The sequence below is a fragment of the Amblyomma maculatum genome, chromosome 9, assembly GCF_055883805.1.
Source record: "Amblyomma maculatum isolate TAMU_Amacu chromosome 9, ASM5588380v1, whole genome shotgun sequence".
NCBI lineage: Eukaryota > Metazoa > Arthropoda > Arachnida > Ixodida > Ixodidae > Amblyomma > Amblyomma maculatum.
Genome location: NC_139352.1, coordinates 26,341,044 through 26,482,831, shown reverse-complemented (window position 1 = coordinate 26,482,831; position 141,788 = coordinate 26,341,044). Strand labels below are relative to the sequence as shown.

The 141,788-nt window shown below is 45.7% G+C and overlaps 5 protein-coding genes and 3 pseudogenes across 7 annotated transcripts; 3 read left to right on the top strand and 5 right to left on the bottom strand.

The window, feature by feature from the left end:
• Positions 1-18,325: 18,325 nt before the first annotated feature.
• LOC146178631 (ninjurin-2-like) lies at positions 18,326-28,397 on the bottom strand. The gene is made up of 3 exons (XM_084578428.1): positions 28,096-28,397; positions 21,004-21,219; positions 18,326-19,636 (listed from the first exon to the last, which is right to left on the bottom strand). Exons 1-3 carry the CDS (start codon positions 28,138-28,140, stop codon positions 19,403-19,405), a joined length of 495 nt encoding a protein of 164 aa, XP_084434554.1. The 5' UTR covers positions 28,141-28,397; the 3' UTR covers positions 18,326-19,402.
• On the top strand, positions 20,047-41,814 carry LOC146178630 (uncharacterized). The gene is made up of 3 exons (XM_084578429.1): positions 20,047-20,183; positions 36,898-36,976; positions 41,452-41,814. Exons 1-3 carry the CDS (start codon positions 20,154-20,156, stop codon positions 41,790-41,792), a joined length of 450 nt encoding a protein of 149 aa, XP_084434555.1. The 5' UTR covers positions 20,047-20,153; the 3' UTR covers positions 41,793-41,814.
• A 2,285-nt stretch (positions 41,815-44,099) lies between these two features.
• Positions 44,100-54,247, bottom strand: LOC146178629 (uncharacterized). Its single transcript, XM_084580009.1, has 3 exons — positions 54,105-54,247; positions 52,428-52,560; positions 44,100-44,190 (listed from the first exon to the last, which is right to left on the bottom strand). The coding sequence occupies exons 1-3, from the start codon at positions 54,202-54,204 to the stop codon at positions 44,100-44,102; spliced, it is 324 nt and encodes a 107-aa protein (XP_084436135.1). The 5' UTR covers positions 54,205-54,247.
• A 10,436-nt stretch (positions 54,248-64,683) lies between these two features.
• Positions 64,684-65,473, top strand: LOC146178628 (uncharacterized; annotated as a pseudogene).
• Positions 65,474-73,074: 7,601 nt separating this feature from the next.
• Positions 73,075-82,171, top strand: LOC146178627 (uncharacterized). Of its 2 annotated transcripts, none has more exons than XM_084578427.1 (2): positions 73,075-73,306; positions 79,084-82,171. In XM_084578427.1, the coding sequence occupies exons 1-2, from the start codon at positions 73,216-73,218 to the stop codon at positions 79,716-79,718; spliced, it is 726 nt and encodes a 241-aa protein (XP_084434553.1). In that variant the 5' UTR covers positions 73,075-73,215; the 3' UTR covers positions 79,719-82,171. The 2 variants fall into 2 exon arrangements, with proteins under 2 accessions (XP_084434553.1, XP_084434552.1); XM_084578426.1 differs by lacking the exon at positions 73,075-73,306 and adding an exon at positions 77,652-78,723.
• Positions 81,859-85,246, bottom strand: LOC146178626 (uncharacterized; annotated as a pseudogene). The gene is made up of 3 exons (XR_014700981.1): positions 84,341-85,246; positions 84,022-84,075; positions 81,859-82,639 (listed from the first exon to the last, which is right to left on the bottom strand). The product of XR_014700981.1 is annotated as an uncharacterized LOC146178626 (transcript).
• A 6,542-nt stretch (positions 85,247-91,788) lies between these two features.
• On the bottom strand, positions 91,789-121,517 carry Nmnat (nicotinamide mononucleotide adenylyltransferase). The gene is made up of 8 exons (XM_084578424.1): positions 121,219-121,517; positions 114,843-114,996; positions 113,461-113,609; positions 112,336-112,424; positions 106,820-106,921; positions 104,094-104,152; positions 99,937-100,038; positions 91,789-94,378 (listed from the first exon to the last, which is right to left on the bottom strand). The coding sequence occupies exons 1-8, from the start codon at positions 121,295-121,297 to the stop codon at positions 94,327-94,329; spliced, it is 786 nt and encodes a 261-aa protein (XP_084434550.1). The 5' UTR covers positions 121,298-121,517; the 3' UTR covers positions 91,789-94,326.
• Positions 121,518-135,746: 14,229 nt separating this feature from the next.
• Positions 135,747-138,317, bottom strand: LOC146178624 (uncharacterized; annotated as a pseudogene).
• Positions 138,318-141,788: the final 3,471 nt, after the last annotated feature.

Here is a 141,788-nt window from a genome sequence, read left to right as displayed (position 1 = left end):
ATTGTGACGGTAGGGAATACAATATTATACAATTCAATTATTTTTTCGAGGAATCGTTCGTATAAGTCATTGGGGTTTAGGACTGATAGAAGTTCGTGCCAATCAAAAGCGGCTACAAGAGATCGGAATTGTTCAATGTTGACATTTGTTATCTTTCGTGTAGTGTGTGTTCTGTCTGTGCAACGAGAATCTTTAGACCGCCCTCTTGGTATAAAGCAGAAAAGGGACAAATGATCACTGGCGTCGCTAGCAAGGACACCAGACATCGTGTTATCGGGTACGCAGCTTAATAAACAAAGGTCTATTAAGGATTCAGTATTATCAGTGACGTGGGTAGGGGTATTGATAACATTGCTGAAGCCATAAGAAGACAAAGTGTCTACGAAAGTGTTAGATACATGGGAGCGTCGAAGCAGATTGATATTAAAATCACCCATAATGATAATAGGAAGTCCTAATACAGAGAGTTTATCTAACATAAATTCAAGAATACGAAAGAATTCTTCGCTAGAGCTTGACGGTGGTCTGTAAATAACGCCATACATGAATGCCCTGGTTTTGACAAAAAGTGATTCAATGTTCTGGTTCAAAACAGTATAGTCAGATACGACTTCATAGGAAAGGCTTTGCTTAATGTATACTGCAACACCACCGCCTATTTTATCTTTTCTGCATAAAGCTTCACATTTATAACCTTCAAAATGTACTATATCATCATATTTCCTGAACCAGGTTTCTGAAAAGCCCAAAACATCAAACTCGTGCTCTAAATAAGACAAAAAACTGGTAACTTCTTCATCCTTGTTACGCAAACTCTGCGCATTCAGGTGATAAAAGGAAAAGTACTTCGCCTGCTTATTGTTTAATAAAGGAATGCTACGAAAAGATTCTATGTTATGATAAACACAACCAGATTCGAGACCTGCCATTCTTGTGAAGAACGGGCAGCAGCAGAAAATGCTTGCCCCTTATCATTACAGTTTTTCCAGATCATGCTCGTCGTAGATCCTAAGAACTTTATCGCCTTCTGCCTTTCGAGCAAAGATGCGTCCGTCTTTCTGCCACACAAAAGCATAGTTAAGTTCGGTTCCTTTCGAGCGGGCTAGCCAGAGTAACCGTTTGTTTTCCGGAGTTAAGTTGTCAAGAAGCTTCACGTCTGAGTCTTTTTCCCTGAGAAGAGTACGGCATTCCATCCATTTCTGCTTTAGGGATACCTGACGAAATCGAGCAATGATGACTGGTTGCTTACCAGACTTTGGTGGCAAGCGATGTAAAGCTTCAAGATCCGAGTCTTTTAGCGATGGGAGTTGTAGCGAAGCCGCTAAGCTATTCATTTGCTCAAGAAGGTTTTCATGCTGTTCTTGAACAACACCATGCACTTCCATGTTCAGTCTGCGGTTGTATTGCTCCAGTTGATTCATCTGAAGCCTTATTTGTCTGGTCACAGGGGATTTTCCAGTTTCAATGTTTTCTACACTTTTCTTAAGGGCAGTCATGTCATTCTTTTGTTTCTCAAGACTTTCTAGCACAGTGTCATACTGGTCGGAAACGAGTTTAATTGAACTTTCAATACCGTCAACTTTAGCAACGAGTTCACTGAGTGCGTCAACCTTGGCAACGAGGGGAAGAAGCAAAGAAAATTTGTCATTCAGGTCCCTTAGCAGGCGTTCAACATTTGCATTCTCAGCTGTTGAAGGAGTACCCCCACTTTTCTTTATTGCTGACTCACAAGTTGCGCATTTCCAGGTTGACCTAAAAGAGTCACCTTTGTTACGAAAGCTCGACGCAGACACACCGGAACATTTTCCAATGTGATAAGAATAGTTACAAGCGGAGCATACTAAAATCATTTCATCATCAGTCACATCTTCATGGCAGGACAAACACTGCGACATGTTCGCAAAATGCGGGTTGCCTGAAGAAACGGCAGGAAATATAAAGACAATAAAAAATAAAAAAGGACAAAACAACGACAGCAGCAGCGGCAGCAACAGCGGTTACCCAAACGACGTTTTTGAAAAAGATATACTAAAGCCACCAACCTGCAAGAATATTGCGTGGTAGTTAGAGCAGATCACCGGAGCAGGTTACCGCGTGCTGCCTGCCACCGCTGCTGTGTGCAAATGTCAGCGCAGCCGGTGGATCCCGCCTTTTAAGCAACGCCAGGGCACTTCGATGTTTTGGAAGTCGACAGTCGTGTAGCCAAGTAAGTAGTCCTTATCAGGGGAATGATGGGAAATCAAGTTGATCCAGATCGGCGGAGACGAGAGCAAGGTAGGCGTTTTCTGCAAGAATATTGCGTGGTAGTTAGAGCAGATCACCAGAGCAGGTTACCGCGTGCTGCCTGCCACCGCTGCTGTGTGTTCGCTATCCCTGAATTCCCGGCTCTGCTATACGCGTGTAATTCCGTAGTATAAGAGGTTTAACGTCCCCCCCGCAAAAGCACGGAGGATATGATAGATTCCGCAGTATAAAGCTTATTGGATTCCCACCAGTTAGAGTTCTTTACCTTGCACTGCATAGCACATCACGTAAACGATTTTGCACTTGAGCTCCTTAAAAATGTGCCTGTGATGATCATGACGATAAGGTCTTTATTTACTCCCAAAAAAGGGGAACCAGCCGAAAGACTGGTTGCACTGGTTGCTGTAGGATGTCCGTGTACGTAACAAGGCGTAAATGAGTGCTTTGGGGAGTGTCAGAGAAAGCGGCTGGCTGAGGGGTGCTCCGCCCGGTAGCCGAGTTCTCTGGCTAGAGCATGCGCCTGTGCGTTCCCGCTGTGCGCCTCATGGGCTGGGGCCCATATGAGAAGACGAGGTGTAGACGCTAAGGGGAGAGATCGGAGGATAGTGTGCGCCTGTCGGGATATACGACCTGCATCGAAGTTACGAATTGCTTGTTGAGAATCCTAACGACTACTTTGCTGGAGGGGTCGGTCAGAGATAACTCGATAGCAACCTCTTCCGCGGTGGTAACAGTTGCGGCGATGAGGACGCTACAGGCGTTGTGCCAGTTTCGGTGCGGTGCCGATGCAACCGCTACCATAGCGGGGCGAAGAGGGTGGTGGGGGCATCTGTGTATGTGACGTCGGGGCGACCGGCTAAACGTTTCTGGAGTTGCGAGCTCGGTTGGCTCTGTGCTCTGTATGATACTCTGGATGCCGACGTTTGGGAATCGGAGGTATATACGAAGACTGAGTCTCTGCTCAGGCGTGAGGTTATACGCAGAAGTCGCACTCAGAGGGGTGATTCCAACCTGGCTGAGTACTGCGCGGCCCGCATGTGTCAGCGAGAAGCGCTCATATTGGGAAGTTAGAGTCGCTTCAATCAACTCGTCGACTGTGTTGGAGATCCCGATGGTCATCAGTTTGGTGGTGGAAGTGGACATGGGTAGACCCATTGCTGTCTTGTATGCCTTGCGTAGTGATGCATCGAGTCGCTCCCGATCGGTTTTCGTGAGGCGAAGATAAGGGCTGTGAAGGCCCAGGTTTCTTACCGATAACATGGGCTCGGCAGCAAAATTTCAGAGCCATTCAGTCAACGGAGTGGTATTTTACTGACGATAATTTCTAGGAGAAAGGCGTAATCGCCCTTTACGCTGCAGCCGCCATAAATGATCTGCCCACATTCAGGAAACACCACCCCACCGACTGTGCGTTCGGTAGTATACGGTGCTGCAGTGACTGCATGACAGCTACAAAAAGAGTTCTTGTGGTCTGCAATCCCCTTGCCTTCCCCATCATCTGGGGGAGCTGTCCGAAGTTGCACCGGTCACTTTTTTTTTTTTTTTTTTTAACGCTTAGGCATAAATAATAGATCCTTCTTTCTTTGGCACCCGTTCCTGCGTTTCGCGTCGGTGTCGGGGTCACCGTTGTACCTCGCAACCAGCACCGCAGCAGCGCAGAGCGCGCTCCTACCACCGCCAATCTCCGCTGCGTGTATCCCCCCCCCCCCCACCCCCCCCCCCTCCTTTTTCTTCCTGCGTCGCGGTGACTGTGTTCTCAGATTGCCGAAGCGCCGGCTCTGCCTCACTGGGTCACCGTGCGTGCATTCCAAGCCGAAACGCAGAGCCACGTTGATTTGACTCGCTAGCAGCATCAGAGGCATCATTGCCACGCAACGTTTATATGGTCCCATACGCTGCCTCCCACGACCTCCTCATAACTTAACTGCTCTCTTCGCTCCTCCTCCAATGCCACCCCTGTGCAGCGGCAATAAGAGCGCCAGATCGGTGGCGGCGAGTCTCGGTATGTGCACCACCCGAGTCGGAAGGCATACCTCAATCTATCGAAAAGCTGAAACAGCTTATGAGCTGCGCTCAAGGTTAGCATTAGGAAGTAACGTATATGTCGGAAATTTTTTTTTTCTTTTTTCTTATCTTGCATTTCATTTCTTGTCACAGAAAGAAGCGTTTGGAGATATTAAAAAATTACATCATCTCTGTGACTGTCTCCGCCTTGAATTTGGGCGACAGAAATGGACAGCAGCACAAAGGCATCTTGAATGGTTTAGCGGCTGTGTTCGTTTCGTACCTGGGATCTAATTTCCAAAGAGGACAGCAAATCTGTTTATTTGCATATAAAGTTAATAAGTAGCAAGCGGCGCTGACGGGTGATATCGTCGAAAGGTGGAGACGAGAGCATAAGGCGGACCGTTCGAAGCCGTGGTTACCAGAGTAAGTCTCGCGAATAGCCACTGGCAAATTATTCATAAATGAAATCTTCGCCCCGCCTTTGCGGTTGCGAGAAAAGACCGCTATTTTTTTTAACATGCAGCGGTGTGTGATCTTGAAGTGTTTTTATCTTCGTATGGTGCCTTGATCCAGAGATTTCATGTTGCCACGGAGTGTACTTGTTGAAGCCGTGAAAAAAACACTGATGAGAAATATAAAGCAGCCGTTATCAATAAGGTGCCGCGATGTGATCGCAGAGATAACACTCGCGAATAGCCCCTGGCGAATCATTCATAAATGAAACCTTCGCCCAGCCTTTGTGAATGCAAGAAGAGACCGCTATTTTTTTACCATGCTGCGGTGTGTGATCTTGAAGTGTTTTTTTTTTTCTTCGTATGGTGCCTTGATCGAGAGGTTTCATGTTGCTCCGGAGTGTACTTGTGGAAGCAGTGAAAAGCGCACTGATGCTAAATATAAGGCAGTCGTTATCAATAAGGTGCCGCGATGTGATCGCAGAGATAACTCTCCCCGAATAAGGCGATTTGTCGACATGAAGAAACAGAGCAAATTCATATGTCATAAGCGGGCAATTTAACCAGTGAACTGCGAGCGTCAGCAGCAATTTTTGAACGCGGATAATAATGGCTACTCTACATCATGCACATCAACAAAGGAACAAAAGCCTGATAATCAATCTTTAGCAAAAAACAATTTGTTGGTGACTTTCCCTTTGGCGATACTTAAATGTTTATTCGTGGCAGCAATTCTGTTCTCTCAGGAATGAGCAGCCTCGGTTAGCAACAGGACGCAGAGTGAAAAAGTGTACTACCGATTAAGTACCACATGCTGAATCTCATGATTGGCTGTGCATACTTAGCACTGGTGGCGTCTGATACACCTTCAGAGATTGTAAGTTTGTGTCCATTCGAACAAACACATAGTGCCACCAATCAGGGGCAGTAGGTCAGCAAAAAGAACTTTGTGAAACGTTCATGTTAAACTTTTGTTTTCTTCTGGGCGCTCAGAATGTGGCCTGATTGGGGCATTAGTTGGTTGCGGCCTCTTTTCGCGGCAGTGATATTTTGAGTGAAACAAAGCAATGGGTTCAGCCACGTATAAGTGATCAAAATGTTTCTAATATGCTACATATATGTAGGTGCTTACTTGACATTCCAGGCATCCAGCTATAGGAAAAGATGATGACGCTGGCCATTTTCTTGCACTGCCTTCACATACTGATCGTCGATAAAAAGCAGCACCTCCAAACTACGGCATGATATACCTTTTAACGCGGATTCTTCATCCAGCGAACATATCTGAGCATTTGGGCAATCTTAAAGGGGCGATGACAGAGTCGTTCGATGTATTGCCGTTGTATATTCCTGAGGATAATATCCACCTCTGTGATTCTACTCGCAAAGACTTAGTGTTTAAAAAAAAACGTGTTAGAAAAAGGAATCAGGAAACTCTTCCCACCGTGAGCGACCGCCATATTGAAATCCTCGTGTAGCAAGAGAACAGACTCATCTGTAATGCAGGCTGCAATATCAAAACACACGTCTCTTTTTCTTTCGTGGAGGACTAACCCATTGGTCGCCCCTCATGCAGAAGTGCTTAATGAACGTGTTACTGCGCAAAAACGATATACAGTAAGGTACGTTTTCTTCGGCATATATTTAATGCACGGTCTCTGCCACTGGGCTGCGCGGTATGAGGTATTCAATTGACGTCATCCGCAAGGAATGCTAGAGACATGATGAAAAAACAGCGCTACAGACGTGGACATCATGTCACCATACCAACTCGGCCAGATGTCTCTTCTATTACAGAACGCTATAGGTCGGCGCGGAATTCGCCATGTGGGTGGTCGCGTGTGTGGGCGCCCAATTTATCAGAATGATTTCTGTTGCACTCAGGCTCTACTGACGCGACAGTCCGTCGTTGAGAATACTCATTTCTTTTAACACTCGCGAAACTCGCTCTCAGTCGTGTATCAATCACGTAAACAGCGTGGCGCTACATGCATAGGTAATGACGCTGTATTATAGAGCTGCCCCTTTTTCCAAAGCAGGAAACTGAATCTCGAGCACGTGAATTTGCACTCTAGACAAAGAAGCTAATAGCTGCCCGTTCGTATAACACCGCGTAAAAATATTAAATGCTTTCGTGAACGTTGGTGACAACTGCAGCATTTGAACCGCCAGGGCTTTGCGTTCTCGTGGGCACAGCCTATGCAGCCTGTCAGTCTAGGGGAGTCAGCTATTTCGTAAAACTCCCGCATCATGGATCGTGCTCACGTGCTCTGCTATAAGCACGGTAACTTTCCCAATTGCCAAGCACAACTTTGACTGCAGAATCCTCACGAGGTTTCTGTTGCCGTTTATAAGATGCCAGTGACATAAAAGGAATGCCATAAGCAAGCTGCATCGTGGCAGGCTTCGCAGAGGCGACATCAAGAGCAGCTTTCGCACTGCGTTCTTAAAGAACTGGTAGCGGACGAGAAACTGCTCTTCATTGTACATCTTCATTGGATTTCCCCGATGACGTAGGGCTGGTTGAAAAATCTTTGGCAGGGAATGCGCTTCTGAAGACACCATATCCATTGCGAGGCAAGCCAATTCAAACGACGCATTCACGCAAGCAACGTCTCTTCAGTAGGCAGCTGTGTTGAAGAAATAAACGAAGTCTCCTTCAAGACAGCCCACGAGCTGACTTGAAAATTGACCCGACTTCGAACGAGCCAAGTCGAGCGCAAGTTGCCCTTGAATTCAAGTACGATTTGTGACACGCGTTGCGGCCGACTTGAGACCGCCGGAAGTCAAGTCCGAGTCTGGTTACATATCTGAATTCGGGATTAGTCTGCCTTCTGTGCAGCTCCGCGAAAGCAGTCACAAGTCACAACCCGTTGAGACCCTTGTACCTGAGCTATAACATTGATTTCACCAAAACAACTATCAATAGGACAGGAAAACCAAAGTGAACTTGCACGTTAGACACCAAAGTTCTTTCATGCGCCAGTTGGAGGCCAGGTGTGAAAATACAGCTACCCTCTCAAAATGGGTAGGACCTATGCAGGTCTTAAGTGCAGCATTATCAGGGGATTTGAAGGCAACGAAGACGACGACATCCGAATCACAGCGTGAATGACTGGTAGTTTGGTAGTTCGACTGGTTCGTGATGAAACCGGCTACCTCAGTTGCCCGCAAAGCTGACCTGTTTGCCTCCATCTCGGGTTGAAACCAACTGGTGGAGAATATTATATTTGTTTGTCGATTTTGTGAAAGTGAAATCTGCTTTCATTTTGACTTCTGCACATCGGCTCGGGATCCATGGGTCCCTGTGGCCTCTATTCCCATCTCAAAAGTGCTGCCACAGTTTGAATCTACCGGTACTTCAACCCTGTCACGTGGTCTTGTGACATCACGCGAAACTGCCAACACTGACACGAGCGTCGCCGATGAACGATCCTTTGGAGGCTTCAGAGACAAATTGGGTTGGTTTAGCTCAAGGGGGGGGGGGGGGGGGGGGGGGGGGGGTAGTTATGTTACTGCACTAAACATAAGGCGAGCATGCCCTTCTTAACATCGCTGGTTTCTCTCTCCCATTCCATCATTGCTGCTTTCTTCCGCTAATCTTTTTTTTTTCTGCATCTCAATCGTTCTTTCTTTATCTTTTCTTTCCCTAATGGATGCTTCAACAATACGTCAACTCTACTTCGGTTAACAGCGTTTCAAGCTTCCTGCTCCGATGTTTGGATGAACGTCGCAGACACCCCTCTTATCACGTCCGACACCAAGAAACGGACAAAAGCGCACGACCGCAATGTCGATCTCTCCTCGGGCGCTGCTTTTCGCGACAAGCAGGCCACAGTGGGACGGACGTGACGTTTGGCAAGGTACAACGAACAAGGAGGGCAGGTCTCCTTCCGGAACAGCGCCTCGTCTCATCATCGCTACGTCCGGTTTCCCGCCAGAAGGCACTTTTCGTAATCTACCTTCCGTTTCCTGCCAACGGAAAAAAATGTTTCCACCAGCGACCTCGGAATCACCTCTCGGTGCTTCGTAGCTCTCTAAGGACGCCGCTCCGCCGACGCTGTAAGGTCGAACGCTTCGGCGAGCAGAACAAAGAACTTCGCCATATTTTCAGCGGTTTAAGTTTCAGCTTACAAGGGCCAAAACAGCACACGCTCGGTAAAAAAACTGGATATTGCATCTGGGGGAAACAACGTATCATAGGATATGACCGCTATCTAGGGACAGAAAAATAACTTTATTTAATGAGCTTCAGCCAAACTTTATTATTATTATTATTATTATTATTATTATTATTATTATTATTATTATTATTATTATTATTATTATTATTATTATTATTATTATTATTATTATTATTATTATTATTATTATTATTATTATTATTATTATTATTATTATTATTATTATGGGGGAAACAACGTATCATCATAGGATATATGACCGCTATCTAGGGACAGAAAAATAACTTTATTTAATGAGCTTCAGCCAAACTTCAAAGACGATGTCTTGAATGTGGCTTAGAAGGTTAGCCGGTCTTTCCGCAGCCAATGAGAGAAGACTACTCGACTGAGGAAAGGAAGCAGAAGAAGTGGGTACGCTGAAGGGTTCAATCGCTCGTGCATATAATGAAATCGGTACAGTTGGTGCAAGAAGTGGAGACTTTTTAGATGGAGACCTAACAGTGCTAGGACCGAACTGGTGTGGACTCTTTTTGGCGCCTTAGCATATATATTAAAAGGGTCATATATGTTGAGAGACCTCGTCCTACGTTTATGCACACCAAGATTAGGCAGAAATCAAAAACACTTTTACCCGTTAAAAGACAAACGAACGCAAAAACGCCATCACTTCTTTTAGTACAGCATTTCATCACGAAAGCCAATTTTTCGCGACGCATTGCAGTTGACTACGAAACTGCTATCCATGATGTGTATTGGCTGCCTTCTTTTTGTATAACCGGCCCAGAACATTATTCTTTCGAAAACAGCTCGCAGATACATAACCTGCAGTGATACGAGAAACAGCCGACCTGCGTAGTTAAGCTGCTAAACTGCATTAGTGGGCTCATTCAGACACACTTTTCCGGTGTAAACAAGGTGAAAAGGTTCCTGCAGCGATATCTGTTGCTTTCCAGCAAAGGCTTTCGAGCCATGCTTACCGAGTTCGGAGCATATGTTGGCGTCAGGAGAACAGGTGACAGATGTAGTAATAGAGAGATTATGCAAATTCCCCAAAAACTGGTGATGAATATTCCGAAAACGCCACAGTCCCTACGCCCACCTCCCACTCCATCTCTCAGCGAAGATCCGAGGGAGGCTAGAGAAGTAAGATTGTTGATCCATCAGTACACAATCAGTAAATTTAAGACACAGCTCCTTTGAAAGGGCAGCTGCTATATACGCTCTGTTTGAGGCCAATTTATAATAATTGATGTAATAAGGCACCGTGGTCTGTTAAAACAAAGCTTTGAAAAATTCTAGAGGGCACTTTATACCGGCAAAGTGCGATGAGGCAAAAGTCGTTGTAGCGAGTTGGATCGTAGCCTTCCACTACAGCACCTCTATCTCCCTCGCTTCTTTCACTCCTATCTTCTTCCCTTCCTTTACGGCGTGGTACATGTGACCGCGGGGAATAGTGACAGATACTACGCCTTTTCAATCCTGTAAATCTGAAACAGCACCTCCTCCGCTGAGAGCGCCTGTGCATCACGTGCGCGTAAAGTCGGGTGTCAGCTTTGAGGCTTCTGTCAGGGGAGATGTCGAATCATTTTCAAGAAATCATTGGGACGCTTAAAGAGTGAAGCTTGTGGGGAAGACTACTGGCGAGCAGTCCCCGGGGAGCACTTGCGAATGATTCTTCGAAATCGCTTGATAAGCAGTTTTACTCTGCATACGCCGCCAGCGATGCTCTGATGTTACGATACGTACTTACCTGTGTCTTGAGCCATGGCTGGCAGAGTGGGACTTCTGTGCTTGTTGATTCTGTCGCCGCGTCTTTGCCTTGGAATGCTTGATTTTAGCGTAAAATCGCGGGAGGACCATCGATATATTACAAGGGAAAAAAGTCAGTTGTGGTAATTAGCTCTGGTTAAGCCTAGTCGAATTTCGAAAGCAACAGTGGAAGCTTCTTTTGCCTGCTACAGGCCGTAGCTACGCCTCTTCAAAGCGTATACGTGCGGCCACCCGAGGTCTCGCTTTGACTGTCGGAGTATTGCTTTCGCAATAAAACTGGCCCGAAGTGGAGTAGAGTGCTGAGGGAGATTGCTAGGGGGCGGCTGAAAGAGACGCCCGCGTAAAATGTAGGCGAAATAGACAACTTTAACATGTCATACGCGCGTAGCGCAATATTGTTAACGTCACCATGTAGTTCTGGGAATGCACCCACTGCCACTGCGCTCGCGCTGATTGGTCCCAATCAAGGAGGTTATATTAATAATGGTGTGGAGCAGAGGTCCAGCATACCTGCCTCTGCGACGAGAATGCAGGGACTCGATATGAACTTCGGGCGGCTAGGGTCACGTGACAAGCACAACATGAGGCTTACGTCACGACTATGTAGGGGCGTCCTGGTCACACCTATCTGCCCTGTCTGTGCAATGTTTCCTTGAATTTTTTTTCCCTTTCTACCGAACGACCGAGCGGTGTGAATGCTCATTCTTCGTATTTCTTAACGTCTTTCGTTTTCGGCTCCTGCGGCGGTTTAAGCGTGCATCATCCTCGAGAGGAAGCGGTGGCCGGCGACACGGGAACCTCGCGCTCGCCCTTTCCTTTCATCTCCAGTACGAAAATTTTTACTAGACACCACTTGGTTTTAGAACCCCGGCTTGATGACCTGAACACTGCCACTGTAACTAAAAGGTAGAAAACCTTGCAAAAAGGACACCTCTTCGAGCTGCGTTCAATATCAAAGGAACGATCAGTTTGCAGAAAAAGACTTTTTTTTTTCTCTAGTAAATTGGACAAGTATTTAGACTTAACGTATCAAAGGGAATTCTAGTCAGCAAAAAAAAAAAGAAAAAAAAACTTGGCACATACGAGGAAATCGTTAGGGAACTTTGTAATGAGCTTTGTTTTCTTTCACATCGAGCGACCCTCTGCAGACAGTCAAGGTTAACTGGTCGACATTTGTGCAGTGAAAAACAGGGCAAGGCTTCAAGTTAGCAAGACAGAAGTGCGTTTATTCGCAAAAGGTAGTCATTAATGCGGCAAAATTAAAAGAAAAAAGACGGAACGTATAGGCAGCAGCAGGAGGGGCGGGGGGAATCTGAATTTCCGGTAGGTATACGATGCCTCTAGTTATAGTACTGTTTCCTGTATGGGTAAAATAAATCAGGCAGGCGAAGTGGCAGAGAGAGTTGCGCATACTCTCCTTTTTTTTTTTTTTTTTCTCCCGCCATCAAGAGAGCTTTCCGACATCAAGGGAGCTTTTCAGCCCACACACAGCACCCCAGAACACCCTTGCCCGTTGACCGCAAAGAAAAAAGGCGAAGAAAATACGTATGCGCCGTCGACTACACTTCCTCCGTGCACGCCGGGCGCCGCGCCGACTTCCCTTCCACCCCACCCCGGCGTCAGAGATACGGGCAGAAAGAAAAATAGAACGCGCACAGAAGTCAAGGAAGGCCAAATGGCCCTAAAGAGCAATTACGTAGGTTCTAGGTCATCATAATAACTTTATGAGGTCATCTTTGTCACATGACGCTACGCGCCGTACGTCCAAAAAGTGATCCCCTATACAACCGTGTGAAGCCTGCCTGTTCGGCCAGCAACCATCTTGCTCAGGGCTAAACCAACTTGCGCCGCATACATAGTAAAGATATGCAGGCTACGGCGATAAACGCGTTTCTTTAATGCGTAGCATTCCTTGCCTCATGCGTGGCACGTACATGATACGATATCATATAATAAATGTTATTATATTTGCATTACATAAACAATAAAACAACTGCGTACAGAATGTGTCCATAGCACCTGTGTACCTAATGTGGCGTATACAACCACAAGTCCAACATTGTGGCATGCAAAAATATGGCTCGTGCATTCAGGGCACGAGCCATATTTTTGCATGCTACATAGACATCATTATTCTATGCATCCATTCATCTCATATCGTCTACGCTATTGCAGCCTCGGGAAACACAGCACGCATTTATTGTGTCCTCAAAGCATTCAAAACACCGCACTTAAAATAATTATTGCCCGAACGATTCTTGGGCTAAGCAAATACTACATAACCATATAGTGTCCTCACAGTCACTAACAAAGTTGGTTTAGTTGGATGGTATGGTTTAGCGTCCCAAAGCGACTCAGGGTATGAGAGACATCGTAGTGGAGGACTTCGGAAATTTCGACCTCCTGGAGTTCTTTACTAACTGGCGAGCTTCTAGTACGGCTTGTCGCACCCTTTTCCCAAATAACGATAACAAAACATGATTTGTAAGGAATAAATGGTTATTACTTCGTATTGTACGGACAAACTAAGCAAACTTGATTTTTCTAGCATATTTGCCTGGAACGCGTTACCATTCATCATTATATTGCTAAAAAAAAAAGCTTGTCTTTGAAGTTTGTAAGTTTTCTTTTATCTACAAAAAAAAAAAAAACGATAACTGATACAGAAAACCAACGCTTATTACTCGTCGGCTTTGCATGACCTACAGTTTATCTGCATGAAACGATAAATTCTCTTCTGCCGTGAATCTTCTACAATCATTTGTTTCAGATTGATGTTTGACATGGTGTTCAATTTGTTTTCACAGTTGGTTTAATTGTGAAAAATGGTGTTATTTTCGTTACCTACTACATGTTATTTATGTAGTACAATCCACGTATGTTTTTTATAGCGCTACTGTCACTTCTGCTGTGTGCTTTGATTTCTCGTTATGGGAGGTACCAATGCAGTCACTGTTTCTGGGGCCTCTTTCAATATGCATGTGCCCTAAAGTATGCTAACCCTGATATAATAGTAATGAATTGAAAACAAAATTGATTTGTTGGATAGCTTCCATCGAGTAGATTACACTTAACTATGTCGTAATTGCCTATATTAGCTGATTGTAAACAAAAATATTATTTGCGCTATTTCAATGTGTCATATACCGTTGAATAGCTTATCTCGAATATAAAACGCAGTGTACTTAGCTTAGGTCTTAATTCTAATTTTGAGGCATAATTAATAATATAAATTGCATTTTATGCGACAGCATCGTCATATATTGTTGAATAGCTTATGTAAAATACGATTGCACTACGATAATCTCATATTTCAGATATTAACGGCTAATAATACTTAATTGCAATTAACAATTTATCTTTAGCCTAGAACATAAAGAGATGTATTGAAGACGTCTCTACGATATGAATCCAACATAGAATAATAAAGCAAGCTAAAGCCATGTAAAGCTGAGATATCGCTTGTCTAATTCGATGAAAAAAAACACGCAACAAGCAATACTACCTAATGTATGTGTACGCATCGACTGCAGGTAAGGAGGCTTAAATGCCGCCGGTAGTTTTTACATCATGGAGAAAATAAGGTTTTTAGTTTTGAGCTACTTTTTCGTGCTGTAATTTTACGGCCGGCTACGTCCGACAGGTGGCACAAAGAAATCTGCTCGCATGCTGTCACCAAAGTCGTGGCTGTTCATTTGCGTTAATAAAGGAATACAGAAAGGGGAAGTGGGTGAGGTGTGTAAGGTCACTGATAGACGTGTTCAATGTGCATAACGACGAGTGATTTTAAGCAGTCACCGGAAGTATAGTTTCTTGGAGCAAAGCGAACGATTTATTATTAGTCATTAAAAACGGCGATTCATTATGCCAGGTTTCGGCTCGTTGCGTATGACGTGGCCGCGGCCACAAATGACCTTGAACTGCCGCGAAGAAGACGAAGATGAAGAAAAAGAAGACCAAAAAGACGAAGGCGAAGAAGAAGACGACGAAGGAGAAGAACGAGAAGAAGAAGAGGAAGGAGAACGCTCGGTCACCCGCAGCTAATGTTTTCGCTCCACACTCGGTTGAGCAGCGTTGAACCCTTCTCATTTTTTTTTAATACGTGTTCACTCATAGAGTCATGCTCACCACATCATACAGCCCCACAGTTCGCAATACCACAATACACTAAGCAAGAGATGTCTTATTTTGAACTCGGCTCAGCTTGACGGTCATCGGGAGATACCGAAGCTCTCCCCGGATTCGCACCTAAAGTACAGTAGCCGCTCTAAAAATAATGGGCGACAATTGAGCTTCGCCTTCAGGTATGACCCGGCAGCTTTGATTGCCCCTAGTCCCCTGTTGCGGCTTCTCGTTACCACACATGAAATATCTGCTCCCTCTATAATCTGTCCTTTAACATGTGCTTCTAACACCTCACACTTGTTTTTAGCATACGGTCCTAAGCGAGCACATTATAGCAATATTTATATATATATATGTGTGTGTGTGTGTGGGGGGGGGGGGGGGGGAAGAAGCCAACAGTCGGCGATGCCAAGGAAAGCATTGGGGATTATGTTTTATGTCTTTTGTTTTTAATTTTTACTTGTATAATCACAGAAATGAGTAATGTAATCTGCTTAGGGGAAAGGTAATTAAACACAAAGTAGAAGAAAACACAACGTGCCGATTGTGGGGACCGAACCCACGACCTCCGAATATCGCGTCCGGTGCTCCGTGCCGATGGTAGGGACCGAACCCGCGATATTCGGAGGTCGTGGGTTCGGTCCCCACCATCGGCACGCTGTTTTTTCTTCTACTTTGTGTTTAATTACCTTCCCCTAAGCAGATTACATTACTCATTTCTGTGATTATCCAAGTAAAAATTAAAAAAGACATGAAGCATAATCCCCAATGCTTTCCTTGGCCTCGCCGACTGTCGGCTTCTTTCCTTCATGTATTATAACGAGCACCCTCATTCCCCCTTCATTTATCTGCTTATATATATATATAGTAGCCCAATTTTTGTTATATCTGTCGCATTATAGCCACTGTTAGTAGGCGACCACCCTAAATCTATATAAATCTTCACTTTATCCAATCCGCACGTACGTGCCTCCATGGCCAGGATGATTGGCATCCAAAAGCCCTAGCTACAAGAGCAATCTCTGTCCAATCCTCCCACCTCAAATGAGCCACCAGAATTGGCAGCTTTAAATTTGTGACATCATGAGATGTAGGTGCATCAAAGAACTCATCGGCCAATCGGCTCCAGGCCATGGCAACTGCCAGCTACCACTTGCCAGAGCCACGTCCGTGATATTTTGCTCACAATACCGACAACGCCAGCAACGACAGATTTTCGGCACAATAGGGAGCTTCACGCTATTTCAGCAGCCCAACTCAATGCATGTGCCCACCATCACCATATGACGGCTGGAACAATTGTGTATGCACAACGCAAACTGCATTGGGGCGCTTATTACGGGCGCGCTTTCTGCCCTGAGCAAGATGGCGTCGCCTCAGCGTCCCATCTGAGGAACCACTTCTAATGAAATAAAACAGCTCAAGGAACGGGACGAAACACGAAGCAAGGGAGACAAAGACACAGGCGCTGACTAACAACTGAAATTTTATTCCGAAGCAGGACACATATATAAGGTACAAAGAGAGGGTTGTGGCCAAATGCGATCCTGCACAATCACCGAAACAGTGTAGTCACGTCCAAGAGTAAAAAAACGATAAAAATGTGAAAAACCGAAAAGACTAAAAGCGATAAAAACCACGGTGTAGGAGGCCGGGACGGAAAGTAAAACCGGTAAAACAGATATATACATAGCCAAAAAAGGCAAGTAAAAGCATTAAAATATAACGGCAAAAAAAAAAAACACGGGACTAAAATCGTGGCACAAGGTGATTAACAAAAGTAGCGGAGAGGGGCATTCAAGAAAAAAGTTAAACATTTACCCTGCCTCTGAGAAAATCCAATTCTTTTTGCGACAAGCACAGGGAGGGTGCACTCACACATTGCTCATTTCGGTGATTGTGCAGGATCGCATTTGGCCACACCCCTCACTTTGTACCTTATATATGTGTCCTGCTTCGGAATAAAATTTCAGTTGTTAGTCAGCGCCTGTGTCTTTGTCTCCCTTCCTTCGTGTTTCGTCCCGTTCCTTGCGCTGTTTTATTTCATTATGCAGTACCAACTAGCCCGGCATCTTGCACTTCTGAACCACTTCTACTCCAGCAGTATTATAATCTCCTTGGTCCAAACGTTATCAACATGGCTGGCGGACACCTGGCGCCATCTGGCGCTAGAAATGCGAGCTTCCGTACGGCGGGACCATAAGCACGTGCTCAGTGGGCGGGCTCACGGTACTCCGGTAACGATAACGGTGCACACTAGATTAACAAAAGTTCCATTTGACTCCGGCTGGTTGTGTAGCGGAAAGCTGAGTGTCCTTGCAGGGTGCCGGCTCTGGTCTGACTACTCTATCCTTCGGCCACTAAACTCTTAGTGAGTTTTCGGAAATGTTTCGTTGGCAGGTTGAATCTTATGACCGTTATAATACAAGAAATATGGCTGTTGATAGTTGGAAGAGAATGTCGTCCATCCCGTTTATCGAAACTTTGTGCCTTCGAGTGAAATAATTAGAATCATTACTAGTAAGATATATGAACAGGACTAGAAACTGCTACATCTGGGTGAGGCTCGGGCTAAGAGAGAGTACAGAAAGCGTCAGCGCTAAACAGCCGTGACCTCCGAGGCACATATGCAATCACCTAGCCATAGCCTGGTTCTATGAGGATGTCCTTTTTTTTTCTCATTTTTGCGCGTAAAGCATGAATTTGACACGGTTTGTTGCTTCTTCGATTTTTTTCTGTTCTTATCATCCTATGCGCCGACTAGCAACTAACGGTGAAACGGAGAGTATAACATTGCTTCAACCCGTGCGTGATGAAAGGCGAAAAGAATAAAATTGGAGGCTTATCAAGGTTAAGCCCAGTGGATGCGAAGCATGTTAAGCAGCTGCCTCAGTGTGGATGGGGCTAAGTAACGGAGACGTGGTTTTTGAGGTTAATCGTCGTACTTTATTCTTTGCAGCCCGACAAACACACTCTTATGGTCCGTAAATGCATGACTCTTGGTTTGCACGTCACTTACGCATACACGCCCGGCGCCAAGACGCTGGCGCGGTTGCGGGTACCGAGATTGACGCGACGGCGGGCGCGCGCCGCTTCATCCCTGGCGTGACGTCACATATCACGTGATGCAGCGATGGTGGCGCCGCCGCCGCGTCGCGCGCGACGGCGCGAACCGAAGCGGGGAGGCCTCCGCCGGGCGACGTCCGACGGCGCGATATGAGGCCCCATCTGCAGCCGGTGTGACGTCATCACGTGACGTCACATTATGTGATCTCACTTCAAGGTCAATGGTGGCCACCGCCGGGAGGCGACCGACGGCGCGATATGAGGCCCCATCTGCAGCCGGTGTGACGTCATCACGTGACGTCATGTCACGTGACCCCACTTCAGGGTCAATGGTGGCCACCGCCGGGCGTCGCGCGAAGGCCCGAAACCTACGTTAATATGCTTCGCATAATATATATAGTGTATCCGGCCATGAATGCAAACGCAGTCTTATTCGGATGGTCGTTTTGTGTTTTCTACGAAACAAACGGCAAAACGTAAAGTTAAAATCTTTTATTACGAATGCCAACATCCAAACTTGTCTTCAGAGGCGAAGCATTTGGAAGGAAAAATATTTGTGCATGTCACAAAAAGTCTGACAGAAAATTGGCGCTGAGATGCGGCTGTGAATAAGCCTGCATTTTCTATGGGCTGCCCGTGCAGGTTTGGTCATCTATTCTCGTTTGATCTGATATTGACGAGGAACGCAGCTGTCAAGAAGCAGCGATCTAACAGATCCGAAGCCTTGGAGACTGCCTGGTTAGCGAAGAACATAATGTAGCACAACGTGGGCATTCTCCATGAAAAGAAACTTCTACACGAGAAACATGCTCACAGAAGACCGATAGGAGTCAAATGTGAGCTGTTCACGTGATTTTATCATCTATCCGATGTGCAAGTCATTCTAAACTGTGGTGCTTGCACCAAACTTACTGACCTGAAGGTAAATCTAGAGCAAAGTTCGCTTTCAACTTTTTTTTCGTGTCACGCGCCGCAATTGGCCCAATACGAAACGGTGAATACAAAATAGCGTCCAGTTCCGGTTTCTTTTTACAATCAGAACATGTTAAAAAACTTTCATCTTAAATAATATTTCGAACCAAAGAGGCCCATTTGTTACTGCTGATCCTCCCGTCTGTTTCCGAGTTTCTTTATGCCGAGTACAAATGTTTGAGAGAGGAAGGCTTGAAACAGCCGTCGCGTCGCTTTGTGCCAGGCAAAACATGGGCTGCGAATGAGGCAGCCGTAGTAGACTTGCCTGTGCAGCTTCCTTCAAAACTATAGACCTGAGTTGAGCTTCATCTTAGTCATTTTGCGTGCTTCAGTTTGCATCGGGAGGATCCGGAATATGCTAAAGTGAAAGGAACTCTCGTCCTATTGCAGCAGATGCTAGGACTTGCACGGGTGCTCTCAGGACCCAGCCTATTCAGCTTACGCAGGTTTTGCGACCTTTTCATTTGTGACAAAGATGGCGCCTAACTTCTTTCCAGCAGCATTAGGTAACTCTGAAGAGGAAGTCTTGTCGTAGTTCTGGCATCTTGCTGAAAAATAAACATGTAAACTACTCAGATAGCATCAAGGGAAAGGGGTAGTATATTCCTGAGGATGGTATGTCGCATGAAGGGCATCTGGGATTGAAGAGACGTCGTCGCTGCGGCTGATGTCAAACGACGTGCTGAAGATAGTGATTACGGTCACCGTTATAAGAAGGGCTGTAGCCACGTTGTTAAGGATATCTGCTGGACGCCGATGGCAAGGCTTGCGCAGGTCGAGGAAGCCGAGAATGATCAGCAGGACGCCAACGACAACCTGGGAGAGAAGTGGTAGAAATGTAAACTCCAAAACGATGGCGAGATCACTGAGAAGGATCTTTAGAATTTCACGCTTAGAAACTTTACGGACTTAAAATATTTTAAGCTGCTCAGTGAAAACCAAGATACTCCGCATGTTTACGATTTACATCTTAGAACCTTCTTAAATCTCGAGCACACCATCTCTCGCCATGCATATTCTGTGAATGTAAACATCTTTGGGGGTAGTTGTTTAGGTACCCTCGGAAAAAGACAAACATGACTTATGCAAAATGTTTTCCACAAAAATTTCAAAATAGCAAGTAAGAAAAGAAGCACGCGCGATCACTTTAACTGTCATTTCTTGCAACTTTTGGGTTAACCGTGCATATGCAAACACCTTTGTGCTGTCAGGAACTGGAACGGGAGACGAGACAAAGGAATACCTGGCACGACCGTTTAGAGTGTACATCGAATGACAACCGCGGCGATTGCTCTGTATACAGACTGAAGACTAGTACTGAGATAAACTTATCATGGTCGATGGCATCAACTACAAAAAAATGGTAAGACATTCTATTCTCTTATCGCTAGATGCAGAAATGGAAATCTAAAGGCGTCGGTTCGTACAAGTGAGGGTTCGGTTTTCTTATCGTGATCGAATCGATAAATGTAAGCGTAGCCACCATAGTTAACGGTTCAGAACAGGATGTGCAGTTATAGTACAGTTTATAAACAAACGCAAGACATGATTGTTTACGTCTGCTTTCTAACGTTGTGAGTTTAACATTCCCTCAGAATCTCAGAGCTCTTTTGTTAGCAGAAACTGTCAATGGCTCCAAATCACAAGTCCACTTTCGGGTTGGCAGATCCTTGTTATTAAGGCCTTTAATGAAAGCCTTTAATGGCTCACGCTGTCCTGGACAAAATGTGTCCCGCTTTTGCGGCGTTCTGATGGGCCGATGTGGGATGACGTCATAGAGGTTTCCACCAATCACAGAGCACCACCACAGTATGCGCGAATGTGTGCCTTATATGGTCATATGTCAATCAATGATCAGTTACTAATTACTGAATGAAATCATTAATTAGGAGTGACTAAATAAATCATTCAATACTTCCTTATTAAATTTTCAATTACTTTATTCATTATTATTCACCTACTTAATTACTGATTAGTTAATTAACTAATTTAGCTGAATGCGACATTCAGGCTTTCGCCTTTCCCTGCTTAAGTCGCTAAAGTCCCTCGTAATTTTTTAGGAAAGCCTTAAAGGAAGACGATGCTGTAAGTTGATCATTTTGCTCGGAAGGTAACCATTAGATGTGCTACGAAGGCTAAATGACCTTGTGAGACTGGACACGGTGTTTTTTCTTCCCGCTTACCTGCAGTGCGAGGCACATGCTGGTCAGCACGACCACAAGCGTGTAGAAAGGGTGGCGGCGTCCTTTCTCCAGTGTGTGCTTCAGCTGCGCTGAGTTCAGTATCAGCAGGGCCACGTCCAGAAAGACCTGAGCAACCGTCTTCTTGGTGGCGTAGATGTTGGCATCGACGTCAGCTTCTTCAACACTCTCAATCGCAGCACCATCCACCGGGTCGACCTGCGTGCGAGATTAGCACGGGATGACAGCTATGACAAGTGAGAGCCGAGAGACCACGACAGCCATCATCATCATCATCATCATCATCATCATCTTTGTCTACGTCCACTGCCAAACAAAGGATTTATCCAACAAACCACAGTCAGCCTTATTCGGCGCTTATCGTAACCATGCACTATGCGAGAGACTTTCCTCATGATAGCTGTTTCCCTCTCTCTACCGTGGTCTATTTTACTTTCGTTGAATTCCCTTCTATTATCCCAAGAACATCGGCTTCCTAATTTCTACGTTACGTGTCCATCAATACCTCTCTACAAGCATACTTCTCAAGCGTGATTCTGATGGATAATTCACGCTACTTTAATTTTCTCCTTTCGTTTATCCCTATTATTCTCCTTTCCTAAACACGCTTTCCTGCCTACAGTTTACTTTCAAGCCCTTTTTATCCGCAAAGTTTGATCACTACAGAAATGTGCTCAGAAGCTGTGAACGTTGCGACGTAAAATGCAATTCTCAAAAGTAAACATCTTACATCAGAGCACTATTCAACCTCTCGAATTTCTCATCTTTTCTGCGCTTCGCGTGCGTGTACGTTCATGCATACGCACCTTCACGAATAGACAGCCTCATACAAGGCTCATGCAAGTTCTGTAAGTCAATAACAAAATGTTCAGCATTCTAGACCTCCTACATCGGCATAGAAAAAAAAGGCGCAACTGTAATGTCACGCTGCTATTCCCAATTCTCACCGCACAGCGAAAGAATGTTTTCCTGCCATGGTAATATGGAGGACTACAAAACTGAACGGCGAATTCATTGATTGAAGGTCTAGCATACTTCTGCAAGAGCGATGGAGTCTGCTACTAGTATTTAAACTATTACTGCAACGACTACTAGTACTTTCATCACTGCTACTACTACTTCGACGTCTAGCACCATCAATATTGTTAAGAATGCCACTGCTGCTATAACCACTTGAAATAATAATACTGCAACACTTCAGCTGCTAAAGCTGGTACTGTTATTATCTTCTGCAGTACTGTTACTACTACTGTTAATACTAATGGTAATAATACTACTATTATCACCCCACCGGGGTGGCGCAGTGGTTACGGCGCTCGACTTCCGTCCCCAAGGATGCGGGATCAAATCCCGGCCTCGGCGGCCGTTTTCCGATGGAGGCGAAAGGCAAGGCGCCCGTGTGCTGTGCGATATCAGTGCTCGTTAAAGAACCCCAGGTGGTCGAAATTTCCGGAGTCCTTCACTGCGGCTTCTCTCATAGCCTGAGTCGCTTTCGGAAATTAAACCCTACAAACCAAAAATACTATTATCATCACTTTTATAGCCCACTACTGCATAAGTGAAAGCTCCATAAATAAAGACAAACATCGCCGATACTGCAATCACTACATATGTCTGAGTTCATTTTGCACGGAAAACGAATAAGGAGAAATACAAATGATCATGATGGTCATATTTCAGTGCACCAGATCTGTACAAGAGGTTTTTGTAAGCATCCAAGTCAGCATTAAATGTTCCGCGTGAAAACTATACTTCTTAAATATTTTGAACGATATCCTCACAGCCGCTTACACCGAGAGCTCTCTGAATGCTTTTCTAATACTAATTCTAATGGGCATATCCAATGTGAAGCAGGTAAACCGGGGCGCTGTAGTGGCAAGCTCTGCACTTTTTTTCGCGTTGGCAACTATTATGTTCAAGGGGAGAACAGTAACATCAATTTTAATCACTGATGTCTTGGATGCTTGTGGAGTTAGCTGAAGTTTTTGTGATATGGTCATAAGTGATGGAAAACTGGTCGTTCGTGGTATTTTAGAGGGCCACTTTTTTGCGCCCGTTCGGCGGTTGGGCTGCGTCGCCGTCGATGCCGCTGGCTCTGTAACCGAGAGAGAGCCACAAGCCACGAAAACAACAGTCGTGAGCCAAAGAGAATTTCCCAGAAGTAATGAAGCAAGATCCACATGCTCTGCGCAGGTTGCTCGTGGCTGTTCTATCTCTTCATCTGAGAAATTACTTTTAGCTTGTTAGAAAAATAGAGTCTATTGTAACTGCGCATACATAGATTCAAAGATCTCTCAAATTCTTTGCCTCAGTATATCAAAAGTATATCAAAAGAAAAGGGTTCCTTTTAAGTTGAGGACAGCGAAGAGATCTATGGAACGGAAAACTGTAGGTGTAACATTAAGAGATAGGAATAGCGCAAGTGGGTCAGAAAAATAACTCAAGTCACTGATATTCTAGTGGAAATCAAGAAGCAGACATGGGCATGGGCAGGGCATGTACTTCGAAGAGAGGATAACCAACGGTCTCTAAGAGTAACCAATTAGATCCAAGGGAAAGTAAACGTAGAATGGGGAGGCAGAAAAATTAGGTGGGTGGATGAGATTAATTCGCAGGGGTCAAATGGATGCAGCTAGCCCAATGCCAGGTTAATTGGAGAAATATGGAAGAGGCCTTCGCCCTGCAGTGGGTATAGTCAGGCTGATGATGATGATGATCAAAAGACCCTGAAATAGCTGCTTTAATGCTCGCTATATGGAATATCGTAATCATCCTTAAAAGCTTTGTTAGCCTCACTGTCACTGAATTTTCCCTTTATGCCCACGAAAAACTGATTCCAGCAACTGGAGCTTAGGCTACGAGAAAATGCTGTTCATGTTCTTTATGCCCTCTGCATTGCGAAAAATGAAGTTAACCGCTTCAAGAGAACGCGAGCATTTCCTGCACTTTGACATGGTTCATGGAATCGCCTCAGGCGGTAAAATACGAATTTATATTTCTTGCGATAGAAGCCACTAATTGGCTTAGTCGTGTTGAATTAGCTGATAACATGAACGGCTAGATAAACTTCTACACTTAGGCCAGCGTTACCGCAACGGCAAGTATGCAGTATACCATTATATCATCAGTGGTATTTATCCGTTTCTGCACTTCACAAAAATAAATTAGAAACCTAAGAATGGTCTCGTCATATATTGTGCAAACAAGAGAAACTTATGTACAGTGCACGTTTGTTCAATGTGCGTCTGTTTTGTCACTGTCCGCGTCTACCTCGCACAAAAATGACCTAACTCGCCAAGACCAAATGAATAATTGATGTCCTACAGAATCCAATTTACAATCTTAAGACTAAATAAAAATTTGCTTGGCGATATCCAAATGCTAGCTGTCATTTATTAGTTAACACGAATTCTTGCTAAGCCTCCCCTGGCTCCTGTGCCAACTTTGAAGTGCTTCAAGATGAGTAAGAGACGGTATGATTGAAGTTCACATTGATTCGTATCACGCTACCAGCAACGCGGGGCACGATTTCAATCGGAATGGAGACAGGAGGTACGTGGTCGAGCGCCCATGATTGTCTACGGCAGCTACAAATCACATCGAAGGCGTTTCTTCACAAAGTAATGAGGTTAAACTCCTAATTTTTCACTTGCATGCCAAGCATATTTAAGGCAGCCTGGTACATACAAAAATATGCCGTCGGTCCTAGCGGCTCATTCTTAATATCTGACAGAAGTAGAAAAATTATTTCTTCGACTGATGGGCAGGAGGCTTGTTTAGAAAATGCCCTCAGCTTGGAAGGCTGCACAGAGTGCCCCACGGGATCCTTACACATAAGACTGCTTACGAGTGCAGTCGGTGCTTCCTTTTTTTTTTTTTTACTTTCGATAGCCGCAACGGTAACATAGTCATTTGGACATCCACCTCGTATAAGGGATGCGGTATTTCGACTCCCATTGCCGTCATGTGCCCATCTATCATTTTGTTTCACCAGCTGCAAACCTTCCTCTTGGAATCTAGAAAGCGAAATTACCAGAAAAAGCGAATCTTCGATTCCATCTCGACCTCACCAAGGTCGTTAGTCAACGCACTCGTTGGCAAACGCTGCACGTTCAAGTATCTGTCCAATCAAACCGTCATCGTATTTGTCGACTTTATCTCTTGGCCATCAGATGTGATGTGTTTTATAAGAAGACCGTAAAAGCATCCCCGCGTTAAAATACCCGCGGAGACTGGCAAGGATGTGCATTATCCACACAGCTTCAACTTTTGCGGCAGCATACTTAGAAGATGGGCATATCCATACTAAGGAACCGTTTTGTGCAGCTTCACAGTAATACAGCCAACCTCGCGAGCCTCATAGTGCTGCGGAAGCTCGCACATGCTCCTAATTTACATAATTTAAGACCACTCAAAGCTATTCGTTACGTCAAACACCAGGCATCCGCTTCCTTCACTTTGCTTATGTGCGTGTGATAACATCGTGATAACAACTACCAACCATGGTGGTTGGAAAGTAATAAAAAATATCATGCTCGACAAATTGGGTTCCGAACAAACCTTGGCACAGAAAATGGACTGGCTATGCTCGCTGAAGAGGTCATACACGTGTCGCCTTATAGCCACCTAGTGCGCACTGTAGTGACTACCGACGTGGCGAAGGCATACGACAACGTGTTATATGCCAAGACTCTTAGCAACATGGAATGTATGGTCATTCCATTGCAGGTCATAAAATCAGTACATAGTATGCTTAAGGACAGGACGTTTTCTATCCGGATAAACGGAAAACAAATTGGCAATTACACCTCGAACAGAGGCGTGCCACAAGGGTCAGTGTTAGCACCTTTATTATTTAATATCGCACTGATCCCATTGGCGTGGAAATTAGCTAAAATACCAGAAGTGAAGAAGTGCGGTTCATGATATACGCAGATGATGTCACGATTTGGTCAGTTCATAGACGCATCAATTATAGAAAATGGCGGTAGAACAGCAGCTGGTAGACCAACACGCAGCGAACTAAAGGTACATAAAGAATATGTTTCAGAATACCCGGACCCGCTTGTGATGGAACTCTATGCCATCCGCGATGCTATGGAGGCCATAAATAAAATAGATTCCATAACAGAAGCCCACATCTATATAGACTCCTTAGCCGCCATAAAACAACTGGAGAAAGTGACGAAGACGCTATGTGTTACCCAGGAAATCCACGCACTCAATAAAAAAAATAAAAAAAAAGCATCCAGATACATTGGACACAAGACGATGCTGAGAATGCTGAGCAGATAAAAGTTGACCACCTCACTCACGAAGTTCCAAACACCAATGCGCCTCCCCCCCCACCAGGCTCCCTTTCGATGCCCGCTCCACTGTTCCCATCTTAGCATCCTCTTTAAGAAAAAGTACACGTGCCCTCATTCCCCCGTGTACATTCCCACTCCCTCGCAACTTAACGAGATTGGAGGAGGTTTCCCTCAGAAGGATAAGAGCTGGGGCGACCCTTATCCTGTCGGTAACATGCCGATTGGAATCTCAAGCAGACATCGGACCAACCACATGCCCGAAGTGTTCCACACCAGCTGCAGAAGTGGATGTTCGCCACCTGCTATGGACTTGTGCAGGGACAAGGGCATCAAGGACACAGATTCTGCGCGAAGTGAGACTAACCACAACAAGGGAAGAGGACTTTTCCAAATGGCTCACCGACAACGCTAAGAGCGGGAGCCTGCTCCGGTTCCTCACGGAAAACCACTTACATGAATTTCTATAATATGCCTTATGGCAAGCTTGCGTACAAAAAAAATAAAAGAAAACTACCGACCAAACAAACCACGTGAGCTGCAGGGCACAATTCTCGCTCTGTTCCCTTTCCCGCTAGTTTTGTGTTTTCTTGGTATCCACTCCGGTGCTGTATTACCCTTTGATGGGTGCCTAAGCAGAGGAGCGAGCAACGTTAAAGAAAACACTTTGTTTGTATCGAAAAACTAAACTTACTCCTGTGCCGCACATGGAACACAACTGAAACATCATGATTATTAAAAAAAAAAAAGAAAACGACGGTATGCAAATATGTTTCGCACCCGTTCCTGGGAGTTGATCGTTGATTCCGTACTCTTAACTTGCTTCCCATTTCATGGCGGCATCCTGGTTAAGGTAACTAGCTCCGTCGATGGCGCAATGAACGCTTTCCTATGAGGATTATCTTCGCTTCGCCGAACCAGGGGGCATCGCAGTCGCCTACCACGTAGGCACTCAAAAACGTGTCACCTTTTTGTCGTGAAAACAAAGTTAATTATGCTTGCATTAACATTCATTTCCAAACAATGTGTTTCCTTAGTTCTCCCGGCGACACCACCGATGCTAAAGAATACATACAATCGTCGCAGAGTGCTTTGTTCTTTGTGTTACTCCCTAACCTTGTCCCTCGGTAATATACCGTCACCACCACCGCAGCGTTCTTGTTGCTAATGTAGGCCCGGTTACCTCGACTCATCAGCTATGAGGATGAGCTCGCGCATCTTGATGGAAGGAATTCCGCAGAGCTGACTTGTAATATTCACTGCTACGCGCCTGACTTTCCGACTTTTTATCCATGCACTTGCTACACGCCCACAAAATCACGATTCCGGCGGAAAACAGCTCTTCCGTTATAGTGAAGGTAGGTGCTATGATGGTGGGTCTTAGAACTCAGTCGTAGGGAAAAGCCTGAGTAGGAAAGAACTAAGTTTGCCCTAAGTTGTCTCATCCTACCATTGACAGGGTAAAGGTAGAAGCCAGTCGTAATCTTTTGACCTGGGTATAGAGGCTATTGAAATAAATTATTTTCGGTTGCTGCTCTCGCGTGCTTACAACTTCACGCACATTTTGACGTATGCTAATTTTTGCTCTAATGAAATCGAACAACAGATTCTCATTGTCTTTCCACTTTGTAAAATTTTACGCTGCTTCGGCTCGAGAACACATTCGCTCAATGTCGATTTTCAAAATAACGATGACTATACTACAATGCGTATCGAGATTTTTCAGCCAATAACATTATTTTAGGAGCTGTTAGAAATCTGCACTCACGTTTTCGGATGCAGACGAGACCGAAACGATGGCTTGGTTGTCCATTTTGCGAGGACAAAAAGAGGTCCCACAGCAGTCGTCTGGCAATAACTGACGGAACCCGAACGACCGCCTTGATCCCGAGGGATTAGACACTTCCCGTAGAAGATAAAGCAGCTGCAACCTCTATGCATGAGCAGAACTCGGACAATCCTGCTTTGTATTTGTTCGACTCAGCGCACTCCTCAGCGGCTCCCAGTAAATGCGGCTATTTACCATTAAAACCACCCTGGAGCTCATTGATCCTTGGTACTAAATACTCGTGTCCGCACTCCTTAAGAATGGGACAAGAGAAAACAAATTATGAGAGAAAAAGCTTCAGTCCCTATCGCATAATGGCGACATACTTATCTGCGCCCGTACCCTCAGCAAATCGGCATAGAGGAACTTTGGCTGGGTGCAATAAACTGTGTAGGGCATTTTTGAGCAAGGCGGTACATTAGTGCAGATATAGGCTTATCACGGAATTCCGTTGATTGCGAATCGTTCCCAGATAACCGGGTTCTTATTTGCCTTATTTGACCGAAAAGCCGCTTCACTGCTTCGAGCAGGGTTTATTGTTTTGTAAATACGGCCTCAAACAGCGCTGGGTACACACACAAAAAAAAAAAAAAGGAAATCTAGAGATTTAGAACGTGCTTCCTAGTCATATCAGTTCAGTTCAGTCGTTCAGTCGTGTCCGACTCTTCGTGACCCTATGGACCATGTCACGCCACGCTTTCCGGTCTCTCGCTATCTTCCTAACATCACATAACTTCATCTGCAGTGCCTCGAGGATGTCATCTAACCATCGCGTTCGCTGCCTACCCCTTCTCCGAGGACTCTCAACCTTTCCCAACATCAAATCTTTCTCCAGTGACTCCTCTCTTCTCATCAGATGACCAAAGTAGCTGAGCTTTAACTTTAGAATTTGACCCTTCAATGAGCAGTCAGGGTTTATGGTCGACAATATCGACTGATTTGATCTTCTGGCCGTCCAAGGAGCTCTCAAGAGTCTTCGCCAGCACCACAATTCAAACGCGTCAATTCTTCAGCGGTCAGCCTTTTTTTTTTTATATATATATGCCAAGATAACTTTTGTGAATGTCAAGTTTCCCTTCAAACTAATTTTATGACTGATATTTTGATAGTAGCTGATTGTGCTTGAAGTAAAAATAAAAAGCACTGTGATAAAAGCACGCTGATAATGCCATCCCCGAGGGTTCTACTAAAGCTCTGTAACGAAATTGAAGCGTATGTGTCCGCTTAAAGGAACAGTTAGTTTACTAGCTTGTGCTCCGTAGCTTGAAATATATATTACAGCGGTATTAAACGTACAATAAACGGCTGCTTTGAATACATAGTGCGGTTGAGAAGATAGCAGCTTTTCGATTGTTAATCAGTTACAAATAATTTGTTTAGACTGTTGAAACAAATATGAAATAGTGAAGGAAACGAGCATTTATTGAAAGATACCTTTTCTTTTCACATCTCATGGAACTTAAGTACGGTAAAGAGTGAATGAGTAAGCCTTAATGCCAAAAAATTGTTTCGAAGGCAAACTCCCAGCCTTTAGCATAACGGTTGCTATTGTCATTACTATTTTCTTATAATCGCAATTCGCCTTAATGCAGGGCAGCAATATCAAAGTTTGAATTCCCATAATATTAAGTAGAGCGTAATAAGTGACCTTAAGTTATTCCAATAGAACGCACAAAGCCTAGAGTTGCGCCGCATGGATTCTGTGAACATTTCTCGCGTGACACCCAGCTCATCGCATTCACTAATGACTTGCATGCCAATTTGGGTTCTCAATTTCTGAAATAATTTTTCAAAAGCATTTGACAAAGTTATCCTGCACTCCTTCTTCATAAACTGAGCGTTCTAAACATAGACCCTGCCGTAATTGACTGGATCCGCGCTTTTCTGACGTAACGTGTCTAGTTCGTAACTACCAATGCTGCAAACTCACCTTGAGCCCCACTTGACTCCGGTTTTCCGCACGGCTTGGTACTTGATCCCTTATTATTCTTAAATTATATTGGCGACGTGCCCGCGCATGTTTCGTCCAAAAAAACGTTGTGTTTGCTGACGACTGCGTATTATATCGGAAAATAACGAATAGATATTACGGCCATTCAGGAGGACCTTAATTACATTATAAAGTGATGGCACACAGGGTGCATGGAATTAAACATTAAAAATGTAAGTGTATGCGGATATCTCGCACTAACATGACGTGTCCAACATACTTGCTTAATAAGAATTCATTTCAAAGCGTAATTTCTTACCGTTATCTGGGGATTCATATTATTAGTAATCTATCCTGGAAAACACATATTGACCGTATAACCTCTAAGGCTAGTCTAACACTGGGATATATTAGTCGAAATTTCACACTGGCTCTATCATCACTAAAACTATTATTACACACAACTTATTCGTCCCCAGGTTGAATATACGGCATCAGTTTGGGACCCCAGGCACGCCAACCTCATACAATCTTTAGAGGCAATTCACAATCGCCCCGCTCGATTCATCCTAAACAAGTACCAAAGGACTTCCAATGGTACCGATAAAAATGATTCCTACACCTCTTGCCGTTATTCACCCGCAGAAAAATATCTGTTCTTGTCTTTTTCATAAAATATATTACTACAATTTATACTTACGTCTTCATTTGGGTCCAACCGCCACCATTTGTATATTTCATCTTGCCTAATCCACCACCAAAACATGAATATTCCTTATAGTAACGCCGTAAGCTATTCGTATTCATTTCTTCCCCAAACTAGCAAAGATTGGAACAACTTACCTGCGTCACTTACAAGCATTACCAGAAGTGATAACTTTAAAACAGCCTTCCAAGATTTTATTTTGCAAACTAATGTAACAAATGCTTACTGTGTTTAGTAACATTGTTTGCTTACTTTACATTGTAGTTTGTACTATTTTGCTCGTGTTACCACGTGAAACTCGGGTTAACAATATTTTCTTCTAAGCATTATGAGTTTTTTGTTCGCCTTTTTTTTTTTTGTTGCTTTTGTATCTCTACGCTGTATATTTGTATTCTTGTTTTTGTGTAATTTGTCTTGTTCTTTGGCCCTCCACTCTATAACATACTATGTACCTTGAGGATATAATAAATAAAGAAAATAAAGAAGCTGTCACATTCTGTCATGGATAAAATGTCATGTGAAATTACATGCTTAGGACAGAGCACGCCGGTCTTGCGCTGTTGTCAGGTTCGAGTAGTCTGTTGGTGAAGCCTTACCCCTTATCAGAATTAATGCTTGTTAATTTACTCTCGAATATTCCATTGCTCTAAAATATCCCTCTCCTCTTGAATATTCGAAATGCATTGTAAGCCCAGCTTTCAACTACAGAATAGCAGAAATACTGAGTCTAGACTAATCTATTTTATCCAAAAATTTGGACATGCAAACATTCTTATTTGTAATTTTCTCACTGAAGGACATGGCCACGGAAAATGGCTCCACCTCAGTGCACCATATTTACCTTTATTATACGATGTAAGACGCACGTTTAGTTAAAATTATTAGTCAGCAGTCACGAAGAGGAACAATACCTTTCGCACCTTCGACGGACGCCTTCATCGCAGTTTGAGACCGTTGGTGACGAACACAGTAAAATAAGAAAAAGAGAAGTGGACGAGGAGGAGAAAACGTTTACTGGGGCACTGAAAAGATTTGAAAAAGGGAAGTGGGAGCGGTTGTTGCGCTGGATGGCAGCCGCTGCGCCGAGACGAAAGCCGCCCTGGCCGCAGACCTCAAGTCTGAGGCAAAAGCCCGTAGGGTCTACATGTCAGAGCTAGACATGATCGCCTCCCAGCCATCCTGAGTTGGCAGATTTGTAATTTATGCTCGCAGGCCCACAACATGGGGTCAGCATACTACCCAGATAATTTCCACCTGCCCGTGAATGTTGAGCGCATGTAGTTTAATATGGCGGGATTTACGAAAAACCATTTTGGAGGCACACCTAATCTAAGGTGGCACACCATGGATCTGTCTAGGGCCTTGGAGGCTCCCGGAAGTGCTTTTGTGCAGAGGCGTAAATTATTTGTGGTGGTTTGTGGTTTGTGGGGTTTAACGTCCCAAACCAATTCAGGGTATGAGAGACGCCATAGTGGAGTACTCCGGAAATTTCGACCCCCTGGGGTTCTTTAACACAAAACAGAACTGCGCGAAGGCAACGGGACAAAAAGGCACGAATACACACACACAAAGCGCAGACTTCCAACATGTGTGTGTATTCCGCGCAGTTCTGTTTTGTTTTAACCATGAACCGACTAGCCCAACATCACGTCTTACTTGGTTCTTTAACGTGCGCTGACACCGCATAGCACATGGCTGCCTTACCTTTCGCCTCCATTGAAAAGCGGCTGCCGAGACCGGGATTTGATCTCACATCATTGGGAACAGAGGTCAAGCGCCGTAACCACTGCGCCACCCCGGTGGGGCCTTAATTTATTTGTAATCTCAGCATAAGTAATTAGCGTGATAGGTATAGTTGCCCAGTACAACAGAAGATTGAGTGGAACCCCGGGAGGGGAACGCAAGAAAGAGGAAGAGGCCCCGTAATAGATGGCACTGGAAAAACTTGGTTCATGTAGGACTATTTACCACTCAATGGCATTGCACTGATGAATATTGGCATCTGCAATTTTCCCTTCGTCCGAAAGCGTCTGCATAATCGCACCGCGCGTTGCATTTTTTACGAACAACACGTTGAAATTGACTTGCAAAAATATTTTGCAAACCTCAGTTGTTCTCCACCTTCTACCGAGCTTCTCGGCGAAGTGCACATTTTGACAGCAGCGCATAGAGCCCGCGATGTTCTTCTACATGTTTTCGCTGCGTATGCTTTTACAGTTCCGAATCAAACGACAACCGCGACTCACTAAAATACTTACGTTTGCGGAAAGCTGGTTAAAGAGTTGCACAGGTGCAAAACGGCAGATAAAAATAAATATACTAATCGTGACAAATCGAAGTCTAGAGATTCACAGTTCAAAGGACTGAGTATAATGAGCATTCCCTCAGAAATTATTGAGTCGGGCCCATGAAGTTAATGGCTCCGACAACCTCCGGCGCTGCATGGTTATACACAAAAACAATACACACACAAGAGAACTAAACCAAGACGTTAACACAGATGATGCGCTCGCTACCAACTGCCTGTTTTTGTGGTACGAAGAAAGCTTCACAAAAAACGGGGGGTTACAATATGAAAAAAAAGTAAACAAAATATTCGGAAAAAATGCGAAGAAATTCAGAATGAAAAAATTAAATGAACATAAAACGAAAATAATGACAAATTAGTTCTAACTTCTTGTCACATAGTCCAAACGTCTTGTCACATTGTCCAAACGGAGAAGTATCACCTCCTTGCTTTTGAGCGCCACCGACGGAACACTCACGCATTCCCCTTCTTCCCCCGAAATCATCTTGAATGCTTCAATAATCTCTCTTTTAAAACTTGTACCCCACGTTTTTTGTGAAGCTTTCTTCCTCTTCGTACCACAAAAACAGGAGCGCATCATCCGTGTTAACGTCTTGGTTTAATTCTCTTGTGTGTGTATTGTTTTTGTGTATAACCATGCAGCGCCGGAGGTCATAGGAGTCGTATAGCCAACTGGCCCGCTCGCAAGTACTACGAAGTTAATGGCCCCGTTCCGGCTTCGTTTTATTTATTTTTTCGCGCAATGTTTTTTTTTTTTTTTTTTTTTTTTTTGTCAGTAAAAACAGCTTACCACTTCTCGACGGTGGTGCAAAGCACTGAATGATATAGGCTGCCTCACTGACAAAGCGGCATTCGGTAATGAACGCGGGAGGTGGGGACACACTAGCCGAAGGATGGTTATAAATGCAATTTAATTAATGCGTTGCCTTTGTGTCTAGGCTGAAAAGGTGAGCGTGAAAAAGAACTGATTGCGAAAACTAAGTCCCGTTCATTAATCTAACTCCGCTTCAACAGCATTGTTTAAATAAACAGCGTCTTTCTCTTTCACATTGCAGCACGCTAAGAAAAGGAATAGCTCGGTTAACAGTGAGGTTCGCGAAAGATTTCTGTGTACAATGAACATTTTACCCCATAAAACTAATCAAAACAACAAAAACAGCGACGGGAAATAAAGAGAATGCATCTTGTTGAATAAAAACCGAAAAAAAAAAGGGGGGAAGGAGGGGGGGGGGGGGGAGAAAATATCAGCGCGCTCATTCTATTACGACGCGAAAGCCGAGGAATATCGACATCAGCACGAACGCCGGCAAGTTCTTCACCCTAAGGTAATGTCTCCTCTAAAGTATTTTTCATTAGCATTTTCTCGCTTAGCCATTTATTACACGAAGCGGACATATGTCTTTCTGTTCCCATGTTCCATGGAAAAGCTGCCATAGTGCCCGGAGCATGCGCGTAAATGTGTAGTCCTATGTATTCCTTCATTCAGTAGAGACACACGTTAAAGAACCTCAAGTGGTCGAAATTTCCGGAGTCCTCCACTACGACGTGTCCATAGTCTGAGTCGCCTTGGGGCGTTAAACCCCACAAACCAACCATTCAGCAGAGACAACGTTTTCCCTCATTTACAATGGCTTGGCCTATTTTGTCCAACAATGATTCTCATTTTCCTCGACTTTTACTGCAATTTAACCCGGCAGTTGCTTATATTAGTTTATCTGGGTTTAAAACGCATTATCGTCGGCCATTATTGAAGACATTCTTACTCGTGCCGGTTATGTTGGTACTAGGTTGCACAAAAATGTTTCCTTTCTTGATATACCATTCTCATTCATCGCCGTCCATTCTGTATCGCAGTTATCGTCCGTGTCAACCCGTCCTCAAACCGACAGATAAGAAAAATTTAATATTATTGCTTGCACAAGACAGCTAGCTACCAACAGCAGCGCGTACTTACGTACAACGCCTCGCATATTTTCACTGTTTTATTCTCACAATTCTTCTTGTCGCTCACCTCTTTGATTTGTTCCACACTAAATATTTCCTTCCGCTGCCCCGCTCAGGTGCTTATGGTATTTTTATAGCAGATACCGGAGCTGGCAAACATTTTTTCTCTTCATTTTGTGATTTTTTTGCTTACTACTACTACAACTGCTGGTCTGCGCTTTGTAAAAAATATTACGGCGACGCTCAAACCCCGCTTTAAAAAAAAAATTGTACTTTTGGTTTTCGGTTTTTGAGAAAGGAAGACGCGGTATCTGTCTCACACCTCAGTGAACACAAACACGTATCTGAGGCATAAATGTCGACAGTTCAAATCCCTATCGCAAACTAGCCTTCAACTTGATGCTAAATGCCACCATACCATCCAGAATACCGAGCAAAGTGCATTTGCGCCTTAATTTCGATACAAAATCACTCGTGTCCTTTCTCAGACACCGTTTTTCTCAGTTTTGGTCGCCGCGACAGCTTTTCGGCCCAATACGCTGTATGCGCTAAACGTAAAAACGTTCCGAGAGCACTGCAGAATCTGCAGTGAAGAAATGCGAAAGTCTGAGTGTTGCCACTGCACACGGTATACGTCGCGCGCCCTCTTGTCGAACACAACGAGCGTTCCTTTGCATGCGCCAGAGTTCATCAGCGTTCTGTAATTGCTTTATAGGAAAGGAAAGGCACTATATTAGTCCCTCGCGTAATCTCGCTGGCAAATCGCTAACGCGAGATTCTCGCCGTGAGCCTAGGCTTTCGAATTAAATTCAAGAGCTGCACTTCAGGCTCGTTACGTAAAGTCATGCGAAAGCACACAGGGGCGTTGCATTCACATTGGTCGGTTTGTTACAAGGAGGATATATAAAAACCTCTGGAGTGGAGGTGACGTCCAAAAAGTGACACCAACGTGCCGCCATCTGGGGGCGGGGGGGGGGGGGGGGGGGGTATGGCGTCATGAATGGTTCCTGAGCATATTAGTAGCGTTTTGCGCTAATTAATTAGAGCTAATTGCGAAATTGTGAATAAATATTAAAATACATGCTATAGCTACAAGTCGTACATCGTTGGATGGCTTATGCCAAGTCCAACAGCACTGGACTAGCTGCACGTTTTAATTATGTACCGCTAATTGCGCTAATTACTGCTAATTGCATAATGGTGACTAAACATTAAAATACATGCTATAGCTACAAGTCGTATATCGTTGGATAGCTTATGCCAAGTCCAAAAGCACTAGACTAGCTGCACATTTTTATTATTTACAGCCAATTGCTCTAATTAATTACTGCTAATGCTGCTAGCCATCCCGCATTGTCATTCAGACAATATAGCCAATTAATCATCAGTTGATTCAATATTTGCTTGTGAGTGAACTCTGGGTGAATTTTTGCTGACTTGAGTTCCAGCTATGACTAATGTGGCTAGTCATTATGCAACGGCATTAAGCCATTACAGCCAATTAATTATGACTGGATTCGATATTGGCTTGTTATGTGGATTCCGGATTGAATTCTCGGCTATTACTTGGATTCGGGCTATGAATAGTGTGGCTAGTCGTTATGCAATGTCATTAAGGCATTAAACCAAGTAATCATGACTGGATTCGAAATGATGTCCTCTTTGGCTTATTGTGTGGATTTTGTTGGATTGGCTTGGATCTGTCTTTTGGTCACGCATTTCAAGGTCGTTCACTTCCTGATAAGCCCAGAAATGATTTGGCATTAAAAGTGACGCTACATGTGCATATCGTCGTGTGAGTGAATGCTTTTTTCGTTGGGCAGCGCGGTTGCTCACAAGGCTAATTCTGTGCAGCCTCCTCGACACCGCATAGTGGTCCATCGGATTCAAGATGAATACAGTGGCAAGAGGCGGCGGCTTCCTGAGTCCAGAGGTAAGATACGAAGCAGTACGAATAGTTCGGCAGCGAATGAGCGTTGACATTGAAGCTCGTATCGGGGCAGTAAAAACAGGCACGATTTGTTATCACCGTCTGCAACAGTTACACACGGCTGCACGATGTTTGTTCAGTTTACAGCCGCGTCACCGCCATTTGGCCGCCTGGCTTCCTCAGCCTCCATAGTAAAGGGATTATCCCTATCCCGCGATAGCATGCACAGCTCGCATTCCTCATTCCTAATCGGCCAACTCTTGCATCAAGTAGCAATAACGGAGCCAACGCAAAGATAGCACTTTCAACAAATAGTAGAGTACAGCTAGATGCTTCAAATATGACGGGTGGTTTATTTGGACTTATCTGGATTTGGGCGGCCTAATTATTACCCGTTTTTACATACTGCTGCGCCGAGGCGTAACCAGTCGCAGCAGTACAACAGGAACCTTCTTAGCGGTTGAGTATTACCGATTAGTGTTTGTGCTGATAGAAGCTAAAATGAGAGGAAGGTGTCTGCCGGCTGCAGCTTGACCCTCGAACGCTTCTAACAGCCAGCTGCTGGAAATAAAAATTGAAGAGCAATGCAGAATTTACAATGCAGTAATGCGAAAGCATGGATGCTGCTGTTGGTTGCTTCTGGATGTTTCTAGTAGCTTAATTTCCTTCTTGTTGGCTCATTTTAGCCTTTGGTACTTTCAAATTGCGCGCCAATCCCTTCCTATGCCCTCTATCTGTTCTACTTCCACCTGCGGCTTGGCCACCTCCTATAGTATCCAACGTTGCACCCGCGGTAGCTTCGGCTGCAGCCCCATAATTCTTCTTAGCTTTAGGAGCATGTGGCACAACTGCAGCTCCGCCCGGCCGTAGATCAACGTTGGTCTTAACTCTCGGTGTGTAAGGGCGTACCCGAACCGGCGCCCCAAACGTCGTCCTAACGGTCTCACAACAGTCTCAGGGATGACGTCAATCCGGCTGTAGCGCTCCCTAACGGAGGGAGCGGGAGTTAGGCCACGGCTGGTAGCTACCGCCTCGCCAGCCGACGGAGCGAGTTAGGTCATAACACCTGTGGCGCTCCTGGCGGAGAGAGCGTGAATTAGGCCGCCGTTCATGCGCACCGCCGTCTCTCACGGACGGCGCGAGTTGGTCACCCAGCTTTGAGGCGTGACGTCACACAGAGATCATGTGAAAGGTCATTTCATGTGCACCGCCGTAGCACCGCAAAGGCTTGAAAGTGAAAGTAGTATTGCTTTCGCAATAAAAGAGGTAGGATACATTTGGAGTCAGCGAAGATAGGTGATGGCAGGACGAAGAAAAGCTGATAGCGATCACAATGTTACAACATTTGAGGATCGCAATCACAACAGGATACGCTTAGCCGGTGAGAACTGTAACATGCAATGAGCACCCTTTCTTGACAGCCTCTAACACCGCAGGTGTGAGCCCCTCTGGCATCCCGCGCTTTCTCCTCCCCCTGCTTCCCTTTTCCATCCCTCCTCCCCACTATCTATATTCTCTCCACTCACCCCTCCCATGCACAGCCCCGTTGCGGTGGTCCCTAATCTGTTCTAGGAGACAGTTATAGGGCTGTGCCTCCCAATTTTTTCACACTCACCCCCCCCCCCTATTCAAGAACCTCAAATTCATTTGCTCGACACGGAGCAAAGAAGTACACAGAAGTTACCAGAGCGTCTGCTGTGGAATTTTTTACGAACCAAGAGATTAGCGAAGCGCAAGGAAAAAAAATTACGAGGGACTTAAGCGACTAAAGTAGTGAAATGCCAAATCCTGAGTGCCGCATGCTGCTACGCAAATGGCACTAATTAATAATAAATAATTAGTCATTAATTACTTCCTAATTAATCAAACATTGTGTTGGTAACCCAATTACCTAATTGGATAATAATAATTATTTAAATAATCAACTGGTATTAATTAGTAACTTATTGCTGGTTGCCATATGGCCATAGAAGGCACGCATTCGCGCATACTGTGGTGGTGCTCTGGGATTGGTCGAGACCTCTATGAGGTCATCCCGCCTCTGCCAATCAGAGCCGCCACAAAAGCGGAACACATTTTTTCCACGACAGCATGAGCCATTAAAGGATTTCGCCTTAAAAGAAGTAAGCATGTCACGACGGCGCCCCATCCCGCCCAGTCCTGTCCGCATAACTTAAGCGCGTGCAATGAGCGGGCGCTCGAAGCAGACTCATGCGACATCACATGGGCGGCATGCCGAGTCAGGCACTGCTACTGAGGCACGTCGCGAGCAGTGACCAGGAGTATATTTAAAAATATTTGTAAATTCAAATTTGACTCGAATACTCATAAGGACCACACCTATGGATATCTTGCATTAAAATATTACCGCACATAGAAGTTTAGAGGCCCCTTGATACTGTCGATGCGTAGCGAAGAAAAGTTGCTGTTTACATTGCAATGCCATGCAGTGAAGAGCACATCATCCGACCATTGTGTCGTCGTTTTTCCATCGCTGACGCATGGGAGGTATAGTTTTCTCACTTCAGTTAGCATAAATAGGCAGCGGAAGCATCCCCTCGTTCCACGAGGTGAACGGGAGAAAATGTAAGCCTGTGGGCACTCTTAACCACTTCTTCAACGAAGGAAAGGAAACAGTCTCCCCTACCACTTACATAACACAAATCACTAACGTACAACGACTCAGTGAATGAATAGGGCATGCAAGCGAACAGAATTACGCATCATCGTTCATATCTGGACTTGATTGCATCAGCTAAACTTTTTTTTATTTATTTCACCTTACAGTTCATCCATCATAATATATCCATTTATCTGCCGAGGTAATAAACATCGCAAAAAAGTACGGACAAGTGATGTGTAAGAAAATTGAAACAAATGCTGCTGTCATTGAAAGCAGGGGTGATCGGATATTTTCGCAAAGTTGTCTGACACCGGCGCAGCCCGCGCTCTGTCCCTACCTATATATTTTGCAGTGTGAGTATCCTCCATATTTTTTCGTTTTTCTGTATTTGGCGGGCTTTCTTTCTAGCTGGAAAAGAAGATGCAAGTGAAGCTTTCTTGATGATTTTCTTAAGATTTGCCTTAACGAACTGAGATCATTAACGGCTACCGTTTGTCAGCTGCCATTGCGGATCCCCGTTCGGAGGCCGCACACACAGTTTTTGTCACTGCAAAACTTCTACCTGCCATCCGGGGCAGGCGGTGCTTAAATGAATTTCCCTCTCCCCACCTGACAAGTATGACAGGTGGTAGGAAAGCGGGAAATACCTTCTCGATTCGTAAACGGGAAGTGGGAGGTGCCGTATTACGAATGGTCACGCAAAAACCGAAATGACATGGGGAAGTAGGCCGAACCATTGTAATCCTAATTGGAACTGAACTAGAACTGCAATAAAATCCAATATTTAATAAATTGGTGAGCGAAAGATACTTGAAACGAATTCGAAATAGGATGATAATTGATCCAAATGGCTTGCGGAAGAAAAATACCACTGCTTTTCCTCTACCTCAGTGTTATCGGTCACTCGAAATATATGTACCAATGCGCTGTTAAAGAGAGAGGCAGCCAAAAAGGCAAAACAGAGACTTGGTTGGGACTACAGAGCCTAAACAACCAGTCGCAGCAGCGAATATCAAGTTATTTCACAGCAGTGCAAATATCCTCGGAGAATACACAAAACAGAAACACGCGTCAGAGGTGACACGTGCAGTGGTGCGTTGCTAGGCCAATCAACGATAGAGTAAAAATTTGGAGGCTTATCAAGGTTAAGCCCAGTGGATGCGAAGCATGTTAAGCAGCTGCCTCAGTGTGGATGGGGCTCAGTAACGGAGACGTGGTTTTTGAGGTTAATCATCGTACTTTATTCTTTGCAGCCCGACAAACACACTCTTATGGTCCGTAAATGCATGACTCTTGGTTTGCACGTAACTTACCGCATACACGCCCGGCGCAAAGACGCTGGCGCGGTTGCGGGCACAGAGACTGACGCGACGGCGGGCGCGCGCCGCTTCAACCCTGGCGTGACGTCACATATCACGTGATGCATGCGATGGCGCCGCCGCCGCGTCGCGCGCGACGGCGCGAACCGAAGCGTGGAGGCCTCCGCCGGGCGACGTCCGACGGCGCGATATGAGGCCCCATCTGCAGCCTGTGTGACGTCATCACGTGACGTCACATCATGTGATCTCACTTCAAGGTCAATGGTGGCCACCGCCGGGAGGCGACCGACAGCGCGATATGAGGGCCCATCTGCAGCCGGTGTGACGTCATCACGTGACGTCATGTCCCGTGACCCCACTTCAGGGTCAATGGTGGCCACCGCCGGGCGTCGCGCGAAGGCCCGAAACCTACGTTAATATACTTCGCATAAAATACCTAAAACGTGAAACAACTTTTAGAAATTTCGTCAAGGACAAAACTATATTTTACCCCTGATAAGGTACCACACACAGCTATTTCATTTCCAAAATTGCAGATGTACGGCGCCCGAATCGTAGCGTCTCCCGCCGGCCCCCAATCGCCGGCCAGCCAAGGCCGCAAGATCGTCTTCTACTTCGAGGAGGCAGAGAGGCCAGCGCCGGGAGCCCTGGTTCCTCGTGCGGCCCTCTTCCTCATCTTGGTGCTTTGGTTCGGCACTATATTCGCCTCGGTGGCCACCTTCTGGCTCTACCTCTACCCCAAGGACAAGACGCGCTACGTGGCGCGCGCGGCCTCGACCGCAGCCAGGAGCCTCGCCACGGCTGCTGCCACCGCCGCAAGCGGTCGCCTGCGGTAACTTCATCCAAGAGGGAGGGGTACGCGTTCTCAGCAGTGTGAATAAATAAATGCGTCCAGTTATCGTTGCAGTTTTGCTTCCACAGGAGCCCACCTTTGTTTTAAGTACGGAAGATAGCCTCACTTCTGGAGCGTAAGCTCTGCCACTCGGGTTTCAACAGCCGATTTCGCCTAGTTGAGTCCGATCTACCTTGAGCTGGGCCCGAATGACCTTGGGCTGCGTTCAAATGATCTCGACTGAAGACAGATACTGTGCTTTCGTTTCCCGAAAGCCCAACACTTTTTAAAGATGTAGAAAACGCGGAGAAGAAATGTGATGCTACCTTGACCTAATTAGGTGTATGTGTTCACTGAAAAGTGAGACAGACACTGGCCTTCCTTTCGCCAAAAATGAACTGAAGCAAAAAGACGTATTTTACCCTGTTATTCCCTCCGTCCGTACAGAACTCCGGAAATTTCGACCACCTGGGGTTCTTTAACGTGCACTGACATCGCACAGCACACGGGCGCCTTGCTTTTCGATGGAGGCGAAAAGCAAGGCGCCCGTGTGCTGTGCGATGTCAGTGCACGTTAAAGAACCCCAGGTGGTCGAAATTTCCGGAGTCCTTCACTACGGCGTCTCTCATAGCCCGAGTCGCTTTGGGACGTTCAACCCCACAAAACAAAAAACCAACCAACCATATATATTCGGCCATTACAGAGGCTAGCGGAAACGCTCCTCCAAAACACACAAAAAGCTATCCCGAGAGGAAGCGGTACACTGGCGCAGACTACAAACCTGTACCCACTACAGCTACACAGTATACACAGGATATTCCCCATACAATGTTTAGACGAATGTCAGTGATGTCATGGTTTACTAAACCATGGAGTGCTGCAATCGGTGCACGCGAAGAAGTGAAACGTGGCTGACTTTGTGGCGGCCATATTGCCATAGGCAAGGAAGACTCGCGCACTTGCATAGCTTCTTTCAGCGCTCATATTCGTGTATCAGGAGCGGATTTATGAGAGACTAGTTGAGGGGGGAGGAGAAGGCAGAGGAGGTACTTGTTTTACTCAAGTATTGAATTTAGTAATTTTTGTTAATGTATGTAGTGTTTTTCGCGATTTTCTGATTGGATTTTTGGCTCTGCCATTGTCATGGATTTACACTGTTTAGTTTGACACCGAGCAACATGTGCCGACTTTAAAGCAGAAACAAAAAGCCTTCAGAAAATATATTAATATAGGAATCATAGCGCAAAGCAGGCTAGCACGAAAAAGGAACAAAGGGACAGGCGCTGCACTTGTTTCTTAGTCTATTTTGCTATCTGCTTTTAATCCAAGCTTGCAAGCCCAGTCTCCTACGCTTTCGCGACATGTCGTTTATTAAGGCGGAAGCCTTACTTGGCTGTTTCCGAAAACGTGTCCGCAAAAGGCGCAAGCAAAATATGGACGCAAAATGTAACGTGTGCTCTGACTTCACATTAAGGCGACACTGGTAGTCATGAATGTGTATGTGGAAAAGTGGTATATAAATGTCATGCCATGCCTAGTCATGTCATATGCGTCAATATAGTTTAGTCATGAGTCATAGTCACTTGTCATGAGTATGTCCGGAAATCTAATTGACATGACTATATGGAGTTCGTGACTTGTGCAGGTCAAAGTCGTGACCGTGATTAATGTCTAGTCATAACGCGCAAAAGTAATGAATCACGACACTAAACAGTGCGGAAGTCATGACACTGTAGGAGCTAATAAAGGACCGCAAACGCGCATGCTTTCGCATTTCTCAAATGCTAGATCTCTGCGGTGCTCTCAAAGTTTTTTGACTTCTTACCGTACAGAGATGAATCTGTGCTAAATTGAGCGAAGAACGAAAGCATGTTCTTCGGCGGCATTGAAGTGCTGTTCCCACGCTCACTAAGGGCGTCGAGATTCTTCCAGCTTTTCACAGATGGTGTTCACGTCGATCCGGGTCCCAGTTATTGTAGAGATAACGGTGAAGATGCGGCTGTCATGCGGCAAGGCTAATCCTCTTGCGTCACTGTAGTGATGAGGCAACTTGCTGGTGTCGTTTGCAGATAAATGTAGCGGCAGAGCGCAAAAGTGAATCCATGCCGTAAGCTGAGCGAAGAACAAGAACGAATTGCTAGGCCGCGTGGCAGTGCTTTTCAGAGGCCCACTCCATCCATCCATACCTAACGGCAGTTTGAAACCTTGCACAACGCTCCGGTTAAACGTGACGTCACGTTTGGAATGAACGTGATTAAAATGTGATTGCGAATATAAAGGTTTCTGCGTGTCTGAAAGGGTTAAACTAAAACTGCACACTATTATAGATTATGCCTAAAGGAAAAATCATTTTTAGGCAGCACTTGAGCCCATGAACTTTGATCTTAAAAAGCCTGGTTGCAGGCCAGTTGCTGGGACATCGTACGGGTCAAACCCGTGGAAACTGCAGGACATATGCAAAGAGAAAAAGGGTGGTACTCGCAATTAACATTTATTGTTGTTGCGACTCTAGGAAGAAGCAAAAGAAAATGCAAGGGTCTGCCAAATGGCTCTGTAGCTACACCACCCCTAAAGCCTCGCGCGGGCAGAGAATACAGAAGAGAGCGAAAAAAAAATGAAAGAAAGAGAGTAGGAAAGGGAGGAAGAAAATGAATGATGAAGGAAGAAGGAAGGGAAGAAAGAACGCGAAAGGCAGAAAAAAGGAAATGAAGAAAGGCGCGAGTTTCGAGCAACAACAACCGAAGCGGCGATGGCGGGCGCGAGGGCGTGTTCTATGTCGATGCTGCGGGTCCTGAACAGGGAATGGCGGCCGTTGCGGTAGTACACCAAGATAAAACAGTGGATGGACTAATATTACACAGCCATGACACACTGGCCGCGGAGGAAGTGGCAATTGCCCTAGCTGCGACACACACTACCTCAGAATACATTCTTACAGATTCACAGACAGCATATCGCAATTACCTCAGGGGCAGGATTGCACCGCTAGCAGCTAAAATCCTGCAAGATAGTTACACCCGTGGCTACCAACCCATGGATAAACACTTAGTATGGGTACCAGGTCACCAGGGCATCCCAGGGAACGAGAGCGCACACGCCTCAGCCCGAGCATTTCTCCCCCGGGCACCCAATACGGATCTCGTGGAACCTCCTATCCCATTGCTAACTTACACCGAAATACTTCAGCACTTAAGATTATCTCGCCGGGTCTACCCTCCACCGGCAAAGACACTAGACAAAGGGGAGGAGATACACCTCCGCAAGCTACAGACCAACACTTTTAACAATCCACGCAGACTACACGCAATAGATCCAGAGTCATTTGACTCACAATGCAAATTCTGCGGGGAGAAGGCGGACCTATACCATATGGTGTGGGCATGCCAGCGAAATCAGACTGTCACTATTAATAACCAGCCAACGCAGGAGGGGTGGGAGGCAGCTCTGACCAGCTCGGACGCAAGGGTTCAAAAAGAACTCATCGGAAGAGCGCGGACAGCAGCCTACGCCAATGGGGTTCCGGACTGAGGACTCCAACCGCCGCTACAACCTCCTAATCATTTTCATTAAAATATTTTTACCACCACCACTACAATGACGGCATGCACAAGAGGTGCTAATACGCGATAGAATAGTCTCGGTTGCAAAGAGCGTAAGACCCCGTAGGATCCCAGCCCCAGAGGACCCGGAGCAGCTATTCACAGCCACCCCCTAACAGTTATTGAAAACAGTTTGCGCGTACGATAGGAAATGTAACATAGATGACATGAAAGCCGCAAGAAATACATAATCAACCTCTAATTGGGAGGTTGATTCCGACATTCTAGTAGAAATTAAGAAGAAATGGACATGGGCAGGACATGTAGTGCGAAGAGAGGATAACCGATGGTCGCTGAGGGTAACAAACTGGATTCCAAGGGAAGGAAAGCGTAGCAGGGGGCCGCAGAAAGTTAGGTGGGCGGATGAGATTAAGAAGTTCGCAGGGGTCAAGTGGATGCAGCTAGCACAGAACCGGGTAAAGTGGAGAAATATGGGAGATGCCTTCGCCCTGCAGTGGGTATAATCAGGCTTATGATGATGATGATGAATTGGGAGGAAACTGAAGAAAGCAGTAGGACTACAAACGAACCGATAACAATCGGCGCTAGGATGGGTATAAAATCAGCGTAAAGATCAGGGTGTAATAATAATTAGCTTACAGGAAGGGAAAGGCGCAGTATCTGTCACACACATTTCCGTGGACGCCTGACCCACGCCATAAGGGAAGGGAGGAAGGTGGGAGTGAAAGTGGAAAGAAAGAGGAGCCGCAGTGGAGGGCTGCGGAGTAATGTCGACCACCTGGGGATCTTTAACGTGCGCTGACATCGCACAGGTGGTGGTGGTGGTGAAAAACTTTATTTAGTGGAGCCGCGAAATACTCGTTACAAGGGCTGGGCCGGCTCCTGATCACGGGTGGTGGCCAGCAGGCAGTGCCTGACGGCGACCGCTTCAGCCCAGGCGACCAGTCTCCTTTGTGGAGCCGGTTCTGAGCTGGAGACCGCGATCTGGAACTCCGGCACAGTAGTCGGGCGTGGGGAGCCTAAGTGTCCCTAATAATGCAGCACCTTACACTGATAGGGCGTGATAGGGGAATAATGCAGCTGGCAAAAGAAGCTTCCGTCGTTGGTATCGTAATTCAAGTAAGGTTTTCTTCTCTTTTTTTTTGGTTGGTTGGTTAGTTTGTGGGGTTTAACGTCCCAAAGCAACTCAGGCTATGAGAGACGCCGTAGTGGAGGACTCCGGAAATTTCCACCACCTGGGGTTCTTTAACGTGCACTGACATCGCACAGCACACGGGCGCCTTGCTTTTCGCCTCCAACGAAAAGCGGCCGCCGAGGCAGGGATTCGATCCCGGCCTCGGCGGCAGCTTAGAAGAAAGTTTGTTTATTCATGAAAACAGGTATTACATAAATAAAACAGAAGGAGGTCCCAGAGCTCAAGGCTGTATCGGGACCTCCTATGGATGGATGTATAAACTTATGAAAAATATTATTGGTACAGCAAAAGCAGTCAAGAAAGGCAAAAGCGGCGAACACAATATGGTAAAAACCAAAAAAGTAGGAATTCAATACAAGCTCGAAAATTTCATGCGAGGCCGGTATTGTTAAAATAAAGTATTTGAAAATTATATACAAAGTGATACATCTACCCAAATTAAATTCCCAAGTTAAACACAAATATTTTTTTCTGTGGACACCTGACCGCGCTGTAAGGGATGGGAGAGTCCGGAGTGGCTGTCTGAATGATTAACAGATTTTGCCGATGGACGGACAACGATGAGCTTAAAAAGATTTCGCCTTAAAAGATTTAGGCAATGATTTTCGCATGGCGTATCTAACAGTTTACTGCGCTGATCACTAAAACGTCGCAAATGGAAGCTTGGTTTCGTTCTAAGCAACCTTCTCTATCTAAGAACGTTGCTTAAAAGGAAACCAAGCTTCCAAGCGTGTATTCGCGGCATTTGCAACAATTTGCGAAATTTTGGTGGAGGATGGTGGGCCGCGATAGGTGGGTCATCGCCGCTTGCGGCAGGGGCTGGCCTGCCACCGAAGTTTAGAGCGCAGCTCTTTGGCGCCCGGTCCTGGGTTTGGCGTCGGCCGCGTCGGCCTCGCAACCAGCTCCGCTCCCCTTTCAGCCCCCCAGTTCAAGCCTCGCAGGAAGAGGGGGGCGTTGGGAGGGGGGGGGGGGTGTACACTGAGCGGCGAACAATGGCGGCAGGAGCGCGCTCAGCAACCGGAGAACACGAGGAAAGGAAAAGAGGGGGGTCCCTGCCTTCACGGTGAAGAGACAGTAGCGACTGACTGACGCCGCTAACGCCGCTAGCGAGTCAAGACAACGTGACTGCGTAGAACACCGTCGCCGACATGCAGAAAGAGGAGGAGGGATTCCCCCCTTCTTACGCGGCGGCGAGGATACTCTCTGGTTGCCGAAACAACGACTCGCTCTCAGCGGATCACGGTGCGTGGAACCCGTTCTCACTCGCTTCACTCGCTAGCGGCGTCGGCGGCATCAGTCAGTCGCTGCTATCTGTTCGTCGCGCAACGTTCTTATGGGCCCACGCGCTGCCTCCATCAACCTCCCTATAACTCAATTGCTCTTTGCATTTCTCCGACCACAAAGCTTCTTTCATGACAGCCAAGAACTGTTAGTGGAGTGTTTCTTGAAAGCATACGTGTAAAAAAAAAAAAAAAATACTGTCTGTAATTGTACAGACGTGTCTTGCTCGAAATCTTTATTTATCGAAAAAGGTGAAACAGCTGATTCAAAGTATATAAATCTTCGTTTTCATTTTTATGAAAATAGCGCTAAACACAGCGCTACTCGGTTTTGTGCTTTAATTTTCCATTAGCACCTTTTGGGCAATTTAACAGTACTTTTTATATCTAAAAACCTTACAAATCTCACTGCACGAAAATACCTCTACGTTTTCAAAACTTAATGGCACCCATAAAGGTGTCCTCTCAACAGCCGTTGCCTAGCAACCAGAGCGGAGAGTAGGACGAAGGCTCTAAAGAGTATTTTCTTGAAGAATGGCCCCTAAAAAGGTGAGCTGCGACTAATGTCGCTAAGGAAACAAAATAAAGCAGAATGACGACGGTATGCAAAGTATATATAGCTGTGGCAGGCATCCACGCAAGTCTCGTCTTGCCGACCGCATGTTCATAACCATCACTATGGAACTTATACGTGGCGCTAGTTTTAGCATCTTTGGCAACTTTGGTTAGCATATTTGATAAGCTATTAGGCAGTCGTTCTTCGCATGGTGCTTGAGGGGTGGTATCGACATCGCGTCCCATTTAGGACACTACTATTCAATTCAGATACAGCTCGCGACAAAAGTTTGGACCGACGACATATATACTTCCCATTATAAGCCTTCAAGTAAAGGTATCGTCACATGGCCACGTGGTCTTTTCACCTGTTTGTGAGGCAGTGGCTCTAAATATAGAGAATTACTATTTTTCTGATGCTTGTTCGAACGCTCAGTCTTCTGAACACGTCATGAGTAGGATGCGGGTCTTCACTTGGGGGCACAGCGTAGGGTGATCAATCTTCAGACTTTGTTCTCCGAAGCCGGATCCTTGTGGTCCCGTTCATAGTCGCAGGAGGGCGAAGGACAGCAGGCCGGAAACGGGGATTGTTTTCCGGGTTCCACTCTGCACTGTGGCCCTCGAATCTCTAGCGGTACGCACCTGTGAATAAAGTTTCCGTGGATCTGAGCATGCCAGCTTGTATGCGTTGTACACAAGATGGCCTCGGTTATAAACAAAGGGAGGCGATAGCCCATCACACGCGTAAGTCTGTATCAAGATATTTAACTATTTCTGTGCCAAACAAAGCACTTTGAAGAAGCTGATTTTAATCTGAAAAGGCCGCCATTTGCTCCGTCCTATACCCCTCTGTTAACTGCACCGTGCGGCAAATTGCGATCATCCCCAAATTACTCAATCTATTAACCAGTAGCCCGATTAAAAATTTGAATAGTTAGTTTTTAATTATATAAAAAAGCACCTCGCTGAAAATAGGTGGTTATGCATCACCATTGCTGATAACCTGTGTTATAAGTTTAAAAACGCGGTTGCCTCCATTGCTGTGGCTGAGATGCCAAAGTCGAGCGAAGCGGATGAATGCCACTCCACGGAGCGCGTACCCCGTGATCCTTAAACTTTAATGACCTTCTCTTTTCCGCATATGCGGTCAGTTTGAGAGAGAAGCTTAACGCGAGTAGCGAATTCGAAAAGGTGGGAATTTCACAGATGCGACCAATTGCCAGGTGTGACGCGGAGTGACGCAATTCGATGACCGTCGCTCTGCTCACACGTACGGAGTGCGATTTTTTCATTGCGTCAGATAGGGCCAAAATTAGTTTAACCGCTGCGCTGAGGGTAATCACGTTGCGATACTTCATTTTTACTTCAGTTCACTTGAAACCTTTTCTTTTTGCCTATATGTTTCTGCTTCACCGGTAAGTACTGGTAATAAAACTGTTACCTAATTGTCTCTCGAGTGTTACTGGTATAAACTATCCTTTACGATGCAAGGGACACTAAACTATCCACAACACTCTTGTTATTCGAGTCATTTCATTTTTATGGTTCGAACCTGCGCTCACTACCTGTCCCAAGTAGATGTCCTCCTTGCCCCTTCTGCTGTTCCCTTTCGAGATTGTGAATATTGCTTCAGTTTCGTGCAATATAATTATTAGACCCTCCGTCCTGCCAAGCTTGTTACTCTCACTGATTACGCTTTGCAATTCGCCATGTTTGCGGCTCACTTAGCAACGCATTTTTTTTTTATTAAGACTCAGCGGTTTTGCACACGTATAAAGTAATGCGAGAGATGTTAGGAAAGGGAGTGTAGAGTAACCGGACGAAGAAATTCGCAACATTTCCCGATGAAGAAATTATCCACTGTCCATTTGCAATAGTCGCGTGAGAGTTCCAACTGCTGGCCCTACTTCGGCAAAAAACGCTGTCTCATAGATGCGGTAATTGGAGCCGACCACAAGTGTCGCATATCACACAGGTCCAGCACAGCGCCGTTGTGAAGTCACTTGTCAGTTACTGGCAAACGTTGTGACGCTGTCGGTGACGCATACAAGGGGTCAGAACCGCTCCTGCCAGAATCCAGCGCACGGATATCTTCTTCTAGCTTGTGATACTACGAGGTGGAGGTTACAAAAATGGGTGAATTATAGCGTGCGCTCACTTGCGCAGAGTTCTTTCTTAGTAAACGTGGGAAAGGAACAGATTTTGGGGAAAAGAGGAAAGTGCCAGGTTCCCTAATGTGTCAAGGTGTGTCGTTATATTCGCGTGAATGACATACGGGTCGGTAGTATGGCGAATTTAATGTATACGCACAAGACAAAGCTATTTTGTCTAGCACTGGTGAATGCACAGTGCAATTTGAAATACAGACGGAACAGCCTTAAGCTGCTTATAACAGCAGCGAGTGAGTCAGTGAAAACATGAAAATATCGAGTGTGGGTGCGAGCAGAAAGGAAGCAGTTATACTGCGTGTAAGCTGAAGCTCCAAGGCAAGGGGGTATACGTATCCGCGCTATATGTTACACGAGAGCTGATATGAAGGTGGAGGGAATGTACACTGTATAAACTCTCTGCAGTGCTGTGTGTGACGCATTGGCGTATATTATGCACCCTGCAAATAGAAGTGCGGCTGATACCGGTGGCGAAGCAGTGGAGCGATTGCCTGTGGGATGTCAGTATGACCGCGGAGGAAAAGTTTTTGAAAAATAAAGCTGAAGAGACGGCTTTCGCGCAGTGCCTCACGAGAAGTTCAGAAACTGTATTTAGTTGAGCGCGCTCTTGATTTGCGGGTATGGATGTACTATTGGGGACATAAGTTATGGCGCCCACGGTTTCGGGTATTTGCTTCAAGGAAGTCCCGCTGTCGGAGGGCTGTGAAATCGGGCCAAATGGACTGTTAGTGGTGGTAGTACGAGTGGACAAGTTGACGGGCAGTAACAGACCGCGTGCAGCTAGAATCCTTAACAGCATCATTTCATGCGCAAATATCACAACCAGGTGAACTCTGTTAACTCTTGTACCCAAATAATCACGGTCCAGGCTTCTGAATACGTCCTGTAGACAAATGTATGTAGTATTTGAGACACAGCATATCGCTGTCTCCAGTCGTTCCGTTAGGAGATTTCATTACTTTCTATATGGAGGACTGCCGCTTCTGCGAGCGGCAATAGATTATCTGCACCCTGACTGCGCAATATCTGCATGCATGCTGTGATTTCGATTGAGTCGAATCCCCTCTCTTAATCTATGAAGTGTGAATTTAGGAATCGGTTAGTACCCGCATTTCTCAATTGCTTAATTGGCAATGTGCATATTGTGTAATGCCAATTAGCCTTTAGTAAAGCTTGAAGGGCAATCTGTTTGGTCGAATTCTAAAATCGTCGTGATTCTATTAGCGATCACTCTCTAGGAAATTAGTATATTTTCAATTCCTTGCGGTTTTCTTCCTTGAGGATTAGGGTAACCCTAGCATTCTTCCGAGATTCCAGTACGCTGTGGTTAATTAATTTATTTATTTACTTTTACATACTACAGCCTCGAGAGGCTATTGCAGGAGTGGGGTACAGTACAAAACAAACACAGAAATAAATATTTAACATTAGGAACAGGCGTATACGAATTTATCTAATGATAATGAGCGAATGTTGCCTGGTAAACAATTCCAAGCGTCAGTGGTATGAGGAAAAACTATACTTAAAAACGTTAGTGCGCGCAAAAAAGGGGGAAATGTTCAGGACATTCTGGCTCCTTGTAGATGAAGGTTTGGAAAATGTAAGATAATTATGTACTGAAAAAAAAAGCGAGGAGAATTGACTAAAACGTACATAAATCTAAGGCATTCAAGATGACGACGTGCAGCAAATGTACTCAGCATAGCTGTGGAAGAAAAGCAGACGGTGAAATATCAATGTCAAATCTCCTGCAAACAAAACGCACAGCCTTTTTCTGCACGCACAGCATTTTATATACGCGGTGATCAGCTTTACTTCCATGCGCAGATGTGCAGATGTGGTGTTGCCTGTTCCTAAGCACCGACTTTTTTTCCTCCTTAAACGACTGTGTGCGGTCAATTCATTTGCCACTTTATACTCACCCCTCAGCAATGATAATGTCTTCTTCAGCCAAACACGTGTATGACAAGCATGGATCGGTGCTGTTGAACGTGTCCTTGTCTCTGATCTTCAGAACCCTGCCTTCAGCTGCTTCTGCCTTGAGTAGGCAGTATCCTTCCGAAGAGAAACAATAAAAACAAGCATAGCGCTTTTCTGCCTACAAGCTTTCAGCAACCTGTGCTCGGCTATGACTAGAAATTACCGGGGCTAGATGTTGACAAAATAAGTCAACAAAAAACACTGCTTCAACTTGCCATGAATAAGTAAAAAAAAAATATTAATTGGCCTGAAACTCCTCTGGAGGGAGTCATTGAACTCCACCTGGGAGAGTCATTGAACTCCTCGTGGAAGAGTCTTTGAACTCCTCCTGGAAGAGTCCTTGAACTCCTCCTGGAAGAATCTTTGAACTCCTCCTGTGAGAGTCCTAGAACTCCTCCTGGGAGAGTCCTTGGACTCCTCCTGGAAGAGTCTTTGAACTCCTCCTGGGAGAGTAGTTGAACGCTTCTGCAATGTGTAGTTTTACTCCTTTCAGAGGAGTACTTTCACTCTATTGGCGGAGGAGTGCAGTACTCCTTAAGGTGGCGTCCGATTACTCTGTGGCTAGAGAGAGTTCTTTTACTCTGGAAAAAGGAGTGCTATATGGGACAAGCGAAAACTCCTTCAAAGAGAGTTCTAGTACTCCTTCTGTTCTTAGAGTGCAGCAGGTCATCCCGTCTCCTTCTTGTCTATAACCAAATTTAGGAATTGTTAATACATAGTAGCTAGCTTGTTGCTTCATCATACAGATGTGTAGAGCGCAGTAGCAACAACGGCGGGAAGTACGGAAGCAAACACAGGCGCTGACTAACGACATTGTGTACTGACTTGACCTGGCTTATATAGGAACCAGTTCCTAACACAAATAAAAGCAACAACACATGCAACTGTAGCAGGATTACAACGTTGCTCCTGCCTCATTCAGCTCCAGTAATTACCCTGTTCACGGGCGCTCAGAAACAGGTGCTCCTTTTCGCTCAGGTACGCGGACAATACACAGACACATTTATCAGAGAATTTTAAATAGCATGAGCTTCCATCATCACTCTTCTGGTAGTGTCACCGACTAGCGCCGAACAGCTGTTCTTTCAAAAGCAAGTGTGCAGTTGTTACTCAGTGTGCAAGAGCACAGTAGGAGGGGTAAATTCTGGTGAGCTAAATAAACAATGCCACCATTGTGAGAACTGCACATCGGCCCTTCAAAGAACAACTGGTTTGCTCAAGCGAGATGACACCGCCACAAGAGTGATGTTAGAACCTTCAACTATTCCGAAATCTTCTGATAAATATTCTAGCGTGCAGTCCACGGGCACGAGCGAGAAAGAGCTGCTGTTACTAAGCGTCCATAAACACTTTAAAGCTTGGGTGTGAAAGGAATGAAGAAACGAAATAATCGTGTCACGGTTGCGTGATTTGCTGTCTTTCCTTGTCTTCAAGGACTGGTGCCTATACAAGTCAGTGCAGGCCCATAAACAGCGTCTGTTAGTCAGCGCCTGCGTTTTCGTCCATCTTTTTTGTCCCTGTTGCTGCTGCTCTGTATTCCCCGCAAAATTAATGCGGAACTATTTTTCAAGTGGACTATTTACTATGGCGGACTGCGACGTTTTTGTTGCACCGCTTACCTGCTTCCACGGTGACGGGTACGGTGCCGGTTGTTTCAAGAGAACTTGTGCAGCCGGCTACTAGCGTGAGCGCAAGACCGAGGGTGGATGGCGGAAACATTTGAGTTGAATGCAGCAGCTGAAGTAAAGAGGCAACAGTCGATCAACATTTCGGACAAGCCAATATTATGAAGGTGCTGCAGAAAACAATTTGTTAACGTAATCTTAAGATGCGTACTGTCAAAAAGTAAAAAAGGCTCCCCAACCCATGACAATTCCTTTAGTGTATCCAGTTACAAAATATTCGCCGATTCTTGCCATCTTGGAGTGAACATATGGAACATGGAGACACGCATTTCCACAATTATGCTGTTCAGCAGTTTGAGATGTTTTCACAGGAAGAAAGCTTTCAGTACTGAGCAACGAGCGCGTATAAGGGCTGAGTGATCAGACGCTAAATGCCGTAGGTATATGTGCTATATGTGTGCGACCTTCAAGCTTCAAAGTATCCTTGTAGAACATAAGTACTGCGCAACTACCGAACAACTGCCTAATATAGCCTTGAACAGTAGCTTAGCAGCCTGGAGATCCATGGTAAGGGCGATATGTTGCAGCCGGAAATCAGTACTTAGTACATACTGATAAAGTTAAACTGTAAGACTCACCAGTACACGAAGAAAGAAAACCCATGCATTCGGCAGCGTCTAGCAGCATTTCTTCTTCTTTGCATCTATTAAATGTGCTGTCCATAACTCTCATCTTGCCATCAAACACTATCCTTGCAATAGAGGGAAAAGAGATTTGGGTCGACGGACAACGCGCTTCTGGCTTTTCCCCATTTTTTGCAGCTGAGAAGTTCGGGCAAAAAGCGAATGACGACAGCTTGAGCATGCGTAGCGTAGAGTACCGCTTGAGTTTAGCTTAATACGTCACTCATGCCACACAGAGTAAAGACGTCCTTTCACCCGGCACACTTCAGCATATGCTTAGCATAGACATTAATAGCATTAACATGTGGTGTAAAAATGACAAGCTATAAATAAATTCCCGGAAAACGACTTTTATGTTATTTCACTTTCATAAATGTTCTGCCAACACTGGCGATAAATAATCATGCACTGCCTATCTTGCCTTTCTCAGAAACGTCCAAGTTTCCGGGCTTAATTCTCGATAAGCACTTAAAGTTTCATCGCCATGGTGAATTGATCATGCATAAAGTTTCTTTCGGCATTCGCATCATAATCAAAACCCGTGCATATTTTCAACCTCACATAATATCATTATATTATGACTACATCCGTAGTTACCTTAACTAATCTTCATCCAACTGGAGAAATACATATTGTCACGTAGGGGTGACAATGCTGTTGGCAAGAAATGAGGAGGCTTGAACTTCACTGGAATGAACTCTTTAATGGGCTCACTTGGTTCCGCAAAAGAACTAAGCAATCGGCGGCGGCAGTAGCAACAATCGTGCTCGGTGACGATCGATCTACGAATGCGCGTCGCACCCGTCAACGCTCAATTTAAAGGCGGCAAATAAATATCTAGATAAAGCCGCAAACTATGACTGGCTTAACCTAGAACATTGTAGAAGCATATGCGAGTGGCCAGAATCTTCGAGATACATCTCGGCGCACCTTGCGCGACAAAGGAAAGAAAATTGCGTCTTGCGAGAACGAGCATGAACAAACAAAGAGTATAGGATTGACCGTGAGCTAAAATCGGAGTAATAAGACCGCTTGCAGGCGGCTGTAGAAAAAGAACCAATAAAGATTAAAATCGTTCGCGGCACTATTACATACATACTGAAAGACTTCAATGCTTTCAAAATCAAGTCATCAAGCTCATGTCATTTAGTTCAGTTCAATCACACTCTTTATAGCACTTTGTCACAGCTTGAACATACTTCCACTTCAACATTTATTCAGACTAAAATTGTCCATGATTATGCTTGAACTAATCAATCACCACGCTCATATTTATGGTATTACCAACCAGCTTGTAAATATTAATCCTACCACGTTTCACCCGCGCAATAATCTCCTTTTTCCAAAAGTCAGGACTAATTACGGAACATTTATTACATTGTTTGCAGGCATATCTTGGACTTGCCTTGCCACGTATCATCTTGGTGGAGGTGACTCAAGATCCCCGTGCGCTTAGAACAGAATATAAGAGCAAAATAGCACAGAAAAGCTGAATTTGCGCAGTGGCCGCCATCTATCTGGGCTCACAACGACGTCAGCAACGACCACTATGACATCCGAGGCAGCCCCTACCATCGCAGCAACATCGGCTCAGCCAGTGCTCCTCACGAAGATCCGCCATCCTCCCATCTTTAATGGCGAAGACAAGCCGGAAGTTGACGTCTGGCTAAATGAGTACGAGCGTTGCAGCAGAAACAACCACTGGGACGTGGCCATTATGCTGGCGAACTTAATCTTCTATTTGGCGGGAGCAGCTCGGACGTGGTTCCAAAATCCCGAGCAAGAGCTAGTGACCTAGAAAATTTGTGAACAAAAGCTACAGGACTTGTTCAGAAAGCCGATTGGGCGGGCTCGCGCAGCAAGAACAGAACTTTCCACTCGCACCCAATCCCCCACGGAGTCCTACCTTGCCTATATTCAAGACGTCTTTTCGTTGTGCCGCAAGGTGAACAGCTCCATGCCAGAAAGCGACAATATAGGGCATGTCCTTAAGGGTATAGCGGATGATGCGTTCAACATCATATTCTGTACGGATTGCGCTACCGTCGACTCGGTACTTCAAGTCTGTCGAAAATTCGAGCAGGCTAAACAACGCCGTATCGTACATCGCTTTGACCGCCTTCCAAACACGGCGGCTACATCATCCTGCGCTGACCTGCCGCATGCCGCCTTTGGAACAGCCTTCTAATCCAGCGAACATCACTCGGATTATCTGGAAAGAACTCGAGGCCTTGACTCCTGCACCACTCACGTCTCCGCCGCCCGACACTATGGCCATGATACAGGCCGTTGTTCGCCAAGAACTCGCCAACGTCGGCATCTCCTCCAGCCCAATGCCGCCACCGTCACCAACGCACCCTGTTCCTGTAGTGGCTGCTGCTACCGCGAGCCAGGCTTCCCCACGTCGCTAACTTAGCCGCAATCCTGCACAGTGGCGCACCTCAGACGACAAGCCAATTTGCTTCATTTGCTGTCGCGCTGGCCATACATCTCGTTATTGCCGTAGCCGTACCTTCTTCACCCCTCGCTCTTATTACAACGCCGACCGTCGATACTACAATGGACCTCGACGCTTCCCTGCCCAACCAGAGGAGCCCCGCCCCGCCTATGATAGACCTGGACATTATCTTCCTCAAACAGATCAGCCTCGCAACGAAACCGTCCCCACTGCCCGTCGCGCCAGCCGATCTCCATCCCCACTGGCTCGTCGATCCCGCTCACCGGTCCGTCCTCGCAGCTCCTCCCCATCATACGCCGGCACCTACTCGGGAAACTTGCGAGTGCAGCGCCCGGGAGTGACGCTGTATTACCGACCCGGACTGTCAACTCGGAACCGACCCCCACACCCAGACGTAACCTCATTGGCATTCTTGTGGACGGAATCTCCGTTCCAGCCCTTATTGACACTGGAGCCCATATTTCAGTCCTTAGTTCGTCGTTCCGCCAGCGCCTCAAAAAAGTTCTTACCGCTAACGCCTCTACAGTTCGTGTTGCCGATGGAAACACTGCTACTATCATCGGAATGTGCACTGCGCGCGTCAGCATCGCCGGCCATCACGTCCCTGTGCTCTTCGCCGTCCTTAATACTTGTCCTCAAGACGGGATTTTAGGCCTAGACTTTTTAACAGCCCATTCTACTCTCATTGAGTGTGCCTCCGGACCTCTGCGCCTAGCCCTGCCTCATTGTGTTCACGACCCTAGTGCTGACCAATCCCAGCCTCGCCTCCGACTCGCAGCCTCCCAGCATTCCCAGAAACGTCGCTATGATTCCTGTCATCGCAACACACAGTATTCTTGCGGCTCTCTCGTGCTGCTTTGGACCCCAGCTCACCGCGTTGGCCTCCCGGAAAAACTTTTGCCCCGTTATACAGAACCCTACCGCATTTTACGACAAGTGACTCCAGTGACCCAGCAACGCATACCTCTACACCACGCACCGAGACGGTCCATGTTGCACGCCTCAAGCCGCACTACACGGACCCTGGTTTGGACGCCAGTACGCACCGGGACGATGTTTTTCAGCCGGCGGGGTAGTGCTACATTAGGTGGTGCCTGCACTGGTATCTGCATAAGGACGAAAGAAGAAGCTCGTGAGCTTTGGTGAAGACGACGTGCGAGCAGTGTCGGATGGGGCCCAATTTTTGGCCGACCCCCTGTGTGGAGAGAGAGAGAGAGAGAAAGAGAGAGAAGGCGGAGAGGTTAACCAGGAAAGCTTCCGGTTTGCTACCCTGCACTGGGGAAGGGGAATGAGGAGTTTAAAGGAGAAATATAGAAGAGAATGATAGGAAAGGTAAGGCGGCGAGGAGCACAGTCACAGTTTCTCAATCAAGTTTGTGTCTCTCATAAAACACATAAGTGCTTTGAAGGCTTTGCCGTTAGACGCCTTCTGTGGCCATGGGCCGAGGATTTTCTCCTCTGTGAAAGGACGGCTGTCAAGATGGTCCAGAGCCGAACGCAGCGCATATCTTTCGCTTGAAAAAGCAGGGCACTCGCAAAGGAAATGCTGTGTGGTCTCTTCGCAGCCGCATCTTTCACAGTTAGGGCTATCCGCCATTCTCATCACATAAGCGTATTTTGTGGTGAATGCAACACCATCAAATGTGCCATCAAATTAGAGGAGAAGAACAACAACAACGCTGCTGTGTTTCTGTGTGCTGTGTGCGGAGTCATCTTGGACTAATCTCTTGGCCTTACCTTGCCACGTATCAATATTAAATGACACGTCATCAAGGCCTTACAATTGTTGAATATTTCAATTTTACGCGAATTCTTCATACAAGTGTCGTCTGCGGTCAATACTTTCTTTTTCGGTCTGGTTATTACTATCTTTGCTTCATGCTTTTATATTCGTAGCATTCAATAACGAACATTTTCTAGTGTTTTGACTATGCTAATTCACACTGAATTGGGATGCGAGATGTTGGCGTATACAAAAAAGTATTGTTTTATCTTCTGCCCATGTAACAGACAGTTTAGATATGAGTTTTATGTAGAAGGCTGCGAATCATCCTCAAGCGTCAGTGTCTCAGCTGCAGCCAGCGTGCAAGCATTGTAGATCAAGGATAGCAAGAGAGTGTATACTCCTTTGCATCAACCCAAGCGGAAGCCTACAGCTGCGAAGAAAGGCTACAGATTTTTCCAAAGAAATTTCGTAGTTATAGAAAAATTTATTGTATACCGGGAATTGAATCCAGGACCATCGATACACTACGACTAATACAGTACGGAAACGGCTGAGTAATTAACAAAATGTTTAATCCTAATTCAAATAATCCGATGGCGCCACAGCGCAAGGGGGAGAAGAAATAGTATTATGAAGTTGAGGGGTAAGGTTCCTTAACTGTGTGGTTTCCTTACCTACGATGAGGACCCCGGGTCAAGGAAGGGTTCAAGAGCGCTATCTAATTTTCGAGCGTTATAAAGGCGGATGCTTTTGATGGCTCATACTGTCGGCGTTCGTTTGGTAACAGTATAGCTGTCAATTAAAATGACGTCATGATGACGCCATCAGAAAAGTCAGAATCCTTTTTCCACCGGGAATCGAGCCTCCATCCCTTGCATCCGCAGCTGAGCGATTTAACGAAGTGGGCCACGCCTTTGTTTTTCTTTATTACCGTCTCTGGCATGGGACCGGTAGAAAACGTAATGGCAAAACACGTCAGCAACCCATTTACTGGCGTGACAGCTTTAAAATTTCTTTCTGTGGTACCAATTCAGCTCCAATCCATGTTCGCTGGTCACGAAATACTCGATGCGCTTCTCTGAACAGTATGACACTTTCAATGAAGTGCTCACGTACAGATCGCACTTCGATATCTGCATTTTTGTACTGTATCCTCGTTTTCGACAAAATGTGGAGGTCCAGGAGCATAACAGCATCAAAATGAGTGTCATCTATTAGCACAGGTGAGAACATAAGGCCATATGGATGTAACGGAACATCTTTAAGCTCCTTTGGAGGATATTCCAGAAAACAAATCGCCTCCCAACAAGTTTTTTTACAGATGAAACAGTTAGTCGATCACAAGACAAAAAGGCCTTTGGCATGCATTCATGTTTTGACTGATAATGTATTAGTGTGAAATTTGAAGACAAAGGCTTTTCCTGACGGTAAGACTGGCATTCGCTTAACGCCCCCCCCCCCCCCCCCCTCATGGGCCTCCGTAGTACGGCCAACGATACATCGGCACTGGAAGCATTATGGCCACTAAGTCTCTATATAATTCTTCCTCGTCACATTAATCGGGTAGGCCATGGAGAACCGCACGTGCAATATTCTATAAGAGAGCGCTACTTTTTGCAGGTGTCCCCTCGCTGCACCACTCATGGTTTCATGAGAAAGCACTCGCTAAACCCGGAGGTTTCAGTCATCTGGGTTCCAGCTCACGAGGGTCTACCAAGCAATGAGGCTGCCCATTGCCTCGCTCGAGATGTATACACCCGACCCGAGCGGCCGTAGAGAACCCGCTACCCGGAGACAAAGACCCCTCATCACCTACAAGGAGCTCTCTGAGACTCCCAGACTAAACAGAAGGATCTACCCACCACCAGATAGGTCCCTAATACCCTCATAATGCATGGCCTGGCGAAAAATTCAGGCCAATCGTTTCTTTCCTCATGTTACTCTGCATAATTAGTTGACAGGGGACCAGAGGCTTGCAATCTCTGCAACGTACCTCTGACTTAAAATCACCTAATCTGGCAATGCCCCGATTCTCTGGGAGCTAAAGAAACTGTTCCCCAAAGAAACTGAGCCCAAATGTGGATGCACAAAAGATCGTCCTACGCCTGGCGGAGGAGGCTTACTCCAAGACCTTCTCTGCGGCCACGGCACAGGAGAGCCGGCAAGGAAACCCTCTCCCTGGCTGAGCCCCTGCCCCGAGGTCCATGTCGGTGTGAATAAAGTCTTCTCACTCACTCACTCACTCACTCATGGTTTCAGACGAGCAAACAAATGCGGGCAGCAGACTGCCCAGCTGCAATTGAATACCTGTCCTTAAAAAGACATCTTTTTGATCCCGAAGGAACATAAACAGCGATGCAGCCTGGCGCAAAAAAAAATAAATCCACTAGACCAAGCCCTCCTTGTTTCACGTTTATAAACAAGTTTGTCCGATTTTACCTTTCTCGATTAATTTACCTTTCTCGGCAAACACTCGATTAATTTATTTGATAGTGCCTCGCGACGTGCACACCACGTTGATGACATGCAATTATTTATATATAAGAAAAATGTTACAGATGGTGCCACGCACTGCCGCCCCTGCCATGTGGTGGCCTTTTCCTTTGCCTTTATGGCCTGTTCATTCCAGTAGTGTTTTGGATACAGATAACACTCAAGTGGCACAAGATACATTGCAGGGAAGGTTGACCAGTGAAATTGGGAATAGTAATCTGGTGTTACGCCCCAGTCCGCATGCTAACACGCAGAACTTTTTTCCCAGTTTCTTTGTGTACCAGTGGATCTGCAGTAGCTTGAACACCATCTGTCATTGCAATTATGCTTTTTTTTAGCAAGGCGCAGCAATGTCATCTGCATAAGCTAAAACATTGGTATGTGCAGCCTGCAAACATGAAACCTGTTAAACGTTCGCTTTTGAGAATGGCTAAGCAAAGCGGTTCCAGGTAAGCAGCGAACAGCAGGGGCGACAGAGTGCACCCCGCCTCATGGACGACTTTACGTAAATTCTTTCAGTGCGGTGTCCATTTACAATGATTCTCGCTGAGCAATTAGAATATGCCATTCTAAAGCCCTCCGCTATTACGCAGCCCACATTGGAATGGTGTAGAATTGAAAAAAGAACGTCGTGCGATACGCGATCAGAGGCCTTCGCAAGACCTAGCTGCATCATAGCCACATCATAGCCACATTTGCCCCCAGAATGTCACAGCTTTTTAATATACTCCTCGTTATGTGTTTGTTAGTAGCGATAGCAGTGCACTCGATACCACAAGTTTGATGTAGCCCTACAAAAATATTAATGACACCTTGCATTCCTTTCGACTGAACCTTCATAACTATAGTCTACGTTGGTGAGACTTATCGGACGATGAGATCTCACCAAGAGACGTTTTTCTAGTTCCTCCGTTTTGGTACAAGTACTATGTGCGACATTGTAAACGACAATGGAACGCCTTTTTGCTCATGTGCTTCGACAACTAGTTTAAAAAGGATCTGGCCTAAAGTAGTGCTGCATGTTTTGTAAAAGCTTGGCACTAGACCATCGGGTCCAGGAGACTGACCAGGGCCGGCTTGCACGATAAAGTCCGAGCTAAGTCCAGACTTAAATGGTGTCTTTAGAAAGACCAAGCTTATTTAAGACGGCTCGTGTCCCGAACGTCGAACGCTTCGGGTTCATGTTCACCAGAGTGTCTTCCCAGAACGGCCTCAGCAACCACTTGGGGCATTTTTCCTCGTAACACAATCTTAAGCCGCAAAAAGCAATGGCACAGATTTTACACAACGCAAAATTGACGGAATATGTACATCTTACAGCAGGGACAGTGCCAGCGCATCCCTGCATTTCCTTAATTTCTCTACTTAGACACCTGGCGTCCTTGTGTCTTAACCAAGACAGCACTAGAGTCGTAATCATACAAGCGACTTATTCGAGTCAGGACTGAAGCCCAGTCTTGACTCCAGTCTTAAGCGGCCATGCTAGTGGCCTATTCTTTAGACTCCAGTTAAGTCTGGACTTAGCTAAGAAAGTCTTAAGACTGTTTTGTGCAAAGCGGGCCCAGGTTTCAGTTAATCTACTGCTGGCTTTGTTTCTCGCGCAGATATCGGTAGTTCCAGACGAATTTGACTCCTTCGTCGAGCTGTGGCGTTAACTGTAGTAACTCAGCATGAATGCCATCGTGTGGTATTTGCGCATGTCTCAGCAGTTCTTTGAAGTGATCGGTGATGACACGATTGATAACAGCCCTGACACTCGAAACATCGTTCCCGTTTCTTACCTGTCGTATTTCTTTATAGCAATCGTATCTTTGTTTCCTCCGCTAACGCCCGCTTCGTCGGCGATCACAGCCGAGATCGGGAAACGCACATCATAATCCTCCCTGTCTACCGTGAGGATGATAGTAGCGATTACATTGACACTGCAACTAGTGATAATGGCAACGGTGATATTAGCAATGATAATTACGGTGCATTTATTTGATAATGATAATGAGAGAAAACGTGCTGCACCGTCTGCACCACCAACGCTTAGTCTTTCGCATTTCTGCAGTGTAGAATTCACAGGGCTCTCAGAAGTTTTTAAGCGCCCCTTGGTTAAGGAGACAGTAAGGAGAAGAGGATTGGCTTGTACGGGTCTAGATCAAGAATTTGCGCCTAAAATTTGAAATATCTTGTTGCGAAATACAAAAAGAGAAAGCTATACGAAGTACGCTCCTACGTGCATTCGTTTTCTACAGTACGCGCACTGCTCGAATGTTGTTGCTTATGCGAGAACATATTTGACCAGGCAGCGTGCCGTTGTTTACAGTGCAGCGCCTGCAAAGGCAGTGCATAGAAAGTTTACTTTGCCCACTCAGCAACTGTGAACTATGGAGGCCATAAATAAAATAGATTCGATAACAGAAGCCCACATCTATACAGACTCCTTAGCCGCCATAAAACAACTGAAGAAAGTGACGAAGACGCTGTGTGTTACCCAGGAAATTCACGCACTCAATAAAAAAAAAACAAAGATAAGCATCCAATACACTGGACACAAGACAATGTTGAGAACGCTGAGCAGAGAAAAGTTGACCACCTCACACACGAAGTTCCAAACACTAATGCACCCCCCCCCCCCCCCCGCCCCCCCAGGCTCTTTTTCGATGCCCGCTACGCTGTTCCCATCTTAGCATCCTCTTTAAGGAAAAGTACACGTGCCCTCATTCCCCCGTGTACATTCCCCCTCCCTCGTAACTTAACGAGATTGGAGGAGGTTTCCCTTAGAAGGATAAGAGCTGGGGCGGCCCTTACCCCGTCGGTAAAATGCCGATGGGAATCGCAAGCAGACATCGGACCAACGACATGCCCGAAGTGTTCCACACCAGCTGCAGAAGTGGATGTTCGCCACCTGCTATGGACTTGTGCAGAGACAAGGGCATCAAGGACAGATTCTGCGCGAAGTGGGACTAGCCACAACAAGGGAAGAGGACTTTTTTAAATGTCTCACCGACAACGCTAAGAGCAGGAGCCTGCTCCGGTTCCTCACGGAAAACCATTTACATGAGTTTATATAATATGCCTTATGGCAAGCTTGCGTACAAAAAAAAAAAAAAAAAACTGTGAACTGGGTGTCGCTCTAACCGCCGGAGACGCCTTATACAGCGCAAGCGCAAAGAGGGTTGCTCAGTAGCGAAGCATGAGTTACAGATAAGGAGCGAGGTAAGGAAGCATGAAGGCAGCGGTGTACCCACCTCGGGAAAGGAGACTCCGAGAGAGACCTCATAAAGCGTTCCTCGAAAATGCATGTTTAAAAATTGACCGAAGGAAGGCGGGCAGCTCAAAAAGGGTCCTCACTGAGGTCACATCTCAAATTTCTGCGAGGCGCAAGCGGGCGTCGAAGCCATCGGCCCGATCCAGAACGGCTGCTGCGAACGCAGCGGCTGTCCTCAAGGCACCTGCGCCCCCCCAAGATGAAAAAGACGCGTCGTCTGAAGGCCAACGACCGTGAGAGAAATCGCATGCACAACCTTAACAGTGCCCTGGATCGACTGCGGTGTGTTCTGCCCACTTTCCCTGATGATACCAAGCTAGCAAAGATCGAGACTCTCCGCTTTGCGCACAACTACATCTGGGCTCTGTCCGAAACCCTCAAGATAGTGGAGTCCAAAGCAGAGAAGAAGGAGTCGCAGCATATTAATCAGGACACGCTGGGTACGTCGACACCACCCGCTGGACTTGAGGAATCAGCGACCGCGTCGCTCACAGCACCCCCGATGGCCACTGGCGGGCCCACAACCCCACGCGGTTATTACACGCCACCGCTCTCCGTCACATCTTCACCGACTTCCGTGAAGCAGCACACCCCTTCAGCAGCGTGCCTCGGTTCGCCTTCAACTCCTTGGAACTTGTCATCATGTCCGGGTTCTGTGGCCATTTCGACGCCAGCCAGTTCTGTGGACTTTTCAGACTCATCGTGCTCTGGTTCCGAATGTGGCTTCGCGACTTACGAGACCTTATGAGGAAGGTCTGCGGTGACAATTATTCAAAAGGCCGCCTGCGAGGACACTGTGTGTTGGGACGGTCCGAAAGTGAAGTGAACGTTGGTCTCCGCGGGGACGTAGAGCGGTCCATGTATGTGAATGTGCGGACTATCCCATCGACTTAATCACAATAAAGTAGTATACCCGCCATCCGCAAATACCACTGCACATCTAAATGCTTTTTTCGTCCAGACAGCAAAGGACTGGAATCGCCTTCCTGCCGACGCAGTTCATCACGCTCATCCAGCACACTTCAAAGCATTCATTGAAAGACTCGCCAATGAACTGTAACAGCCCACCCCCCATGTAATACCCCACCAGGGGCATTTGAGGTATAAATAAATAAATAAATAAAGAACGTTTCAAAATTTGATCCTACATCAACGCTGCTATCTCTGCCGCACTCTGCACATCAGTGCTGCCAAGCGTATCCCCAGAACTGTACCCAGATATACATGTACCGTTGTACAGTACACAGTACTGATGTACCCAGCATTTACCAGCACTACGCGTCCGCCTCTGTTATAACTATATAAGGTCACTCTTAGTGATGCATAATATGTATGAACCATAATACTCTCTCACGGAGCAGCTCTTCACGATCTTTTACGTTGGCCGTGCCAAAACCCGCCTGATCAGGAATCATTGAGCCTGTTAATGCTCCAGCGACTTTTCTCAGGCCCGAAATGTACTATTCCAAGGTGTCACCTATTTCTTGAGTACGCTTACAAAAACACGTAGAGTCGTGAAACTCGTTCCCCTGTGCTGCCTAGTATTCGTCCAACCTATGTTCGTGGTGTAATACGCCGCTTCTCTCAACCGCTAAAGGAAGAGTTGTTGACTTCTGATGCCTTGTCGCCGTCGGCGGCGACCAATAAGCAGACATCCGTCTCATACGATGAAGAGATGTCATCAGGGCGTCGATTTCGTTATAAATATTTCCCAATTCCTTCTTACAAAATACCCAACTTTTTTTCAAAATCCTTCGTTAATCGTAACGGATTGGCAACCTTCTGAAAATTGATAGCGCGATTTTTCTGTATGCCCTGCCCTGGTGGCGCAGTAGCTAAGCTGCCCGACTACTATGTCAGATTACCAGCGTTCGAACCCGCGCGCCGGCGGCTGCATTTCGATGGAGCCAAAGCGGAGAGGCATCCGTATGCTGTGCGATATCATTGCACGTTAGAGATGTTATTGAAATTACTTCGAAGTACTCCACTATGGCTCCTATTTCTCTCTTTCCAACCATTCTGGTTGGAAAAGGAGGTTGGAAAAAAGGAAAGAGAGAAAAGGTTGGAAAGGTTGGAAAAGAGAGAAAAGGAGGTGGCGCCTGGAGGAACTGGCAAACTTACAACCACGGCCGGTCTCGAGGGAGAGCGCGCGCTCTTTCTTACGGCCTTCTCAATCACCGCGGGAACAATGGGAACGTTTCTCCTTGAGTTACGCTCTCCGCCGCCGCAAGGGGCGCGCGGACTGCTCACTGATCGCTCTGCGTCTGCTTCAGCGGCGGCGGGTGGCTTTTGCCTGGTTTCGCGCTGTCGCTCGCCGGTTTCGTGGTGTGTACAGCCCCGAAATGAAAGGACACAGAAGGTAGATGCTGCAGTGGCATGTCGTGAACGGAGTCTTTATTATATTTACACTGTCGCTCAGCAAACGTTCGACAAGCATATGACATACACTACGGCATGGTAGCTATTGCCTGGTTTCGCGCTGTCGCTCGCGGGTTTCGTGGTGTGTACAGCCCCGAAATGAAAGGACACAGAAGGTAGATGCTGCAGCGGCATGTCGTGAACGGAGTCTTTATTATATTTACACTGACGCTCAGCAAACGTTCGACAAGCATATGACATACACTACGGCATGGTAGCTATTGCCTGGTTTCGCGCTGTCGCTCGCGGGTTTCGTGGTGTGTACAGCCCCGAAATGAAAGGACACAGAAGGTACATGCTGCAGCGGCATGTCGTGAACGGAGCCTTTATTATATTTACACTGATGCTCAGCAAACGTTCGACAAGCATATGACATACACTACGGCATGGTAGCTATTGCCTGGTTTCGCGCTGTCGCTCGCGGGTTTCGTGGTGTGTACAGCCCCGAAATGAAAGGACACAGAAGGTAGATGCTGCAGCGGCATGTCGTGAACGGAGTCTTTATTATATTTACACTGACGCTCAGCAAACGTTCGACACTCCGGCATGGCGAAACCAGGACATAGCTACCATGCCGTAGTGTATGTCATATGCTTGTCGAACGTTTGCTGAGCGTATACACTCCGGCATGGCAGCTATTGCCTGGTTTCGCGCTGTCGCTCGCGGGTTTCGTGGTGTGTACAGCCCCGAAATGAAAGGACACAGAAGGTAGATGCTGCAGCGGTATATCGTGAACGGAGTCTTTATTATATTTACACTGACGCTCAGCAAACGTTCGACAAGCATATGACATACACTACGGCATGGAAGCTATTGCCTGGTTTCGCGCTATTGCTCGCGGGTTTGGTGGTGTGTACAGCCCCGAAATGAAAGGACACAGAAGGTAGATGCTGCAGCGGCATGTCGTGAACGTAGTCTTTATTATATTTACACTGACGCTCAGCAAACGTTCGACAAGCATGACATACACTCCGGCATGGTAGCTATTGCCTGGTTTCGCGCTGTCGCTCGCGGGTTTCGTGGTGTGTACAGCCCCGAAATGAAAGGACACAGAAAGTAGATGCTGCAGCGGCATGTCATGAACGGAGTCTTTATTATATTTACACTGACGCTCAGCAAACGTTCGACAAGCATATGACATACACTACGGCATAGTAGCTATTGCCAGGTTTCGCGCTGTCGCTCGCGGGTTTCGTGGTGTGTACAGCCCCGAAATGAAAGGACACAGAAGGTAGATGCTGCAGCGGCATGTCGTGAACGGAGTCTTTATTATATTTACACTGACGCTCAGCAAACGTTCAACAAGCATATGACATACACTACGGCATGGTAGCTATTGCCTGGTTTCGCGCTGTCGCTCACGGGTTTCGTGGTGTGTACCCCCCCGAAATGAAAGGACACAGAAGGTAGATGTTGCAGCGGCATGTCGTGAACGGAGTCTATTATATTTACACTGACGCTCAGCAAACGTTCGACAAGCATATGACACACTACGGCATGGTAGCTATTGCCTGGTTTCGCGCTTTATTATATTTACACTGACGCTCAGCAAACGTTCGACAAGCATATGACACACTACGGCATGGTAGCTATTGCCTGGTTTCGCGCTGTTGCTCGCGGGTTTCGTGGTGTGTACAGCCCCGAAATGAAATGACACAGAAGGTAGATGCTGCAGCGGCATGTCGTGAACGGAGTCTTTATTATATTTACACTGACGCTCAGCAAACGTTCGACAAGCATATGACATACACTCCGGCATGGCAGCTATTGCCTGGTTTCGCGCTGTCGCTCGCGGGTTTCGTGGTGTTTACAGCCCCGAAATGAAAGGACACAGAAAGTAGATGCTGCAGCGGCATGTCGTGAACGGAGTCTTTATTATATTTACACTGACGCTCAGCAAACGTTCGACAAGCATATGACATACACTACGGCATAGTAGCTATTGCCTGGTTTCGCGCTGTCGCTCGCGGGTTTCGTGGTGTGTACAGCCCCGAAATGAAAGGACACAGAAGGTAGATGCTGCAGCGGCATGTCGTGAACGGAGTCTTTATTATATTTACACTGACGCTCAGCAAACGTTCGACAAGCATATGACATACACTACGGCATGGTAGCTATTGCCTGGTTTCGCGCTGTCGCTCACGGGTTTCGTGGTGTGTACAGTCCCGAAATGAAAGGACACAGAAGGTAGATGTTGCAGCGGCATGTCGTGAACGGAGTCTTTATTATATTTACACTGACGCTCAGCAAACGTTCGACAAGCATATGACACACTACGGCATGGTAGCTATTGCCTGGTTTCGCGCTGTCGCTCGCGGGTTTCGTGGTGTGTACAGCCCCGAAATGAAATGACGCAGAAGGTAGATGCTGCAGCGGCATGTCGTGAACGGAGTCTTTATTATATTTACACTGACGCTCAGCAAACGTTCGACAAGCATATGACATACACTCCGGCATGGTAGCTATTGCCTGGTTTCGCGCTGTCGCTCGCGGGTTTCGTGGTATGTACAGCCCCGAAATGAAAGGACACAGAAGGTAGATGTTGCAGCGGCATGTCGTGAACGAAATCTTTATTATATTTACACTGACGCTCAGCAAACGTTCGACAAGCATATGACATACACTGTGGCATGGTAGCTACTTGTGTCCATTTTAGTCCGAATTTCTCCCAAGCATTTACAAGAATAGAAATAAAAAATAATTGAATGAGCAGTGAACACATCGATGCTTCTTCAAAGCTAACATGACAACAATTCATCTGCAACAGCAAAACTGTCTTTCAGCGATAGATGCGAAATCATCCATGTAACACAGAACATGAAAATAATTTCATGAAAATGTAATGTAAATTGCAAAATGCTTGTATGATATAAAATATTAGTATAACAGTCAAAGTAAACATTGTAGGATAGAGGTTTAAATGTTATTACAATTCATATATTAGCGAATGAGTTGTATTATAAACATTATTTACATTTTGCAAATAAACGGTGTTTTACTGAAATTTTTACATGATATTAAGCTTATTATGAAAACAATCAAAAATGGTTTGCTATTCATGACACTACTTGTGCTGGAAGTGGTAAAAAAAGGCCAATAAATGATGTAGGTGATTGCTGTGACTTACAAATGAGTTCACCTGCTATACCGAAAGTATGCAAGACCTTGTAAAGCGGTAAAGAAGGACACTCACTGAAGACACATTTCAAGTCCTATATAGCGACCCATTGAGGCTCTCTTCGGGAAAGTAAGGCTAATGCGCGGAAGGGAACGACATGTTAGATGCGAGGGCCGTAACAGCTAGCGGCACTTTACTACATTGTCAAGTCGGACGTTTCATCTGAGAGCAAAATCAAAACACCTTGCGCCGATGCAAAAAAAAAAAAAAAAGAAATCATTTCTGCTGTGCCGCAATCAGTAACCGAGGAACTGAAGGAAGTGATGGCATCTCCTGCCGTCCCATTTCCCACTGTCACATATTCCGGTTTAGCTTACGTGTGACTTCGGGTGTGACGCTTGCGCTATTCTTCTTGAAACTAGCGAAAGCAGTCCCATGTACTAGTGCCCACAAAATAAAGCGGAGCGTGAGTTTGGGGAAAAATGCGGTCTCCTTCGTTCGGATTGCTGATAAGGCGAACACGCATCCAAGCCACACACATGCGCATCCGCTTGCAGGGCGCGCCACGAAATGAAACTTTGGTCCTATGTCTGCTCCGTTTTATTTTGGGGGCACTATATAGTACACAATTCTACGAGGACAATATTCTAGTGGACTGCATTATCCAAAATCAGAGCTTGTTGCCCTATTGAACAAGATTTTTTTTTTGAAAAAGCTGCCGTGCACTATACTACACACAAATGTTTTCCATGTACTTAAGATCCTGATTCAATCAGCACTTGAGAATTCAACACCATTGTTATTAGGTCCGCCTCTTTGATATCTGAATTTTTTTTTTTTTTCAGAATTCTTCTCGATTATTTATACCAAAAAAGTGACAGAGATGAGCGAGAGGCTAACTCCTTATGTGCACAAGCCGTGCAGGAACATTTTGAGACTGAATTCTCTAGACGCAGGTCGCATTTTGATGAATTGATGAATATGTAGTGCGATTAACTTTGAAGGACAATTTTTTATTGTTTGCAACTCTTTTCAATTCTGTTTAGCTGTTTATGCCCATTTCCTTGATTAATTGTAGTCGAGACTACATATACATCTTCTGTCTTTCAGCATTTGTTTTCAGCGAAGCTAGAATAGCCCACTCCACTAGACAAGTGAAATTTTATCTATACGAGTAAATTTTTGTTCTTTACTCTGAATCTGAGGCGCGCCATGAATTTTTTCCGGTGCCTCTTTTGATCTAAACGAAAACGGTAACGGTAGACAGAATCTCCACCCAACAGTTCACCACGCATTCACGGTAGGTCGCGCCACACCTGCTTACAACATTCAAAGGCACATTGCATAGCCTGGTAAGTTTATTTTTGTACAAAACGTAGGGGCAAAAAATGTTGAAGTGTACCCGAAGCTCCAATCGACCGTGCACGGCCGCACTGACGAAGGCGCGCGCGCGCGTGAGCGGATTGTTGACTTTATATTATTCCTCGTACACGATAAATGTTCGATGCTGATCACGGCCTTTGTATAAACTATAAGGGGCGAAATGTCAGGACCTGCCGGTTGCAACTGACGCGGAGGAGCTGAAAGCGAGCGCCGTGGCTAGGCCACGTGCCTAGGCGCATCCGCACCCGCGCTGCGCGCGGCTGGCTGCGGAGTCTGCGCAGCCCGCTCGCTCGGGAGCACGTGCCACGTTCAGCCGCACGTGCACGCGGAGCAGGGGAAGGAGAGGACGAGGGGGAAAGGTCGCGCGTCTGCGCGCGCAAAGCCGGCGCTCTTTGCCAGTGGGTTTTCTTATTTTTGCTTTTCTCTTATCTGTGCTTTCCAAAGCGAGAAATTATGATTAATTGATCGCCGCGGACATTGTTTTCAAAGAGCGCTTGTTGGCAGGCCTAGACTTAAAAAAAAAAAGAAAAGAAAAAAACGAACGCGAATTCGCTACTCGAAGGCGAGAGGCAAGTGACAGGTATTTTGAAGGACTTGAGGCGGCACCTCTTGATTTCTCTGTCCATGTTGTTCAGAGAATGAAGGGTCCCGCCTTCTCGTTGAAAATAAGCGATACGCTAGCTTGTACACAGCGACGAGTGCTCCGGCGCTGGTTGGGGAGCTTCCTTTCTTTGTGACTGCTCACTTGAAAGAGGCCTATTCAACTCTTTGGGGACAGACGTTTTAGTCGATGCTACCGGCGCCGTGGTGTATGTTTTCGGCGCGTTCCCTACAAAGGTACAAAGCATGCCGCCTGGGGAAATTCGCTGCTGCAGCGCTGCCATTGGAAATCAATGACCTAGCTATCTTTAACGATGAGGGGTTTCTTAACAACCTGGGTCACTGACGAGAAGCCGAGGGATGCCATTTTTGCGGCAGTTTCCTCTCTGCACGAGTCGAAAATCGAGAAAATGCCTGACGACTTTCCATGCAGATGGGGGCATCTCTCCACGGAAACTTTTAAGAGCGGCGCCGCGCCCCCTGGCTCAAGTTTTCTCCCCTATCGGGAATTCGGTGCGAGCAGAAGTATCCTCACGCGACTCGTCGGAGAGCAGGATAGTTTAATGCGGCAGCGTAGCTCTTTGCAATGGGCTCTTGCGTGAGAACCGTCGAAGTCATTGGAGCCGTCGCTTAATTGAGGGACGCCCAGTGCCTGCTGGACTTCTTCGCAGACGACGTCAGTGAGCGACGCGACCTGCGGCAACCTTTGACCTTTTCAAAATTCGCCTCTGCGCGGCGCCATGTTAGCACTTCGGCGACGCCTAACGGCGGAAAGAAGAATGAGCGCCATACTGGGCTGAGGCAACCAATTTGCGCTAGTAGTACCTTGCTTCGCTTGTACAACAGAAATTCGTGTGAATGCTCAACGCCCATGAAGTTTTGTTGTTTATTTTTGCTGCCGTGTTGTCTGCTTTCATTGCCTATCGCGGAGCATAACTAGTAGCTAGGTGGCATCTAGTTACACGATCACGATGAGCGACGAGAACGAAGCCCGCGGTGCCTGCACCTCGTCGAAGTCGTCGTCGACTGCATCGAGTTCGTCACGAAGTGTGCTGATCAATGGTGAGCGTGTTTACTGCGAACCGATTCCTTTGTAGGCAGCAGTGTTAGTGCGCAACAACGCTCCATCAAGTTGCGGAGCTGCGCATTTTCCGGGGCAACTTAACACTTTCCTGTCCGCGCCTATTCCCATCGATAGCCCGCGATCAATGGTTTCACGATCCGCATTTTCCCGCTTTAGAAGCGCTCGTTGACAAGTGGCGTCATCGAATGGGAAATACAGGAACCCCTCTTTCAGTTTTGCTTTTGATTTAATTTTTCTATCGTGCCGCGCCCGTCCAGATGGTCTCCGGATGGCGTCGACGTCGCGCGCTCCTGCTGCGCGCAAATGTGCATTTCCGCGGAAAATTACGCATCGGAGAGCTAATTTTTGGATGCGAACAGCAGCAGTGATGACTCGGAAGACGAATTCAGCTCTTCAGACTGACAGCTAAACTACGTCAAATCGACCTGGAACGTCGACAGCCATGCCTCAACAAGTTTCATGTTCGCTCCCCAAAACTTTCCGGTTTTGCTGCGCGTTGATCGGAAGAGATCACTGTTCTGAAGGTCACAACTGTTATCTGCAGGGTGACAACGTCTTAAGCCGCGTTCAGACTACGTGCGCATCCGTCGTAAGTATCGTATTTATCGCAGTGCGCATAGTGGCTGGAACTCCCGTTTACGTAGCTTGCGACCGCGCATGTTCACACTGGGCCGTTCGGTAAGATGCGTTCTTTACGACCGGCCAATCAGCGCTCTCAACATGGCGCTGGTTAGCAAGCGGCTGATAGCGGAGGTCTGGGCTCTTCAAGCTCAAAATGAGATGTGAAAGAAAAGACTGGACACACAAATAAAATACGAAAAAGAACAATGGGTATATTAACAATTAACAACTCGATTATAAATACACTTCGTTTCACACACGCACGTTCGCACACAGTTTTCAAACGTCCGCTCACCGTGTTGACGCACCGCTCACTCCTTCGCACATTTCACGCGCCCGCTCTCACTGTCGACGTACTGCGCACTCCTGCTCGGTGTCCCGTGATCGCACTCTCTCGCACCAAAACGCGTACGGTCCGCCTGCATCCCTGCTTGCGATTTTACCAGTGCCCCGGAGCGATCTTGGAGACGGGCCGGGGCGGTGACTCAAAGGCCGTACTACTGACTCCAAACAATGAGCCGGGGCGCGCGGCAGACTCGGAAACGTCCGCGGAACCTCGTCCCCCCTCAGAAAATGCTGTTTTCTTTTTCTCTTTTACGGTGAGCTTCTTTCAAACTTCGACGAGTCCGCACCAGCTCCGTTCTGCGGCCCGACCGCAACGTCTCCCCGCATCGGCCTTTCGCTGCAGGCCAACTGTTTCCTCACTTGTCAACGGAGCCGATGGGCTGCGAGAATGCACGGGGATGAAGCGGGCATCCCCCGCCTCCATAACCTCACTTTTCTAAACTAGAGGAAACATTTGCTTGTTGAGAGCTTGTTCGCGCATGAAAAAACGGATTGATAAACCACTTACTACTTTGACTCAGCGCACTGGCAATTTGCAGCCAGGCATCGTTTTGCACTTCTCCCTGTGCGATTTCAGCTACTCGTAGTAAAGACAGTAGAGAGCCGGCCTCTGCCGAACTTTTTTTATGAGAGGCTGATAATTCCACAGCGAAGATTCCGCACTGCACATGATCAAGCTGCGGACAGACACAATCACCGACACAGACACAATCACCGACAAAACACCAATAACACCGGCGAGCCGAGACACTGCAGCAGAGTAGGAGCGTTGGATGATGTCGCCTACTAGTGGTTTGAGCGCGAAATCTGAAAGGACCGGAAGCCCCGTGACCGGAAAGGGAAAACCGAAACGGCTGTGCGCATTGGTCGCGCGTAACAGACGTATCTGTAATAGTCGTAAAAGTCGCGGGTCCTCCGAGTACGTTGCGCATTTTACGCTCAATACGACAGCAGTCTGAACAGACACGTTACGTTTTTTGCGCTTACGCTTACGATCCTTACGAACGATACGTGCGTTGCGCACGTAGTCTGAACGCGGCGCGCAACGTACTCGGAGGACCCGCGACTTTTACGACTATTACAGATACGTCTGTTACGCGCGACCAATGCGCACAGCCGTTTCGGTTTTCCCTTTCCGGTCACGGGGCTTCCGGTCCTTTCAGATTTCGCGCTCAAACCACTAGTAGGCGACATCATCCAACGCTCCTACTCTGCTGCAGTGTCTCGGCTCGCCGGTGTTATTGGTGTTTTGTCGGTGATTGTGTCTGTGTCGGTGATTGTGTCTGTCCGCAGCTTGATCATGTGCAGTGCGGAATCTTCGCTGTGGAATTATCAGCCTCTCATAAAAAAAGTTCGGCAGAGGCCGGCTCTCTACTGTCTTTACTACGAGTAGCTGAAATCGCACAGGGAGAAGTGCAAAACGATGCCTGGCTGCAAATTGCCAGTGCGCTGAGTCAAAGTAGTAAGTGGTTTATCAATCCGTTTTTTCATGCGCGAACAAGCTCTCAACAAGCAAATGTTTCCTCTAGTTTAGAAAAGTGAGGTTATGGAGGCGGGGGATGCCCGCTTCATCCCCGTGCATTCTCGCAGCCCATCGGCTCCGTTGACAAGTGAGGAAACAGTTGGCCTGCAGCGAAAGGCCGATGCGGGGAGACGTTGCGGTCGGGCCGCAGAACGGAGCTGGTGCGGACTCGTCGAAGTTTGAAAGAAGCTCACCGTAAAAGAGAAAAAGAAAACAGCATTTTCTGAGGGGGGACGAGGTTCCGCGGACGTTTCCGAGTCTGCCGCGCGCCCCGGCTCATTGTTTGGAGTCAGTAGTACGGCCTTTGAGTCACCGCCCCGGCCCGTCTCCAAGATCGCTCCGGGGCACTGGTAAAATCGCAAGCAGGGATGCAGGCGGACCGTACGCGTTTTGGTGCGAGAGAGTGCGATCACGGGACACCGAGCAGGAGTGCGCAGTACGTCGACAGTGAGAGCGGGCGCGTGAAATGTGCGAAGGAGTGAGCGGTGCGTCAACACGGTGAGCGGACGTTTGAAAACTGTGTGCGAACGTGCGTGTGTGAAACGAAGTGTATTTATAATCGAGTTGTTAATTGTTAATATACCCATTGTTCTTTTTCGTATTTTATTTGTGTGTCCAGTCTTTTCTTTCACATCTCATTTTGAGCTTGAAGAGCCCAGACCTCCGCTATCAGCCGCTTGCTAACCAGCGCCATGTTGAGAGCGCTGATTGGCCGGTCGTAAAGAACGCATCTTACCGAACGGCCCAGTGTGAACATGCGCGGTCGCAAGCTACGTAAACGGGAGTTCCAGCCACTATGCGCACTGCGATAAATACGATACTTACGACGGATGCGCACGTAGTCTGAACGCGGCTTTATGGTTAATATTATTTGCCACCGACAGCGCAGGGAGTCGTGTTTTCCGCAGATGACAGCAAGAAAACTCAGCGAATACTGTACACAGAAAGCTAGAATTCGCTGCAATGTTGCATTGGTCCCTGTTGTAAAAAACGTATACTTTTAAAAAGATGTTTATTTGTGTTAAGAAACTTTGATGCTTTTGTGTGCGCGTTTTTTAGAATCTTTTGCTGATAGTGCTAGTGTCCTTTGTTTTTTTCGTCATTTATTCAATAAATATGTTGATTGTCACACCATTGTAAAGAGGAATTCCTCCTCTATATTTTGATACTAGACAATCCTGTACCAAGCAAGTTTTGTTAAAAAAAAAAATATTAAAGACACCACCCAAAAACCACCGCTTTTCCCGCGGACAGGAAAGTTAATCCGCGGTGCGCATTCAGTAACAGCAGGTAGTGATAGACTCGGTGCAGGTTGAGCATGTGGTAACAATGGTAATGCTTATTACGACATGAGAGCGTGTTTACATTTACTTCCATTCTTCGCGTTCCGTGGCCCGTGCGACTGAAGGAGCGAAAGTGCGTACGTGAAGGAATTGCATTGCGTGAGCGAGACCTCCTTGAAAAATGGCTTTAAATAAGTTTCTTCACTGCAAATTTTGCTAGTAGCTAGTGCACTGATACATAGCTCCATTTCATTCCATTTTTAGATTACTGCACTGGGCATTTAACCATTTTACTGACATTCAGGCAGCAATCTGGATTGGCTGCATGCATTTTTCATTCAAGAAGTGTGCCATAAGGCATACTGAGAAATCGGCAGTAGTAACTGTTGTCTCCCTTAGACGGATTTTTGCACTGCTTAGTCAAAATGAGTTTTTGGATTCAGGATCTGAAAATTATATTATGCAAGAGAAATGTGGCAATAACTAAATGCTGTTTTTGTTTCAAGAGATCATGATGGGGGGGGGGGGGGGGGGGGGGTACACCCACCCAGATGACATCCAAGACTGGTCGGAATGCGCGACTGGTCATAAATAAGGAGGCCAGATATTGTCTACTATTTGGTGCAGACAAAAGCATGTGACCTACGTGAAGTAAGGGAATATAAATCATTCAGTTCAGTTCAGTTCAGTCGTTCAGTCGTGTCCGACTCTTCGTGACCCTATGGACCATGTCACGCCACGCTTTCCGGTCTCTCACTATCTTCCTAACATCGCATAACTTCATCTGCAGTGCCTCGAGGATGCCATCTAACCATCGCGTTCGCTGCCTACCCCTTCTCCGGCGACCCTCAACCTTTCCCAACATCAAATCTTTCTCCAGCGACTCCTCTCTTCTCATCAGATGACCAAAGTAGCTGAGCTTTAACTTTAGAATTTGACCCTCCAATGAGCAGTCAGGGTTTATGGTCGATAATATCGACTGATTTGATCTTCTGGCAGTCCAAGGAACTCTCAAGAGTCTTCACCAACACCACAATTAACGCGTCAATTCTTCGGCTGTCAGCCTTTTTCACAGTCCAACTCTCGCATCCATACATCACAACTGGAAAGACCATAGCACGAGTTATACGGATCTTGGTTGGCAGACTAATGTCTCTGCAGCTTTACCTGCAGTCAGGGCGGGTGGGGAAAATACTTTCACACAAATTGAACGATGACATCGTATTACTTAAATCTGAAGTGACGCCCTCACAGGCTGTAAGTAACAGGCCGCATCAAGTATGGGTGTCTGCACAAAGTAGGGGTGAAGTGCTGCGTGCTGGTTACACCTGCATGGCTGGACAGGCCAGGGTATGCAGCCATGTGGGAGCTGTACTCTGGAAAGTGGACTGTGCTGTGTCTCGTGGTTCCACTGGAAGAGCCTGCACAAATGCTGCCGCAATGTGGAAAAGAGGGACGAAGCGCAACGTTGAGCCCAGTACACTTGACCACATAAACTTCAAGAGAACGACAGTCGAACTTGGAGTCCAGGCTAAGATTGGGCCCATTCAACCACCACTATCGGTGGAAGAAATAAAAAAAATGCATCAGGAATCAGGATGTCCTCAGCTGTTCACTAGTCTAGGTATTATACATTTTGTTATTGTGCGCACAACTGCTCAGCTGTTTCTAACTTCTGTCTTTACTTGGCTGCCTGCTGTGGAAACGGCATATGCTAAATGTTCCCACGCAGTTTTGCGAAAAGACAATTGCATGCTTGATTTTGAACTGCTCTCTCAAGTTTACTCTTATTTCTACAATTTATCTGATATTTAAAAAGTTTGTCAGCACAGGCTGCAAAGTCTAACTTGCTATCACAAGCACATCAGCCTTTTTTTTGCATATTTGGAGCAATAAAATGAAGCTTAAACTCTTGTATTTTATCTGGATGGAGGTTAAAGAGCCATTTTTGTTTCAATGTAGTGTATTTTCATTGCACTTCTAGGCACACAGCTTTATGCAACCTTCAATGCGGCACCACGGCAGCTGAGGAGACCTTCAGAAAAAGCTGCACCACATGACAGCCATGAAGCCATAAGTGATTTACCAGCCAGCTGCCTTCGATGCTGTGCCTTCTATGACAAGTTTGTCAACTTATCAGCAAAAGCTACAGCAGCTCTGGAGGAAGAAACTAGAGGCCAGAATACCCCACTTTGGGCAATGGCAAGGTGCCTTAGATTGACGGCGTCAAATATAAAAAAGGTGCCCAAGAAAAGCAGCACACCAAGTACCAAAGCAGTGAATGCTATCATCAGTCCCACGTTTTCTGGTAATGCAGCTACGAAACATGGCCAGAAGTATGAAGCAGTAGCTAGTACACAATTTGAAAGAAAAACAGGACACAGTGTGACACAGTGCGGGACAATATTATGTGCAGATATGTCCTGGCTCTCTGCGTCTCCCGATGGCCTCCTTGAGACAGCTCCTGCCGTACTAGAAATCAAGTGTCCGCATGTGATGGACTGTTTGGAACTTGTGCGGTCAGGATGGCATGACGTAAAAGAGAAGGATGGAAAGTACATCCTCTCTGAAAACGGGCCGAACGGTTACTATGCCCAAGTTCAATTCCAGAGGCCGTGATCTCTGTTATTTTTACATGTGGAGTGTACAAACTGAAACTGTTGTTGAAGTGCCTTTTGCACCCACATTTGTGAATTCAAGCTTGCCACGACTGCAAAAGTTCTACTTCTGTCACCTGCTACCTGAATTGGAAACGTGCCATGTGGCAGGACGGCTCATCATTTCTGCAGAATACTCAAGATTGTGTGAACTGCAAGTTTGATAAGTTACAAGGAAGTGCTCCAAGAGTAGAAATTCTTGGTCTGCATATTTATTGCATAATAATCTATTGCATATTAATTTATTGCAGGCTCAATGTGGGTATTGCACTGGTTGCAGCAGAATTGTTGCCCTCTGTGATCTGCTAAGTGCCGTGACAGTATCTCCATGACTAATGCACTGCTACTTATGTGTAATGATGTCTACTGTTTTCCTTTTTTTGGTGTGTACATTGCATCCGTATTTACCTTTTGTAAAATATTTGCAATTAAGTGCACATTGCATTGCTTGCACAAATGGCACAATGATATTACAAGGTGAACTAACTCGTTTAAATGAGTGTTGCACCACTACAAGTCCTTATATTTGAAACTGCATCCACCTAGTTCCCCATTTTTGTGCACTTATAAACTGGAAAGCTGTGTACAGAATGCCTCTAAAGTTCAAATACCTTGCATGTTCTGGTGTTGTCGGCTGCAATCAGTACCAGTCCATTCTAGAAAATGCTCATCAAAGTAAACCCACATGTATTTGTTCCGTGTCCCCACATTTGCTTGACTGTTCTTTGCTCCATAGCACAATGGTTAATGAATTATCATGGCCTCTTGTTCAAGATATTGGTGATGAGTTTTGAGCATGTGCAAGGGGAATTTTTATTTATTTTTTTTAAATCTGTCCACATCATCTGCTGTGAAAGGGTGTTTTTTGGAAGTTTAGGCTTAGAACATTGCTGCAATATGGCTTTAGATATATCGTGTGGCTACTTTAGGCAAACTTGCAGCTTTGCAGTAGGAAGCTGGCCAAGTCATAACCTTTTCCTTCAGACACAAAGGCAGGTTGGCAAGAGAGAGTAGTAAGGGGCAGGAGGGAACCTTCATTAATCAGTTAGCTGTACCTGGCTGGCATTGAGACAAAACATTGTCTCAAGCTAATGCATGTTTTATTTATGGTGCCACCCGTGGCAGTCATTGCCATTTTGCAAAGCATGGAGGCTTACTTTACTTAATGGTGCTGGTTACATAAAGTATTCTATATTTTCAAAAATTATGGAAGTATCGCAGAAGAAAGGAGCTAACAACCCACGACGCTAAGGAAAGCACAGGGGAACTTTTTTTTTTTTATTGTGAAGGAATAATCATGGAAGTAATTGGCTAGAAAGTAGAAGAAAAAAATAACATGTCGCCGCTAGGAACCAAACCTACGACCTCTGAATTCGGTTCCCACCAGCGACATGTGGTTATCTTTTATTCTACTTTCTAGCCAGTTACTTCCTCGATTATTACTTCACAATAAAAAAATTCCCCTATGCTTTCTTGGCTTCTAGCTCCTTTCTTCTGTATTTCATAACAAAGCCCCTCATCTTCCCTGCATTTGTTTGCTTATTAGCAGGTACCACAGCAAATTTCTTGCATCATTTAGAATCAGCTTTAATGTTTGTGAAAACAGCTTGCAGCATACGTGTGAGCGAGGTTCTTACAAGTGTGATTCTGTGCCTTCCCAGGTTGTCGCCACGTGAATATTTCACCATTGCATTCACCATGTGAATGCAAAAAAAGCAATGGGGAGACAGATACAGTGGACAAAAAGAATTCTTTATTTTTCAAAACCTACTCTGCCCTTAACTGAACAATGTCCTCAAAATCTCTCAGTTGTTGCACTTTGCAAAAATTTAATCAGACATGGGCTCCTTTCTGATAGCAATTAAAGGGCCTTTCAGGTTGCAAAGCCATGCACAAACAAAAATGATTTTACTAATCATCTTCTTGGACTTGATGGGCAGGGTCTACTTAAATATTCTGTAGGTCTTTATCCTATTTATGGCACGCTCCACATGGATGCGCACGGAAGCTATCCCTCTTGTTCTGGTTACTTCCTCTTCACTGAGTTGCGGCTTCCCTGTAAAATGACATAACCATGAGACAATCCAGATATTATGAAATTTTTATGTAACATCCTTACCTTTTATGAAGGCAGGCACGTTTAGCTTCACTCCTTGGATTATCATGCTTGTCGTCAGCGTGAAACCCCTATCGGCCATGACTTCATCTCCAGGGCTGAGATGGTCTTCGAGCTTGCTGTTTGTTGGCTGTAATATGTTTGTCTGATGCACGTCCTCCATAAGCTTGCGACAAAAACATTATATAGCCATTTGGCGCTATAGCAATGAGAAACTTTACAGTATTATGAGCCTTGTAGCTGCTGTATGTCTGAGCCCTCGCCATCAATTGTTTTGGCCACTGTAAGTTCACCTCTGAACAGTCCACAATACATGTCGTCATTTCGTAGCCACTGTCAATAAATGACTGTGGCATACTGTTTTGAATGGTTGACCTTGGCAGCCATACCACCTTTTTCATGATGCTGTAGAGCACTGATAGCATATGTTTAAATATGTTAAAAACACTTCCCACAGATATCTGAAATATCCTGGCCAAGTGCCCGTAGAGAAGGCCAAGGCGCAATCGTATGAGGGTGAGGAGTAGCTGGTCTCCATAGGACAGCACTGTGAATGCCTTTTCTGACTCTACTTTTACTGCTGCAGTTAAGTTGTGGAAGTGAATCTTGGCCAGCTCGGTATAAAAGACACAATCGTCTTCTCCTAATGTTGCAGCAAGCAGCTGCTGCTTAGATGACCCTGTCTGCAGTCCAGGTCTGTTGTAACAGTGGCCGTTATACATATCTTCCCACTGAGTTGCTCTTGTTTTCATTTCAGCAGGTTGTTCCTGCATAAAAAAAAAAGTAGCGAGAGTCACTAGCACACCAAATAAGTTACAAAACAATGTACCAATAGAGTGGCAAGAGTCTGGTGATTATCCAAACTGCACATATACATTTGCTAGAAATAATACTGAAATACTTTTCACCTCCATGTATGAACGCTAGCTGTGAACAAGTTGAAGCATAAAAGTCAATGTGCAACAAATGTACGACTACACAAGTTTTACTTGAATATGAAACATATTTTCTGCAAACATCGAATTTACAACTTCTCAGTCTCCCTCGATGCACCCTGCTCCTAGAGAATAAATGCCCTCAAGTTAGTAACAGATTTTTTTCCAACGATGGGAACCTTTTTGCCACATTCCTGACTGGTCGAAAGAAAATCTATGCCCATAACAGGAATTTCCTTTCATTGCAAAAGAAGAACTGGTAATAAGTTGCCAGGTGTGGACTTTGATGTAGATAGAGGATCTATGCAGAGCTGCATTTCCTGACTGCAGCTTGTGGCCTGCCACATTTTGTTGAAGCTGTGACACACCCTTAAACTTCTCAGTTTTTTATGGCTGCCCTATGCAACAAACGCATTTTCGGCTGAATCACAGGAGTAGATGGTTTATAAAATGGCCTCTGCATTTCAAGAAACTATTGCCTTACATGTTTCAGCTACACAGCAGCTAGTGGTGGCCGCTTGGACTTCCATTACATGAACGTTAGTTTCGTCTTGTGGTGGACCCAATCATTAGCAGCCATAAAAATCTGACAACAGAATCATTAATTTTCTCTAAGCATGCCAAACATTCTCTTCACGAAATTGATAAAATGTTTTCTGGTGAGCCAGAGGAGTAAACAATTGTGGGACACATTGGGGACTGACGCTTCACATCATGCGAACATGATGAAGGATATTGGATAATGTACTGACTGATTAGCCTGTGATATGATTTCGAGAATTACTTTTAGCCATACGAGTTTCAAAAATCACCGTCTCCATGTCACATCATAATTAGCACTCTAAAAGGTCATCACCATGAATAGAGGTGAATGATACTCAAACTCGACTCTAGCACCTGCAAACCATACGCGTGTTAACAACTATTTTTTGCCACTGATACACAAATAGGTATTAATGTCCCAAAGCAACTCGGGCTATGAGGGACGCCGTAGGGGAGGGCTTCAGAAATTTCTTGAAAGGCGACGGCCGCAGCCAGGATTTGATTCCATGTTCTAGGATTCAGCAGTCGAGTGCCGCAACCAGTGAGCCACCGGAGCGGGGCAGTACGTAATTATGTGCGTCAGAGCTTGCACATTATGAATGCAACCATTTCCCATTAGCACTAATGCTAAAATGATATCGTGCAGGGCACATACGCATGTTGCTACTTACCATGGCAGGCGTCACTTGATCTGGGATCCCCTCATCGGCTATCTCGGTTTCTGCCTGAATAATGGAACAACAATGTGTGTCAATATTGCTAGCAGTCTGATGCTTGACCTTGACTGCATGCTTGTCATAATAATGCTCCTATCCCTTTTATCTCCAAGTTACAGGCTGGTTTTATACAAGCTAAGGCATCAGTCGTGGGCCTTTCACGGAGATGCTCTATTCTTATTTATCAGAGATTATATTTTGGGTCCAACCATCTATCCTAGCCATGGCTAACATTAAAAGAATAGCACACAGCTGGAGGCAGGTAGGCACTTACTAAGGCAGGTGTAACTTCATCGTTCATCACGTCCTCAGCCATTTCAGCAGCTGCCTGCATTATAGAAAAACATTGTGAATTTAGTGTCAGCTGCCGTGTAATAAGCAGTTTCACTCGGTATGGCTTCTAATATGCATGGGGACCTTGTAGCATTTCCCCAAAGCATTGAAAGACTGGTATGATAAGAATTTGATCTGTCTATCATCAAATCTGAACAAAATTTCAAGTCGCAACCCTTGCAAGCATTGTTCGCCAGACATTATACAAAAGTCTGTGTTACCACAGGGTGCTGTGACATAAACTACAGCACAACTGTCCTTAGTACAGCACAGAGATAGCTGCAAGTGCTTAACATGTCATAGCATGTGCATTCTGAGAGCAGCCATCTATCTCTTAACTCTGATAACTGGCGTACGATGAAGGCTCTGTTTGAGTTTTTAAGTGAAACAGGCCTAAATTTCTGCCTGTGACAGTTATGTGAGCTGTGCTGTGTACAAGTACACACTTTACAGTGCATACCACACATGCATATGCTTTTGTGTTGAAACATGTCTGTGCATTTCAAGCTTTTTCTGGTGCACTGCATGGTACTTGTGCGTGTATTGGAGACGGCATGTGAGAAGAGAGCTCTTTTTAACTGTGCCAGTGTGCGGGCAATGACAAGTGGTGTGTGTGTGGAAGATGTGTAGCATGCTGTGTGAGATGAGTGCTACCAAGTGTGTGTGTGCTGCCCTCAATAACTTGGGCCACAAGTAGAAACTACATGCAGTTTTGACAAAACAGTTTTCCCATCCTTCACTGTACTGTGCCATCATCACCCTCCATTCACAATCTCTCTCATACTTCCTATTCTCCCTTCCCCAGAGTGGAGTAGCAGGCCAGGGTCTCTTCACCCCTGGCCGACATCTCCACCTTTCTTTACCGCTTAACTCTGATCAGCATTGAAACAAGAGACAGAATGCAGCTGATAGGAGGGCACTTGCCATAGTAAGTATTACTACGTCTGGAATTGCCTCCTCAGGCATGTTGGGTACTACCTGCATAAATAAAAATGCATGTAAACTGCTAATCATAGAATTATGCACATTAGCTTGTCAGAATTTATGTAGCACTTAGTGGGAATATGGGCACCTGGGCTATGCTAGGAAGGCACTTACTGCAGCAGCTGCCACTTCATCTGATTTCGGCTCCTCGGCCATGTCATCAGCTGTCTGAAAGCGAATCCGTGAACACTGCGTGGTTTAATTGAATCCGAAAAAAAAATTGCACCAAGACTCTTACAAGTGCTGTTTACCAGACAAATAACTAAAGCCCTTTTTACCTCCATATCACTGAGTGCTTCTACACAAATGTACAGGTCTACAAGTGTTTAAAATGTCATGGCATCTACATTATGAGTGCAATAAAGAAAAATGCATATAAGTGTCGATCATAGTTATTAAGCACATTCACCTGCAAAATTTGTGTAGCACTTAGAGATAACATGGTCACTTGGGAACTCGCTGAGCTGATGCTAAGAAGGCACTTACTGCAGCAGCTGCCCCTTCATCTGATTTCGGCTCCTCAGCCATGTCATCAGCTGCCTCCATGACACCACTGACACCAGCTGTAGGGATTGTTCCTACTTCACGCACCTTAGCATGGCCACTTAAGTTCTCCTTTCTCTACAAAACTGAAAATCTTTTGAAGAGCTTTAATTTGGTTTACTTTATACCTAACTGATTCAAAGTGTCCGACAAGGGAATGATTTGGTGATTTAGGACTCTATCAGTGGATGCCCTGACATGTACATAAATGGGCTTCGGAATGAGAAAGTGTTGGACATTAAATGGCATGCTAGGTTTGCACTTGCCAAACAAGCGCCATTCTCATCAAGTGGTCTTTCAGTGTCCTCATCACTGAACATAGACTGCACAGCAATAACAATTTGACCTTTTAGTGCTCTCCTCATGCATCTACAGCAAACATTTAACCTGTACCAACATTTGCTGCATGCATTGTTAGCCATGTTCGCAGTGAATGCAAAGACATCATTGAACATGCCAGTTTTACCCTAGATGTATTACTTTTTGAGATTTCAGCTGAAGGCAAGAACTTTTCTGAAAGCACCGTTAGGTAAGGTAACCATGCCAAAAAATAGCAATACACTCGGATAAGCAAATTATGCCCCTACATGCATATAAGACAGGAAGGGCAAATATTTTCAGAGCCTTTGCTTAATGCTGCATTGTTATTTTGCTAATTAGCAAGACAAATATAAAAAAAATTCCAAAACATTTCAGTTAGCGTTCAAAGTATCTTCTGTGACTTGACACTCAATTAAGTGGTCTAGGGATTGAATGCCACCTCACTTCTCTTCATTTGAAGCCGGTAATGATACGTGTAGACACCAATGAATGTCGCAAATTTGGCACAGAGCACGCCATTGCAGAGCTTCGGAAAAATATGAAGACCACTGTACGGACTGCTATGAGGATGTCTTTTGACATGCAGATTCAGTCAAGGAGGTATTCTAGACGTAATTTGCGCTTGCGCTTTGTCACAAATGCTAGCAAAAAAACAAAACAAAAAAACAAAAACTACTTCCCGAAGCAAATGAAAGGGTTCCGCGTGACTGATTTCGCCGGCTCGCGACGTTGCTGCTCCGCGCATTCACCGAGCCGGCGGACTATGTCTGGGCATTGCACCTTAAGAAAGATGAGAGAATAAACTTACCATATCTGGGCAGCCTTGCGCGCCGACGTCACTTGTCTGTCCAGCATCGCTGCACAATTCAGTCCTGGAGCCAGAGCTCCGCTTCTGTAAACAAGCGCAAGTTGTCACACTTTGGAAATGTATGCGAAGTGCGAAAACGTATACCTTCTTCGGTGGCGGAGTGTACGTGCGTCTGACTAAACGGCGCCTTCCAACAAGCACCTGAAAAAAGGTGGCGTTAAAACCCCGTAGCAAAAGTATGCGTGCCCAGCTAAGTCGTGAATGAAAGGCAACAAAAACTTACTTTCCTCTTGTAGCCCATATCCAACACAGGAACAGCGTTTTCGTCAGTCTTCTTTCCTCCGACGAAGTGTCACGAGCATACACGGGACGATTCTGTCACATTAAAATCCTTCCTGTTGATGGCAGCAATCCACTGCCGCCGTAGTTCAGGTGACGTGGGGAAACAATTTAACGTAAACATATCACATCGGCACTCGTCTCGTGGAATGCTGTGCTCTGGGTACACGATAACGCCTAGAATATTTCTTTTGCACTGGTTGTTAGTGCAACCGTAGACAGCGCAATTACGGCCAGATGATTTTCAATTACAGCGCGACATAGTTGAAGCGCGCCGCCTCGAAAACCCCAGATGTAGGCTTGTTACTGGTGCGCGAGTCGGCGATGTCACAGCCCAATGAGAGATGGCAACTGTGGTAGTATACTCTCCACGCCAGAAGTGCGAGTGCAGGCGCGCTGGTTCAAGGATACACCGTGAAAAGGTGTATATATAGACACCCGAAAGGTGCGTACTAAAACCAGTCACTTTTTGAAGCGGAGTTTCCCAGCTGGTAATATCTAAAAGCTCTGGGTATGAACGAGTGGGATACAGACCAGGTGTGGGCACTCACACAAATGGTGATCAAGAGTGCGTACGTGAAGATGGGATATCACTTCGCAGGTGGTGCAGTATGGAGGAAAAAAGTGGAAGGTAAAGTTACCAGTGTGTGCTTGTAAGCGGACTACAGGTAAGAAGTTTCATTAAACATGGCAGTCTGTAACAACTGGTTATGCCGTGGTTATGCCTATACCACTGGGCTAACCAATCACAATGGCAAACAAAATCAGCTTTATAATGTTTGGCTAAAAAAAAGCAAGACACCTCAAAATGTTCGACCTTGTAATTTCACCTGATTGTTAAATTCCTGTTTACATAAGAACAGTGCTGCCAATGGGCTATTTATTGTTATAAAGGCATTCTGCACACTTGTATCTGATCAGCATGGAGTGGGGAGCAGGCTGTGTTGGTGGGTGGAGCTTCTGGGCTACCCGAAAAAAATCGAGTGCTGGACACCTGTCAGCAAGTAGTCCGGGGCGCGTCCAGCGACTGCCTGGAACTGAAATGCGAGCGGTAGACACCCATCCTTCTCCCGTCAGTCAGCGAGACGGACCAATGGACATCGTTCACCGTACGTACGTCATTGCTGTGGCCCGTCGGGCCAGCGCAGAAAACGGGGAAGCTGGCTTCCCGGAGGAGAGCATGAGAGAGCTTTGAATTGTATTTTCGATGCTTTGCGGCGCGCGTGTCACTGTAGCATTTTGCACAGACTATCTCCGGTACCTGATCGAAACACTGGGCTCCTTTGCTTAAAAGGGCCTTCCCTGGACAGTGACCCTTTAAGGTGCAAAAGAACTACTTTCTTTCCCGACTACACACTGCAGGCACTTTCACTTGCAACAAGACGTCTGCTTCTACTTGGTTTGCCAAGCATTCTATGGACGACTGTCCGCTCATACTCTGCCTTTGCAATTCGGCTTAGTTAAACTGTTATTTGTCATCTCTCGAAGAATTCTGTCAGGAGCATCGCTGTACTTCACTTCGTCACGGAATGTAGCTGTGCTCCCACAGCTGTTCCAGCTAACAAGAGTGGGCTTCTTTCATTGCATTTGAATGGTAGCACTATTTTCTAGTTCCCTCATGACCATGACCTCTATAGAAGGCACAAATGACGAACTACAAAACAAGCATTTATTTGCATTTCGAACTTCCAGTATCCAGCCACAAAACTCTGGGTCCTGCAGCTTCTCTTTTCTGAATTTCTGCACACTTGACGGGCACGAGACTGCCGGACCACATGCCCGGCAGCAGCCGACTCGATGACTGCATTAAAAAATTTCGCATAAATCCATTCGGGGCATATTGGCAGTCTTCAGAGATCCACCACCTTGACATTGAGGTGACACCATGAACTTGCAGTGATATCCTCTAGCAGAAATTAATTTAAATTTATTGAATTCACTAGTTTAACGAAAATTGTTGGACCACGAAAAACCACCAAAAAATCAGCCAACTAGGCCTAAAAGTCGCGTGTTGCAATATTCTTGCCCGCTAAAAGGTGTAAAAACCTGCTAAATTTAGCGGGAAGACTGCTAACTTGGCAACACTGGTGCTCTTTGTTTGTGGCTCGTATACAGTCAAACCCGCATATATTGAACTCGCAAAAAATGGGAATTAGTTCGATATATCGTGTAATTCGATATATAAAATCATTTAAAGAATTTGACAATGTACAAATTGCATCTCATTAGAAAGCATTCTTTATTTGATAAATACATGTACCGCGGGAGTATTAGCGCGAGAAATGGTTACCAATCTTCTGCTTTTTAACTTTGAAAGCATGACTTAGTATGCACTTCTCAATGTTGTCAAGAACAGCTGAAACCACAGCCTTCTATGGACGCACAGTGGCGGCGAACAATGTTCAGCGCATGAAGTGCATTGAAACACGATGGTGGGTTGGAATTTGTTGGGTCCTTGCAGTTACTGTAGCCGAAGAGATCACTAGCCAGATCAGTATGAATGTGTTTGTCAGCGAGCTCTCCGGTAGTCACAACATGGCCATTGACAGAGGCGAAGCCTGGTGCTAGTGTCCCATCGCAAACGGCACCTGGGAACCCGAACAGCTGGATAAACAAATCAAGTTCCTCGAGTGGTTTACCGCTATCTAGGGGTGATGAGCTCACGCCAGACTCGCCTGAAACGTCAAGTCCACAGTGGCGGAAGCAATTCTAGATTTTCTTTTTCACGCCATTCCATGATGTGTTCAACCTGGTTATTGCAACTAGGAGGTCAGTTTTCAAGTCCCGGCCAGTGCGAAAGTTTAGCAATAGCCATTGCACAAGGCGCTCTCTGTAGCCTGCCTTATGCACGAATGAAATCTGATCTAAAGGCTGCAGCACCAAAGTTGTGTTCGGCGCAAGGAAACGAAGCTCGATGCTGTTGATGTTGCAATGGGAAACAGAGCAATTATCAAAGAGTAAGCAGACTTTTCTGCCTTGGCTTACCAGGTTGTTGTCCCAGGACTTGAGCCAATTGCCAAAAAATTCGCTTGTCATCCAAGCTTTTCCGTTGTACCTGTAGGTCACTGGAATAGAAAGTGCATTCTTTAGACATCATGGAGATTTGCTCTTTACGATCACAAGTGGTTGAAGCTTGGTTGACCAGTCGACGTTGATGGCAAGTAACACAAATATTTGGGCTTTATTGACTTTCTCGCTGTGGGTCTTGTCATCACAACAGGCCAGCGTTTTGTTTGGAAGCATTTGCCAGAACAAAGCTGTCTCATTAAAGATATCACTCACGGGGATGGCACTCTGTAATGTCACTCGTTTTCACCAATCCACTTGTGCATGCTGTCAGCGTCCACCGCCCAGCTCTTACCGGTGACAGCACGGCCGATAATGCTGTGATGCTCTTTGAAACGCTGCAGCCAACCTGAGCTGCCTTTGGAGTCGGGTCTGTTGAGCATGAAAGTGAAATCCTTCGCTTTCTGTTCAACTACTGGGCCAGAAACAAGGATGTCTTACGACCTAACATTTACGAACCACTCATACACTGTTGCCTCCACATGTTCATATGCAGCTGTCTATACTCGTTGAGCGCTAGTAGCAGCAGGCCTTTTCTCCGTCTAAGTATTTTTCAGTATCATACTCAGCGTGCTTCTACGGATGCTGTACGCTGCGGCGACATCAGACTTTTCTCCGCGTTCCAACTCTTCTGATAATCTCTAGCTTTGAGAATATTGGCAGGTTCTGCCGTTTCATGCCAGCCATCTCAAACGAAGAAGACAAGCACTGCGTTTCCACAACGCAATAAAGTGCACAATCTTCAAAGTAAGGCAGTTGGTGAGGCAATCACACGCAGGCGCACGTGGCTGTGAGTAAACACGAAAGGGAGCAGTCGAACCAAACACTTTTGCTAGGGGGTGACTCCTAAGGAAGCAAGACCAGTACCGCATGAGCGTGGTTGGGCTGAACACTTTGTAGGGAGCGGGAAGGAGAGGTGCTGGCGAAGGTTGCTCAGCCGCAGCGTGAAAAAACTTCTGGGGCAGTTTTGCGTGGTTGGAATTTCAATATATTGTGCGCAGCTGCTATTTTTGTTCGATTTATCCATACTTTTTTGCTATATATTCTCATTATAACACTACAGTATTCATAAGTTCATAAACTGCTCGATACATGGGGTAATTCGATGTAAACTGGTTCAACACAGCCGGATTCAACTGTATTCAGTCGGGTTCGACTGTATTAACAAGTGCTGGCAGGCTGACTGGCTGACAGTGCCATGTGAAGACTGAGTGGACGCTGGAGAAATAACGACCATTTGCTACATCATCAAACATTAGCTGCTATCATCCGGTTCAGCCTAGCTAGGGAGTATAGACAGCCTAAGTCTGTTTACAAATGCAGGCATGTAAGTTGTTCACAAGACATTTTATTTATCCATCTGAAATTGTATATTGCCATACAGTTTTGATGCCCTCACAAAACAAACAGCGTGATCACTCTAGCAGAAACACTTTACACACAGTTAACTTCTTCCAATAAAATCTGCACCTGTCCCTGCATTAAAAATATGAACAATACATCAGCTCGCATAAGAGCTCTTGTTCAGCCTTTGAAGCTCAGCTGTCAGGACCAGACTTGCCTGGTGAAAGCACAATGCGAAATCCTGTTTACAGTTCTCCACTAGACAGCAAATAAAGAAATTCCACACGAAAGTTTAGGCACACTCGAGCACAAACACTGCCGTGGCAATTGTGTAATTTCAGAGAGCATCAATTGAGAGACAGCATCACAGTCACATGTGCTGAATGGAGAAATGATCTCCTTTATTATATAAAGCTAAAGGTATATAAATAAAAACACTTTCCCTCAAAGCTCGCTCCAGACATTTATACCTCATGCATTACATTAAATATCAGACAGAGCACATCAACTGGCAAATGAGAGAAAGGTCAGGGATAAAAACTTCCAAATGTGACACAATGTACTTGAGAGAATCGAGAGACGGAAAAACAGCAAGGCTAGAAATCCACAAAAACACTGCTCCGTACATACTGAAAAGCGCATAAAGAATTCGAAAAAGGCTCTAAAAAAATGAACCACGCATGGTCGCACAGTTGGTGAGGCATGAGTCAGAGAAAGCGAAAAAGGCAAAACTACACCTTCAACAGAGAGTCTACGCATCTGAATATATCTAATCTGTGCCTTCATGGCACCTCTATATTTACTACTTAGCTGCTTAGTACAACACGACTGACCTGGCAATACTAAAAGCGTTGTATGGACATTAAAAACATCCCAACTTCTATGAGCTGAAGCAAACAAGTGCCTAACTTCTAATATGCTATCCTAATGGTTGAAGGACAACGAGCACATAGATTGCACACAAACAAGTTCGACTGTGCAGCAAGTTGCTCCCATCGAACAAGATTTAAGTTCGGCCATAGTGATTTGTTCGCACTGAGCAAGTGCCATCTCTTAAGTTCACCACTGCCTGGTTTCTTGTAGGCAAATGCTAGTAAGCAGAGACTAGAATGGCTGCAGAGTAATGCAGGCAATGACACTACTTGGCTGGGGAGGCCTTATCACAGCTTACTTCACGAAAGTGATAAGCAGACTACTATTTCTTTATTTTCCCAATCAAATTAAAATTCCTTCCCAAACCAGATATCACTGCTGCTGTTGCTCACTGTGCTGCCGATTGCATAACGAATGCCTTTCGTCATAGATTAAAAACAACATGAATCAACACTATACGAAAAAAACTTAAGCTCGTCCACAGTCCACTGGACCTCTCCATGAAAGTCCTAGAAAACTGGTACAGTGCCACTTCCTATGGACTGGTGCTAACACAGCCTTAGCCCCCTAACTATCTAGCAAATAGGAACAAAAAATTAATAGCAGTTCATATACTGCACTGTTACAGAAGGTGATAAGTTTCAATTTTTAAGAGCTGCCTAATGCTGGAGGTGAAGCTCACTAAGTGCGGCCAGTCAGACTTCATCACAAAGAAGACCATGCTGGTACTGCAGTCTTCATAAGTAAGACTAGTCCTCCAGTGTTCATATTTTTTTTCAGCTGCCTTTACCCCACTTGCTGGTATTTAAGAGGTCTGTACTAACCACAGTCAACACTGCTTCAGCAAACAATACCATACACCCACTCCCCATACAATGTAGGCACGCAACACAAATGCCGTCAAACTGCACACTCCAAATGTTAACAGCCCTGCCATGATCCCACGTAATTTAAGTCTGGATTCTATCTCCAACACCTGAAATACTCGCAGCACATCAGCCCTAGAGTAAAGATCTTCCCTTGCTCTCCTTGTATGCGACTATCAACATATTTTAGGTACCATTCAGACTTCTCAATCGGCAGTAGATTTGCGAACTGTGCACACACAGTGAACACAGCCTGGCCAGCTACACTATGCGCACTGTTGTGCGGTGGGAACAGGTGCTAACGTTGGCCAGTGCTCACAAGAAATGGCACACGATGGGGCCTGATGGCAGCTAAGGCCAACACTTTCACAAACTTGCTATGCAGAGCGTCGCACCTCCAGACACAGGAATTAAGAGGCAGCAGCTCGTGACTTCAGCACTGATCACTGCGACAGCCGACAGCACTTACACTGAGACTCTGTCGCCCGACAGATTCACGTGTTCGCATTTCTCTTTGTGTAGCCAGCAGGAAACGAACGGTGCCAAGGCAGAGTTCCCGAGCATTGCGCACGGAATGCATACGCCAGTCGTTCCGCTGCTCTGTAGGAGCTGGGTGCCAGAGTCTAGCGCGGAGTGCGGCATGCCCGGCTGGTAGTTTGGAGCAGTTGTTGCCGCTTGGAGGAGGACCGAGTCTTGGGTGGGCCTAGCTTGTTGGGTAATGACGACAGTGGCAGCGCTACCGGGCAGCCAAAGCTTGTGCTGCCCGAGCGCTGGAGGCCATTGTCACACGGCCGTCTCCTGACCTTCGTCCGTCTCCGTGTGGTTGGAGTTGACACTGCACACCAACGGCATTGTTTTAGATAAGAGAGATTACTGGCCTCATTACTGGCCTCATTACGAGCCTCATAAAATCCTTGGGCCGTATACTTTTGACAAAGACTGTACATCTGACTTTTCATCATTTTGTACACGCTAGTGCCTATGCCAAAGTGAAGAGAATAAAGAAAGGATTCCCAGTAAGACTCGTGAAGTACAGGGAAATCATCGGTTGTCTCATGTAAAATTTGGAGAATATGCACAAGAACTGCGAACACAGCCACCCAAATCGAACAGTATTTGCTTCTTACGTACCGAGACATCACTCAATTTAAACCCTCTGGTGAGAAACAAAAGCAGCTGTCACACAAAAGGTTAAAGCATGGAATAAGTAGCTTGCTGCAAGTGCCGTGAGAGAGCAGTAAAAGCATTTTTAATTCAAGTTGCCCATTAAGAAGGGTGTGCATGCGTAGCGCGTGCAAACCTTTGCGCTTTGCTCCATCGCGTTTTTCCCCTCTCGTTCCCACCGGTTCTCTCTGGTTTATTCATGCACATGGATTGCAAACGTCACGAGCTGGCGCGCGGGAAACGATAACCGCAGATGCGCGCGCCTTTCAAGAATGGGCGCGGCGCTGCCCTAGACCAGCCGTCGCCGAACTGTCCCCTCTCATTCCCTCTGCGCGTGGCTTGAAAACGTCATGCTGCAAACGGCCGAGGGTGATGCGATCGTCTTTGGGGAAGGCACACTTTCCAGTCCGTGGTGTGGAGTTCGATATTTCGAATGACTGGTGAAATTGAGTTCGATATATGACGCGGTTTTCCTATACTTTTACATGGGACTTTCAAGGGGATATTCAGAGAGTTCTATATAACCAAAATTTGATATATCCGGGTTCAACTGTATTAGGTTGGACACCAATTTTCGCCAGATTAGGACGAGGTCAAATTCGAGGGTCTAAAGAAACAAAATTTTGATGGTTTGGTTTGTGGGGTTTAACGTCCCAAAGCGACTCAGGCTATTAGAGACGCCGTAGTGGAGGGCTCCAGAAATTTCGACCACATGGGGTTCTTTAATGTGCACTGACATCGCACAGCAGACGGGCGCCTTGCTTTTCGCCTCCATGGAAAAGCGGCCGCCAAGGCCGGGATTCAATCCCGCATCCTTGGGAACAGTAGTCGAGCGCCGTAACCACTACGCCACCCTGGCGGGTACAAAGTTTTGATTGCGGATATACTATACTCTTGTGGGCACGTTCTGCGGACGAGTCCTCCACATGCTCCTGAGATATAAGCCTATTAATGAGTTAATAATCTCCCTCATTGCACGCGTTATCGTTAAAAAAGTGAGACATAGGTTCAGAAATTAAAGCGGCTATTGTACGCGCATGTATGCATCAGCAGTCGCTATTATAGCACGTTGAGCGGAACCATGAAGTGAAAACAATAGCACACATAACGGCGCAAAATGATCAGTGAATTATTTGACGTCAGCTTTGTGATGCGCTTGCAAGCAGTTTGAAGTCGCTTGGAAGAAATGCACAGTATGTCGCAGAGGTGGTCAGTCTTCTTCGGGGTGAAGTACTCGCAGCCGATGTTGTTGAACTACTTTTTTCTTCAAATGGTGTCCTTCTTTCCGCTCAGAATTGCGAAAAGAATGAAGCCTTTTTCAGGCCAGCTTGTGCACTGAAATTCGCAGCAACTCGGCATAGCGCTGCACTAAAAGAGTGCGAAGTGCAAGTGCGGAATGCTAGGGAGCTCATTCTTAGCAACGACAGCTGCCTAAATATGGCGCCGACTAAAAATGAAAACACAAAAAGAGTGAACTTTTTGCGCGTTTTTCTCGGCGACGGCCCGCGGAGCCAATCACCGTTGAGAAAAGCACCGATGGAAGAGGTGAGAGAGGAGGTTTTGTGAGGGTGCACGGGGCAATGGCAGAGTTCACAGAAAGGCGTTACTTTCATATTATCAAGGTACTTTACTGCGAGGTAGTCCTGAACGTTTGCTGCACCGCACAACACACCAGTAGTGCAACGAAGCCTGCCTCCTGCTATTAAAGTCAGGCAATGCGTGGCGTCGCGAAGTTCGTTATATCCGTTTTATGGGAAGTTAAAAATACATGTGTTTGACAAAAATATTTCGAAAGAGTTCGATATATTCAATAATTCGTTATATGCGTGTTCGATATATCGAGGCTTGACTGTAAGACCGTTTTGTACAAGGCACATAAAGCAGAGTATGTCGCTGTTTACACGCTTATTATTAGTGGACAATAACATGATGTACTGATGACTTCCTTTGCGGTTCCCGGGCATGCGTGGTCACACACATTCTATTCACTGCTTTTGAATTATTCTCTGGTTTTCTATTAGTCATTGCTTCTAACTGGTGTATATCAGCATCCAACTATTGTAACTGGCACTCAACTAGTAGTAAAGCTGTGCAGGGATAAAGATAAAGGTGCATGCAATGACCAGAAGGAAGCAATAGGTCAAAAAATGGCCAGCCAAGGTGCTCCCTACTTCTTGATGGGCAGGCTACACACAGATCTAGCAGCTTTGAAGCACAGCTCAAACAGCGGTGCAGTAGAAAATACAAGAGAAGCCAAAGCTTTGATCATTTTGTGCACTTTCAAAGGCTGCGCAATGAGCGCTCTCACAGCCTTCAACTAAGTGCCGAAAAGACCACCACAATGGAAATTTTCACAATTTACTTCAGTGACATCAGCGGGAGCATGCCTTTGGAAAGACTACCAGAACAAATTGTTTGGGCTTTATATTCAACATTACCTCCATGTGCAACTGCCATTAACAGGAAATTAACAGCTGTCAAGGTCATCAGTGGCAAAATAAAACACACAAGTGATACACAGCCTGTGCCCTTCCCAGACTGCAGTTGCTACACAGCAGTGTATTGAGTAAACTACTGTTTCTCAAAACAAAGCAGTAAGTGTTGCAGATGTGAAGGCAGTTGACGATTTCAAAATTACATTATCTCAGGTGCAACCCTTTGCACAGCCATGGAAGCAGTAATAACGAATATAACAGCGCAAAGTACGGGACGAAACACGGAAGGAAGAAACACGGACAGCACCTGTGTCTGTGTTTCATCCCGTTCATTCCGCTGTTATATTTGTTATGCAGTAACAACTAGCCCGGCATCTTGCATTTGTGAAGCGGTAATGCGGGTAAATATCTCAGCGACCTTGAATATTACAAGGCCTTTGATGAAATAGACGCGAGAAAAAAATACATTTTTTTTTTGTTAACAGCTGTTAATAATGCAAAAGCTTTTTTTTTCTTTCATACGGTACTACAATTTGTGCACTTTTCCAAGCAAACACAATAGAACGACGCAATGCCACTCACCCGTTTGCATACAAAAGACTAACGCCGACACCGCACGTAAATCGCCTAGCCTGACCGGGAACATCCCGTGTGGTGGCCCTTAATGACAGAACGACGCGATGCCACTCACCCGTTTGCATACAAAAGACTAACGCCGACACCGCACGTAAATCGCCTAGCCTGACCGGGAACATCCCGTGTGGTGGCCCTTAATGACAGTGTGCAAGTATTTTGCAAAGCCTGTTTTACCTTGAATTTTGGGGGAACTGTTCACTCCACCACACCTGCAGTCACCACCAAAGGCACCACATTAGGGCAGAACAAGAGCACTGCTCAATCAAGAAGCTGACCGAGTCAAAAACACTGCAATCCGCGAGCGAGTCTGTAGAGCGCAACGTGAAGTGTCGGTGTATGTAGTCTAGAAATATTTAGCACCTTGAAGTGTACCACTGGACAGGTGCAGAAGTATACCTGAACAGCAATTCTGAAATATATGCGAAAAAATACGGCTGATATGTTTTTAGGCCATCTTCCAGCATTGAAAGCACTCCAAAGGAGGGCGAAAGGCAGTGTCTTCATGCAGGGATGCCTTAAGATTTCAGGATTAATAGCATTATATTCAAGTTAAACATTCCAAATACAATCATTGCTAACTGAGGCCTCATTTTGCAGCAAACACCAGTCAAGGGTATGGTAACTGCATTAACCTCATGCACAGCCTACCGCAGTGGTATAAATAGGCATCACACATATGCAGTCCTAAATGAAGCCCACTAAAGTCCATCCAAACTGTTTAAAGGTACCGTAAAATTCCGAGCAAGCGCCCCCCCTTGCTCACATTACACTGAATATGGGAGAGGGGTGCTTTCCCGAAACGGTACTGAAAATCAAAATGACGACAAACTTTTTCCCGCCAAAAAAAAAAAAAAAAAAACAGTGCATATGTATTTTTTTTGTTTTATGGATTTAAAGTTCATTTTTCTTAATTGGGCCCAACGGGCTTTGAAATGTGCATCGAGGCATCGGCGAGCTGTTGCCGAGTGTCCTCGCTACGCCACCACCGATGTATTCTAGGTCTATGCAAACTCGGTACCCACCAACAGCGTTTCCTCTTGGCGCGCTATTTAAATATGTTACCGGTTGTCTCATTTTTTTAGCGCCAGCTCCTTTGGTTGCTCGCATCGAATGTCTCTCTCGCGGTGGTCATCCGGCACCAGCCGACAACCTTTGGACAAGTGCACATCCGGCGCCATGCTGGTGACATTTTTGTTTGTGATGTTTTTGAGAGCGGATTGGATTCTTTGACTGGAAGTGTTGCCTGAGTGAGGAGAAAGGTGCATGCTAAGGGTGGGGAAAAGAGAAGAGCACGCTTTAGAATGGTAGGAAGGGGAGGGGCTTTCCCGGAATGGCATGGGAATATGAAATTAGCAGTGAAGTTCGAGGGGGTGCTTGCACGGGTACGGGCGCTTGCTCAAATTTTATGGCAGTGTCCTTAGTGGTAATGGTGCATACGCCAAAATAATTTTCTGGAAAATCGGTGCGCTCTAGGTTTCAACAAGTTCTAGCCCCTGTTTGAGCACACGAAAAGCAGTGTAAATTAACTGAGACTGCCATTTGTTCAAGTGCCTTATATCCAACTACCTAGACATTGTTCTCTTTTGGTAACTACAAAAAACCAGATTCTCTCTGCTGTATTTATTTATTGTTAAGATCAGAGGAGCCTTTCCTAGAGCAGAAAAAGAGGCCCGGATTGAGAAAAGCGAGTGGATAGTTTTCTGCACCTCTCCACTCAATGCTTAATTATTCAGAGTGAAAGTACACTGAACGAAAGAAGAAAAAATACAACAGAGCACATCAAACCAAGAAAACTCATCGCCCCTGCCTGCCAATAAAATTTCACTACCAGCGGCTGCTTTTCCCTCCACGTTCATGGATGCCTACATGTGTGCAAATTAGCAGCGTAGTACCACTTCAACTACTATGATAAAAACTGGCACTAATTAATTGGCAAGATAAATTAGTACCAGTCTTTACTGTGGTAGTGGAAATGGAATCTCCTACCAGGCAAACAGAGCTCCACGAAGCTTAAAGTTAGTGAAGATAGCCACGGTGGAAACCCATCATTATTGACTCATCATTAATGACACTTGCCAAAACAGAAGCTTCACTTCAAAGGCATTGGCAGGAATGAGTCTTATTGGAAAAAATGACCAATCAATTGCCAGACACTCACTCCTCAATGCGTGACTGTGTGTAGAGTCCATGCTGCTGGATGTAGTCGATTACCGAGTCCTGAAGGAGGTACTTCACACTTTCGCCACGCTTCAGCGCCCTCCTGAAAGGGAATGCCAGAGTTAACCTTTTTTTAGCTTACGATTAAAAGCACAAACCAAGCTCAGCATCATAAGCTCAAGGACAGACCCAAAAGGAAGACATAGCAGACATACGTTACAAACGTCACAGCTATGCAGTGTGCATGGGTTTCATAGAATATGCCCCACCTGTGATGTTCTCAAGCCCTTAGCTGGTTCGATGCCACAGAACATCACGATTTCCTTTCTGCTAGTCTGCCACATTCAAGAAGATGCAGGAGACAAATTAGAGGTATTACTACAGCTATTACCAGCAGAATCGACTTTCATAATTAAGCCCTTCTCAACAAAGCGTCGATTTCTGATGGTTAATGATGTCGCACAAACTACTCATCACCATAAATAATGCAGTATGGTATACAATTATCTCTTCATCAGCCCTGTGAATAGCATCCCAACTACACCAGGACAAAGACCACCAACACGCTTTATTACTCTGTTCTTCACAAGATGTGAGAACGTTATCCCTGCAAAACTTAGTCATCTCAATTACACATTCATTAATTAGCATTTACACCAAAACGGCATCAATAGGGCTAGCGAAACAATAGTTTCAGTATTTATTTAACAATCTAGAAACATTTACAGATTACTTGTTATAATATGACATGACCATGATTATGACCCGAGGAAGATGTTTTAAGGCTTTGCAAAAGCTTTAGAACTATATTACAACTATCAAAACAGAAGGGGATGAGTTTGAGAGACCTCAAGAACAAATCGAAAAAGGAGGTACATTACAATTACAGCACAACCTCAACCTGTTCATATTTCACAATTATAGCAGACGAGGGCGTATCTGACAGAACTCAAGAAGAAACGAAGAAGGAGGTATATTATAACAGCACAATCTCAACCTGTTCAAGGCTACTACAGTTGACCACTCAAGAACGAAAAGCAAACCGCAGGCAACTGGTACATTGATATTATTTGAGAAGAAACGCTTGAAAAAGGTAACCCAACTGAGTGCTACAGTCAAGCCCGAATATAACGAACTCGGATAGAGCGAATTATGTTTTATATCGAACACTCGAATTTCCACTAGCATTATGCATATAAAATGTATTTTTTATAACGAACTACACATCGGATATAGCGAACTCAGCGGGCGCGATTGGTCGCCAAACGCCCGCCAACGGGCGGGCCTTTGTGCCGGCTCCGAGTTCTCTCCGGGCAGCCCACACTGCCGGGCCGCAATACTTCTAGCGCATGCCGTTGCCAGATGGGAGGGGGATTGGCGACGGCTCCGTTCCCCAAGGTCTCACACAGCGCATACGTCATCACGCGCCCGCTAGGGTGCTTCTGCGCCGATGCCACGCTTCCGTAAAACGCAGGAGGGGCTCTCTACAGCAGCTTCCACGAGGGACCCTCCTGTACACATGCGCGGCCGTCGCCTGGAGTAGCGTGAGTAGCCTTTAAAATCCGCGCCATCGGCCAGCCTCTCTTTGCAGCGCTCCTATTCGGCAGCTGCCTACCATGTGATCAAAGACGTTCGAGCAGCTCCGGACCTATTGCGCTTCGAGAAAGAAGCAACACCGGTCAGAACTGGTTTCAAGTTTGGGCGAAGGGAAGGCAGCCTCCGAACAACGAACGCGTCAGTGGCGAACTTTCCCGCATCCTCGGAGCTTTCTTTGTTCACGTTTGCAAGTCGTGCTGCTGCTATCCTCACGATTCCGGACGTGCCTACGTTGCTGCTGGCTTGCATTCCGGCGCTACATCCTGCAAGATGACGACGAAGCAGCGGCGTGCCCTACCGCTTTCCGACAAGCTGGAGATAATTCGCCGTGTTGGCCGCGGCGAAAAAAAGTCTGACGTTGCCGCGCATTTCAAGATTCTGCGGAGCACGTTAAGCACCATTTTGAAAAACCAGTCGGCCATCAGAGGCAATGCACAGGAACGACCAAATGGTGACGGCTTTCGCCACCGCAAGCCGGCTTACGACCAAGTAGAGAAAGCGCTGTACCAATGGTTCTTGGACGTTCGCGCGCGAAATCTGCCGGTCTCTGGCCCCATGCTACAACAGAAGGCAAAAGATTTTGCCTTCGTCCTGGACGTCGAGGGGTTTACAGCGGGCAGTGGTTGGCTCCAACGATTTAAAGACCGCTACTCCATCACCGGGAAGGTGGTTGCAGGTGAAAGCCAAGCAGTGGACGCTGAGAGTGCTGAAAAGTGGGTGCAAGACGTGCGGCGTGCTGTCACGGAGAGATACGAACTCCTCGATAACTGTTCTGCGCACCACTGCGGCGTCACGCTCAAGAACATCGAGCTTTGTTTCCTGCCACCGAACGCAACAGCGGTTTTGCAGCCCCTCGATCAGGGGATCATCTGCGCTTTCAAGCTGGGCTACAGGAAACGCGTCGTTGAGCGGCTGTTGGTGAAATTGCGGGTTAACGACGAGCTCAAGATTAATTTGCTGGCCGCAATAGAAATGATTAACCGTGCCTGGCAAGACGTGACGCAATCCACAATCCGCAACTGCTTCCACCATGCTGGACTATGTCGAGAGGATGCAGAAGCTGCTAGTGAAGCGCGCACTGTGCATGATGACAGCGATGTTGCCACGCTGTGGGAAGAACTCGCTGATGTTCCGGACGCTGTGCCTGAAGAAGTTGCCCTGGAGGATTTTCTCACTGTTGACGACAACGTAGCCGTGACAGCGAGCCCGTTGGACTCTGAAATTGTTGCCGACATGCTGGCATCTGGTGCGAACGAGGAGACCGAGGAGCCGCCGCCGGAGGACGATCGCCCTCGCCCGACGTTGCACGAAGCCCTCGCTGCTACCGATCTGCTGCGCCGATACTGCTCCGGAATACAGGGAAGCGGACTGGAGTTTGTGGAAATGATGTCGCGTGTGGAAAGTGCGATTCTCGCTGATGCAGTGTTCAGGCGAAGATCACTGCCTACTGCAAATAAGTGAGCATTTATCTGCAATAAATTTCTTTTGTAGATTCATGGTGAGCGGCACGGTTTTTCTTTAGTTAGTGCGTTTTCGCTGCGCTGTCTGGACATCGTGTATAACGAATTTGGTACTGAAGTTCGTTATAAACGGGTTTGGTTATAGCGAAATACTTTATATAGCGAACAAATTGCGTTGAATTACGCAGTTCGTTATAACCGGGTTTGACGGTACTAAGTATCCAGCGCATAAATACATGCTGGAGCCATTGCAGTAGCAGCTGCCTCTGCTTCATGTTTCCCAGGCATGTGCTTCTACACTTTTCTATTTTCTTGCCAATTCAGCTCTTTCGATCTCAATTCCCCTTGTTCACAGCGCTCACTTCCTTTGTCTGGCAGCTCGTGAGTATGGCGGTGAAGGTTACTCATGCTAACTTGAAAAGCAGCTGTGGGAAGCGGAAACGAATTCCTTATTTTATAGGGATGGCTACAAAAAATCAGAATACGTTAACGGCTTAGTTCCCGAGGTAATGTAAGATGCGTTCTACAACAGCTTACCAGAGAGAAAGTAAAAACAACCAGAACTTGCAGTCATGTAAATATGATGCACCAAAGACCCCTTTAGGGCAATGCTTACGCATGCATGAGCTTCCGGCATCCATGTGACTTGCTAAGCACGTGTAAACAGCGCATCTGTGGAAGCTGTTGCTCTAACACTCATAGCTTCTGTGCCAAGCGCCACAGAGATTTTTCCTCGAGTATAGCTCCACAGTTGGCGTCCAACATTTAAAAGACAAAAACAATGAGCTAAGCCCAAGGCTATCGAGTTAGTCGACACCTCTGGAGGGTGTCCTTGAAGGATCATAAAATTATCATTTGTGACCCTTATGCAACATGTCAAATCAGCTGCATGAAGAGATAAAACGGAGGCTACAGAGTTCACCGTACAAAATGCAGTTACTGTTGTTTCTTGTTTTATCACAACACCATTAAATTTTTTTTTCTTTCTCCACACTGCAGGTTCCATGCTTGGAAGGTTACTGTATTGAACAATGCAGTTGTGCAGCTGTTGAAATGGCCTGTGGGTCACCAGCGTATCACAGGGGAAAAATATGGAGCTCACCTGATAGCCGTGGAACTGATCTCATTTGCAATCCACTCTGTGACCACGTGAATGTGACTCTGCAAAAGGAGATTTGCAATTTCACCTGCTTACCTGGGTTTGCATGTAGAGATAGCTAAACACAACATAGGCAGTGGTGCTCTGTCATTTCATTTTATGCACTCCACCCTAGCCCCCAAGCAAGCTGTGTTCAACAGTAAACACTGATGTGACCAGCAGCCAGCTCTTTTGAAGCAAACTTCACACTATCAGCATGCTGCCCATCTTCGGGACCACTATTAACTTTCTATGGGCTTCTCTGTAGACACTTCTTCAGGCCAGAATCCCAAAACATAACAGACCACAGCAGAATATCTAGAACTCTATGTCGGTTGCTTTACAAAACGAGACTTGCCTATGATGTGATTGATATACTGAAACTGTTCAGACAAGATGCGTCATATCAGCAAGAACCATGCAAAACAGATATTTAAAAGCAGAGATTTGGGCTAGTTGGTGCATCATACAAGAGGAAAACAAAAAGACCAAATAAAAAACTTACTACAAATAGGACTATGCATTTACGCATTGCAAACTTGTTGCACCCCCCCCCTCCCTCCCTTTTCTTTTTCACTGTTTCTGCTCGATAGGTGGCCCAGTTCTATAAGGGTAGGTAAGAAATTATCTACACTTTTCATTCTGCAGTTTATATGTGTAAAGGTGGTTGTAGCTCATTTACATCATTTTTCTACATAGTCCCCTTCCTTTCCAATGCACTTGATTCAATGAGTCACAAGCTTGCCCATTCCTTCCGAGAAGAGGGTTTTCAGTTAGTCGCAAAACCACTTTTGGGCCACTTCCCACAAAGACTAGGTTTGCACAGTATAGATGGCCTTTCAAAGTATTCTTGACTGCCCCACAACAGTAAAAGTCTGAAGGATCAAAAAGAAACATTTCAATAGAATCATTGCCTGCTTAGTTTTGATCAACTTATATTAAACTGTGAGACAACTCCAACCAACAATTTGTTTTAAAAATCTCAACGCGTCAAAGACTTCTCCTTCTTCAGCAGTGACTAGGGATCATTTTGTTTGCTGCTTTAAATATACAAAGAAGAGGAAAAAGAATAAGTCCGGCATGTGAAAGGGGCACGGTTTTGCTTGCAAGAAAGTTGGTTTCTTGGAAGTCGATTTTGTGATAACGCTTGGCCATAGGTTGGTGCTGTCTTGTGACGATGCAGATATCGTTCCTGTGATGTCATTTTCTATCTTTTACATTACTAGTTTCTTCTCGACAATGTTACAGTTGACACCTCGGACACAAGGAAGGTAGACATAATTGCACAGTGGTGTTTATCGGCCCTTAGATTGTTTCTCTCAGCATGTCATGATCTTTCTGAAGGTTGAATGGTTTTCTAACAAAATTTGAGGGGCAGCTAGTCTTTGCAAGTTCCTAAACAGCATGTATTTCTTTTGTTCAGTCAGGTTCTGTGCTGCAATGTATTTTGACCTACCGTATTAATGTCTTAACTTACATGCAGATTCCTGGAAGCCAAGCTGGATTTGAAACACTCAGATGTTTCAAATTAAAAAGTTTTAGTTGGGGGTGTCTCACAGTTTGCTATAAAGTCTGAAGGATCGAGATCTCGACAGTAAGGGGGTGGGGTGTTCCAATAACACAGATGCACCAACGTGACGCATGCATGTAGAGATGGAAAGTCGTCTCTGCAATGCATCATCTGCACAGGCATGCATCTACAGTCAGGATCTTGCTCCCTCTGAATTTCATCTGCCTAGGCCATTCAAAGCATGAGTTAGTTATGCCAATGCTTCAGGAGGAGTGAGATTGGGGAGAGAGAGAGAGACGCACAACTAGGCAGCTGAGCAGCTTCAAAGCATTTGCTGCCACAGAAAAACATTACAAGAAAAAAATGTGTGAACACCAGCCACTAGAGATGAGGATGAGAAAAAACGATGGCATAAAAAAAAAAGCCACACCAATGCCGTATCATTTCTATACAGGATAATGCTAGTTGGGTCCATATTCAGAGTTGGCGTAATTCTCAACTACCATTCTCGCCATTTTCACCTTCATCTAATTGGTGGAAACACTGGAGCTGGAACTGGTGGCAACTGAAATGGCATTGGGTCCCAGTGTTTCCACCAATGAGAGCAAAAACAACACTTGTAGATATGACGTGAAATCAGAATGAGGACCCCCGTTTCATGCCCTCAATCTTCAGCTGACTTGAGGAATAAATGTTCTTATTTGCACGCAACCTTCGCTGCAATGCCTTGTCATATATACTGGTTTGGTTTGTGGGGTTTAATGTCCCAAAGCGACTCAGGCTACGAGAGACGCCGTAGTGGAGGGCTTCGGAAATTTTGTCCACCTGGGGTTCTTTAACATGCACTAACATCGCACAGCACACCCGCGCCTTGCTTTTTGCCGCCATGAAAAAGAGTCCGCTGAGGCTGGGATTTCATCCCACTTCCTTGGCTACAGTAGTCGAGTGCCCTAACCACTGCACCACAACAGCGGGGACTTGTTATATATACTGTTTTCATTTGATACCTATTTGGACACGCATGTCGACCAAAATTTTTGAGGATGTATTCATTAAAATAGATTTTCGAAGTACTTTTGTGTTCACCTTAAAGAGAGCAGGGTAAAATGCCATGCAAACTTAGTGACGCCCGAATGTTTGGGAATTCCCCACCGCGCATCATCTCCCAAGGTACACTCACCCGATTTCGGTACAGGATGTCCAGCTCGTAGATGGTGCGTGCCACATCATAGCCAGAACGAGTCACGACCACCAAGCCATACTGAGTCAGGATGTGCTCTATCTTTATGATAGAGTGGCAGCCGAAACACCGGGGGACATCGAAGGAGGGTAGAGAAGTAACGAATCAATCTCACTGCGGCTACTGGCACACAAAGATGCATACATTCTTGTCAACACCAGGACATGCAGTAAGGCACTTTGACACTCCTGACCACTCAAGGCTCTACAGTCTAGAGAAGTGTTCCTCCAAATCTGCAGTAGGCTACCATATACACAAGCTCAGCTGTACATGTGACCAACCGTGCATAAAATAAAAGTGCATAAAACAGACATGCAAGAAAAGAAAAAAAGCCAAAACGATCTCTATGTCCCTTTCAGCCATGCACGGATGCCACTTATTCACACACACACAAAAAAAGAACAGTAATTCTTCAGTAGAAAATAATATTAACAACAAAAAAAAAAAGTTGTGCTTAAAAATAAACACCGAAAAAGGTCAAATCCTCAGAAAATGAAAAACGAAAACTCCAACCCCTATATTAACGTAGTCGAACCCAACCAAGAATCTTCTGGTTTGCCTCACCTTGAGGGTGAACTTCCCAGAAGAAAAAAAGAATGCTTTATGGCAGACTCAAACACAGGAATTTCTCGTGGGAAGCAAGCATAGCTATAGCACCAATTGGTCACCACACATTATCAAACGCTACTCTTTAACATTGTGAATTACATATCTCCATACTGTTATATCTGCGGATGGACCGAAAAAACATCGCAATCGCATTACCCTCTTAAGGTGGGATGTGGGGATCGGATCGTAAAAAGTTGATTTTAGAAAACTTAACTTTTCGGCATCTAAAGCACTCATTCTTTTTTGTACTAAATTATGTCACCCAAAAACCAATTCTAAGTGCTCCAAATAAATATACAGTCAACGTAATGTACACAGAGTAAGTATGCTAGTTTATTTTAGAACTTTAAGGCTTTTCTCAACTTTGTTTGCAGCATATCACCTTGCTCATGGAAAGCATAGCACATTGTGCAATGGATGCATGGATTTGAATGCTGCTTGTTTTGTTGTACAGTTGAATCCCGCCACAACGAATACCGCCACAACGAAATTTCCGCGACAACGAATAATTTTTTATTCCCCGCGAGTATCCTATAAGAATTAATGGCCTAAATTTCTCTGCACAACGAACCATTTTTGCAGAGCGTTTCCGCTTCAACGAAATTTTCGCGTTCAAAATCGAAACCGAAACTAGTTTTATTGGCGAGAAGTCCAAGTCAAATCCAAAGCCACATTAAGCATGAAATCACGTGATTGCAGTTCCGCCATTTTGGCTTTGTGTCGTGGTCGCGTTGTTCACTCGCTGCCTTTCTCTTCGACAACGACGAGTTTTCATCCGCAGGACACGATGGCAACGCAAGTGAAAAAACGCAAAACTCTTTCCCTTGAGCAAAAAGCTCAAATAATCGCCCAAGCAGAAAGCGGAAGGAAGAAAGCGGCAATTGCTGAAGACTTCGGAATTCCTGCAAGTTCGCTGTCAACGATTCTAGGCAATAAGGACAGCGTGAGAATGGCACTTGCTTCAGGCACATCCTCGAAGCACAAAAAGGTGACGCGGCCCCTCCATGAAGAGTTGGACAAAGCAGTGCATGCGTGGTTTGTGGAAGCACGAGCCAGCAACGTCCCCCTGTCCGGAAGCATCGTCCAGCAGAAAGCCTTGAACTATGCATGCCTCTTTGGCATTGATGATTTTAAAGCCAGCATTGGCTGGCTAAACCGTTTCAAGGCCCGCCATAACATCGTTGGAAAAGTGTTGTGCGGCGAGTCAATGTCAGCAGACGTGGACGGAGCAGCTGCTTGGAAGGCGAGTAACATGGCCGGAATTTTAAGCAACTTCGCGCCTGCAGACATTTACAACGCCGACGAGACCGGGCTATTCTACGAGATGTTGCCGGCTAGGACACTCGACTTCAAGGGGCAGCGCTGTCACGGCGGCAAACACAGCAAAAAACGCATCACAGCGCTGCTTTGCACAAACATGGATGGCTCGGACAAGCGTCTGCCGTTAGTCATAGGCAAAAGTGCCAAGCCGCGCTGTTTTAAGGGAACTCGTAGCCTACCTGTGCAGTACAAGGCGAACAACAAGTCATGGATGACCCGCGCTATTTTCACCGAGTGGATGATGGCATTCGACCGCGACATGAAGCGGCAGGGCCGTAAAGTTTGCTTGCTTTCGGACAATTGTTCAGCGCATCACTCCGAAGAAGTCAAGCTCACTAACACGGAGCTGAGGTTTTTCCCTCCCAATTGCACGTCTGTCTTACAGCCTCTCGATCAGGGCGTGATTCTTAGCCTGAAGCGCGCTTACCGCGGGAGGTTAATTCAGCGGCTGCTTTTTAACACTGAAACCGGCCGAGACACGAAGGTGGACTTGTACGTGGCACTGCAGATTATGTCTGCTGCCTGGAGCACACTGGGGCGCTCAGTAATTGTGAACTGTTTCAGGCACGCCGGATTTGCCGAAGGTCGACCCGTACACTCTGCTGGCCTAACACCAGGCGTTACAGACGACGACGAAGAGGCGTCACCGGCTCCGGGGATCGCGGCCGCCTGGAAAACGCTGGGAGAAATAGGAACCGTGCCGCCTAATCTCGAGCTCGACGAATACATCGGCGCTGACGCTTGTGTTGTTGTTCACGAAGATGTGAGTGATGAGCAGATCATAAAAGCTGCCCGGAATGATAAGGACTCTTCCGATGAAGAAGACGACGACGTACAGGAAGCGCCGGCTGCGGCAACCGCCGTACAGGTGATGGACGCTTTTGATGTCATCAGGAATTTCGTTGCTGTCCGAGACGACGATGTTGCAATGGGTTTGCTGACCGAGTGCGAAAATCGCGTGACGGCGTTGCTCGCCGTGAAGCGTAAGCAAACCAAGCTTACAGATTTTTGGCATTAAACGCCTTTGCTGCTGCTTGGGCAATTCTTTCTGCGTTTCACGTCAAATTTTTGCGATAACGAAGTTCCGCGAGAACGAATTTTTTTTCGTGCACCGTGAATTTCGTTATAGCGGGATTCAACTGTAATTGCTGACATATGCTCTGTAGCAAGACAGTCTCAGATTTACCATCTAGGCTCACATTCTTTTTATTATCCAGTAATTAGGCCACGATGCATTCTAAACAATAGAAGAAGGTGCATTTTGCGTTCTTAAAAAAAGAAAAAAAAAAAACAAGCTGGGAAATCCAAAAAGAAATTAAGAGTGTCTTGATTTAGACCTCACTTCTTATTAAATATTAAAACCATTTACAGACCAATAGCCAATTTCGTAGTCTTGCTAGGCCTTCCCCGAGCAAGCAAAGTGGGAACATGTGAACTGTGATAAGACAAAAATTACTAAGATATCGCAGTGAAACTTAATATCCGACTGTTTGATGCTATTTAAATAAATAAATAATAATTGGTCCACAGCAAGGGAAAGGTGCAGTATCTGTCACACTAGTTTCTGTGGACACCTGAACCATGCCCTAAGAGAAGGGAGGAAGATGGGAGCGAAAGTGGATAGAGAGAAAGAGTAGTAGTAGTGGAGGGTTACGGAGTAATTTCGACCATCTGGGGATCTTTAACGTGCGCTGACATCGCACAGCACACCTCCGTTTCACCTCCATCGATATGCAGCCGCCAAGGTCGGGTTCGAACCCGGGTACTCCAGCACAGTAATCGCCCGTCTTATCACTGAAGTGTACTAATTTGCATCCCTCTAAGTTGAAGAATAAGAAAGTTTGCTTCCAATCCCCTCATCCACCCTTACGGTGCCAAAACTTTTATGGCACACTACCTATAAGGTTCCCAGTCACCGATTTCACTGATCTTTGCCTGAAACCTGAAACTGAAACCCTAGCCTCAAACTGAAAGCAGAACTAATAGAACATGCTTACGTACAAACTTCACATTTTGCTAACTTGGCTACACCGACTACAAATTTCTTTTTATTAAGGTCAGAATGTCAAGAACCTTTCCATAAATGTGTTTTTCCTTTAGATTAGGAATGTGCTATCATAGCTGGGTCTCAGATCTAAAGTTATCTGGCAGAGTCCAGAGTGCAATCATGTTATTTCTAAACCTGCTTATGTAAGTCCACATTACTGGAAGTCATAAACAGGCAGAACATTTTGCGATCACACTGGCTAATAACGAGACCATGGAAGCAGCCATCACCCCCTTGTACAACGTCACTAGGGGGCTGTCTGAGAAAGCATAGCCAGGCTAGAGGATAGCATGCACCACTGCCCACTCAGTGCTAGCTGGGCATTTTGTCTTCCTTTGTTTTATCTGCCCACTCTAACATGTGTCGGTCTGCCCGCCACCACTGCCTCAAGAAATGGGCACTCCACTTTAATGACACTCTCCGTATCACGAGCGGGCCAATAGGCTATTAGGGCGAATAGGGCCAATAGGCTGCCTGAAGGCATGCTGCACCAAAGGCACAAAACAGCCAGTTTGACATGGTTGTCTACAGCAGCCAAGCATGGCAAAGCAAGCTTTCCAACAACACAAAAATGGCTGCAATCAACTACTACATCCACTACAACTTCATCCACTCTTCTCAAATGATTCTGGTCACACGAGTGATTGGAACTTATATTTTATCTTGTACTTCTAGTTGGAACTTGACTCCAATATTCTGGACAGAGAAAGGTGAATACAAAAACATGCTACCACGTGATTTTGAGTAAAGCAACTTTCTCACAATTTTTTTCCCGTCTTAAGACCTGCTTCTCCTCTTCATCACCATCAGCAAAGACATCCCTACTGTTGCATTTATACCTGAGGCCAGTTCTAAGCTGGGGCCTTTTGTTCCTCCCATCCTTTTCATGACCTTCGCTCAGCACAAAATTTATTGCCCTCATCAGCTGCCACCTGTTCTTGCACATCACACTGTGCGAATGAATATTCTGGTTCTGTTGAACACGTACTGAATGACTGCCTGTATTTTTTTCACCGTGCTAGGCATAATAAAGCCCCCAACAATGATTCTAAACAACTGGCTGATCAGCCATTCTGCTGATGGACCAAATGCGAAACCTGCTGCATTGGTCACTCGTTAATAAAACTAAGCAGTTAAGTCAGAGTTCCTGGGTTTGAACCCGACCACGGCGGCTGCATTTCGATGGAGTCGAATCCGTGTAAAGTGGGATGTCAGCGCACGTTAAAGATCTCCAGGTGGTCGAAATTACTCCGTAGCCCTCCACTACGGCTCCCCTTTCTCTCTTTCCACTTTCACTCCCACCTTCATTCCTTCCCTTACGGCGCGGTTCAGGTGTCCACATAGCAAGTGTGACAGATACTGCACCTTTCCCTTCCTATGAACCAATTAAAAAAAAAAACCAGTTAAGCCAAAGCCCAAGCTGACTAGCCCCTAGAACACTCGGCATACGGTGTCATAAGTCAATGCTCAGACAACTCACGTCATCCTCACTCCACAGACCAGGCACTCGAAACGACTGCAACAAGTCTGCTCCACACAGCAGCATCAGCTGGACATTTGAGAAGGCCTCTGCATGCAGGCGATGGAGACATAATGACATGCATTAGAAAGTTGATTTGCAATCTTCACAAAAATTCAATTTTATACATGCAGTTGCAGGGTGGCACCACTGTAGATAAAATCAATGATTAACAGTAAACATTTTCACGTGTAATGAATCACTTCTTCTTCAGGCTAAAAGAGGTCCCAAGAAGTTAGCCTTCTTAGCGTGCGACTACTTTATCAGTGCATTACAGTAAGCAAGTTTCACCTCCACCATGTTGTTCTTTCTCTAAGGCAGCAGATGCAGCAAAAGAATGCTTAAGCCCCATCATGACACTAAACTGGAAGGTGTCAAATTGAAAAACAGCAATAAAGGCTGGTTAGCAGCAACTTAAAAAAGCAAGTGCTACTTGTACCACTGAAGTGGAAAGGCTCTGCGAATAATAAAAACACAGAAAGGCTGTTGGAAACCACCAGTGCATATTGCACACGAATATAATATGAGCAGCACTGGCCATACCTTCCATTTTGACTTCATTAAATATTATACTAATATTCATACCCACTGGGCTAAAATTTTCTCATTTTGCCTTTGCAAGCGGTATAGGCATTGTCACTTGCGTTCCAGAAATGTTTAACCTGAGGCACAGTGCTAAATCAACAACACTTTTCCAAGACAAACTTAGTTGTTTGCCATATTTATTTTTTGCTTTAAACTAACTAAATATGCATGCACAAACTTCCAATTAAACAGAATTGATGCTTTAGTGTCCATCAACATCAAGTGACTAGAAAAGGGCCTTTAAATTCGAACAATTCTGGGTCTGTTTCAAGCGTGAACTACAGTGAGTTCATTGTACAAGCAACGACAGTGACAAATAATAATTGGAGAAGTTACTTTTGGCTGCCAGAAAATACAGTTGAGATGTACTGTTCTGAACAGACCCATCAGTGCTCCAGTTTTTTTTCTGAACAGAATTATGACAGCAAGAGAGAAAAAAAAAGAAAAGGCAGGTTTGGGCTTCCGCAGAGAGTGAGCAATAAGGCAACTAATGAAACACACCGTTCAGGTTGTCGTTGCTCTGGCGTCGCCGCCGTCGCTTGGCCCCCGAGTGTGTGGGCAGCCCTTCGGCAGCGATCCTCTGCCGGTGGTGATCCAGTACACGCCGCGTCTGCGTCCAGTTCTCCTGCTCACACTCCCACGTGTCTAGCCTGCCACAAAATCAGGGGAGGGACATGTACAGGAGGAAGATCACATGAAGGAGATTGGCAACTATTAGGAGACATCAAAGACAAAAGATGCTAGAAAGGTTTAACTGCGCAAGAAACACATTTACATCAAAGCATCCAATACACAGACAAATACCGCACTCACAGCTGGTTTCATCATAGCAGGACATGCTGAATATAAAGGTTGCGTCTCACAAGCATGCACAGAAAAGGAAGTCCATGCCATGCCTCATTCACATTAAAATTACATCCCGATTTCGTTCCATTCATCACATAACTTTTGTGTAGACAAGAAACAATTGGACCGCAATGTCTAGTCGACAGCTATACAGGTCACTGCTTTGTTACAAGGAAACTCGGTGGCTGGGGTTGGGGTGAGGAGCAATGAAACATAGGTTGACAAAACTGCTTGAAGAAGGTTGGCGGAGTCTTCCTAGATAAAGAATTTTGAGAACTACAAGTGTAGTAAAACAGGTAAGGTTATGCACCAAACACGTACTCATATTAGCTCCAGAAACAGGAGACACTGAATTGAGTGCAAGATCATCCACTCTGTCTTGCGTCTATGATATTCAATTCGCACTATATTTCCGGATTACCAAAACTTTTAAACACTTGCTAGACACGAAAGAGTTCACTAGTTTTGTGCCCGCTACTGAAACAGCAGCTCATAACAGTGCCACTAAAGGGTTAGAGAATGAGTGGACAAGGTGAGCCATTGGATTCCATGGTTTGTGGCTAAACAGCATTTGAACAACATGCTGAAGCAACATGGTCTATGCTATGAAGGGCAGCCATAGTGGAGAAGTATAAATTTAGACCACCTTGAGCCCTATAACGTGAAATGCACAGCACGAAAACATTTTTGCATTTTGCCTCCATCGAAATGCAGCCACTGAAGCTGGAATTCAATCACATAAACTTGGGAGTTAGCAGTAGAATGCCAGGGCTACTGAGTCAGCCATGTAGCATTTAACGTCCGAAAAGAGCACATGTTATGAGGGGAACCCCTGAATTAATATCTATCACGTAGGGTTCTTAAATGTGTACCCACAAGGCACACTACAAAGGTGTCCTTTGCATTTAACTTCCACAGAAACGTGGACGCCGCAGCTGAATACAATGATCGCTGCTGGACTTCTGCACAAACCACGGTGTACCCCCCAAACGGCAGCAATGGCTGCTGGTGAAGCAATACCCTCGCTCACCACTCACCTCACCCAGGTAGAGGAGGCCAGAGCCAAGGACAACATTCGGCACCGGTCATTGGCAGGTGCCAGGCCCAGCTTGCCATAGCCATCAGACACTGGGGACATCAAGCCACACACCACTTCCACCGAGGGACTGGAGAGGCTGTCCCGGGCCAATTCTGCACAAACACAAGCTTATTAGTTCATTTGGTTTGGTTTGTGGAATTTAACATCCCAAAGCAACTCGGGCTGTAAGAGACACCGTAGTGGAGGGCTCCGGAAATTTCGACCACTTGAGGTTCTTTAACATGCGCTGACATCGCATAGCATATCCTGCATCCTTGGGGGCAGCAGACCACTGCCCTAACCACTGCACCACAACGGCAGGGCACTTATTAGTTCGCAACACTTGCTGCTGGACTAATTAATGAAGATCACTACAGTAACATAGGTCAAAATAAAAATTATACTAACACAAATGCCACAGACAGTGGACATGTGCTCGTTTTCAGAGCACAAAATTACAAACTCCTGCCCGTGTTTCCTCTTCGCTCGTGCAATTTCCATGCTAGCAATTTCGCACTGTACCTCATGCGCACAGTGCATTCAGTCATTAGTCAAGGCAAATATAAGTAGCTATGTAGCTATGTCTAATGAACGGCTGGCTTGTTTACTTGAAAAAACAAGGTGGGGGTTACATTTCTATAGCAGTACCTAGCTTATTAAACTAATGTTAACAACAGTATGCATCACATGGAGTGACATCTGACTGGCAATAAAGAAGCATTTCCATTCGTGATACCCAACCACGAGTGCCTCCTTCACCAATGACCGAAGCCTTGCTGAAGGTGGCACCATGCAAGGACAAGCAGCACTCCATAAGAAGAGCACAAAACTTCCCTTTGAGCTGACACACACATATGGAATCAGAATTCAGAAAGGTGAGCACAGTGGGCATGACAAGCACACTGCTCCACTTCCAGCATAAACGTGGGCACATCATAGCAAAGAAAGCAGCACTGGCAGTTTGGGCTTCTGCAATTACTCAGTAGAAGAATCAAAGCTTCCAACAGCCACATAACTTCCAACACTCTCCCCATCTACCTTGTGATAAGAATGTCAAGAAGCTGAAACCCTAGTCAATTCACTGGCGTTTCTTTCTAACTGCTCCTCGCTCCTGCCGTGTTTTACGCTAACCAGGCTCGCTTTTTGCGCATTATTTCCATGCAAATGTTGTGCTAGTAATGCACTGTGATGCTCTGCAAGGCATGTAAACATTCTTTAATCTGCTCATCAGGTCTTGAACAAATATATAACAGCGCAAAGAGACAAGGACAAGGCCAACAAGGACCAACACGCCCAATTTAACACTTTTAATCCGCTCATCAGGTTTCATAATTTGTGTTCTTCGGTGGCAGGGGCTCTTCCTTGCTGCCATCAGCTCCACCAGGATGAAGCAGTGGTTAGGGCACTAGACTACTGTGCCCAAGGAGAAGGGATCGAATCCCGGCCTCGGCGGCCGCTTTTCGGTGCAGGCGACAAGCAATGCGCCCGTGTGCTGTGCCATGCCACTGCACGTTAAAGAACCCGAGATGGTTGAAATTCCTGGAGTCCTCCACTATGGTGTCTCTCATAGCCTGAGTCGCTTTGGAACGTTAAACCCCACAAACAAAACCAAACCTTGCTGTCATCGCTCGACTAGCCATTTAGCTGAGCTGCCTCATCATTTTCCTTTGTGTATGGGTCAGAATTCATGAACAGTTCCTGGATATATTCGTCCGTCAAGGCGCAAACGCATCTGGCACGCTTACTCACTGTGGCTACAGTGCTCTAGACCATGGTTTTGCTGCTGAGATGAGAACGAAACGACGCGGTGATGATGATACAGATCTAGAAACATCCCCTCTACTTTTTGTTTGAAATTTACCAAACAAGTTCTGCGTGCTTATGTTGCCTCTCCACAGACAGCGCGACATGCCCGCAATATTTCTTTTTGTACGAGTAGTATCAAGAGTAGCAGGGAGCAAGTCAAAAGGGCAACACGAGAGTCCACAATGCGGCACGGCCTTCAGCTAGGCATTCCAAGCACAGCAAACTGAGCACACTGCACAGAACAAGGGCGAAATGGATGCAACCACAAGCAGACAAGCAAATGCACCACACAAGCTTTCAGGGCAATCAATCATCAAGTGCTTAGAATAATATCCGTGAATGAAAAATGAAGGATGCTCTTTTCAGGCCTTTTCCTGCCTCCACAAGCTTTCAGAGCAATTACAAGACTGACATGAGCCAGCCTGTATGCTCACTGTAGAGCCAGTGCAGCAGTGGAGACGTTCCTTTTCTATATTGCCACTTTTAACGCCCTGCCAGCTGTGTCACAGTTTTCTGCTCCGCTGGAACCGAGGCTACCTCTTCCCTTCGAGCGCTCAGCTTGACTAAATTTTGCCTTGCTATTGAAAAAAACACACTGCTCTCAGATCTCATCCTAAGATGCTCCCTAGACACTTGCCATTTTAATGTGATAGCTTTGAAGGCCCCATTATTCAGAAGGTACAGTGTCGGCATTGTCAACATTGTGAAAGAAAAATCACTATAGAAGTCAAGCATGCCTACGACAGGTTGCCCCGCCGCAGTAGTGGAGTGGTACGATAGCCGACTACTGTGCCGGAGTACCCGGATTCGAACCCGACTGACGATGGCTTCGGCGAAACGAAGTGGCATCCGTGTGCTGCGCGATGTCAATGCACGTTAAAGATCCCCAGGTAGTCGAAATTAATCCGTAGCCCTCTACTACGGCTCCTCTTTCTCTCTTTCCACTTTTATTACCACCTTCCTCCCTTCCCTTATGATGCAGTTTAGGGCCCGTATTCCGAGTTTGCGTCATTATCGATGAGTCGCTGTCTCACGTGGCCTCGAGTCATCTGATTGGTCAAAATGCCGGAACCGGATGTTGCCACTACGGAACTGGAAGAGGTGGCAACATCATGTTCCAGTGTTTCCACCAATCAGATGACTCGAGGTCATGTGAGATAGCAGCACGTTCGATAAGGATGCAAACTCTGAATACAGGCCCAAGTGTCCACAGAAACAAGTGTGACAGATACTGCACCTTTCCATTCCTGTGAACCAATTATTATTATTATGCCTATGGCAGGTGACATGAGCATGTAACCTGATGACAATGTATGCACGGCCATGGTCATCAGGCTGTGAAACGTCACGAGACCACTATGAGCTGCAAGCACAGTGGACTCTGTGTTCTCCTTTGAAATGGGAGGGTGAGATTAGAATCCAGCCTTCCAGGGCCCTTGGATCCCAAACTAGACTCACTGTCCCAACGGTACTAAGCGCATGCGTATCATCATCATCATCATCATCATCATCATCATCAGCCTGATTATACCCACTGCAGGGCGAAGGCCTCTCCCATATTTCTCCACTTAACCCGGTTCTGTGCTAGCTGCATCCACATGACCCCTGCGAACTTCTTAATCTCATCGGCCCACCTAACTTTCTGCCGCCCCCTGCTACGCTTTCCTTCCCTTGGAATCCAGTTTGTTACCCTCAGCGACCATCGGTTATCCTCTCTTCGCACTACATGTCCTGCCCATGCCCATTTCTTCTTCTTAATTTCCACTAGAATGTCGGTAACTTGAGTTATTTCTCTGACCCACTCTGCACGCTTTCTATCTCTTAATGTTACCCCTACCATTTTTCGTTCCATAGCCCTCTGGGTTGTCCTCAACTTAAGTAGAACTCTCTTGGTTAGCCTCCACATTTCAGCCCCATAGGTGAGTACAGGCAAGATGCAACTGTTGTATACTTTCCTCTTGAGCGATACCGGTAAGCTGCTAGTCATAATCTGCGAGTGCTTGCCAAATGCGCTCCATCCCAATCTTATTCTTCTTGTTATTTCCTTTTCATGGTCCGGATCTGCGGTTACTACCTGCCCTAAGTAGACATATTCGCCTACTACTTCCAGTAATTCGCTACCTAATGTAAACTGCTGTTCCTTCCCGAGGCTGTTGAACATTACCTTAGTCTTCTGCATATTGATTTTCAAGCCTACTTTTCTACTTTTTCTGTCTAGATCATCAATGGCTCAGTTAAAAGGCAGAGCATTGTACCTATGTCGGGTGGCCTTTCTTGTATAGTAGCTTACAACTCTATACTAATGAATAAGTGTGTGCAAATAGAGGCAAAAATTAAAATAGTAGTATCATTAAGTGAGTAGTAGAGTGCATGTATGCAAACAAGGATCCATAAGGGGGAGCCACCAAAGTGGTCCCATTACTGCTGTCGTGTTGTACCAAAGGCGGAGGGAGGTTAAGTGTCCCCCAGTCATCGCCATTTTCTCCTCTCTATTCCTCTCAGTAAAAACACTGTTAAGCTGGCCACACACTGCAATACACTCACTTCCTTCCAATCATGCTGTTAAGAACAATCACCTTTTTTTCCCTCTGTGCATATATGTTAAAAACAGTGATTGAGATGGGTACTATTAAAACCTAGATTGTTCAAAGGAATTTCTGAACAATAAATGTAAGACAAAACCCAGATGAAAGCCAAACTGTACAAACTAGACATTTTGACTTAAAGGGGCCGAGACATCAGAATTATGCATAGGGCATTAGCAAACATAGATCACCATGTAAAATTTACTTAAGCTCTATAAATAACTTATAAATAAATTTCTGCCCCTGCACTGTTTCAATATTTGCTTCAAGTTGCCAAACAATGGTTCTAATGTGAGGTCCACCAAAAATGTACTAATATATCAGCTCTCTGTCCAGTCACTGTCATTCTGGCTTCTAGAGCAGCTTAGCACAAGAGTTTATACAGATTAGTACTACAAAGCCACCAATGTGTTGCAGATTTTGTAAGTGTCACAGGATCTCATACAAGCTAGTGGCATCTAAAGCTTCATTCAGGAACTTGAACTGCAGAAGAAATGTATGCAATTATAAATTATTTACTGAGCGTACAGAAATTTCCTACAGTGATGCCCTTGTACTAATGTTTAACGCACAAATGTAGGGCAGAAATGTAGTAAGAAACATTTGATGCCTCTACCCTTTCACGATGTTAACTGCACCTACAAAGACCGAGAAGTCAAAAAACAAATCCTGAACTAAACTGCAAGCCAGCAATATTTACGGGCAAAAAAAAATTCCAGGAAAAAATCATACTAAAGAGAGAAGACACCAACACTTAACAGAGTGAGTGATGCAGCACTCAAACAGCTTCACACCACCTGTCAATCAGTCAATACGAAAAGGATCTGACAGATGTTCAGTACAGCTGATAAGATGTGAAATTCTGCAGTGAAAATAGACTATAGTATCACAACCAGTTCCTTTCCACATTCCCATTTATCTCTGGGCTGTGCTATCCCCACTGTTATCTGTTTACTTGCATCAATGCTAGGCATATGCCTTTCAGTTCTTATGGTCTCTTCTTTCTTCAAGCTTCTTTCTTGTTATGCCTTATGCTACAGGACGAATTTTCATACAAAATAGCTAGTTTAAATTATTATCCATAGCATCAATTTTTCGTTTATGTCTTGTTCGCAACAAACTACACTACAAATTGCACTTCGACAATATAGGAAGGAAACTTCATTTAGTCTTTTGCAGCTTTCATTTTTGGTGGCACAAGGTGCTACATACATTAAGCACATAAATATGTCCACTACAAATTTGCTACTCTAAAAATGCCCGTATTCCATTCGTTCCGTTTATTTGTACAACTTTCGAAACTCATGTAGGCACAACGCATTTATGTGCCAGCGAACGAACGACGCGCACATATACCGCCAATGGACAGCAATGCGCCCGCCCGTTTGGCATTTCGCGCACACACCGGAAAAAAAAAAAAAAAGAAAAGAAAAAGAGCAAATGCTAAGCGAGGCCGTCGTCCGGAGGACATTGCACAACGTTGGCCTGGCCGCATGAAACGATCGTTGCCGGTCGTGCCCTCCACAGTACCTTTCCCTCTCTGACCTCACAAGAGCTCATTCAACGATCGGCGAAAAAGAGTTGAACGAAACAAGCCAAATAATACAGCAGCGACGCAGTGAGACAACGACAGTTTCGCGCGTCGTTGACAGGCAGACACACTTCGGAGAAAGCAAAACAGCACGCTCGTCAAGCTTCACGTACCCTACCATAAGTACCACTACTTGACGCGAACAGCTGTGAATACGCAAGCGAAACCTACAGGCACAGGAACGGACAAATGAGAAACGAAATGATATCGCAGAACACTAAGCCGTGAAGCGACCGTGTGTACGGATTCCTAGCGCTCCAAACAAAATATGCAACGCAGTCGCTGGCATGTTACTGCTAGCTTCCGAAATAGCAAACTTGAGCCGACAAGAAAGGCGTTGTGTGCCTACATACCGAACATTCTCAAGTGCATGTTGGTGACGGGATTGAACGAACCGCAGGCGAGCAGCACCACTTTCTTGGCAGGCGGCATCGTCGCAATGCTTGAATGACGGCGGTGCGGATCACTGGTACGATGGGGGCTGACACGCCCGCTGGCCGTTTCAACAGCTCGGATGATGAGCTATGCTCTATGCAGCCCTTGCTAAGAACAGTTACCAATGCCGTTGAGAGCACAAGCTGCAGAGCAACTGCCAGAGAAGTCCCGTCGTCCCGTCTTCTGCTTCCCATCGGTCGACTCCTTAATGGATTCGGATTCGCGCTTCCACGCAAGTCAAAAGTAATCAGTTCTTGTTTCGTTATCGCACCCCATGAAAACTAAGTACAATCTGCGTGTTGTTAAGTAATGGATGTCAGTTTTTCAATTAGTAGTTATCATTACTGAGATTGTCATTATGTCGGCTTAGCCTTTCATTTGTTGGGACTCAAATTTCGCATAGCTGGAACATTTAGCGACAATTTGTTTTTTTCTAAGCTTGGATGGAATACTTGCATTATTATTTCTATATTTTTCATACTTCTAATTTTCTTCGCATGCCAAGGCTACAGTGTACTATAGGGTGTTGCACAATTAGACGCGCGCTGTAGAATGCTTCTCCCAGCTAAACCGCGGAATCCTTGCAGTTCAGATTTCGCACAGAAATCACATTTTGTCGCTAGTATTTTTTGATACTAAATTTGTTTGGGGTACTTGCCTGATTCGATCAGAAGAAGTGAGATGTTCCCATCGCCTGCGGCGGCGGCGACGCCAGACGAACCGCTGCCACAGCGATGGGACTGGTGGCGCCACCTCATGCTGCTTACACCAACTCTCTAGCAGAAAAAGAGCGGGCGAACGTTTCTGGCAGAAGGTTTGAGTTGTTGTAAGCAGCATGAGGTGGCGCCACCAGTCCCATCGCTGGGGCAGCGGTTCGTCTGGCGTCGCCGCCGCCGCAGGCGATGGGAACATCTGACTTCTTCTGATCGAATCAGGCAAGTACCCCAAACAAATTTAGTATGAAAAAATACTAGCGACAAAATGTGATTTCTGTGCGAAATCTGAACTACAGGGATTCCGCGGTTTAGCTGGGAGAAGCATTCTACAGCGCGCGTCTAATTGTGGAACACCTAGAAGGTTTTCCAGTGGCTCGAGCGGATGCGCATCCTATTGTGCGCCGCGTACCTGCTTTGGAAGAAAGTAGCGGCGGCGCTGTCGTCGTCCGCACTTGAAGGCTTGAAGCGAGTGTGCGCGCCTGCCTTCTGCTCTTGTAGTTGCGTGCGTGTTGTTGGCGTCGCGGAATGTTGCTTCGTGCGTGCGTGCCTCCCAAGCGGCGGTTAAATCACTATTACGCACCAGGCTGCACAACTGGCTACGCGAGAACAGCGCAGGAGCGTAAGGTGTCGCTTTTTAAGGTTCCAAAAGACTAACAGCAAAGGCTTGCTTGGCAGCGAAACCTCCATAGGCTTGACAAGCCGCTTGACGCCGATGGTGCTGTGTGTGAATTGCACTTTGAAGCTCATCTGATTTTGAGGGATTATGTCCATGTGATAAATGGAACGGAAGTTAGAATTCCGAGGGGGACTCCTACGCTTGCACCTGGCGCAGTTCCGGCCCCTCTGCCTAACTTGCCCGCCTACTCGAGCAAGCCCACTCCGACTCCTAGGCCTCATAGGAAAAGACGGCAGCTAGGCTTGCCATGTGATACCAGCAGTAAACCCCGGCACACTGATCACTGTAATCAAGAGGACGGCCAAGCTGCGGACTCTGATCTGGGCAGCGAAGAATGCAAAGGTACAGCCGAAGCAGACGGTGTTGTTAGTGTCGCCGACCTCCGCGGACTCAAACTTCCAACAAAATCGTGGGCGCTGCACGAGTTTTTAGATTTTACCGGGATGTGCTATGTGTACATGTGTACACATAGCACACCCAGCAAAGTGTACATGTGCAGTAAAAATCATTGTTATGCTCTGTGACAACTTTGTTGTTTATTGTTGTTCATAACTGCCAAGCACCTGTGCGTACCAAGCAATAGTAGTAAGTGCAGTGCAAATTCCTTGCAATACAGAAACGTAGACGAATATATTAAACGCTATAAAAAATAATGAAATCGCCCTAAGAAACTAACAACATGTATGTAGTGCAACGGACAGTATTGAGGCACGTCACCCCCACCCCCCTCACGCACGCGCGCGCACACACACACACACAAAAAATGTTACGACTCTGCTCGGCGTAATTAAATGTCGGCTAGTTCCGAGGCTGGGTACAGAGGGAGGAGCTCTTATGAGTCTCCAAGAGCAATTTTAAAATCATGACAAAGCACATTTCTTTCAAATTAGTAGTAGGAAACAATATTAACCGCCGTTGCATTTCACTTATAGTGAACTTCCTCCTTCATGCGCTCTTGTCTCGGGGCCGGCGGTAGCTTGACCATAGGCAGGGAATTTTTTTTTATTTCGTCATTAAAGGCGTTTGGAAGCTAGGATATAAGCACGTATTTTATGTGAAGTGCACCATCGGTGAGACGAAATTTACCGTACAAAACGTATAAGCGAAGCGAGGATTGTATATTGCAATCAGCTATGTAGCTGAGCCGCCCGCGAAATCGTAGTGCGCGTTTGCAAATACACTTTCTTTTTTCATTTTGCTCGTTCATGGATAAAACAGGGTCAGTAATAAGCATAACAAACTGCAACAAATACCACCGCGAAATGTAACGCGGCTGTCTCCGACCAGACAATTATACAACTATAAGGTCCACCAGCGACAGCATCGGAATATTTTCATATGCACAACGAAGCTCGAAGGGACAGAAAGCGGAAGCGAACGTTTTCGTTCCTTAGTAGTTTTGCATCACTTCGTGGTGGTAAACTTGACTCGCCTAAAACGTCAGAAGACGCGTTGTCCTACAAGCAACGCCTTGCTACAAGCGCGACGGCCGCCTGAAAGCTGACGCACTTTCAAATGCGGTCGATTGCAGCGCCGCCGCACCTTTCTTCCGCTGGAGGCCCTCTGCAGCGGAGGCGGTCGCGCGTCGCGCCACTAGAAAGTATTCTAGTTCACTATACCACGGTGTAAGAATAATATACTAAGGTGTTGACACTCTCCTCTCGCCGCGCGCAAAAGCGCGGCCCGCTCGCGGTCAGAAAATGTTCGGGCGCGTGGCCAAGGCAACCGGTCGCTAACTTGGAGGGCGCTGCAAAACGCAGGCCCACGCTAGCCCGGCGTGGCGCGGCGGCGCGGCACTTAGCACGTGGTTTTGCATATTTCAGTGTGCGGCTGCACTTCCGTGCTGTTTTAAACGTGTTCTTTTATTTTGCTTAAACACCGGCTGTTTGCCTACCGTCAGCAGAGTAGCCCACAACGGTGAGTGTTGCGCAAAGTGATGCGCAATGGGAAGAAAGTGCTTCGTGCCGAACTGTAATTCGGGCTACCGGACTTGTGCGGAGCGTGTGGCGTTGTTCAAAGCTCCGTCCGACGATGTTCGCTTGGAGAAGTGGCGCCGTGCAATTTCGATTTCAGGGCTCTGATAAGCACAAACAATGCCAAAGCGTCATCAGCCGACATTGTAGATGATGTGAAGCAGAAACTAGAGAACCTTATCTGTGTAGACGACTGGGAATGTGATGACATCATCAGGCAAACGATAGGGGCAGCAGAAAATGAAGTTGAAGACTGCATTGTCTTTTATTTAGCAGGATTCATAAGCAGAAAAATGAAAAAGATCACCAACTGTCCGACATGCAAATCAGCGTTCAGTTCAGAAACGAGCATTACTCCTGAGGCAGCACTGACAAATGCAAATAGAGGAGGCCTTACGCTTCCAAATATGCACCTTTATAATTTACTGAAGCAAACTGAACGTTTGTTTGCAGCATATGCAGACACCCAGACCGTGTACTGGGACACAATTGATGGTGTTCTTGACACCTACACCATTACTTTTCCATGTGATGAGCACAAGGAAGAAACAGTGGCTCAGTTGCTTCACTTTTATGTTAGCATGCGGATGAGGCAGCATTGCAGGCATGTTAACATGACCATGAAAAAGGAGGCTCAAGAAAAAAAGAAAATGGCTAAGCTTTGTTCCTCTTAGTCGCAATTTTTATTTATATGCTCCTATGTGCCACAGTTCTTGCGACTTTTCTTGGGTACATTAGATAAGAAACTGCTGCTATCGCCCAGTGACGCTGTGCATATTTTGAACATTTCGCCCAGTGACTGCATTTTTTGTTTGCACTGGGCATATGGTGTGTAATAAAGTTCTGTAAGTTTTCATTTCGTTTCTTTTAATTGTGGGAGTACATGACAGTTTAATCTTGTGAAGTGGTGCCTCCCTTGTATTTTTTCACTCCATTGTTCGTTTTGAAAACGTACTTAAGTAGTGCCGAAAATTGGGCGAGTTGGTGTAGGTTCATAATAATAAAAAAAAAGAGCACCCGCCTCTCATTCGGGATGTACCGGATTCGATCCCCGGTGCCGCAGGGTATCCACTGGTTTCCAATGGGTACAAGATTTCCCCCGGCCTGGTTGACGGCTGTTCTGGGGCGAAATACTTGGGAAAAGGGGCCACGAATAAAAAATGTTGGTTCAAGAATAAAAAAGGGCCACATAACGGGCGTATGCCGCGCAAGGCGGACTTATTGTTGTCCGATGGCGGAACGGATCTCTGTCACAACGGCGCAACTATTTGGGCCTATGACCCCTTCCCCAAGCATTTCACACCTAAGAACCTAGCACCAGCCCAGGGAAAAGCTTGTACCCAATAAAAACCAGTGGGTACCCGGCGGCAACGGGGATCGAACCTGGTACCTCCCGAATGCGAGGCGGATGCTCTACCGCAACGCCACCGCTTTTGTTTCTTCTTCGGCTTTTTTTTTTTTATCAAGAAAGCGTTCTTCGCTGAACGCTGAGCCCTGCACACTTCAGTCCTTCGAAATACATTTAGCCTCCAGTAGAAACGAGCTTATTGAAAAGTATGCCCGTTCTATGATAATTTGCATCGGAATAAAAATGCCGTTTAAGTTTTCGTGTTGGGTCCATGTTGTTGGGTCCATCCGACGCGCCCTTTCATCCCTGTGACACATTTCCCGCGTGAGAAAGTTTTTACCTAATGCGCAGCCTCTTCACAACTTAAGTCGTAAAAAGCCGCTCTATACTAGTGCGCTGCGCCTTGAATATTGTCCCACTCAACGAAACGATGTTTGAACGGTCTTAATACAGAGTGAAGAAGCAACGATAAGCGTGAAGCAAAAAATTTCCTGTGCAATAATTTTCTACCATTTTGAGCGGAAGGAAGGAAACACGAGGACCCCCATTTATATTTATTATGCATAAATGTGTGATTAAATTATTGGAAACAAGAATTGAGCGCGGAAGAGAAACTTGAATGGGATTCAAGTGCTGCTCGACCGTGTTCATATCATTAACTGCTTTACAAAGATAATTTCCAACAAAGTTTTAAGACTAGCACACTGCTGATTTTAATTTCAAGCAACGAATTTCCTTAGCGTTTTGAATTCAAACTACGCCAGCAAAGCGAAAATCAAGCTTGGGCACCAGAATCACAAGGTGCCAGCCCAACACCACCTAGAAGACTGAAGGCCCCCGCACGGCGGCGTGACGTCACGCAAGTCAGATCGTCCTGGAAGTGGACTTCACCACACTCGCTCTCTCCCTATAAGCTGCATGTTGGCGTGAAATAAATTAGATTCGCTCGCTCGTGTTACCAGTAGGAACTAATATACTGCGTCTACAGTTATTTACGAAGCTTGGCCGGGAATTCTCACCCCAGTTTGTAGCTTCGTGCCTTAAGGAGTCGGTTTGCATGCTTACACATATAAGAACCGTTTTCTGACTGATTGGAAGCGAATGATGTAAAATTTTGTCATCACTGTGGTGCATAAACTCTATTTGATCTAGTAATAAGCTATTCACGTTGCAAGCTACCGCCATGATTATATTACATATATTTAACACTTCGGGGCTTTTTTTTTACTTTCAAAAGCCCTATCAGGCAAGTTACAAAAATGGCAAGAAATTGGCATTACATGAAAGTAAAATGTCAATAGTTCAAAGTGGAATAAATGAACTCATAAAATGCACAAACTCATTTTTGCTCAGCAGCAATACAGGATCATTTATTATACAGAATAACTGCCTGGGGGGCGAGTTGGTGCATGATGGAATTGAACGGCGGCGCAACACGTGTCCGTTTCCGTGTTGCGCCGCCGTTCAATTCCATTTATTATACAATTCGTCGAAAATAAATAAAAATACAATGCTTGACAGTCTCTTCTTTGTACAAGAACACATTCTTCGTAAAAGTGCACATAAATGCGATGCATGTCAGTGTCAGGAAAAAAAGTTGGTAGAGTAAATTTTCTGCGAATACACTTTACTGCTTTGGCACACAGGACTGCTTCAAGTAAAGAAATTCAGGCGTGCACGAGTTTCCGTGACACGGAACAGACAGAGATTACAACATCAGAAGCCTTCTTGAGAATGAAGGTAGGATGAAGGACATTTTATTTGACATTGATGAAAGAAAAAGTTATTTTCTTTTTACAAACAATACTGTGGAAGCAAAACTGCACAAATGACACCTCAACTTTTAACAGTTGCAAGTTTTCGCTTTGCCTTTGTGGCAGACAACTTGTCGCTTGCTAACTTGTTATTTGCTGCTTTGCACAAGTTGTTCAAAAGGGTGTTTGCTGCTGCACTCAAAATGTAATGTATGACTTGTTGAGGAGTATGGCCATTCACACAAACATCCAGGTCATCATTATCATTGATGATGCCATGCACAAGGGCCACTAGCACTTCTTTCTGCTTAGGAAGTGCAAAGAACTGTTTTGCAAAGCGTGGACTCCTAAGCTTGTCCAGCACTATTTCTGTGGTAAGGACAGCATTCACAACAAGTTCGCGTGGGAACTTCAGGCCACCTCTTGTCATGCTGGAAATAAGGACATTTCTAGCAATGTCCATCTCTGTATCATCCATTATCAGATTTTCTTTACATGACTGGCACAACAGTTTCTTTACAGCTGCATGAGCACAGTAACCGGCAACATATGTCACAGCTGGTAGCCTTGCCACTTTCTTCTCAATATCGCTGTCCCAAACTGCGACATCAAACTGGCTCAGCAATGAGTTGGAGCTAATGACAGGAACATCGCACACCACATCAATGTCTGGTAACTCGAGCACTTTCTGTAGCCGCAACTTTGTCTCAGACTCGTAAATCTGCCTAATCGACACATGATAGTTGGCACCAGACAACTGACGGTACCGACCAAAGCGATCCTCAAGAGAATCTGTTTGAAATTTGCCTAGCAAAACATACTGCATACCAAGTTCTTCAAGGCAGTAGATAGCGACCTCATGGAGCGCATGAGTTGTGTGACATAAAGCTGAGTGAGTTTCTTTTGTTAAATGTCCTGCATCGTGCCTCAAACTTTCCCAGTAGTCGAGCCACTGCATCATTTTCCCCAAAAACTCTAACTGGGGACAAGATGTCGAGGTTATGGGTTTTTGCAAGTCATCTAAAAGCCGCTGGCCCTTTCGGGGAGTTTTAACGTTAACAACATTCCACCACGTTAGCACCATGCTGATATACTGAGCAGTACCGTCAGCATGCTGAATGTTGCTATTATGAAGTGCTGCCACAGTTGATAAATTGAATATTCTCAGTGCTAACTTTACATTTTGCCTCTCCATGTTTGAAGGATTCAGTGCCTTCAATGACAATGTCGGAGCAATCTTCAAAAGCTCATTTTGTTCGGATTCATGCAGCTCACATAAAGTGTTAAATGATGCTGCCAAGATTTTGGGTTTGGGGTCTGTACTTTTTGGATCTGGGAAGTACATGCACCTTCCTGCATTGCGTTGATTTAACCAGTTATTTCTGACACATTTCAACACGTGGACAGGGTCTATGACAAAAAACAAAGGTCGTGATTTGTCAGCTGGATGCTGATAAACTATCTTTAGTCTCGGAGGGTCTGAAAACAATGACATTGTCTTTCTGTTGATGGAATTATTGTCAGAGATGATGGCAATTACTTTAAATCCTGTATCTTCAAGCTTCATGACTAGCATTCGCAGAAAATCATGCAAACATTTTGCATCGATTGTAGCCACTGGCAATATATGCACAACATCTTTGTTATTTGAAAGCAGACTCTGAATCATAAAGACAAACGCTGTTTTTGCCGGGCTTGCAGTGTTGACTGCTGCACCGGCAACTGACCCAGCTTTAAAATCAAAGTATGACTGAATGTGGATTTCATCCATCATTAAAGTTACTGTCTTTTCATGCTCTTTCAATGTGGTAGCAACTTTCTTAGCATATGACAGGAAACAGGAGCCTTGCTGTTCTATGGCCGGGCTTACTTGCTGAGCAGAGCAGAGACGTCTTATTGTCTCTGGATGAGGCAACTTTACCTTCAGTGAACCTCTGAGGAATTTGTATGCATGCGGTGAAATGGTGTAAAGGAGGCTTGCAAATACGAGAAGGTCCGACGAGTAGCGTGCAGCGTTGTTGAGGATTAGGTCTACTTGGGATTTTATAAACTTCACGACTTCGAGGTGCCATTCGTGTAACTGGGGCTGATGATTGCATATTAACTCTTCTAACAGCTCCTCCACAGTTTCAAGCAGATGGCGAGCCCGCAGGTCATTGTAGGGAGAATGAGCACTACGCAGAGACTCAACATGTTGAAGGATGTCACTCAGTTGTCTTAAGTCCTGCAACACTGCAGGCACACTGACACCATGAAGGTCCACGATGCGTGTTTCCCCGTAATACACTTCTACACACATGTTGTCACAAACTACCACTGATGAACGTACAGAGGCGCCCTGATCAACAGTCAAATCCAGGAATAGAACTTTGGACTCCATTGTGATCACAGACCAAAACGGCGAGGTGTTAAAGCTTGGCAGAGCATGAAGAAATTCAGAAAAGCTTGTTACTTCGTTATGCTTGTCTTCTTGATGTTTTTCTTCTAGAGATTTTTCCATGGCAATGCGGAGTGATTCGTCCTCAACACGTTTTCTTTTATCCTCCGGAGCCTCCCGAGTGCACGCATGTTGCCGTGAAAGGTACTGGGGACAATTCGGGAACACACTTGGTACCGCATCCGGCTTCAGCCTGGAGACTTTCAGCGGCACTTCAATAACGTTTCCCGTCTTCACATCTGTGTACTTAGATGTTTTGACGTAATCGCTTGCCACAAAATGTTTCTCGCAAAGCTGAAATGAAAAAAAAAAAAAAGACATTCTGTACAAATATGTTTTATACTACCAGAAAGATAAACGGCTCGGTTCGGCTTTCGATACTACAAAAAGAATGAGCACGTTTCAGGCTCCGACAACGCAAGCAACCCGATTCGGCTGTTGCTGAATACATTTAGCCGGAAAAACGCACATTGCTTTAATAAAAAAGCCGCGAATCGACTCATAAGCCATAGCTTACCACTGTGTTTTTCGTAGGAGTAAAATCCTTCCGGGGAACCGCTCTTGTCCATGCCGCTCGCCGCACAGGGTCACAAGGAAACACGTGCACGCGCACACGCGACTCTCCAGCATAGTTGGACTTGCAATTGGGAGCGCAACAGCAGCCCGGCATTCTAGCAATTTGTTTACGAGCACAACCACAGCACAAAATCGAAAATATGCAGCTTGCAGACGTAAAAACGACGCACAATCATGCCTGTTGTACGGACAGGCGGCATCCGATACAAACGACTGCAAGCAGCTCTGATCACTGTGGCCAGCACAAGTGAAACAAAATCCGCTAGAGGCGCATGAAAATGTGGCTGCCTAACTATGCCAAACGATGCTGTGTGCCATTCTTTAAGAATATAGCTGTCGAATGAAAACCGAATAGCTCAATACTGCGGCCTTTGGTATTATTTGGGCTCTAATTATACTAAAAACTAAAAAAATGACTTGTTTTGGTTGTAGTAAAAGTCACCGCTGAAGCCATTGCGAGCCATTCATAGCTGTTCTTGTCCGGCTTGTCCATGTTGCCCCCTCACCCCCTACCCTCGCCACGCGGACGTTCGGAGAGGTTGTCGCCGTCCGTCCGAGCGGCGATCTGAGTGTGGTGACGTAGGCGCTTGGGCGAGGAGGCGGCGCGGGGGCCTTAAGTCTTCTAGGTGGCGCGGATGCCCGCTGGCATCCGCGCCATCTGTCGGCTTGCAGCCGAACTGCAAGGCGCGCTCCGCCGCGGCCGAGCATTATCTGGACGCTCCCGCGGGCGCAGTGTCAACACCTCAGTATTCTTGCACCGTGACTATACCAAGGCTGGCGACCGACGCTGAAGCGGCGAGCAAGATGCGCGTGAGGCGCAAATTTTAGGTTAGTTGGTTTGTGGGGTTTAACGTCCCAAAGCGACTCAGGCTATGAGTTACGCTGTAGTGGAGGGCTCCGGAGTAATTCAAAACACCTGAGGTTATTTAACGTGCACTGACAACTCACAGCACACGGGCGCCTTGCATTTCACCTCCATCGAGGCCGGGATCGTTTGACCCTGGACCGCCGCGAAGAAGAACGCTCGGTCACTGGCAGCACCGGAATGCGTGTGTTCTCGCTCCACATTCAGTTCAGCAGCATTGAACCCCTCTCATTTATATGTGGGCTGGTAGCTTGCATCATACTCTTAAAGGGTGAGCTAAATTGTCCCCAATAATGTAGCACCTTACACTGATAGCGCGTGATAGGGGAATAATGTAGCAGGAAAAAGAAGCTTATTCAACTATAGGAACCAGAGTTGAGATTATGTAGGCTTAACCATTCGTTTGTTGGGGCTAAAAAATTGCACAGCTGGAACATTTAGCGGCAACTTGTTTTTTTTGCTATGCTTGGATGGGATAGTTAGCTTATTTAATCAGGATCAGTTATATGCTTATCGCGTGCGGCGACATCAACCAAATGCCAAAACAGCAGACTTTCGCAGCAATGGTGCCGGTGAAATGCAAATCAAAGGAGCACGCTTATGATCAATCACTGAATTTGTCTTCTGTGCTTCACACATCCTCGCTTGAAAAAGTTCAGTTTGGCTTATGGGTGAGGGTACCAGAAATTTCCATCTCCTGAGGTTCTTTATCGTAGATTGACACTGCAGGGCACTTTTACGCCTTGTTTTCATCGAAAAGCGGCGCCCTAATCACTTAGCCACCGTGGCGGGGCGCTCTAAAAAATAAAAATATTACAACACACAAACCCAAGCAAGCTACAGAAAAGCTGCACCTGCCAAGTTCGTTCAGAGGGAGCTGTCCGGCTGTGTCCTCTCGCTGCTGCACAATCTTTGTCGTCATCACATTAACCCTCCACATTTTTATTGCGAAGCATGAGGCATAGAGAAAGGATTTGGTAAAGAGCGGACACCCCCATAGGGCCCAGCCGCCCAATTGACTGGTGCGCACCAAGAGGCCTGTGCTCGATACACATCCGCTTTCAGTTAAAGACGCGCAATTTGAATGCTAGCAAGTGCTGAAGTCCTGCCACGCCCTTGGCACATTATTCGAGTTCTGTACGGTTATACGTTTTTTTATTTATTTTAAGGCAAACAATACCATAGCTGCTGACTGGCCCCCAATGCCGCTGCTTCACTGACTTTGAAAAACAGCAGTATTGCAAAAAAAGATGCCAAGTGCTATGCGATATGGACATTTATTTCGAGCCACATAAACAAAACATACAATTGTGACACCATTTTGTACATAATTAGCAAAATGGAAGACAAACAAAGGTTCGATATATAAGACGACGCGCACATTACAAAAAAGTGGCAAAAATGTTACAAAAAAGCAAGAAACAATGCATTAGGCACAAACAAAGCATGACATTTACAATTGTGGTAAATGAGACACAAGGAAACAGGCATTTATACAAAAGAAGTTAAGTCGCATCTCCTTCAACAAAAAGTAACCTGTATTTGTTACCCAGCATTTAACCTGTAAAGTAAATAAACATATGTGAGTTTTCAGTCACTCCTGGTCACTTCAGGAGTCACTACTTTGGGAGTCACCAAAACCGTTCTTCCTATAGCTTTCACTACACTCAAGTTGATGTCTACAATCCCTCTCTTAAACTGTAATATAAAAAGTAATATTTAGACATTTTGTAACCTATCAGTAAAATGCAGGAGTCTTCCCGAGACCGCCACATCGTTTACTCTCCACTTCCAGCTGAAGGTTAAAGAAAATGAACATATTGTGAAAGAAGGCCAGGTCCAGACGGCAAGATTGTGAAGGCAAGGCAAGGTATGCCGTGTCAGCGTTTAATCTGCTGGTAAAAACCCAAGCACGCGCCGGAGCCGGCGCCGCGGGACCATGATGATGGTATGTACAAGAGGAAGAAGATGTACAAATGAAAGAAGATCCGAGGAGGGCTCACACAATCTGCCCGGGGGGTCGGAAGGCTCCTAACCAACCGATGTACCGCGGCGCACAAACGGCTTCAAGCAAGATACGTGAACAATTTTAGTTCCACGGTGGCGTCGGTCGGCTGGGGGATCAACAGGTGTGACTTGGTAGTTTACTGGGGACCTCATCTTTCAATAAGTTTAGACAGATGCAATCCTTTGCACATTTAAGTTAGAAAATATCTGGCAAGGTCGCCTGCTACATAGTATACAACTTTGAGTGGTCATCTGCAGCAAGGTCTGAAATATGTCGTAAACATGAGAAGTCACATGCAGGTGCCTGCACAACATTATCAACCAGAGATGCCCTGGTAGCTGATAATGGTGGAAAATCAAGCAGAAGCTCAGATTTGTCATCCTCAACGTTGCCTCGTTGTGAAACTATTTCTGAATAAAAATATGCTTTAATCCTGAAATGAACTGATACACATTAGGATTGAAACTGCAGCCTTGATTTTACCTGATCTGTCCAAACATATTCTCAAGTGAATCCTGCTGGAGGTGACGAGCCATCAAGTAAATGAAGTTGCAAGTTTCAGAAAGGTCAATCCAAAAGAGCAAAACAGCCCTTATAGTTAAGCTGTCATCAAATAACAGATATGATTGACGTTTCGCAGCAAAGTTCCATGTTTTTACCACTGAAGCTGACCTTCAAGAAACTGGACCAACTCGAGATCACCCTTTATGAGGGAATGTCGATACTTTGGGAAGTTTTTTGAGGCTTGAAATATTCAGTGCGGCAAAAAGCTTATCTATCCGCTCACAAAATTGAGTATTTGGCACTGCTTCTGCAGGGAGCTCTAGTATATACCAATGCCAAGATTGCGACACTGACAGAGGCACTCAGTACTTGAGCTTCTGCGCTCAATTTCATGTTTGAAAAAGGCTTTTGATATATGTGGCGTTCAGCCGGCTTTGGGGCCAAACGTAAGCACAGTTCATGGGAAGGTTTGTACAGGCGTTCTATGTAATACCAGTCAAAAGCTTCACTCCCAATTAACAACTTGCGAGCTTGCACGCTGTTTCGAGTCGTTTTTATGAGGTGTGGCACATCAAAAATAAAATACATTTATTTTCTCACTCTTCCTTCTAAAAAGTGCTTGACAATAGTCATACCAAGCTGATGACATAAGCTGATGACACCATCGATGGGAAGAAGCATCAGTTATTACCACAGAGAGAAACTTATCATTGCGCCTTCTCTTATGTTTTCATATTCATAACACGAAGCATGCTCTTAACTGGACATGTGGAAATCTTCCAGAGATATACAATCGGACACTATGCAATTTTAACCTTATTTAACCCTGGCGGTGTCAATTGACACCGCATGACGAATAATACCGCCACGGAAAGAAAACGAAACAAGAACTGGCAGTTTTTCGCTGAAAGTGAAGTTCGGGCCCACCTACTGCCATGGACATCAGTATTCTCGCGTTTTCTCGAACGCCGAGTTCACAACGAAGAAGAAGCAGCAGAGACATCATGGCGAATGCGGAGACGGGTGAGTTGCAATTTTCTGCAATTGTAGCTACGTAATTCCTTCGAATTATGTGCCCAGTTTTTTGTATGTTGTGCCTTAGCAGTACATTAATGAGAAGGCGTTTGAGTTTTTTTGTTTGCACATGCAGCTTTTTCGCACCGGCATGCTTTTGTCATGTACAATTTTGACACCATCAGGGCTCAATGGTTGCAAATGGCGGTGGACGAATCGATTGTGGCGCCTGCTTTAGAGGCGCGATATCTGAATGAATCCTGACGCAGTATGTTAATTACCGTGTTTCTCTCTGTTCACAGGTGCGGGTATACCTGCGACTTTGTTTTATTCGTGTCACCGAACCCGTTCCGCGCGGCTACAAGCAACAACCGACGTGCTGTTCGAGGAGCTCGACAACGGCAACTTGTCCGACGTAGACGGCGAATTTGATGACTCCGACGACGAGGGAGTGCGGCCTTGTGCTTTTGATGAAGCTCAAACGGAGAGCGACAGTGAAAGCTCCGATGACGAGAGTGCACTGCACACATCTGGGGCCTGGAGACGAAAATCGTTCAAGCCACCAGACTCGACATACAAAGGTGATGTCCACGAAACATCGGGACTCGAAGAGTTGCCGTCACCCTATGAATATTTCAAAGGGTATGTGCCAAATAGTGTATTCCTGGAGCTGGCTGAAAAAACAAACCAGTACTCGGTGTTTCATGAAGGCAGCTCCGTCAACACCAACGAGGCAGAGATAAGGCGGCTAGTCGCACTACACCTCACAATGGGGGTCCTCCACTATCCGAGGCTCAGGCTTTATTGGAAGCCGAACATGAGATGCGATCTCGTGGCGTCTGCAGGAATGCCACGAAACCGGTTCGAAAAACTGCGCAATAATTTGCATATTGTAGATGTGATTTGCCCCGACTCCAACGACCGTCTCTGGAAGTGAGACCACTGCTCGATGCTTTCCAAAGCAAGTGTAAATCACTTATAGCAGAGGAGCGCCTCTGCATAGATGAACAGATGGTGCCCTTCAAAGGGCGTCTTGACATAAAACAGTATGTCAAAGGAAAGCCGCACCCATGGGGCATCAAAATATTTATGATCTGTGGCGAATCTGACCTAGTATATGACTTTCTACCCTATCAAGGGTCCACAACAAAGGTCGAAGATCGCGTCAAACAGCAGTATGGTGTTACAGGCGCAATAGATTTGAATTTAGCTGACCGAATTCCATCTGATGTGGGACACAAGCTTTTTTTCGACAACTATTTTACCTCTCTGCCACTGCTCCGTAATCTGTTTTGTAAAAAAATATTTGCTACCGGCACTGTAAGATCGAACAGGTGTGAAAAGTTTCCTTTGCCGACTGAAAAGGAATTGAAGAAAAGCGGCCGCGGTTCTTTAGAGTGCGTTGTGAGTGCTGATGGAAAGATAGCCATAACAAGGTGGATGGACAATAGGATTGTGACCCTTGCGTCTAATTTCATTGCCATCGAGGAAGAAGACAGTGTTCATCGTTGGAACAAAGCAGAAAAGCGTTTTGTGGACGTGAAGCGACCAGCAGTCATTAACGCATACAACCGCAGCATGGGCGGGATCGATAAAGTAGACTTCCTGATTTCTCTTTATCGGACTGCCATTCGCTCACGGAAGTGGACCTTGAGAATGACGTTTCATTTTATGAACCTCGCAGTGGTGAACGCTTGGCTTGAGTATAAGCGTGACGCGGACAAAGAGAGCCTCCCTAAGCAGCTTGATCTCCTTGACTTCACTCTGAAAGTCATCGACGCAATGTCAGCAGCTGGGTTGAAACTTGTGGCACTCAAGAGGGGAAGGCCTTCACTTTCACCATTGCAGGCTTCGAAACACCCAAGGATGGCAGAAAATAGACCTGTCCAGGATGTGAGATTTGATCAGCTCGGACATTTCCCACTTCATGATGACACGAGAGAAAGGTGCAAGATGGAAGGCTGCACAGGAGGAAGCCGCATAATGTGCGAGAAGTGAAAGATTCACTTGTGCCTAACAAAGTCGCGAAATTGCTTCAGGGGTTTCCATATGCGTGTATAAGATATCCCTTTGATCGCTGTCATCATTTTGAATCGCCCTATGTACTTTTGAATAAAGCTGCTACATCTTTCACTTTGCAAACATTGAGCCCTGATGTACGGTTTTGACACCATACTTGTAATTCTGTAAGTATTGATGTTATGAAGTTGAAAATTTTTGGTGATGTTATTTATGCCCTAAACAAGAAAAAAAATGCATTAAAAAAAATCTGCAATGAAAATAAAAAAGTCAGGGCTGAAAGCAACGCTCTATGTGATCAAGGGACCCGTACGGGCCCCGAATCGTTGTGTTTTCCTTTTTTTTTAAACATTTTGGCGAGTGTACATTTATTTCTAATGCAAAGCTGATGTATGATGCTCCCTGATCACAAATTACTGCTTTCATGGTGATTTCAACTATTTTCTTAAGGTCGTCAATAAGCGAGAAGAGCAATTTAAAAACCACTGATGCTGGCATTGAAGTGTGCCCAATGGTAAAAGCGAACGGTTGAAGCCACCTCTTTGAAATACCGGACACAAGAACCACCAAAGCTCTGTCAGCTACAGTCGATGATCGCGTGTTCCCATCATCGACAAAGAAATGAACCACATCCTGACTTGCATCATATGCAAGGTTCTTTTTCAATGCTATTCCATTGAAGATAAGTGTGCAAGCTCAGTCTTGTTTGTTTCAAGCCTGAGTGATTGCTGAAAGCAGGTGTATAGCACCAGGAATCACGTCTGTTTACATGCTGATGTTAGTCAGCCAGCATCTCAGGGAACGCTGCGTGGGCAAAGCGAATATTGGTGCCAGAAATCTACTTTGCACATAAACCTCTGTGACCGCGAGCTTATAAAGTTCTTAAGCCACAAAGGAAACTGTTTGCCCTTTCCCCTTGGTTTTGATCGCACATCTGCACCGAGAAGATGACATCTAGCGCCATGAAGATGGGTGCAGGCAATTTGTGTTGCTCCTTGCGCAACCTTGCAATGGTCTTGCGGTAACTCTACACCTTTGATTGCAGTCTTTGTATGGTTGCTGCAGTCCTAGCCTTTGAATGCTGCAGTCCATTGGTGCTCGTTGAGGCCATTGTAGGATCGCAGCCAAGCACTGTAAGAATGAAAAATAAGTGTAACTATAATGCGACTCTTTCAGAGTGTTCATTTCATTGTATTGCATGTCGTACGTACAATACAAGGTACAGTAGAACCCCTTTATAGTAAAGTCACTGGGACCAGCAAAACTCTACTATATCAGCGTCTTTGCTATATCAGTTGTTGGTGATGGCATGGTCCTGAAGATGCTGTCTGGTAGTTAAATGGGCACCTACTGAGCTCATATAGTTACTTAACGAAAAAAAACTCCGAAATACCTTCCATCTCTCTGTTATCATCTCTTTGTGTATTTTTTTTTTCAGTTATAAAATGTTTTTATATCTTTTGAAAGTACCTCTTAAGCATGAGGATAACGTGGCAACGAATACAACCAAGTTTGATTTCATGTGAAAAACAAGCCCTTGCATGAACACTGTGTCACTTATTGCTACTTCTGTCTTTTAAAAGGCACTAAATGATAAATACGAGTGGCGGTCACGTGCTGCAAGACTACACACGCTGCACCTCGACTTCGTGCTTCACAGTGCTATGAATGTTTGCCCGTTTCTTCCCCTTCCCTATTGCTTGCTCTCTATCATGGAATTTTGTAATGTCCTACTGCAGAAAATGAGGGGCTTGCTCATTTCCACCTGTTAAAGGATCGAACAGACCAACCTCACAGTAAACACTGATTCCAGTCAGTTTATAATTTGTGGTTTCGTTTTGAGCACACTGCACTACGCTGTAAACAGTTGCACACGTTACTAGCTGATACATCACACTGGTTCAATGGTTAGGCCACTTAACCACTGAGCCTGAGCATGCAAGCACGTTCCCTACAACGGTGGCTGCATTTTAATTAAGGCAAAATGTAAGGCACTCATGTATAACGAAACCACACATTCCAAGCCCTCCTTGTTTGTAATGCCTCTCAATAAGGAATTTTCTGTCATCTCTTGTCAATTGGAAATATGATTACAAATTACATTGTTGCTATGGAGTTCGCAACATATCTCTTCAAACCGCATTATCAATGGCCTCGTTGACTGAGGCCTATTTGTGAAAATGACTCTGGAGGGGCAAGCTGTGACTATTGAATAGCACAAGTGTTTTTTCAGCGACTTTATTCTGAGAACATATGCACATGTAAGTAAAGCTCGTCTATCTTTCAGTGAAGGCTCGTTAGTTTCAACATAGAGGCTATGCACAGGAGACGTTCTGTATGCACCACAAGCAAGGCGGAGGACTAAGTTATGCACTGGATCTAATTTCTTTAAATATGATTGCCTAGCTGATCCATAAACTATGCTTCCATAGTCCAAGGAGGAGAGCTCAACAGAGCGATATATATGCAAAAGGCATGCCCTGTCAGATCCCCAATGTTTGCGTGAAAGGACTTTGAAAGGATGTTTAGGGATTTGGAGGCTTTCTTCCTTAGTGCTGGTATGTGGGGGAGAAAAGTGAGTTTTTTGTCAAAAGTAATGCCTAACTAAGAATTTGTGGTTGTTGTTTACGGGCAATTTGATTTCATTTAGGTGTAGGGTAGGGTTGGGCTGTATGCCTCGTTTGAGCGAGAACATAACTGCAACTGTCTTCTGCGGAGAAAATTTAAACCCGTTATCACTGGCCCATTTTGTTAGTTCATTTATTGTTAATTGAACCTCTCTCTCACATGTGAACATGTTGCACGATGAAGGTCGTCCACATAGAGTGAATACATTATGGAATTGGGCATTAGCTAATCGTATTCATTTTTACAACGAAAAGTGTCATGCTTAAAATGCACGTTTGGGGTACACCATTCTCCTGCAGAAAGATTCTTGACAAGGTGGTCCCAAGACATACTTCAAACGACCAATGTGACAGAAAGTCGCTTAAAACCTTTAGCATTCTGCCATGTATGCCCAAATCTGCCAGGTCCCGCAATATCCCAAACTTCCAAGTTGTATCATATATGCCTTCTAAAGGTCTAAGTAAACTGCAAGATATGCTGTCGGTGGGTGTATCCCAGCTAACCAGATTCCTCTCCTGGATATCCCTGCAAAGTCCAAAATGTCCTGGAGAAACCTAACACCTATTGCACATCTACCATAGGTGCTTTTGGTGTGTTTTATCGCCGGGTCAGTACGGCTATAGTATATCTAAAAGTTAGTGCGATATATGTGCATTGGACAGTTACATGGTGTGTGTGACAACTCTGCAGTATTTCTGCACGTAGGAGTCAATATATATTGGCTGTGGTGTTTTTTGTTCTTAAACAGTTCTGCATAAAGCTAATTTATGGGACAGCAATGACATAAGCGTCTTCCTGCAGATTAATTATTGCATCAAATAGCTGTAATAAATTATTGGCAAATAAATTAAAATGTCAAAATTAAACACCCGGACTTTGACTATATTATACTGTGACAGGTATAGTGACCTAACTTTTGTGATTGACAGTGATATGTACTATTCTAGTCTGCGTTGCCCCAAAAGTAGCGAGCGGTCATATGTGGCACAATATTCGGCTGAGAATTACTTTTGAAGTTCACGCTTTATGTAAGCTAGTCTTCGGCTAGGCTAAGCAGCGCACATTATCAACATCTCGCACACTCCCAAGGCCGCTTTGCTCCTGCAGCAGCTGCAAAACTTTGGAAACGTTCATCTGGGTAATTAATCATAAGGACTTAATAACTTTTTAAATATTTAGAGATTTTCATGCAAAGCCTACTGACAATTCCTAAATAAAGGTGGGACTGTTTTCTTTTACTTTCCGACAATTTTTTGTCTTCGTTTTTTTTCTCGTTTTGATTTCTCGACTGCCAGTAGACTAGCAACATTGATGTCTGCACTGCCTACCGCACAAAATGCGCACAAATAGTCAGTACAGTTAGAGTGTGCTAAAATTTTTGAGTGGCGCGACCGAAGCCGGCGGGTCTTGCATACCAGCGTCCCCCTTTCTTGAAGAAAGTAGCGGTGGTGCTGGCGTCATACACACTTGAAGCAAGTTGGCATGTTTCGACCTATATGCGCGTGTGTGCGTGCGCGCATGCGAGCTCTATCGCAGATTTGTGACTCAAATGGAAAGAAAGCAGCGTTTAAATCACTGTTATGCGCCTGGGTGCAAGACTGGGTACACTCGCACGGTCCAAGGCTGCAAGGTATCGCTTTTTAAAGCCCCAAGAGATGAAGAGCGACGACTTGTCTGGGAGAGAAATCTGTGTAGGCTTGACAAGCCCCTCGATGCTGATTGCGCTGTGTGCGAGCTTCACTTTGAGCCTCATTTAATTGTGAGAGATTATGTGCACATAATTAACGGAACAGAAGTTCGAGTGCCAAGAGGCAAACCAACTCTTCGGCTTGACACTGTGCCGACGATTTTGACGAATGTGCCTTCATACCTAACGAAGAAAACACATGGGCCAGACGTGCAGATTCGGGCTACCTCTTCACCACCTAAAGAGCCTGTCCCGCCTTCCGCACATGTACGCCAGACAGTGA

Excerpts from the sequence above, each read along its gene's own strand:
- LOC146178630 (XM_084578429.1), top strand. The coding sequence starts at position 20,154 with ATGGTCGATGGCATCAACTACAAAAAAATG. Across the intron at positions 20,184-36,897 it reads GCATCAACTACAAAAAAATG|CCTCCTCGACACCGCATAGT; the intron begins GTAAGACATTCT and ends AATTCTGTGCAG. Across the intron at positions 36,977-41,451 it reads GCGGCTTCCTGAGTCCAGAG|ATGTACGGCGCCCGAATCGT; the intron begins GTAAGATACGAA and ends CCAAAATTGCAG.
- LOC146178631 (XM_084578428.1), bottom strand. The coding sequence starts at position 28,140 with ATGGACAACCAAGCCATCGTTTCGGTCTCGTCTGCATCCGAAAAC. Across the intron at positions 21,220-28,095 it reads TCTCGTCTGCATCCGAAAAC|GTCGACCCGGTGGATGGTGC; the intron begins GTGAGTGCAGAT and ends TCTCGCACGCAG. Across the intron at positions 19,637-21,003 it reads GCATGTGCCTCGCACTGCAG|GTTGTCGTTGGCGTCCTGCT; the intron begins GTAAGCGGGAAG and ends CTTCTCTCCCAG.
- LOC146178629 (XM_084580009.1), bottom strand. The coding sequence starts at position 54,204 with ATGTTTCCGCCATCCACCCTCGGTCTTGCGCTCACGCTAGTAGCCGGC. Across the intron at positions 52,561-54,104 it reads ACCCGTCACCGTGGAAGCAG|GATACTGCCTACTCAAGGCA; the intron begins GTAAGCGGTGCA and ends TCTCTTCGGAAG. Across the intron at positions 44,191-52,427 it reads GACATTATCATTGCTGAGGG|TTTCCACGGGTTTGACCCGT; the intron begins GTGAGTATAAAG and ends TATGTCCTGCAG.
- LOC146178627 (XM_084578426.1), top strand. The coding sequence starts at position 78,045 with ATGAGCAGTCAGGGTTTATGGTCGATAATATCGACTGATTTGATCTTC. Across the intron at positions 78,724-79,083 it reads TCAGCTGTTCACTAGTCTAG|GCACACAGCTTTATGCAACC; the intron begins GTATTATACATT and ends TTGCACTTCTAG.
- Nmnat (XM_084578424.1), bottom strand. The coding sequence starts at position 121,297 with ATGCCGCCTGCCAAGAAAGTGGTGCTGCTCGCCTGCGGTTCGTTCAAT. Across the intron at positions 114,997-121,218 it reads CATGCACTTGAGAATGTTCG|AATTGGCCCGGGACAGCCTC; the intron begins GTATGTAGGCAC and ends GTGTTTGTGCAG. Across the intron at positions 106,922-112,335 it reads GTCTGTGGAGTGAGGATGAC|ATAGAGCACATCCTGACTCA; the intron begins GTGAGTTGTCTG and ends TCTATCATAAAG.